At 46.0% G+C, this 144179-nt stretch overlaps 4 protein-coding genes across 7 annotated transcripts in view; 2 read left to right on the forward strand and 2 right to left on the reverse strand.

Moving 5' to 3' along the window:
- Positions 1-4166: 4166 nt before the first annotated feature.
- LOC116989174 (apoptosis-inducing factor 3-like) lies at positions 4167-48585 on the reverse strand. Its single transcript, XM_033046399.1, has 19 exons — positions 48570-48585; positions 46185-46299; positions 41907-42016; positions 38055-38164; positions 34442-34486; positions 34244-34325; positions 32445-32557; positions 29531-29617; positions 26036-26127; positions 23249-23394; positions 18080-18199; positions 15817-15926; positions 15653-15716; positions 14284-14360; positions 12875-12992; positions 12641-12739; positions 7060-7135; positions 6515-6619; positions 4167-4253 (listed from the first exon to the last, which is right to left on the reverse strand). Exons 1-19 carry the CDS (start codon positions 48583-48585, stop codon positions 4220-4222), a joined length of 1719 nt encoding a protein of 572 aa, XP_032902290.1. The 3' UTR covers positions 4167-4219.
- Positions 48586-58391: 9806 nt separating this feature from the next.
- tlcd2 (TLC domain containing 2) lies at positions 58392-84399 on the forward strand. The gene is given in 9 exon segments (XM_033046400.1): positions 58392-58944; positions 60350-60432; positions 63623-63705; positions 83436-83502; positions 83505-83581; positions 83583-83656; positions 83658-83676; positions 83678-83982; positions 84384-84399. Coding segments are annotated over 9 exon segments (963 nt in total). The 5' UTR covers positions 58392-58705.
- Positions 84400-86187: 1788 nt separating this feature from the next.
- Positions 86188-119993, reverse strand: LOC116989063 (calpain-A-like). 3 transcript variants are annotated; one of them, XR_004416121.1, is made up of 13 exons: positions 119708-119993; positions 117435-117566; positions 116353-116497; positions 110719-110902; positions 107404-107584; positions 104674-104745; positions 100811-100905; positions 98181-98258; positions 97988-98073; positions 94213-94335; positions 90215-90348; positions 87813-88275; positions 86188-86316 (listed from the first exon to the last, which is right to left on the reverse strand). XR_004416121.1 is itself a non-coding variant. In XM_033046211.1 (12 exons), exons 1-12 carry the CDS (start codon positions 119978-119980, stop codon positions 88030-88032), a joined length of 1749 nt encoding a protein of 582 aa, XP_032902102.1. In that variant the 5' UTR covers positions 119981-119993; the 3' UTR covers positions 87722-88029. The 3 variants fall into 3 exon arrangements, 2 of the variants coding, with proteins under 2 accessions (XP_032902102.1, XP_032902103.1); XM_033046211.1 differs by lacking the exon at positions 86188-86316 and having other exon boundaries at positions 87722-88275; XM_033046212.1 differs by lacking the exon at positions 86188-86316 and having other exon boundaries at positions 87722-88275; positions 119712-119843.
- Positions 119994-124334: 4341 nt separating this feature from the next.
- Positions 124335-144179, forward strand: part of prpf8 (pre-mRNA processing factor 8) — a 46582-nt gene continuing 26737 nt past the window's right edge. Inside the window, exons 1-17 of one of the 2 annotated variants that reach the window (XM_033046214.1) lie at positions 124335-124445; positions 129045-129149; positions 129364-129532; positions 130542-130706; positions 131795-132013; positions 133506-133718; positions 134107-134232; positions 135740-135845; positions 135943-136253; positions 137588-137777; positions 138810-138929; positions 139519-139653; positions 140341-140470; positions 140673-140869; positions 141918-142124; positions 143125-143288; positions 143444-143570. In XM_033046214.1, the coding sequence (XP_032902105.1) occupies positions 129056-129149; positions 129364-129532; positions 130542-130706; positions 131795-132013; positions 133506-133718; positions 134107-134232; positions 135740-135845; positions 135943-136253; positions 137588-137777; positions 138810-138929; positions 139519-139653; positions 140341-140470; positions 140673-140869; positions 141918-142124; positions 143125-143288; positions 143444-143570 (2673 nt within the window). In that variant the 5' untranslated portion in view covers positions 124335-124445; positions 129045-129055. The remainder of the gene's footprint in view (positions 124446-129044; positions 129150-129363; positions 129533-130541; positions 130707-131794; positions 132014-133505; positions 133719-134106; positions 134233-135739; positions 135846-135942; positions 136254-137587; positions 137778-138809; positions 138930-139518; positions 139654-140340; positions 140471-140672; positions 140870-141917; positions 142125-143124; positions 143289-143443; positions 143571-144179) is intronic. The other variant, XM_033046213.1, reaches the window with a different exon arrangement.

A 144179-nucleotide genomic window follows, 5' to 3' on the forward strand; every position in this document is an offset into this window, starting at 1 on the left:
ATGGGAATAGACATCGTTGCAGCTTTTGTCGAGTTTCAATATTAATTTTACATAAATCACCTTGTGAAAATGAGTAAAAATCGCACAATGTGCAGGATTATTTATTCTGTCTGATGAAGGATCCCAACCTGAAACATCTCCAGATATGCTGTCTGACCCGCTGAGTTACTCTTTGGATTCAAGAGAAAAGCACTATAAACGTCAAAAGCTTGCATCAAGAAAAGACACAAAGTGCTGGAGTAACTCAGCGGGTCAGGCAGCATCTATGGAGAACACGGATAGGTGACGTTTCGGGTCGCGACCCTTCCTCACACCCTTCGCCATGTTCACCAGAGATGCTGCCTGACCCGCTGAGTTATTCCAGCACTTTGCATCTTTTTATTTAGTAAACCGGCACCTGCAGTTCCTTGTTTCTGCGTTTTCACGTCAAGGAAGATAGTTGAGTAGTTTGGAGGTCAAACACCCAAGTTGTAGGCTCTCATTACTGGAGATTCTTGGGGCAATCGATCTGGAATAGCCACCTTCAGCAGCTTCATCAATGACCGGTTACTAAATTGTTAAATTGAAGAAGGGTCTCGACCCGAAACGTCACCATTCCTTCTCTCCAAGGATGCTGCCTGACCCGCTGAGTTACTCCAGCACTTTGATTCTATCTTCGGTGTAAACCAGCAGCTGGAGTTCATTCCTACACGTACTAAATGCCTTTGGCATCTCCTATCCACCTGTCTGCATGAAGCAAAAGCACCAACTTCATGTGCTTGGAAACACTGCCTCCTGCAGGCTACCCGAGGAGTCACACTCTCTCCCAACTTGGATACATGTTGATGATATGAGTCATGGAGTTATGACATGGAGTCATGCAGCGTGCATACAGGCCCTTCGGCCCAACTTGCCCACGCCGACCAACATGTCCCAGCTATACTAGTCCCACCTAGGGTTGCCAACTGTCCCGTATTAGATTCAAGAGATTCAAGAGAGTCTATTGTCATGTTTTTCACACAGAGAGTTGTGAATTTATGGAATTCCCTGCCACAGAGGCCAAATCACTGGATGGATTTAAAAGAGAGTTAGATAGAGTTCTAGGGGCTAATGGAGTCAAGGGATATTGGGAGAAGGCAGGCACGGGTTATTGATAGGGGACGATCAGCCGTGATCACAATGAGTGGCGGCGGTGCTGGCTCGAAGGGCCGAATGGCCTCCTCCTGCACCTATTTTCTATGTTTCTATGTCCCAGATAGGACAATGAAATTCTTGCTTTGCTTTCAGCACAACAGAATATAGTAGGCATAAATAAATACAGAACAGAACAGATCAGTGTGACCATATACTGAATATATACATAAATAAACAGATAATGGGATATTAATGATCAGAGTTTTGTTTGAGTTGAGTTTAATAGTCTGATGGCTGTGGGGAAGTAGCTGTTCCTGAACCTGGATGTTGCAGATTTCAGGCTCCTGTACCTTCTACCTGAAGGCAGCGGGGAGATGAGTGGCCAGGATGGTGTGGATCCTTGATGATGCTGGCAGTCTTTTTGAGGCAGCGACTGCGATAGATCCCCTCGATGATAGGGAGGTCAGAGCCGATAATGGACAGGGCAGTGTTTACAACTTTTTGCAGTCTTTTCCAATCCTGGGCGCTCATGTTGCCGAACCAAGCCAGGACATCCCGTATTTTGGGCTAAATTGGTTTGTCCCGTACGGGACCGCCCTTGTCCCGTATTTGACTGCTACTACTCGGGTCGATGGGGACTGTCGGGTCGGAGCGCTGCGTCTGGCCCCGCCTCACCCGTCCCGACGTCTTGAAACAAGCAAGTTGGGGGAATTATTTTGAGCAGAATATATAATTGAAAATGTGCAGGATTTTGTTAACTCACCTTGATGTTTACGAAATGATTGAAGAGCTATCTGTACTTATGACAAAAACAGAATAAGGGGAAATAATAAGTGATAGGAGCAGAATTAGGCCATTCGGCCCATCAAGTAGACTCCGCCATTCAATCATGGCTGATCGACAGTATCTCTCCCTCTTAACCCCACTCTCCTGCCTTCCCCCCATAACACCCGTACTAGTCAAGAATCTATCTATCTATCTCTGCCTTAAAAATATCCATTGACTTGACCTCCAATAACATTCTTCAGCAACTGTAGATAATTATTAGTTTCTAATTTTAATTTTAAAATATTTGAAAATAGTATGTGCAGCAAGATGGAATGACAGTACACAAGATCACTTTTCATTTTTTAAATGTACATGGGGTACAGTTGCAGCCTCCCAGCGCCAGAGACCCGGGTTCGATCCTGACCTCGGGTGTTGTCTGTGTGGAGTCTGCACGTTCTCCCTGTGACCACGTGGGTTTCCTCCGGGTACTCCGGTTTCCTCGCACATCCCAACGACCTGCTGGTTTGTAGGTTAATGGGCCCTCTGTAAATTTCCCCGGGCGCGTCGAGAGTGGATGTGGAAGTGGGACAACACGGTAAACATGTGAACGGGTGATCGATGGTCGGCATGGACACGATGGGCAGAAATGCCTGTTTCCATGCTCTACCTTGAAATCAATCATTCAGTCCAGATCTGATTGCTTAGCACTGCAACAGATATCGTTTGCATGTGAGAGTGCAAACCTTCCAACATTCTCCACCATCAACTCACAATGTATTGGACCATTATGCCATAAAGTGCTCAATATCCAGCAGGTGTAGCCAACCAGAGGATAAATGATGCCTTCAAATTCCCAGCAACTGTTTATTTATCAATTATAGAGAGTACAGCTTAGTTTCAAACACTATACCTGATGCAGTAACGACAGTTGTCAGGGGTTATGGAGCGAAGGCAGGAGAATGGAGTTGAGAGGGAGAGACAGATCAGCCATGATTGAATGGCGGAGTAGACTTGATGGGCCGAATGGCCTAATTCTGCTCCAACAACTTGTGAACTTAGAGGGGATCATCATCATCATCGGCGGTCAATGTCCTGTAGGACGCCCGTGCGTGACTTTGTTTAACGTGGGGAGACTGGTGCACAGAGAGTCCTTGACAGATCTGGGTCAGGATCCAGTGGCATGGAGTCCAAGACGACCGGAGACCCTTTTCTGCTGCAGCCTTCATCCGCCTTTCCAGCCGTCATGACGCTCCACTAAGGTCAGCCATCGTCCTCCGCCTGCTCCACCGTTGAGGTCTTGGTTGGATTTCTCTTTGTCAGAGACCTTCCCCTCGACCTTACTGCCATGGGTGGCCCTACCAGGAGCACAGCTCCAGACGGCATCACTCTCAGGATCTCAGGACCACAAGGCTTCTCCACCACGACAAGGTGACAATCCACGAGGGCAGAGCTTTATGGGCCTGTCCCACTTACGTGTCTTTTTTGGCGACTGCCGGCACCCGTCATAGGTCGCTGAAAATGTTCAACATGTTGAAAATTCAGCGGCGACCAGAAAGACGCAACGACTCTTTGGGCGACTGAGGAGACGACTCACGACCATACAGGCCACACCCTGGCGACATGTTTGGTCGTGAGTAGTCGCCCAAAGAGTCGTACCATGTTCTGGTCGCCGCTGGATTTTCAACATGTTGAAAATTTTTGGAGACCTGCTGCGACTATGACCGGTGCCGGCAAGTCGCCGAAAAAAATCGCACAAGTGGGACAGGCCCTTTAAGTTGAGAGGGGCAAAGTCTAAAGGAGATGTGCGGGGCAAGTTTTTTTTGTACACGGGGGGTGGTGAGTGCCTGGAACGCGCTGCTGGGGGTGGTGGTTGAATCAGATACATTAGTGGCATTCAAAAGACTTTTGGATCGGCATGTGTGTGTGGAGCGATGTTGGATTATGTGCAGGTAAGTCAAGGTGTTGGCATCATGATCAGCATAGACATTGTGGCCAAATGGCAAGTTCTCGGGCTGTACTGGTGCGTTCTCTGCTCTAATTACAGGAGTAAGATTAGATATCCACCGAGTGACTACAAATACACATTTATTATGGTCATCTCTATACATTTCAGTTTATTAAGCAGGACAGAAAAAAAAATAGAGAAATAGATGATGAAACTAGATTAATGGATTCATAGAATTTTAAAATCATGGATATTAAGGATTGTACTCTCAGTTCATATAAAATGTTTTGTAATAAAAGGTTGGCAAAGCAAATAGAATGATCAGTTAAGTTTTGAGAAACCTCCTTTAGATCATTTTTCTAAAAAGATTTGCTTGAAGCGTGGAGAAATGCATCAGATCTTCTTAGTCCACGGCATGTCGGCACGGCTGTTGACAAGTAAAATGAACACTTCAGTCACACTAACCTCGAACTTCATTACAAGACATCAAACACAAATCAGGATGGCGTATCGGTAATCTGCAGATGCTGGTTGAAACCGAAGATAGACGTGAAATGCTGGAGTAACTCAGCGTGACAGGCAGCATCTCTGGAGGAAAGGAAAAGACCCATTCCGCCTCTCCAGAGATGCTGCCTGTCCCGCTGAGTTACTCCATCCTTTTGTGTCTATCTCCAAAAATCTGGAATACAGATTTGACATAACAAGAGGAGCTGAGTTTCGGAGCAAAGAAGTCCCTTCTGCAGTTGTACAGGGCCCTAGTGAGACCACACCTGGAGTTTTGGTCCCCTATTTTGAGGAAGGACATTCTTGCTATTGAGGGAGTGCAGCGTAGGTTTATAAGGTTAAATCCTGGGATGGCGGGACTGTCATATGCTGAGAATGGAGCGGCTGGGCTTGTATACTCTGGAATTTCGAAGGATGAGAGGTTCTCTTATTGAAACATATAAGATTATTAAGGGTTTGGGCACGCTAGAGGCAGGAACCATGTTCCTGATGTTGGGGGAGTCCAGAACCAGGGGCCATAGTTTAAGAATAAGGGCTAAGGCATTTAAAACGGAGATCAGGAAATACTTTTTCACACAGAGAGTTGTGAGTCTGGGGAATTCTCTGCCTCAGAGGGCAGTGGAGGCTGGTTCTCTGGATACTTTCAAGAGAGAGCTTGATGGGGCTCTTAAAGATGGTGGAGTCAGGGGATATGGGGAGAAGGCAGGAACGGGGTACTGATTGTGGATGATCAGCCATGATCACATTGAATGGTGGTGCTGGCTTGAGGGGCCGAATGGCCTACTCCTGCACCTATTGTCTATTGAAATTGCAAGTTCACACTACAAACTATATTGTCGAAACTATACACGATATTGACTTGCCAATTGTTAATTGAAAGATACAGCATGGAAACCAGCCGTTTGGCCCACCAAGTCTGACCTACGGGTCAGGTAGCATCTCTTCGGGTCCGACCTGAAACTCCGTTTCTCCAGAGATGCTGCCTGTCCCGCTGTGTTACTCCAGCATTTTATGCCTATATTCGGTATAAACCAGCATCTGCACTTCCTTCCTGCACATTCAGATATACACCATGCACTAATCCCACCCTACACACTAGGGGCAATCTACAGAAGCCAATGAACTAACCTACAAACCTGCACGTCTTTGAAATGTGGGATGAAACCGGAGCACCCGGAGAAAACCCATGTGGTCACAGGGAGAACGTACAAACTCCGTACAGACAGCACCCGTGGTCAGCATTGAACCCGGGTCTCTGGCGCTGTGAGGCAGCAACTCTACCGCTGCGCCCCAGTGCCGCCCTACACTAATAAGCTAATGATATATTTTTTGTCACACCTGGGCAACTACAGGCAACGTAATCTTTGGTGACCCTCGGACTATCCTTGATCGGACTTTGCTGGCTTTACCTTGCGTTAAACATTATTCCCTTATCATGTATCTATACCAGGGGTCGGCAACCTATGGCCCCCGGGCCGAATGTGGCCCGTAACCTGAAATCATCCCTGCCTGCAGGCGTTTTTTTTTTTTCCCTGTAATCATCCGGCCCGCAGACTTCCTTCATCTCCGGTACCTCCCGAGCCCGAGGCCGCCGCGCCCAGGCGCAGTGATGCAAGGACGTAAGGAGGCCTGCGCTGGCGAGCGCCGAACTCCGGCTGTACTGCATCCTGCGCAAAGCCGCCGGCATGGCCGCGCATCTTCTGTGTCTGGGCTTCACTGTCGGGATCGGGGTTGTCAATGGGCCGGGGACGAGTGAGTGTGAGTATTTGAGTCTCCACCTTCAGGACAGAGCCAAGGCCGTGGTCCGTAGGTGCGCCATGTTGGTGAGCGCCCATAACTTGGGGCCAGTGCTCCGGGAGGCGTCCTCGCAGGGGCGGGACCTATGTGAACACGTGATAGATGTGGCTCGCCATCCGCTCACAGACATGCGTCCCGGCCCCTATGCAGAACAAGGTTGCCCACCCCTGATCTATATATTGTAAGTGGTTCGATTATGACCATGTACTGTCTTTCTGCTGACGGCGAAAGCTTTTCACTGTACCTCGGTACACGTGACAATAGACTAAACTCAACTGAATGTCAAACCTTTAGAAAATGGAGACAAGTTATGACTTCTATGTTTCTCATTCAACTTCAGGAAGATAACACTGAATGTGCCCGGGTCTCACAGTAAGTATGACATACCTTGCTTCCTCCTTTGATATGGTCTTTCCTAAAGATAGCACCTCTGCCACTTGGGAAACAACAGGGTCAGAGTTCATACTGCAAGCTGCAATAACATTGTTGCCTCTGGAAATGGAAACAAAATATTATGAGTTATACACGTTATAATTTCAGTTTCTTATAGCCCTGTCCCACAGTACGAGTTCATTCCAAGAGCTCTCCCGACCGAGTTTGCCCTGATTCGAACTCGGAGATTTATGGTAATTCCCACTTGCCGGTACTCGGGGCTCTCGATGACATTTTTCAACGTGTTGAAAAATCTTCACGAGTCTTCCCGTGCTTACCTGCCGTTAGCGAGTCTTCCCGAGTACCTGCCGTTAGCGTTACGAGCCGCTAAGAGACGTCCCCGAGCTCCGACGTACCCGCTACGTTCATTCTCCGTGCTTACCACGAGTTAGATTTTTTTTTAAACTCGGGAGAGCTCTTGGAATGAACTCGTACCGTGGGACAAGGCTTTTAGAATGTAGAGAAAGTACATTCTGACGTGGTTCTCAGTCGACACTTACTTGATGTAGAAAGCAACAAATGTCAGTTCGTCCAGATTGCCATGAATTATGACTTCTTCAGAACCAGCTCCATATCCTGAGAGAAAACAAAACTGTAATTTGAAGGGGAACTAAATACACAATTGGAGTTTCTGGCCTTCGATCGATGCTGTATTTATGGTTGGTCCAATGTCACAAACTAGATTTTCAATATTTAGTTAGGTTTAGAGATACAGCGTGGAAACAGATACAAAATGATGGAGTAACTCTGTCATTTTCATGTTCGTAAGTGATAGGAGCAGAATTAGGGCATTCGACCCATCAAGTCTACTCCGCCATTCAACCATGGCTGATCTATCTCCCCCTCTCAACCCCATTCTCCTGCCTTCTTCCCATAACTCCCGACACCCGGACTAATCAAGGATCTGTCAATCTGTGCCTTAAATATATCCATTGACTTGGCCTCCACAGCCGTCTGTGGCAATGGATTCCACAGATTCACCACCTTCTGACTAAAAAAATTCCTCCCCATCTCCTTTCCAAAGGTACGTCTTTTTATTCTGAGGCCGTGGCCTCTGGTCCTGGGCTCTCCCACAAGTGGAAACATCCTCTCCACATTCACTCCATCTTGGCCTTTCATTATTCGGTAAGTTTCAATGAAGAGGCCCCTCATCCTTCTAAACTCCAGCCATTACAGGCCCAGTGCCGTCAAATGGTCGTCACTAATGGGTTTTCTCTGGGCGCTCCGGTTTCCTCCCACACTCCAACCAGCTGCAGGTTTGCAGGTTAATTGGCCCTAGTGTGCAGGACACAACTAGTGCATGGATGATCGTTGGTTGGCATGAACCAAAGGGCCTGTTTCCACACATGTTTCTCTAAACTGTACACAGATCCCAAACTATCATCGAACATTTCTTGGCAGCAACATCTGCTGCCAACTCCACTAACGTCTGTGTTTCTCTATAATTTCCTGCATTTCCCTAACACAAAGGAATATTATGAGGCACAGTTTAGTGCAGGTGCTCGATTAAAGATGATATTGTCGCACCTTCAAAGCCATGCATCTCCAGAGGCCAGAACTCATTCAGATGCAAGAGCACTTGGAAGAAATTCTCTGCAGTAGTTGGGCAATTAAATGGTTGAGTTTTGAAAGGCGCATAATGACGTCAACTACACAGGGATTCCAAGTTTGCATTGTCCATGGGGTGAGAAGCAGTTAATGGGAATGTTTGTGCAGAATAAAATGTAAATGGGCTGACATGGGCGTAGTGGGCTGAAAGGCCTCTTTCCATGCTGCATGTGTCCATTTGGTCTGACCTAACTTCATGTCAAGGAAGAGGGAGATTCCCAGACAGCATCAGCTGACACTAATACATAGGCTGTAGAAGGGTCCCAACCCGAAACGTCACCCATCCTTGTTCTCCAGAGATGCTGCCTGACCCTATCTTCGTGTCTATCTTCGATTTAAACCAGCATCTGGAGTTCTTTGCTACACACGCTGCCTGACCCGCTGAGTTACCCCAGCACTTTGTGTCCATCTTCGGTGTAAAGCAGCGTCTGCAGTTACTTGCTTCGTGCCGTGCTTCGGAGATTTCCTGAGGGAGCCGTGAATGCGTGCTGCAGCTGTCCCCGCAGGCGCAGGCCAACCAGGAGACGGGGAAAACGGGGAAAACGGGCAAGTGTCTCGGTGAGGACGAGAAGGCTCGCCCGCTCTCACTCCTGCTCGATCTCGGCATGCACATCTCCTGCACCACGGCTGTTAACGCTTCCTGGTCCCGCTGCGAGGCCGTCGTGCCTCCGGTTGGTTTACCCAGACCCTTCGCCTCCACTCTGGCTGCCGGCTACTCCCGGTGCGGGGCTGTCATTCCTCCGGCTGGCTCCCCGGGGCACCTCACATCCACTCTTCCCAGACCTGTCGCGTCAGCTGGCCGTCCCTGACCGAGTTCCAGCTGCACTGTACCCGAGAGAGGTGGAGTCTGTGTGGACAATCTGCGGTCGGTGGACTACACACCTCTACCAACTCTACCAACTGTTGCAAATCATGCTTTTAATACAAGTATGGCGTTATTGAACATTAGATCACTAGTAGGCAAGTCATTTTTAATCAATGATTTTATTATTAAGCACAATCTTGACTTTATCTTTTTAACAGAAACATGGTTAAGTGTAAATAATAGTGACACAGTTTTGATTGAATCAGCACCTCCCGGTTTTATTTTTATAAATGAAGCCAGAATACACAGAAAAGGAGGTGGAGTCGCCATTTTACAATGCAAGAAAATGTCCTGTGGAAATTTCAACTCCTTCGAATATGTCGCTGCTCAGCTGAGTTCTCCCCAGCGAACAATACTTTTAACTATTTACAGGCCACCAAAATATGATGCACAGTTTTTTGATGAGATTGCCAAATTACTGTCCATTGTATGCATTGATTTCGATTGTGTTGTCTTAGTGGGTGATTTTAATATTCACATAGATAATGCAGAGGATGGAGGTACAAAAGAGCTCCTGAACATTTTGGACAACTTTGGACTTAATCAGCACGTAACAGAGCCAACTCACAATAGGGGGCATATATTGGATCTGATTATCTCCAAGGGTCTCGACATTTCTGATGTTATGGTGACTGATGTTGCTCTTTCCGATCACCACTGTGTATTTTTTTAAACGACCATCTCTGCTAGCAGTATCAGAAAAGAACCAGAGGTGATCGAAAGGCGCTGTATCAATGAAAACACCAGCGCATTGTTTACTCAGGCCTATACACCACCACCAACTCTGCCCTCGGCCTCTGTCGATGACCTTGTGGATGGTTTTAGCTCCAATGTTATGACTCTTATGGATGCTATTGCACCACTAAAGACCAAGGTTTTATCTGGAAGGAAAAAGTCACCATGGAGAAATGCCACAGCAGTGAGATCCCAAAGAACAAAGTGTAGACAGGCCGAACGTAGGTGGCGAAAAACCAAACTACAGGTCCACTACGACATCTACAAAGACAACCTCCGTATCTATAATCAGGAATTGAAAGGGGCAAGGCAGTCCTTTTTCTCAGAGGTTATCAACAAAAATAATAATCCCCGCACCCTGTTTGCCGTTGTCGATAGACTGACAAACCCCTCATCATCAGTCCCTCCTGAGCTCCTGTCCAGCAAGTCGTGCAATGACTTTGCAGATTTCTTCACCGATAAAATTCTGAAGATAAGACAAACAATGTCTAGCTCCACCTCAGGGAACATGGCTTTGTCACCTATGCCTCCAGATTCACTAATGAATCTACAACATTTTAAACTTTTAGATTGTGTATCTCTGACTGAAACTGTTCAACAGCTAAAGTCCACGACCTGCTGTCTTGATCTGCTGCCCACAAGCTTCTTTAAAAATATTTTTAACAGTGTTGCACCAGAAGTACTGAACATAGTAAACACTTCCCTTCAATCGGGGCATTTTCCCAAAGCCTTAAAAACAGCAGTGATCAAGCCCCTATTGAAGAAGCCTAATTTGGATGCCTCAGCTATGAGCAACTACAGGCCCATATCTAATTTAGCATTTTTGGCAAAGATTATTGAAAGGGTAGTTTACCAACAAATTTACTGCTTTATGAATCCAAAACAATATTTTTAATGTTTGCCAGTCGGGATTTCGGCCACATCACAGCACCGAGACTGCACTCACTAAGGTCCTAAACGACATACATCTAAACAGTGATGCATCAAAAGCTTCAGTTTTGGTACTTCTAGATCTCAGTGCTGCTTTTGATACGGTGGACCACAACATACTGCTTGACAGACTGGAGAAGTGGGTGGGTGGGACTCTCTGGTTCTGTGCTGGACTGGTTCAAATCTTACTTGAAAGATCGGGATTATTTTGTTTCCCTTGGTAATTTTGAATCAGAACGTACAAAACTCACATGCGGGGTTCCTCAGGGCTCCATTCTTGGACCCATTTTGTTCAACATTTATATGCTCCCCCTAGCTCAGATCATAGAGCATTTTAACATATCCTACCACACTTATGCCGATGACACAACTATATATTGCAGTGTCACCACATGACCATAGTCCCCTACACTCACTGAGCCAGTGTGTCAAACATATCAATGAGTGGATGAACCATAACTTCCTCCAGCTCAATGCAAATAAGACAGAAATTATTGTCTTTGGTCCCAAAAAAACAAGGCTAGAGGTGAGTGCTCAACTCGACTCAATTGCACTGAAAACCACAGACAAAGCCAGAAACCTTGGTGTAGTTATGGACTCGGATTTGAATTTTAACAGCCATATAAAGACCATTACCAGATCTGCCTATTACCATCTAAACAATATTGCAAGAATCAAGGGATTTCTGTCCAAAGAAGACACTGAAAAACTTGTTCATGCATATATTTTTAGTAGGTTAGATTATTGTAATGGCATCTTTACAGGTCTCAATAAAAAATCAATTAAACAACTGCAGCTTATCCAAAATGCCGCTGCCAGAGTCTTGACTAACACCAAGAAAATGGACCACATTACACCTGTCCTTAAATCTTTGCACCGGCTCCCTGTGTGTAAGAGGATAGATTTTAAAATTCTGTTACTGACCTACAAGGCACTGAATGGTCTAGGTCCAAAATACATCTCTGACCTACTTGTTGTATATGAGGCGCCTAGACTCCTCAGGTCTTCAGGGACAGGTTTACTCTGTGTTCCCAGGGTCAGAACTAAAAAGGCTGAAGCAGCATTGGGTTTTTATGCTCCACACCTGTGGAACAAGCTCCCTGAACACCTGAGGTGTGCACAGACTGTAAGCTCATTTAAATCAGGCCTAAAAACACTGTTGTTTACTATAGCTTGTCCATAACCCGACATGAGAATAATCTTAACCGCCTAATTTTAACCCTTTTATGTGCTCTTTAAAATCGCTTTATTGTTTCATTGACGTTGTTTTATTATTCATACATTTGTCGTATTGATTATTTTGCAATTTTTAATTATTAACTATTTTATTTTTTCTTTCCTGTAAAGCGCCTTGAATTGTTGTTTGCACAAATGTTACTATACAAATAAACTTGCCTTTGCCTCGCCTCACCTTCTTCACACTGATACCAGATCAGTTAAATCTCGGGCGGATGGGAAAGGTGAGAGTGGGACCCAATGCATGGTGTTAAGTTACTTTTCAATATTGAACGGGCTTGTGGAAGCCAAGTGCGTTCTGGTGCGTATCCCCACACTGATTTCTCACTAACCCCTGCAATCTCTCTCTCTCTCTCTCTCTCCATCCCCCCCCCCCCCCCCCCCACCCAAGTTACACCAGCTTGCTATTCTCACTGAGCTACAGCTAACAATGGCCCTATTGCCTTTATCATCGTAACTTTTTTGCAAATCTTTCATTCATTTGATCCGTATCATTCTGCAACATCGTCTATATCTCTCGTTTCCCTTTCCCGTGACTTTCAGTCCGAAGAAGGGTCTCGAGCCGGAACGTAACCCATTCCTTCTCTCCAGAGATGCTGCCTGCCCCTGCAGAGTTACTCCAGCATTTTGTGTCTTTCTTTGGTGTAAACCAGCACCTGCAGTTCCTTCCCCACACTGACGCATCCCACTACGTACAACACCGTTACCTGCATATCGAAGGCTGTTTTTTGACATGGTTGACCAGAAGTAAGGCACGGAATGGAAGCTAGCCTTCTTCTTCAGCATGTTCAAAGCGGCCACGTGACCTGAAGTGCGAGGAGAAGGCAACTGTATTTACGCATTTGTTAACGTCACAACAAATAAGAAATAAAGCAGGGAAGATTTTCGCTTCTCGTTACTATTTGCACAGCCATGTTTCTCAAATGGCCACCTGGGCTTACCATGTGAGTGGGCTATCTGCCAGTGTCGGATGCTCACTGCTTCGTCGTTTCTCAACGGTAGTGGAAAGGTGGTCACATCTCCGGCCGCAAACACTTTGGTAACATTGGTCTCCATGCTCTGAAACAAAGTACCAACGGAAGGCAAATCAGAATAATCGCCAGTCAAGTACGGTTCCCGTTCTCGGAGATATTTTAAACCTGGCCACGGTGCACAAGGTCGAACGCAAAGTGCTGGGGCAACTCGGCGGGTCAGGCAGTTTTCTCTGGACTGCATGGGCAGGCAATTCTTTGGGTCGGGACCCTTCTTCGGACTGAGTCTAACTCGTCACCTATCCATGTCGTCCAGAGATAATGTGTAGGAAGGAACTGCAGGTGTTGGTTTAAACCGAAGATAGACACAAAAAGTAACTCCGCGGGACATGGAAGGGTCTCGATCCGAAACGTCACCCGTTCCTTCTCTCCAGAGATGCTGCCTGGCCCGCAGAGTTACTCCAGCTTTTATAAGAACCTGAGATAAAAACTTTATTTTTTAAACACAAAGGGTGGTGGGTGTATGGAACAAACAGCTGAGGTAGCTGAGGCAGGTACTATTGCATAATTTACTAAATATTTGGGACAAGTACAGGAATAGGACAGGTTTAGAGGGATATGGACCAAAGGCAGGCTAGTGGGACTAGTGTAGATGAGGCATGTTGGTCCGCAGGGCCTGTTTCCACGCTGTATAACTCTATGAGGCAATGGCCCTATGATTGAAAGATACAGATATAGGTGTGCATCTTCTGAATAGAAACAGAAACATAGAAAATAGGTGCAGGAGTAGGCCATTCGGCCCTTCGAGCCAGCACCGTCATTCAATATGATCATGGCTGATCATCCAAAATCAGCACCCGGTTCCTGCTTTTTCCCCCATATCCCTTGATTCCGTTAGCCCCAAGTGCTAAATCTAACTCTCTCTTGAAAACATCCAGTGAATTGGCCTCTTCTGCCTTCTGTGGCAGAGAATTTCACAGATTCACAACTCTAAGGGTGAAAACGTTTTTCCTCATCTCAGTCCCAAATAGTTACTATTTGCTACATAAAATATGAAAGAGCGCAGGTGAAGGATATCCTTTAAAAAAGGGCCTGTCCCACTTACGCGACTTTTTCGGCGACTGCCGGCACCCGTCATAGGTCACCATGTTGAAAATCCAGCGGCGACCAGAAAGACGCTACGACTCTTTGGGCGACTGAGGAGACGACTCACGGCCGTACAGGCGACACCCTGGCGACATGTCGCGGGGTGAAGCATGTATGGTCGTGAGTAGTCGCCCAAAGAGTCGTACCTTGTTCTGGTCGCTGCTGGATTTTCGGGTAAGTGGGACAGGCCCTTAAAGCCGTGAAGATGTGGTAACACAGAGAACAATTTCTACCTTATTTACGATGACTTGGCCCATCACATCCGTTCTGATGCCACTGTTTTGAAGGAAGGTTGTTGCAGGTTTCACTCCTGTCCACACAGGAGCAGGTAGTTTATGCAAGAGGAAAAAAAGACTATGTAAGGAAGACTGTGTAAGGAAAATAAACAGTTATATTAGTTTAGTTTACAGATACAGCGTGGAAACAGGCCCTTCGGCCCACCGAGTCCGCCCCGACCAGCGATCCCTGCACATTAACTATCTGACACACACTGGGGATAATTGACATTTACACCAAGCCAATTTACCTACAAACCTGTACGTCTTTGGAGCGTGGGAGGAAACCGAAGATCTCGGAGAAAACCCACGCAGGTCACGGGGAGAAAATGCAAACTCCGTAGAGACAGCACCCGTAGTCGGGATCGAACCCGGATCCCTGGCGCTAGAAGGCATAACTCTACCGTTATACCACTGCGCTATCCTTTACTGGGAAACGACTTTATGCTTTAGAGCGCAGAAAGATGATGGGGTGATCTTATAGAGGTGTACAGAGGAATAGATCGGGTAAATACAGTCTCTTGCCCAGAGTAGGGGAAATTAAGAAACTTCGGCAAAAGAATGTAAATTGTCCCTAGTGTGCAGGATAGTGCTAATGTACAGTGTGATCGCTGGGTGGCGTGGACTCGGTGGGCCAAAGGGCCTGTTTACTCAGTAGGGGAATCGAGAACCAGATAACATAGGTTTAAGGTGAGGGGGGAAATATTGAATAGGAACCTGAGGGGTAACATTTTTTACACATAGGGTGGCGGATGTATGGGACGAGCTGCGGCAGGCATTCAGGAGACATTTGGCAGGTATATGGTTAGTGTTTAGATGGTTATGGGCCAAGCGTGGGCAGGTGGGAATAGTGTCAATGGGACAAGTTGGTCGGGGTGAGCAAATTGGTCGGAAGGTGCCCGCATGGAAACATGCCCTACGTCCCAACTTGCCCACACTGGCCAACATGTCCCATCTACACTTGTCTCACCTGCCTGCGTTTGGCCCATATCCACCTAAACCTGTCCTATCCATGTACCAGTCTAGATGATTCTTAAACGTTGCGATAGTCCCTGCCTCAAACACCACCTCCGGCAGTTCGTTCCATACACCTACCACCCTTATGCGTGAAAAAGTTGCCCCTCAGAATCTTATCAAATCTTCCCCCCCCCCCCCCCACCTCACCTTAAACCTATGTCCTCTGGTTCTCGATTCACCTTCTCTGGGCAAGAGACTGTGCGTCTACCCGATCTATTCCCCTGTGCGCATGCAGGTGGGATAGGCGGTACAGACATTGTGGGCTAAAGGGGCTGATCAACCATCCAATTAAAAATATATAAGCTTATACCTATTCCCACCACACACACTTGTGCTGCTAGAATCACTCCATCTTCAAGCACAACGGCTCCCAACTGCAAATACATGAAGAGTTATTGATGTAAGTTACAAAAATTGGCTCCAAGATTGAACAATAAATATGCATTGGAATGATCAATTATTCATTGTGTTTACCAGTCTATTCTGTCCCCTGAATTCAATCACAGTATTTTCCATGTAAAACTTCACATTTTCAGCTTCAAGACTCTGTAACGTTAAGGATTTCAAATTAGAAACAAGCGACTCTAATAAGCTCAGAAGTAGTAGTGCAGGCTTACATCAACAGTTATAGGCTGAGGAAGACAAAAGCAAGATTCAGCTCTTATCTTAAACAGCACCAGAATACGTATTAAAATGTTCTGTCACATTTAAAGAATAAATACGGGGCAAACGTTAGAAACTGGGAACCGCAGGTGCTGGTTTGCCAAGGAAAGACACAAAGTGCTGGAGTGACTCAGTGGGTCAGGTGGCATACCTGGAGAACGTGGACAGGTGACGTTTCGGTTCTGGACCCTTCATCAGAGCAAGAGGTCGGCAAAAACACATATATACGATCCAAGGGAAGTGGTTTCCTTCAGAAATAGAAACTGAAAGTGTTGGAAATCGGGCAGCATTTGTGGACAGAGAGACAGAGTTAAAGAGCTCAAGGATCCTTCAATCTGTCGGGCATTTCATGAATTTTAGTTTAGTTTAGTTTAGTTTTATGCAGAGACACAGCGCAGAAACAGACCCTTCGGCCCATCGAGTCTGCGCCGACCAGCCATCCCCGCACACTAGCACTGGGGACAATTTCCAATTTTACCAATGCCAATTAACCAATGACAAACCTGTGCGTCTTTGGAGTGCGGGAGGAAAGCTGAGCGCCCGGAGAAAAACCCACGCAGATCACGGGGAGAACGTACGAACTCCGCACGGACAGCGCCCGTGGTCAGGATCGAACCCGGGTCTCTGCCGCTGTAAAGCAGCAACTCTACCGCTGCGCCACCATTCCCCCCCCCCCTTGAATATTCTCTTCTTGTTTCTGATTTCCCATATTTGCAGACTTTCTCTTATTTTTTAGCAGAAGACTGCTGGAGGAACTCAACGGGTCAGGCAGCATGTGTGGGAGGAATGGACAGATAATGTTTCGACTCAAGACTCTGCAAATGTCAATAGACAATAGACAATAGGTGCAGGAGCAGGCCATTCGGCCCTTCGAGCCAGCATCGCCATTCACAGTGATCTTGGCTGATCATCCACAATCAGCACCCCATTCCTGCCTTCTCCCAATATCCCTTGACTCAGCCATCTTTAAGAGCTCTATCCAACTTTCCCTTGAAAGCATCCAGAGAATTGGCCTCCATAGCCTTCTGAGGCAGGGAATTCCACAGATTCACAACTCTCTGGGTGAAAAAGTGTTTCCTCATCTCCGTTCTAAATGGCCTACCCCTTATTCTTAAACTCTGGCCCCTGATTCTGGACTCCCCCAACATCGGGAACATGTTTCCTGCCTCTAGCGTGTCCAATCCCTTATATGTTTCAATAAGATACCCTCTCATCCTTCTAAAGTGGAGCCCAGTCGCTCCATTCTATCAACATATGACAGTCCCACCATCCCGGGAATTAACCTCGTGAACCTATTCTGCACTCCCTCAATAGCAAGAATGTCCTTCCTCAAATTTGGAGACCAAAACTGCACACAATACTCCAGGTGTGGTCACACCAGGGCACTGTACAACTGCAGAAGGACTTCTTTGCTCCTATACTCAACTCCTCTTATTATGAAGGCCAACATGCTATTAGCTTTCTTCACTGCCTGTTGTACCTGCATGCTTACTTCTCAGTCGACTGTTCAATTCCACCGCACGCTGCCCAACCCAAGTAGTGAAAGGCCTGGATAGAGTGGATGTGGTGAGGTTGTTTCCACTTTTGGGAGAGTCTAGGACCAGAGGGCACAGCCTCAGAATAAAAGGACGTTCCTTTTGAAAGGAGATGAGGAGGAATTCCTTTAGTCAGAGGGTGGTGAATCTGTGGAATTCATTGCTGCTGAAAGCTGTGGAGGCCAAGTCAGTGGATATGTTTAAGGCAGAGTTAGATAGATTCTCGATTGGTGGGGGCGTCAGAGGTTATGGGAGACGGCAGGAGAATGGGGTTGCAAGGGAAAGATAGTCTTGATTGAATGGCGGAGTGGACTTGATGGGCCGAACATTGATGGTCCTACAACTTATGAACGTTGACCCGCTGAGTTTTACCAGCAGTTTGTATTTTTGCTCAGGATTCCAGCAACTGCAGTATCTCGTGCCTTTTTTTTTTTTTTGGGGGGGCTTTATTTGGAGCCGTCTTGTGTTCACGGCAGATTATGTTGCGATGTTTCGAAACTGTTTTCGTTTCAGGCAGCTTAAATTTTAAACTTGTCAACTTAACTTCATTATGGCCGTGCCTATATCTATCCCCAGCACGTCCTGAAATGGGACCTTCCTCTTTCCGATCACTGTCACAGACTTGGCTTTGTGCATCAGATACCACGCGACCTCCATTCCTAGAAGATCAAGGAGAAAAAAACTCAAGTGAAATATTGACGTTACTTGAGGTACACAACTGAAGGTTTGTCTGATTGTTAGCAAATTCACCCAGTGGTCATACCCAAGAATGCCAATTGTAGTGAAATCTTAGGGATTGTAACACCCAGTCCTACAAGTCAATCTGGTACAAAACACATGCATGTGCTAGCAATGTCTCATGAGAAGCACATTTGTGTCCCGGGTCTGAAAGCTGAAGCTTTACATACATGATTGATTAAATTGATTGCAAAATACTGCAAGGAAACAGGCCCCTTCAGCCCACTGAATCCATAGGAACATAGAAAATAGGTGCAGGAGGAGGCCATTCGGCCCTTCAAGCCAGCACCGCCATTCAATATGATCATGGCCGATCATCCACAATCAGTACCCCGTTCCGGCTTTTTCCCCATATCCCTTGATTCCCTTAGCCCTAAGAGCTCTATATTTAACTCTCTCTTGAAAACTTCCCTTGAAGTTTGGTACTTTACTAGTGGACAAATCCTTTTGCGGTCCGAAGCATAGAATGACCATTCATGGCAAACATCAATATAAGGTTTGCTTGTGGCCGAAACATCTTCCCAAGTACACACTTATAAAAAGCATAAAGGTTGAGTGCTTTAGCACTGTTGAACTAACATTGTTTGATTAATTGAAAGATGCAGCATGGAAACAGGCCCTTCGGCCCATCGAGTCCATGCCAACCAATGATCACCTGTTCACACTAGTTCAATGTTACCCCACCACTGATCAATTTCGCTTCTGGGATAAATAAAGTTCTATCGCATCGCATCGTATCGTACACACCAGGGGAAATTTACACAGGGCCCAATTAACCTAAAAAACCCGCACGTCTTTGGGATGTGGGAGGAAACCGGAGCACCCGGAGGAAACCCACGTGGTCACAGGGAGAACATGCAAACTCCGCACGGACAGCAGCCGGGGTCAGGATCGAACCCAGGTCTTTGGCGCCGTGAGGCAGCGGCTCTACCAGCTGGGTCACTGTGCCACCCACGTCTTCAGGGATATGGCTAAAAGCTAGACTGGCGTTCCAACGCGGCATTTTGAGAATGCTCCGTGTTCACAGGTCCTCACAGCTGACAAGCTGAGGATGAGCTGGTCCTAATCAGACATGCAAGGCGCTATACAAAGGCAAGATATATGGAGCTAAAAAACAAGTAGTGGATGGAAAGGAAGACTGACGTTTGTAAATAGTTGCCTGCGGCCGGCACAACAAGTCATCCTTTCTGCTCCCCTTATTTAGTCATCTGTAGGCTCAGCTACACCATTACAAGACCCACTTACCCCCACACAGCATTTAAGAAGCGTTTAGAGCAGAGATGTACAGGAGTGTAGGAGGCACCAGAACTCCAAACTGAAGCTCCTGGAGAAAACTCACGCAGGTCACGGTGAGAAGGTACAAACTCTGTACAGACAGCACCCATGGTCAGGATCGAACCCAGATCTCTGGCCTTGTGAGGCAGCAACTCTACCGCTGTGCCACCATGCCACCCCGGTCGGCAGAGATAGATAGATTCTTGACTAGTGGAGGTGTCAGAGATTATGAGGAGAAGGCAGGAGAATGGGGTTAGGAGGGAGAGATAGATCATCCATGAGTGAATGGCGGCGTAGACTTGATGGGCCGAATGGCCTAATTCTACTCCTATCACTTATGACCTTATGAACAGGTCCTTCGACCCACCGAGCAGGCACACTAACATTATCCTACACACTAGGGACAATTTACAATTTTTACCAAAGCCAATTAACCTACAAACCTGTCAGTCTTCAGAGTGTGGGAGGAAACCGGAGCACCCGGAGAAATCCCAAACCATCGCGGGGAGAACGTACAAACTCCGTACAGACAGCACCCGTAGTCAGGATCGAACCCGGGTCTCTGACGCTGTGAGGCAGCAACTCTACCGCTGCGCCACCGCTGCGATCACATAACCACAATTGGCCAGCCGTGTTAACATCCGCAGGAATCTCCGAGTATTGTGTGCAGTTTTGGTCCCCTAATTTGAGGAAGGACATTCTTGCTATTGAGGGAGTGCAGCGTAGGTTCACAAGGTTAATTCCCGGGATGGTGGGACTGTCATATGCTGAGAGAATGGAGCGGCTGGGCTTGTACACTCTGGAGTTTAGAAGGATGAGAGGATATCTCATTGAAACATATAAGATTGTTAAGGGCTTGGACACGCTAGAGGCAGGAAACATGTTCCCGAATAAGGGGTAAGCCATTTAGAAGGGAGACGAGGAAACACTTTTTCTCACAGAGAGTTGCGAGTCTGTGGAAATCTCTGCCTCAGAGGGCGGTGGAGGCAGGTTCTCTGGATGCTTTCAAGAGAGAGCTAGATAGGGCTCTTATAAATAGTGTAGTCAGGGGATATGGGGAGAAGGCAGGAACGGGGTACTGATTGGGGATGATCAGCCATGATCACATTGAATGGCGGTGCTAGCTCGAAGGGCGGAATGGCCTACTCCTGTACCTATTGTCTATTGTCTATTGCACCCACTCTGGTGTTGGCACATCCTTCCTGAGGTATGATGGTAGAGCTGCACACAGCATTCAAGATGTAACCTGAATCATCCAACTTAGAACAACGGCAGATAATGTACAACATGGCAGGCCGGTGGTGCAACTGGTAGAGCTGCTGCCCTCACAGCTCGAGAACCCCGGCTTAATCCTGACCTCAGGTGATATCTGTGTAGAGTTTCCACATTCTCCGTGTAGCTGCATGGATTACCTCCGGATGATCCTGAGCCCTCCCACGTCACAAACACATGCGGATTTGTTGGTTCACTGGCCTCTGTCAATTGCCCCTGGCATCGAGGTGGTACATGAGAAAGAGAGATAACAGAATAACGTGAACTGATGGGCCGAATGGCCTAATTCTGCTCCTATGTCTCGTGGTCGAACACCTATTCCTTCTCTCCGGAGATGCTGCCTGTCCCGCTGAGTTACTCCAGCATTTTGTGTCTATCTTCGGTGTAACCCAGCACCTGCAGTTCCTTCCTACACATTCAGATCAGCTATGATCGTACTTGATTGATCTGATTGATTGGTCTAGATTGATCTGATGGCCTCCTCCTTTTCCACTTTGCTTGTTATTCTTTGTGTTTATTCGCTCAGCTGAAGCACAGTTGGTAAAAATTACCATGGGCTCCTCATTAACCTACAAACCTGCACGTCTTTGGAGTGTGGGAGGAAACCGAAGATCTCGGAGAAAATCCACGCGGGTCCCGGGGAGAACGGACAAACTCCGTACAGACAGCACCTGTAGTCGGGATCAGACCCGGGTCTCTGGAGCACCTCATCAAACTTCAGAATCCCTGTGTTCATTTAGAAATTCCAAAGTTGCTGAGAGTTTTTGCAAGGTGTTACCCGATACCTCTCTCCAAAGTTTGGGCTTTGGACCTTTCTAGTGGAACCATAGGTGGATGCAGAGGAGGAGGGGGAAGGACAAGGTAGCAACTGTCATGGGGACTCAATATCTGCTGACGAAGCCAAGTGCTTCCACAGCTGCAGTTGTGATGCAATGATAGGTGTAGGAAGTAACTGCAGACGTTGGTTTAAACCAAAAATAGACACAAAATGCTGGAGTAACTCAGTAACAAGCAGCATCTCTGGAGTTATGGGTTGGGTCGAAGCACCATAGAAACATAGAAACATAGAAAATAGGTGCAGGAGTAGAGGCCATTCGGCCGTTCGAGCCTGCACCGCCATTCAATATGATCATGGCTGATCATCCAACTCAGTTTCCTGTACCTGCCTTCTCTCCATACCCCCTGATCCCTTTAGCCACAAGGGCCACATCTAACTCCTTCTTAAATATAGCCAATGAACTGGCCTCAACTACCTTCTGTGGCAGAGAGTTCCAGAGATTCACCACTCTCTGTGTGAAAAATGTTTTTCTCATCTCGGTCCTAAAGGATTTCCCCTTTATCCTTAAACTGTGACCCCTTGTCCTGGACATCCCCAACATCGGGAACAATCTTCCTGCATCTAGCCTGTCCAACCCCTTAAGAATTTTGGAAGTTTCTATAAGATCCCCCCTCAATCTCCTAAATTCTAGCGAGTACAAGCCGAGTCTATCTATCCATTACTTCTCTCCAGGGATCCTCCCACACTCCAAAGACGTACAGGTTTGTAGGTTAATTGGCTTGGTATACGTGTAAATTGTTCCTAGTGTGTGTCGGATAGTGTTAATGTGCCTCCCTGCCTCCGTGTGGGAGCAAGTTCAGTGGTTTGAAAGCACACACCAGCAGACTCAGGAACAGCTTCGTCTCCCCCTCTGTTCTCAAGCTTCTGAACAACCCTTCCATCAGCCGATTCACTCCTACCCCATTGTGGACTTTGTCTTTGGAACTGATGCGCTACAATGCTGAGAACGATATTCTGCACTCTGTATCTTCCCCTTTGCTCCACCTATTGTACTTCAGTTGAACTGATTGTATCAGCTGATCTGTTTGGATAGCATGCAAAACAAGGCTTTTCACTGTGCCTCGGCACACATGGCAATCATAAACTTAAACCTAAACATATTACACACAATTGAACGTCGAGAGCTAGTTCAGTTTATTGTCACGTGTACCGAGGTACAGTGAAAAGCTTTTGTTGCGTGCTAACCAGCCAGCGGAAATACAACACATGATCACAATCGAGCCACTCACAATGTACAGATACATGGTAAGGGAATAACGTTTAGTGCAAGGTAAAGTCCAGTCAAGGATAGTCCGAGGGTCACCATTAAGGTAGACAGTAGCTCAGCACTGCTCTCTGGTTATGGTAGGATGATTCAGTCGCCGGATAACAGCTGGGAAGAAACTGTCCCTGAATCTGGAGGTGTGTGTTTTCACACCCCTGTTGCTTTTTGCCCGATGGGAAAGGTGAGAAGGTGTGCCATTACTTACGATGGATCGTGACATTAACTTACAAGACTAGTTTCTATCTTACTGACGCAACATTTCTTGGCGTCCATCAAACAATGCAAACGTGCACTTCTCCAAAAGAACTTTAAAGGAATTACCAATGAATGAGGCGCCCACGATGACAATGGCTTTCCCCTTTGAAAATCTATCAATTTTTCTTGCTTCCTCAGGGGTACTCAAGGAAAATATATTTTTTAGATCTGCTCCCGGACAATAAAGTTTACGAGGTCTGTATTTAAAAACAGAACATTATAGACACAGAATAACACTGGGCTCAAATGTCTGATGTGCTTTTTTGACATCAAAAACTAGACATTTTGAAATATTATAAGACTACAAGTAACATCGAATCCCAAAGAAATCTCAGGAGTTAACTTCATAAAACACGACATTGTCAAGAAGACAGTAGCATGCATAAAAAAACATTTGGACTTGTTAGAACCACAGTCATAACAGCCCAGAAACAGGCCATTCAGCCCAACATGTTCATGCCAACCAAGATGCCCCATCTTAGCTAGTCCCACCTGCCTGCATTTGGCCCATGTCCCTCATTATCTTTTCTATCCTTGTACCTTTCCAAGTGTCTTTGGTTGGGGGAGTCCAGAACCAGGGGCCACAGTTTAAGAATAAGGGGTAATCCATTTAGAACAGAGATGAGGAAACACTTTTTCACACAGAGAGCTGTGAATCTGTGGAATTCTCTGCCTCAGAGGGTGGCGGAGGCCGGTTCTCTGGATACTTTCAAGAGAGAACTAGATAGGGCTCTTGAAGATAGCCCTATCTTCAAGATATCCCTATAGTCAGGGAATATGGGGAGAAGGCAGGAATGATTGGGGATGATCAGCCATGATCACATTGAATGGCAGTGCTGGTTCGTAACTTTGTCTTCAAATCCTCTGTGCGAGTTTCTAGACTCTTCCGCTCCCCTCAATCCCCAGAGGAAAGTGACGAGGAGGCTCCAAATAATAAGCAGGCGGAACCAATTATATCAAAACCTTAATAGTCATAAACTCTAGCTTTGGAAATTCCAATTAGCACACACACCTCTACACCACAAGCCAACACCTCCTTCTGACTGTGTCAAAAGCAAGGGAAATATTCCAGTGACTGGATTTCAAAGACACCTGGACGGGTACATGGATAGGAAACGTTTAGAGGGGTATGTTCCCGATGTTGGGGGAGTCCAGAACCAGGGGCCTCCGTTTAAGAATAAGGGGTAAGCCATTTAGAACAGAGATGAGGAAACACTTTTTCACACAGAGAGTTGTGAGTCTGTGGAATTCTCTGCCTCAGAGGGCGGTGGAGGCCGGTTCTCTGAATACTTTCAAGAGAGAGCTCTTAAAGATAGCGGAGTCAGGGGATATGGGGAGAAGGCAGGAACGGGGTACTGATTGGGGATGATCAGCCATGATCACATTGAATGGCGATGCTGGCTCGAAGGGCCGAATGGCCTACTCCTGCACCTATTGTCTATTGATACGGGCCAAACGCAGGTAAATGGGAGCAGCTTGGTTGTCATGGACAAGTTCTGTCTGAAGGGCCTGTTCCCGTGCTGTATTACCATGCAATCACGTTAATCTATCGCGAGATTAAAAGAATTGTTGAAAGAATGGCATTATTTCAGATTTTAAAATTATGAAATGTACCTTGTTCCTACTGAAAGAGGGATCTCATTGAAACCCAGCAGGATAACGAAAGGCCTGGACAGAATGGTCGTGGAAAAGAGTAATATTCCAGTAATGGGAGAGTCTAGAACCAGAGGGCACAGCCTCAGAATAAGAGGACGTACCTTCAGAATGGTGTTGGGGAGGAATTTCTTTAGCCAGAGGGTGGTGAATCTGTGGGATTCATTGACACGTCAATGTATTTTGAAAGCAGAGGTTGATGGGTAAGGGTTGCCAGTGGTTACAGTGAGAAGGCAGGAGAATGAGGTTGAGAAGGAAAGATAGATCAGCTGAGCGGACTCGATGGTCAAAACAGAACAATACCAGTCTAATTTGATTTGCAAGCGAACAGGCATGGATAGAGAGACATATATTTGAAGTTGCGAGCAAAGTGGAACAAAATGACGCTACGATCAAGTAGCAGGTCCTATCTACATGTCAGCAGAGACCAATGTGAGGACGTCAGAGGTAGACAGAATTGCTGGAGAAACTCAGCGGGTGCGGTTCCCGCACCCGCTGAGTTTCTCCAGCAATTTTGTCTACCTACGATTTTCCATCATAGAAACATAGAAAATAGGTGCAGGAGTAGGCCATTCGGCCCTTCGAGCCTGCACCGCCATTCAATATGATCATGGCTGATCATCCAACTCGGTATCCTGTACCTGCCTTCTCTCCATACCCCCTGATCCCTTTAGCCACAAGGGCCACATCTAACTCCCTCTTAAATATAGCTAATGAACTGTGGCCTCAACTACCTTCTGTGGCAGAGAATTCCACAGATTCACCACTCTCTGTGTGAAAGATGTTTTCCTCATCTCGGTCCTAAAGGATTTCCCCCTTATCCTTAAACTGTGACCCCTTGTTCTGGACTTCCCCAACATCGGGAACAATCTTCCTGCATCTAGCCTGTCCAACCCCTTAAGAATTTTGTAAGTTTCTATAAGATCCCCCCTCAATCTTCTAAATTCTAGCGAGTACAAGCCGAGTCTTTCCAGTCTTTCTTCATATGAAAGTCCTGACATCCCAGGAATCAGTCTGGTGAACCTTCTCTGTACTCCCTCTGTGGCAAGAATGTCCTTCCTCAGATTAGGAGACCAAAACTGTACACAATACTCCAGGTGTGGTCTCACCAAGACCCTGTACAACTGCAGTAGAACCTCCCTGCTCCTAACTGCATCTGCAGTTCCTTCTTGAACGAATGTTAGGACGTCAGTTACTTACACGCAGCCCGGAGCCAGAAGTAAATCGTTATATTGCTGGGAAGTTCCATCTATGAAGCCAACCCTCTTTTTACTTGGGTTCACTGATACCACCTAAACATAAGAGACACAAAGCGTTTAAATCTAAACCTTACAGTAAATACATTTCTTTAATATCGTCAAGTATTCGGCCGTGGGAAACAGTAAACTGCCGGTTTACATTTTCATATGTGCAAAGACGTGCTAAAGACTAAAACATTGGGAATATTTTCTTTCACGGTCATTTTTTTTCTGGTCACTACTTGCAGGAATAGCAACTATAGCTTTTAGTTTAGAGATACAGCGCGGAAACAGGCCCTTCGGCCCACCGAGTCCGCGCCGACCAGCGACCCCCGCACACTAACACTACCCTACACACACTCGGGAGAATTTACACTTATACCCAAGCCAATGAACCTAGAGACCTGTACGTCTTTGGAGCGTGGGAGGAAACCGCAAAGCGGCGCGGTGGCGCAACGGTAGAGTCGCTGCCTTACAGCGCTTGCAGCGCCGGAGACCCAGGTTCGATCCCGACTACGGGCGCTGTCTGTATGCAGTTCGTACGTCCTCCCCGTGACCTGCGCGGTTTTCCCCTGGGAGCTCCGGTTTCCTCCCACACTCCAAAGACGTACAGGTTTGTAGGTTAATTGGCTTGGTAAGATTGTAAATTGTCCCCAGTGTGTGTAGGATAGTGTTAGTGTGCGGGGACTGCTGGCCGGCGCGGACTCGGTGGGCCGAAGGGCCTGTTTCTGCGCTGTATCTCTGAAACTAAAACTAAAACCATCTCTCCATGTTCTCCAGTGACTCTGCTTGACCCGCTGAGTAACTCCAGCACTTTGTGTCTACCTGCATCCACCACTCTATTTGCAGTTTCATATCTTATCGCTGGTCACGTTTACTAAAGCATCCTTTTCAGTGGCGGGATATGCCTTTTGGACTATGCCCATTGACCATTTGGAAATAATTATATCAAATATGATGATATCATGCGCGGCACAGTGGCACAGCAGTAGAGGTGCTGCCTCACAGCGCCAGAGACCCGGGTTCGATCCTGACTACATGTGCTGTTCGTGCGGTGTTTGCACGTTCTGGGCGTTCCGGTTTCCTCCCACACTCCAAAGACGTACAGGTTTGCAGATGAATCAGCTCCTGTAAATTGTCCGCAGTGTGTCGGATAGTGCTCGTGTACAGGGTGATCGCTGGTCGGCACGCTCTCAGTGGGCCGAAGGGCCTGTTTCCACGCTGTTTTAAAAAAAAAATCTACAGTCCAAATAAATTGGGGAATGGGCCAAATAATAGAATAAATAATGGTGATTAATGTCTGAGTGAAATTCTTGGACGGAAGTATTTCTGAATTCAGAAAATTATTGGTGAAAGATTACATTGCATGAGTATTTATGTGAACAGTTTCAGGCACCATATCTGATGAAGGATGTGCTGGCACTGGAGAGGGTCCAGAGGAGGTTTACGAGAACGATCCCAGGGATGAGTGGGTTAACATATGATGAGCGTTTGATGGCACTGGGCCTGTAATAGTAGGAGTTTAGAAGGATGAGGGGGCACTTCATTGAAACTCACCGAATACTGAAAGGCCTGGATAGAGTGGATGTGGAGAGGATGTTTTCACTAGTTAGAGAGTCGAGGACTGGAGATCAGAGCCTCGAGACATTCCTTTAGGAAGGAGATGAGGAGGAATTTCTTTAGTCGGAGGGTGGTGAATCTGTGGAATTCATTGCCACAGAAGGCTGTGGAGGCTAAGTCTATGGATATTTTAAAGGCCGAGATAGATACTGTAGATTCTTGATTAGTAAGGATGGCGGGGTTATGGGGAGAAGTCGGGAGAATGGGGCTGAAAGGGGAAGTAGAGCAGCCATGATTGAATTGCGGAGTAGGATCGATGGTCCGAATGGCCTAATTCTGCTCCTATGACTTACGTGCTTATAAGTATGCATTCCCTATATCATCAACCACTCCAAGATGGAGTGCGGTTATCCGGTGCTCTCCTTGTAGCAGTGCTTTTGTGGGAATGTCCACCAAGGAGGTACCCTGATTGATGTCAGGACTGACTGAGGGAGTTGGCGATCATGACAGAAGCCTCCTGGTGGCGATCCCTGGAAGCGACGAAACATGATGCACTCTGTGACGCGTCGGGCGACAATTCTGTCGACATGTCGGACGACGACAGAAGCCAACGGCGAGCTACGCGTCGTCTGACACACGAACGAGCGAACTTGGTCAACATCGGGCAGCACCGTGGGGGCAACTAGACAAAACAGCCAATGCACATTGCTGATGTTCATGAAGGAACTGCAGATGCTGGAATATCGAAGGTAGACAAAAACGCTGGAGAAACTCAGCGGGTGAGGCAGCATCTATGGAGCGAAGGAAATAGGCAACGTTTCGGGCCCAAACCCTTGCTGATGCCTATTTGATGCTTTTTGGATAATGCTGCACAATACCGCACTTCATCCCACTTAGTTCAGTCGATTGAAAGATACAGCATAGAAACAGGCCCTTCAGTCCACCAAGTCCATGCTGGCCGTCCACCACCCATTCACACTAGTACTATATCCCACTCTCGCATCCACTCCCTACACACTAGGGGAAATTTTACAACGACAATTAACCTACAATCCCGCATACAGAAATATAGAAACATAGACAATAGGTGCAGGAGTAGGCCATTCGGCCCTTCGTGCCAGCACCGCCATTCAATATAATCATCCAAAATCAGTACCCCGTTCCTGCTTTCTCCCCATTTCCCTTGATTCCGTTAGCCCGAAGAGCTATACCTAACTCTCTCTTGAATATATCCAGTGAATTGGCCTCCACTGCCTTCTGTGGCAGAGAATTCCACATGTTCGCAACTCTCTGGGTGAAAAAGATTTTCCTCGTCTCAGTCCTAAATGGCCGACCCCCTCATTCTTAAACTGTGACCCCTGGTTCTGGACTCCCCCAAAATCGAGAACATTTGTCCTGCATCTAGCCTGTCCAATCCCTTAAGAATTTTATATATTTCTATAAGAATCCCTCTCATCCTTCCAAATTCCAGTGAATATATTTGGGTTAAGAGGGAAAAATAGATCAGCCATGATTGAATGGCGGAGTGGACTCGAATGGCCTAATTCTACTCCTTTGACTTCTGGTCTAATGGTCCTATAGTTGTGGCAATGGGCAAATTGAAGGGGGTTCCAGCCCATTGCTGAGGTCAGGGGTTATCTCATATTATCCAAACCAACAATAGTGGAAACGCTGTAATCTCTCAAAAGGCCAAGCGGCAGCTTCAGATCAAAGACCGCAAACCCGCACGTCTTTGGAACATGGGGAAACTGGAGGAAAGCCACAGGGGAGAACATGCAAACTCCACACAGACAGCACCCGAGGTCAGGAGCGAACCTGGATCGCTGAGGCTGTGAGACAGCAGCTCTACTATCAGGCGACTAAAGGGGTCATAAAATACCGTCACGCAAGGTCTCACCTCCATGTTTGTCATCATCTCAATGCCATAAGTGGAAAAAAACTCTGGTTGCCGAAGCAAAAGACTTTTAATGCCAAGGTTCGGGCTCTAGAGAAGCATACAATATCATAGTCAGAAATGTTATGCTGGCAGGGGGCGTACGTTTGTCACAGCGTGAAGGTACATTCAGTTGGGTCGGTGAATCACTTTATGGGTGTACAGACCTGCAACTTATATGATCAGTTCCCAGCTTTATTTCTCAGCTAAATTGTCTCAGACTGAAGAAGGGTCTCGACCTGAAACGTCGCCTCCACAGATGCTGCCTCACCCGCTGAGTGTCTCCAGCATTTTTGTCTACCTCAGACAATCAGAGATCAGTGCAGAACTACTATCTACCTCATTGGTGACCCTCGGACTATCCTTGATCGGACTCTGCTGGCTCTACCTTGCACTAAACGCTATTCACTTAACCATGTTTCTCTGCACTGAAAATGGCCCGATTGTAATCATGTATTGTCTTTCTGCTGACTGGTTAACACGCAACAAAAGCTTTTCTCTGTACCTTGGTACACGTGACAATAAACTAAACTTATTAAATCACCCCGATGCTCCAGGAATTGAAAGGAAATCTCAACGCGAATACTACCAGGTGATGATGATAATACTGATACAGAAACAAGGAACAGTGGATGCTGGTTTAATGCGGAATTAGCCACAAATTGCTGGAGTAAAGCCCCTGTCCCTCTTTCCCGAGTTACTCACGAACTCTCCCGAGTTTCCCCCTTGATTCAAACTCGGAGAATTACGGTAATAGCCGTTCGCAGGTACTCGGGGCTATTTTTTTAAACTCGTGGGCATTTTTCAACATGTTGAAAAAACGTCCCGACTTACCTGATGCCCCGAGTTCCTGCGGCTGGCATTACGAGCCACTACGAAACATCTACGGACTCCTACGGACTCGCTACCGACATTCCCCGAGTTCGAATCAAGGGGAAAACTCGGGAGAGTTCGTGAGTAACTCGGGAAAGTGGGACAGGGCCCACTCAGACTCAGGGGGTCAGGCAGCATTGGACGTTTCGGGTCGGGACGTGCGGCTTCCATAAGAAGTCGCACATTAATCAAAAATAATATGGCAAAAATATGAATAAAATAAATGTGTTCTTAATTTTAAAAAGTCCAAACGAATTTGTCCTCAAAGTTAAAACTTAAAACTTTGCTGAAAATGAGGGTTGGATTATCGTGTTTAGTTTCATTTATTATGAATGAATGAATACGTTTATTGGCCAACTATTCACATACAATGAATTTGCCTTGGTGCTCCACCCACAAGAGACAACATGACATAAAATAGATGGCTCATAAATTAGATGAACCCTTATGGTCACGTGTACAATGAAAAGCTCTTTTATGGTGTGCTAACCAGTCAGAGTAAAGAGTATACATGTTTAAAATCAACCTGTCCACAGTGTACAGATACGGGATAAAGAGTATAATGTGCAGTGCTAGATAAAGTCCAGTAGAGTCTAATTAAAGATAGTTTGAATGTCTCCAATGGGAGGTCAGGACCGCTCTCTAGTTGGTGGAAGACATTTCGAGTCGGAACCCTTCTTCAGGCTGCTCGCATCTGTACCCTTTTACAAAAGGTAAGAATAAATCGCTGAATCAACACTCCCAATTTCCACCAGAAGCCGTAATGCTTGAAAAACAATATAATTAACATGTGCCCTGACTTTCTGCGATTTCCACAAAGAGCAAACATGTCACAGGTGAACAATGTGCAGGAAAGAACTGCAGATGCCGGTTTAAATCGAAGGTAGACAGAAAACGCTGGAGTAACTCAGCGGGTCAGGCAGCATCTCTGGAGAGAGGGAATGGGTCGAGATCCTTCTTCAGACATGACCCGCCGAGTTACTCCAGCATTTTGTGTCTACCTTCACAGGTAAATAACATATACTTATGGAAACGTTGGCGATTGTGATTTAATAATTTATCGGTAACGTGTCTGTTTCCAGGGTCTCTGACATAAGCTCCAATATTAAATCTCAAGGGTTTATTTCAGAATGCGTCTGAGTTAACCACATTACTAGTGATTTGGCTCTGTGTATACACTCGTGGTTATCTGATTTGAGACTGATTTCACCCAGTATTTTCTCTTCCTTGTGGACGCAGCTGTAGAGTTGCTACCTCACAGCGCCGGTGACCCGGGTTCGATCCTGACTACGGGCGCTGTCTGTACGGAGTTTGCACGTTCTCCCCCTGACCTGCGTGGGTTTTCTCTGGGATCTTCGGTTTCCTCCCACACTCCCTTGACATACATATAATAGACAATAGACAATAGGTGCAGGAGTAGGCCATTCGGCTGTTCGAGCCAGCACCACCATTCAATGTGATCATGGCTGATCTTCCCCAATCAGTACCCCGTTCCTGCCTTCTCCCTAAATCCCTTGACTCCGCTATGTTTAAGAGCCCTATCTAGTTCTCTCTTGAAAGTATCCAGAGAACGGGCCAGGTTGGTAGGTTAAATGGCTTTGGTATAATTGTAAAATTGTCCCCAGTGTGTTAGTGTGCGGGGATCGCTGGACACGGTGGGCCGAAGGTTCTGTTTCTGCACTGGATCTGTAAACTAAACTAAAGAAGATTTTCAATGGACCAGTACGGACAGGGGAGGAAGTGAGAGGTAACACCACCAATCATCTCTAAAGTTCTTTTCTAACAGTCAAAAAATATTGCCCTTGAGAGAGAAAATTCAACCGCTATTTTGGTTCCAATTGACCTACAAAATATTAAATGCTTTTGTCCTTCCTCAATCAATTTCAAATTCACGCAGTGTGCAGATAATTTAAGTTTTGCCATTCCAACAGATGTTTCATTTGCACGAAACTAGATGAGACAATAGTACAAAAACAGCAAAGATCGAATATCACGGACAACTAACCTTGCTAAGTTTTGACCGGTCGTAAGGCAAATGGATTTCTTTGATCGCCATTATTATGCGTCCTTTGAAAAATTGCTGGCGAAGGGTTTCTGCGCACACCAATGCGGCCGGACCTGCAATGCAGAAATGAAGATGTAGCAGAATGTTGATGCACAAGTCTGCAGTATATATCTGCGGGAGAACCGTCGCTTGGCAAGGAGTTCTGAGCTCACGGACGCAGATTGACCCGAGCTCTTCTTACCTTGAGGAGTTACACAGAGAGGGAGCAGCGAGAGAGGATGTGCAACATCCTTGTAAATCCTCTCTGCGCCCTTTCTGACTTAACAGCATCATTCCTATAACATGGAGCCCGGAACTGAACACAATACTCCAAATGCGGTCTCACCGACGTCTTATAGAAACTGCAACATGACCTCCCAACTTCAATACTCAATAATCTGATAGATGATGGCCAATGTGCCAAAATGGACATTGAAATTGGTGTCAAAACATGGTGCCTCTTACATGAGGGCTCACTGGACTATTTCTGAATGCTTTGCTAATCGGGGATTTGATTAGGTATGGCTGTGTTCTACTGCACTGTATGTAAGAATATAATTTCACTGTCCATTTGCACATTTGACTATATAAAAGCACCATTGAACCACAGAAGGCTGTGGAGGCCAAGTCGATGGATATTTTTAAGGCAGATAGATAGATTCTTGATTAGTACGGGTGTCAGGGGTTATGGGGAGAAGGCAGGAGAATGGGGTTGAGAGGGAGAGATAGATCAGCCATGATTGAATGGCAGAGTAGACTTGATGGGCACAATGGCCTAATTCTGCTCCTATCACTTATGAACTGATGAACATTAGAAACTATACACAAGACGGTACTGAAATGTTCACACATGCACAATAAACTAAACTAAACTAAATTAACAGAGATGCATTGTAGAAAGTATCCTGACTGGTTGTATTATGGCCCGATACGGCAATATCAATGAGCAGGAACGCTAATGGCTGCAGAGAGTGGTGGCCTCATGGCCACAGCCCTGGTCCCCATTGAAAGAATCTACATGAGACGTTGCCTCAGGAAAGCAGCATCTATCGTCAAGGAGTCCCACTATCCGGGCCCTCTTCATGCTGCTACCATCGGGCAGGTGACACAGAAACCTGAAGTCCCACACCACCAGGTGCTACAACGGTCAGGTTCTGGAACCGACCTGCACATCCCTAAAGGGCCTGGTCCCACTGTACGAGGTAATTCAAGAGCTCTCCCGAGTTTTCCCCTGATTCGAACTCGGAGAATGTCCGTAGCGGGTCCGTAGGAGTTCGTGGATGTCCCGTAGCGGCTCGTACGAGTAACGGTAGGTACTCGGGAAATCCAGTAAACTCGTGACGTTTTTTCAACACTGTGAAAAATGTCCACGAGTGAACAAATACTTGTGATGAAAAAAATTGTTACTTTGGGGAAAACACTGGAGAACTCTTGAATTACCTCGTACAGTGGGACAGGCCCTTAATGCTACCTCAGCAACAGATGGCTGCAGACCACCCTCTGCACTACCAGAGACTTGTTTGCCAATTGCATTTTTGCACAACTATTTTTTTTTAGTTTTGCTCTTTTAGATAATTTATTTCCCAATGTGTTTTTGGGGTGTGTTGAGTCCATGTGGCTGCAATACTGCTAGTTTTTCATTCCAACTGCACCCGCAGTTCCGTCGCTGCAGTAAACCGTGGCTGAGAGCTTGTGGGAGGCAAATAGTTTCACTTCACGGAGAATAGCACCATTAAGTATGCTAGATACGCGATACTTACCCCCACCAATAATAAGGATGATTCTCTTACTCAGTGATACTGGGGCTAACATCAATTGGGTTCTCCTGTTTGTTTCTAGGGCCTATTCAAAACAAACACACCCACACAATACTAAATCCAACTGACTGGTAGACAAGTTAGTAAAAATTTTTATTTATTTTTTAAAAGTTTGGCTTAGCTGTGCAAAAGAACATTTACTTCAGCACATGCAGATATTATAACATTGTTGTCCTGAATTTTAACCTGTGGAAACACAAGCAAAGACATTGTTAAAATCTTTTTAATTTGGACATATTTCTAAGAGGAATCCATCTTGCTAACATTATGTGGATGAGGATTTATTGCTCAAGATCTTTAATCATCTTTTTAATACACTGCCTGGATTTGTTCAATGGATCCCATTATCTCGAGATGCAATAGTGAATCGTAGTGAAAAGAAATGCTCCTGCTTTTAAAATCAAAGATGCTTTACAGCCATATGTATGGCGTGAGATATTCCAGATACTCGCTGGAGTTTAGAAGGATGAGGGGGGGGACCTCATATGAAGCTTACCAAATAGTGAGAGGCCTGGATAGAGTGGATGTGGAGAGGATGTTTACACTAGTGGGAGAGTCTGGGACCAGAGGCCATAGAATTAAAGGATGTTCCTTTCTGAAGATGAGGAGGAATTTCTGAATTCCTGAAACGTCACCCATTCCTTCTCTCCAGAGATGCTGCCTGTCCCGCTGAGTTACTCCAGCATTTTGTGTCTATCTTCGGTTTAAACCAGCACCTGCTGTGTTCCTTCCTGCACAGGGTATTTGGAGCGGATGGCCTTGGTCATAGATTAAGTGAAACATCACAGCCGACATTCATGCACTCAGCTGCCTTGCCGTGGTTCAGCAAATAAAACAGAAATGCCAGTGTGTGGATGCTGTGCCTGGGTAGATTCAAGCCTGATGAGGTGTCAAAAGAAAGAAAGAAGCCCGCCACCATTAACGGAGCTGTTTTCTGCGTAAACAAATGGCTTCTTGCATTAAAATAACTGAGGAAGCCATCATCCGGAAGTGGCGGCGCTGGGAACGGCTGCGGCTCGCCTGCAGTCCGTTTGTCTTTTACTTTTTTGTGTTGTTTTTTTCGTTTTGTCTAGTTACGTTTTTGGTTTTTAGGTCGTGTTTATGTGGGGGGGGGGGGGGGGGGGTGAAACGGGACTTGCTGTCTCTCCCTTCGGGGGAATACGACCTTTTTGTCGTATCCCCCTTCTCTGCCTCCGTCTACGCTGAGGCCTAATGGCGGAGCTGGCGACCTCGGGACTCTGGAGGCAGCTGACAGGACTCGTCCTGAGCTCCCGTGAGGGTGGCCCAGCCCGGGGCTGGAACTGCGCTCTCGTGAGAGCGGCCTGGCGAGGGGCTGAGAAACTTTCCCGTGAGGGGCTGTGGCCCGTCGGAGTGGCCCAGCCCGAGGATGGAACGGCACTCCCATCGGAGTGGCCCAGCCCGAGGGTGGAACGGCACTCCCGTCGGAGTGGCCCAGCCCGAGGGAGAACGGCACTCCCGTCGGAGTGGCCCAGCCCGAGGGTGGAACGGCACTCCCGTCGGAGTGGCCCAGCCCGAGGGAGAACGGCACTCCCGTCGGAGTGGCCCAGCCCGAGGGAGGAACGGCACTCACGTGAGGGCGATCCGGCTCGGGGCTGGAACGGTGCTCCGGTGGCTGGGACGGCGTTCTGGCGGCTATGACCTGAGTCCTGGGTTGAGCCGCGGGCCAGCGGCTGCGTCCGCTGGACTGGAGGGCGGCAGCTTCGACCACCCCCGGGCCGCGGTGTTTGAGCCGGCCCGTTTGCGGGGTTCGGTGAGCCGCGGGACTGTTTGTACCATCGCCCGGTGGGGAATCGCCTCAGCGCAGAGGGAGAAGAGGAGGGAAGAGACAGTAACCCTAAGATCTTTGCCTCCACCACAGTGAGGAGGTGCTTGGAGGATACACTGTGGTGGTGTTAATTTGTGTTTATTGTTGTTTATTATTGTATGATTGTATGTATGACTGCAGGCACGAAATTTTGTTCAGACCGTAAGGTCTGAATGACAATAAAGGTATTCAATTCATTTCAATTCAATCACATGTGGAGCTGTATCCAATAAAGGTTAAAGAGAGGAGGCGACTGAGGAAACTCTATGCGCAGGGACGGAACTGCAGATGCTGGTTTAAACCCAAAATACTCTAGACTCAAAAAGCTGGAGTGACTCGAGGAAAGGAATGGGTGGAGTGCTTAAAATGTTTAAGAGAGAATGGAGCGGCTGGGCTTGTACACTCTGGAGTTTAGAAGGATGAGAGGACATCTCATTGAAACATATAAGATTGTTAAGGGCTTGGGCACGCTAGAGGCAGGAAACATGTTCCCGATGTTGGGGGAGTCCAGAACCAGGGGCCACAGTTTAAGAATAAGGGGTAAGCCATTTAGAACGGAGACGAGGAAACACTTTTTCACACAGAGAGTGGTGAACCTGTGGAATTCTCTGCCTCAGAGGGCGGTGAAGGCAGGTTCTATGGGTGCTTTCAAGAGAGAGCTAGATAGGGCTTTTAAAGATAGCAGAGTCAGGGGATATGGGGAGAAGGCAGGAACGGGGTACTGATTGGGGATGATCAGCCATGATCACATTGAATGGCGGTGCTGGCTCGAAGGGTCAAATAGCCTACTCCAGCACCTATTGTCTATTGTCTATTGTTTAAAGTCCTCTTCATGTGTTATAATAATTCTGTGCTTTCGAGAAGGTTGAAACTCAGCATGTGTACCTGATACTCACAACAGGCTACTTTAGTCAGATTCTGTTCTCTGTTGTCAAGGGACAAATGGCAATCGTAAAACGATAACATAATGTTGAAAGGGTAAAGGGGCTGTCCCACTGTACGAGTTTACCCAAGAGCTCTCCCGGGTTTAAAAAAAAAACAATCTCGTGGTACGTACGTAGAATGTACGTAGCGGGTACGTCGGAGCTCTGGACGTCTCTTAGCGGCTCGTAACGCTAACGGCAGGTACTCTGGAAACGCGGTAAGCTCGTGAAGTTTTTTCAACATGTTGAAAAATGTCCACGAGAGCCCCGAGTACGTACGAGCGGCTATTACCGTAATTCTCCGAGTTCGAATCAGGGGAAAACTCGGGAGAACTCTTGAATTATCTCGTACAGTGGGACAGCCCCTTAACAGGACATTTGCTTCTCTGTAATGGTGTGGAATTGGGCTGTGTTTACTCTGCTGTGTCTTTCAGAGGCACACGATGTATATTTGTTATAAGACCATTTGGAAGAAGGAAAAGTGTGAAAGTGCCTTCTGCAATAAACAAAACATCAAATGAAAATTCTGTATGTAAGTAGATTAGTTTATTGAGCGATCTCCTAGAATGCCCCCTGTAATCACTGTATTTTTGGCGCTCTTAAGGGCCTGTCCCACTGTACGAGGTAATTCAAGTTCTCCTGAGTTTCCCCTGATTCGAACTCGGAGAATTACGGTAATAGCCGCTCGTAGATACTCAGGGCTCTCGTGGACATTTTTCAACATGTTGAAAAAACATCACGAGCTTACCGCGTTTCCCGAGTACCTGCCGTTAGCGTTACGAGCCGCTAAGAGACGTCCCGAGCTCTGACGTACCCGCTACGTACATTCTACGTGCTTACCACGAGTTTGATTTTTTTTTAAACTCGGGAGAGCTCTTGGGTAAACTCGTATAGTGGGACAGGTCCTTTAAATAGTCTTGTTGCCTTACCCGATCTTTGAGTTGCGTTTTAAAGTTTTCTTTAACAAGGCAGAAACAATGAATCATCAGAATGATCTAAATGTTACCTGATAGGACTGCACGCCATCAAGAGTAGGGTACTCTTCGATATCTCCTGTTTTTATATTAAAACAAGCTCCGTGTCTAGGACATCGAACTTTGCCATTTGAGAGAACTCCTGGGGAGAGGGGAAGATTGAAGACCCGTTTTACTGTGTATACAGTATACAGCTGATACAGAGAAAGGCAGGTGGGAAATTAAATACTTAGTTTGCCATTAATCATCCGCTTATCGTCACGTGAAGTGAAAAGCTTTTATTTCAAAACTTAAAATATGCATAAGCAATAATTTGTAGGGAAGATGCTGGTTTAAACCAAAGATAGACACAAAATGCTGGAGTAACTCAGCGGGACAGGCAGCATCTCCGGGGAGAAGGAATGGGTGCCTTCTTCAGACCCTTCTTCAGACCCTTCGTCAAACAATCATTTACCCGTTTGGTTCAACAGAAACGTGTGACTCGGGGCAGAAGGTTATGCGATATGGATTCTGCAGTTCCTCAAATGAAGCGGTGACATTTGACATGAGAGTTTAACAGAATGTATTGAAGGGAAGCGACGGTATTCCTTTCTCAGCCAGTATCATTTCAAAGACACAGTTCCCTTTCTGTTGAAACTAGCTGTTGTGCCAGCTCTTGTTGTAGTTGCTTGGGGTTCCACTTGGGGTGACACAGCGTAGAGTTGCTGTCTTACAGCGCCAGAGATCCAGGTTCGATCCCGACTACGGGTGCTGTCTGTACGGAGTTTGTACGTTGTCCCCGTGACCTGCGAGGCTTTTCCCTGGGTTCCTCCCACTCTCCAGAGATGTGCAGGTTTGTCGGTTAATTCCCTTTGGTAAAAATTGTAAATTGTCCCTGGTGTGTAAGATAGTGTTAGTGAGCGGGGATCGCTGGTCGGAGCGGACTCGGTGGACTGAATGTCCTGTTCCCCGTGCTGTATCTCTAAATGAAACTAAACCGACCGCGTACTTTGATACGTGGAACAGAAAAGCAAACAAAGTTTTCCTGAGAGTGAAAATGCAGCAGTCTTTGTCACAAGGAAGTTAACGCCTGTAGCAAACCGTTGTGAAAAGTGCTCCCTGTGGATCTGTCCACGTTCACCAATAGTGCCAACGTTGGGTGGACCGTATTCTTTAGAAGAATGGTCCCAACTCGCAACGTCACCCATCCATGTTATCCAGAGATTCTGCCTGACCCGCTGAATTACTCCAGAGCTCTGTGTCATTTTTTTGTAAACCAGCATCTGCAGTTCCTTGTTCCAACATCTAACAATATTAGTTGCTTGGGTGGCCAGTACTTTGATGAAGTGCAACAGGCAAGAAACAAACTGTGGACACAAGGAACTGCAAGCGCTGGTTTATTTTTTTAAAAGATACAAAGTGCTGGACTAACTCAACAGATCAGGCAGTACCGCTGGAGAACGTGGATAGGCGACGTTTCGGGGTGGGATTTTTCTTCAGACTGATTGTGGGGGTGGGGGTGGGGGGGGGGGGAAGACAGCTATATGAGGAGTGGGATCAGGACAAATTTTGACAAGTCAGAGGTGGATACTGGTGAGGGGGGGGGTGATTTGGACAAAGACCAGAAATGAAAAGACATCGAGCACGAGATAAGGATAGAAGAGGCACGACGTGTAAAGCTGGAGGAAAGGAATACAGGTGAGAGGGGACAGGGGAGAATGGGAGGAAAGGGAAAGGGAGAAATGGATGTGTCTCCCAGTGGGGCACGGGAAGAAAAAAAAAGAGGAGGTTGTATCTTGTGTTTCCAATTGCAAATGTGCAGTTCAATTGAACTATTTGGCCAAGACTCAAAATATCAAATTAAACGAGATCTCTGCAACTATTGGTATTGTACTGAACAAAAAAAACAAAATGCGAGAGAAACTCAGCAGGTCAGGCAGCATCTGTGGAGGGAATGGACAGGGGACACGTGTCATCGGTTCAAGAACCATATGTGCCCGGTTGCATTTGTAGAAATTCACCTCGAATATTTTCATGACCTCCGGAAATAGCAAATTTTAGCATGCACTGAAAACGATTGCTGCATACAAATATTTAAAGCAGTATTTATGAATCACACTGTGTCAGATGATGAGTTGTAGGTGGGTCATGGGATGCCTAACAAACAGCCCATTGCATAGCGTGTGAAGACAGTTCACTCCGTAAACACAATCTGTTTACGGAGCAAAGGAATATGCAGCAACTTCTCCTGATAAGGTTTTCTGCGGTATGTTTTTTCATACAAATTATGTGTTGAAAATCGAACCCAGTTACATAACCCTTTTTCACACAAAGGGTGGTGGTGGGTGCATGTAACGAGCTGCCAGACGAGGTAGTCGAGGCAGAGTCTATCCCAACGTTTAAGAAACATAGAAACAGTTGGACAGATGCATGGATAGGACGGGTTTGGAGGGATATGGGCCAAACGCAGGCAGGTGGGACTAATGTAGCTGGGACATGTTTGCTGGTACAGTGTAGGCAATAGACAATAGACAATTGGTGCAGGAGTAGGCCATTCAGCCCTTCGAGCCAGCACTGCCATTCAATGTGATCATGGCTAATCATCCACAATCAGTACCCAGTTCCTGCCTTCCCCTCCATATCCCTTGACTCCGCTATCTTTAAGAGCCCGATCTAGCTCTCTTTTGAAAGTATCCAGAGAACCGGCCTCCACCGCCCTCTGAGGCAGAGAATTCCACAGACTTACAACTTTCCGTGTGAAAAAGTGTTTCTTCATCTCCGTTCTAAATGGCTTACCCCTTATTCTTAAACTGTGGCCCCTGGATCTGGACTCCCCCAACATCGGGAACATGTCCCTATAAACATTTCCTATCCATGTACCCGTCCATGTGTCTTTGAAATCCAGTCACTGGAATATTTCCCTTGCTTTTGACACAGTCAGAAGGAGGTGTTGGCTTGTGGTGTAGAGGTGTGTGTGCTAATTGGAATTTCCAAAGCTAGAGTTTATTACTATTAAGGTTTTGATATAATTGGTTCCGTCTGCTTATTATTTGGAGCTTCCTCGTCACTTTCCTCTGGGGGTTGAGGGGAGCGGAAGAGTTTAGAAACTCGCACAGAGGATTTTGAAGACAAAGTTACCCTTTTTAAAATCAAGGTATATCTTTCCAGAGAAAGACACAAAGAGTTGGAGTAAAGGTGGAGGGGTAGCACGGCCCTCATATGCTGAGAGAATGGGGCGGCTGGGCTTGTATACTCAGAAGGATGAGAGGGATTCTTATTGAAACATATAAGATTATTAAGGGTTTGGACACGCTAGAGGCAGGAAACATGTTCCCGATGTTGGGGGAGTCCAGAACCACTGGCCACCGTTTAAGAATAAGGGGTAAGCCATTTAGAACAGAGACGAGGAAACACTTTTTCTCACAAAGAGTTGTGAGTCTGTGGAATTCTCTGCCTCAGAGGGCGGTGGAGGCCAGCTCTCTGGATACTTTCAAGAGAGAGCTAGATAGGGCTCTTAAAGATAGAGGAGTCAGGGGATATGGGGAGAAGGCAGGAACGGGGTACTGATTGGGGATGATCAGCCATGATCACATTGAATGGCGGTGCTGGCTCGAAGGGCCAAATGGCCTAATCCTGCTGCTATTGTCTATTGTCTAAACTCAAGTACAATAGATGGAGCAAAGGGGAAGACACAGAGTACAGAATATAGTTCCGCGCACCAGTTCGTTAGACCTTTAGAGGGATATTGGCAAATGGGACGAGCTTAGATGGAGCACCTTGGTCGGCATGGATGAGTTGGGCCGAAGGTCTTGTTTGACTTTGCGACCATACGTCTGTCACCAAGTGACTTAGTTCATAAGTCACAGCAATGAGCAATTTAACATGTATGAAACACAGCGTTTTACCTTTGACCAATGGAGCTCCCAGATGGGCACATAAGTGACCTATGGCACTGAATTCCCCATTGCTTTTGATAACCAGCATTTTGTGATTTTCTACTTCAAATTCTCGCATCCTGCACGGAACAAAAGATTAATGACAAGAAATAGTATTTAATTTCATACAAAAAAATGAATACTAAGATTTTGGAAAAATCCAACAACCCCCACAATTAAAATGTGGATTACAGAAATGTCTGAGACCTTACACTTGGAAAAAATGAGATATGTCTTAATTGACAAACCAGAATTATTTGTTAGAATATGGTCTCCATTTATTGATTTTTTTAAAGAGGTAAATTGGTTCAACATAGAAGCTGGACTGAAACCCGAGCTCAGGATTGGATGAATAACTACACCATATAATCTACGGACCTAACTCCAAAACTGTTATTGGTAATTTTCTTTGTTTGTTTTTTTGTTTTTTTTCTTTCTCTCCCTTTTCTTTTTCTCTTTTTTTTTCTCTTTATCCCTTCCTTTCTATTAGTTTATAGATCTTTCTTTACAGTTCTATCCCTTAAAAAAATCTATAAAAGGAACAGAAGCTTTGTATGAATGTAGTTGATAAACAAACCATGTTGCTATTAAGTGCTTGCGCTTCTAATAAAAATATATATTAAAAAAAAAAATTTCATTCAAAAGAAGCAATATTAGTTACCAGGCATCACATCACTTCTGGCTTAAATCTCCGTTCTGTCATCTCAAATTAATTAGATTGTTGGCTGGAATAATTCTAAGTAGTTTTAGTTGGTGCTACTTTTGAAAACAAAACACAACTCATACAGGCTATTACAAATAAATTAACATCTAGGTGTATGTGTTGAAGGATGTTGCCAGGGCTAAAGGGCCTGAGCTATAGGGAGAGGTTCAAGTTCAAGTAAGTTTATTGTCATGTGTCCCTGTATAGGACAATGAAATTCTTGCTTTGCTTAAGCACACAGAAAATAGTAGGCATTTACTACAAAACAGATAAATGTGTCCATATACCATGATATAAATATATACACACATGAATAAATAAACTGGTAGTGCAAATAACAGAAAGTGGTTGCTAATAATCAGAGTTTTGTCCGAGCCAGGTTTAATAGCCTGATGGCTGAGGGGAAGTAGCTATTCCTGAACCTGGTTGTTGCAGTCTTCAGGCTCCTGTACCTTCTACCTGAAGGTAGCAGGGAGATCAGTGTGTGGCCGGGATGGTGTGGGTCTTTGATGATACTGCCAGCCTTTTTGAGGCAGCGACTGCGATATATCCCCTCGATGGAAGGAAGGTCAGAGCCGATGATGGACTGGGCAGTGTTTACTACTTTTTGTAGTCTTTTCCTCTCCAGGGCGCTCAAATTTCCGAACCAAGCCATGATGCAACCGGTCAGCGTGCTCTCGACTGTGCACCTGTAGAAGTTAGAGAGAGGCTTCCTTGACAATCCGACTCTCCGTAATCTTCTCAGGAAGTAGAGGCGCTGATGAGCTTTTTTGATAATTGCGTTCGTGTTCTCGGACCAGGAAAGATCTTCAGAGATGTGCACCCCCAGGAATTTGAAGTTCTTGACCCTTTCAACCATCGACCCGTTGATATAAATGGGGCTGTGGGTCCCCCTCCTGCTCCTTCCAAAGTCCACAATCAGTTCCTTGGTTTTGCTGGTGTTCAGGGCCAGGTTATTGCGCTGGCACCATATGGACAGTTGCTCGATCTCTCTTCTGTACTCTGACTCATCCCCATCAGTGATACGCCCCACAATAGTGGTGTCGTCAGCGAACTTGATGATGGAGTTCGCACTGTGGTTCGCTACGCAGTCATGGGTATAGAGTGAGTACAGCAGGGGGCTGAGCACGCAGCCTTGAGGTGCTCCCGTGCTGATTGTTATTGAGGCTGACATATTTCCACCAATACGAACAGACTGTGGTCTGTGGACGAGGAAGTCGAGGATCCAGTTGCAGAGGGATGCGCAGAGACCCAGTTCTGCGAGTTTGGTAACCAGTTTGGAGGGGATGATTGTGTTAAATGCCGAGCTGTAATCAATGAATAACAGCCTGACATATGAGTTTTTGTTGTCCAAGTGGTCCAGTGCGGAGTGGAGGGCCAGCGAGATCGCATCCACCGTTGATCTGTTGTGGCGGTACGCGAACTGCAGTGGGTCCAGGTTTTTGTCGATGTAGGAGTTGATTTGCTCCATGATCAACCTCTCAAAGCACTTCATCACCACCGGCGGTAGTGCCACTGGTCGATAGTCATTGAGGCACGTCACCTTACTCTTCTTGGGCACCGGTATAATTGATGCCCTTTTAAAGCAGGTGGGGACCTCAGACCTCAGAAGTGAGAGGTTGAAAATGTCCGTAAAAACTCCCGCCAGTTGGTCCGCACAGGTTTTTAGAACACGGCCGGGTATACCATCAGGTCCAGGTGCTTTTCGGGGGTTCACCCCTCTGAAGGATTTCCTGACATCGGCCTCTGTGACTGAGACTGAAATGCCATCACAGCGAATGGGGGATCGGGAAGGCACATCAGTATTCTCCCTGTCAAAGCGTGCGTAAAACGCATTGAGCTCGTCAGGGAGTGATGTTACACCGGCATTCGAGCTGCCTCCTGGTTTTGCCTTGTAGGAGGTGATTGCATTCAGACCCTGCCACAGCTGCCGAACATCTGTCTCGTCCTCCAGTTTGGAGCAGAAGTCCCTTTTGGCCTTTTTGATGGCCTTACCAAGGTCGTATCTGGTCTTCATGTAGGCCATTGTATCGTTGGATGTGAATGCCCTGTGTCTGGACTTCAGGAGAGTGCGGATCTCAAAGTTCATCCGAGGTTGAGTAGGCTAGGTCTCTTGCCCAGAGTAAGGGGAATCGAGGACCAGAGGACATTGGTTCAAGGTGAAAGGGAAAAGATTGAATAGGAATCTGAGGGGTAACTTTTTCACACAAAGGGTGGTGGGTGTATGGAACAAGCTACCAGAGGAGGTAGTTGAGGCTGGAACTATCCCAACGTTTAAGAAGCAGTTAGTCAGGTACATGGATAGGACAAGTTTGGAGAGATATGGACCAAATGCAGGCAGGTGGGACACGTGTAGCTGGGACATGTTGGCCGTTGTGGGCAAATTGGGCCTGAAGGGCCTGTTTCCACACTGTATCACTCTGTGACTGATGATTTGTAAGAGAGCGTCGTGATTTGGTGGTTCAGTGAATATAAAGAAAAATATGTGGCATTTGTATTTCTTGGAGATACTTTTTTATGAATAATGTATAATTTTCAATTAACATCAATAAGAAACACACAGAAAAGTAGCCAATAACTCTGGCCGCTGCAGGTTCGATCATCTCAGCTCATAGTATTATCTCCACAATAGCTCGGGTTGTGTTGCTGCCTCACAGCGCCAGAGACCCGGGTTCGATCCTGACCACGGGTGCTTGTCTGTACGTTCTCCCCGTGACCTGCGTGGGTTTTCTCCGAGATCTTTGATTTCCTCCCACACTCCAAAGACCTACAGTTTTGTAGGTTAATTGGCTTGCGTCAAATTGTCCCTCGCGTGTGTGGGATAGAGTCAGTGTGCGGGGATCGCTGGTCGGCGCGGACTCGGTAGGCCGAAGGGCCTGTTTCCGTGCTGTATCTCTAAAGTAAACTAAACTAAATAATAATTAAATCCTGTCAACTATTTTGATAGATCTTTGAGTAGAAAAGCATTAATGTTTTGACAAGATAGACACAAAATGCTGGAGTAATAATAATAATAATAATATATTTTATTGTCATTGCACATAAGCGCAACGAGATTTGGTTTGCAGCTTCCAACCGATGTCATAACTTAAATAACTAATAAAATTTAGATTTAGATTTCACGACCATTTTTACCCGTGGCCATTTTTCATCAGGCTAGAAAAAACGCCCCGACCTACATGATGCCACGAGTTCCTACGACTAGCATCACGACCTACCTACGACCTACCTACGATCTCGTGACGACCATGCTGCGAGTATGAGTCACGGGCAAACTCGGCAGAGGTCGTGAATTAGGTCGTGAACGTGGGACAGGCCCTTAACTCAGCGGGACAGGCAGCAACTCTGGAGAGAAGGAGTGGGTGACGTTTCGGGTTGAGACCCGTCTTATCGAAACGTCACCCACTCCTTGTTTCCAGAGATGCTGCCTGTCCTGCTGAGTTACTCCAGCAGTTTGTGTCTAACTTCGATTTAAACCAGCATCTGCAGTTCCTTCCTACACAATGTTTTGACAACCACAGTTAAAATATTAGACTCGCACTTACTCTCCTTCGTTCATATCATTTACAGCACAAATCTGTTTTTCAATTAGCGGCTCGTCCTCATTCCTCTTTTGTTCGTGTTTGTGACAACTTTGATCAGGAGGAAGGAGAAGATTAACTGTATTGGGGAAAATAAAAATTTTACGAGTTCGCCTCAGAAATATTTTGAACACAAAACAAATAAGACTATTTACTTAAATTATAAAATGTATATGTTTCTATAAGATTCCCTCTCATCCTCCTAAATTCTAGTGAACCTACGCTGCACTCCCTCAATAGCAAGAATGTCCTTCCTCAAATTAGGAGACCAAAACTGCACACAATACTCCAGGCGCAGTCTCACCAGGGCCCCGTACAACTGCAGTAGGACCACCTTGCCCTCATCCTTCTAAGCTCCAGTGAATACAAGCCTAGTCTTTTCAATCTTTCCTCATATGACAGTCCCGCCATCCCAGGGATCAATCTCGTGAACCTACGCTGCACTGCCTCAATCACATGGATGCCTTCCTCAAATTAGGGGACCAAAACTGCACTCAATACCAAAATAGGATCTTTGCTCAATACTCCAGATGCGGTCTCACCAGAGCCCTATGCAACTGCAGAAGAACCTCTCTACTCCTATACTGAAATCCTCTTGTTATGAACTCTCTCTTGAATACATCCTGTAAATTGGTACGTTTAGGAGTTTAGATCGTGCTGCCTTTGAGAGGGTGGTCAAGATTGAGGAGATTGTTTTAAGAACTTGTCAGAGAGCGCGGAGAATTCCTGCTGTGAAATTTGTTTGTAAAAGAATGTCATTGTTCTATCTGGGACATATGACAATAAAACACTCTTGACTCTTGGTGTAAATTACTACTAACAACCTCTGAACCACTTCCCAGGATTTGCTCACAGAGAGACCATTAAAGGGCCTGTCCCACTTGGCGATTTTTTCGGCGACTGCCAGCATCATTGACGGACGTATCAGGTCACCGAAAAATTTGCGGCGTGACGCGGCGGTGACGGCGTATCGACGGGCGATGTTTCCTCAAGTGTCGCAACATTTTTTTTGTCACCGCTGGATTTTGAAATGTTCAAAATCATTTGGCGACACCAATATGACGCCGGCAGTCGCCGAAAAAATCGCCAAGTGGGACAGGCCCTTAAAAGCGTTGGGGATTTAACCTCAGAGTATTTATTAAGAATGAAAACTATCTCTTGCCTAAATAAAAATTAAGACGACAGATGGCACAATGGGCTAAGTGTTCGGCTGGCAACCGGAAGGTAGCTGGTTCGAATCCCGCTTGGAGTGCATACTGTCGTTGTGTCCTTGGGCAAGACACTTCACCCACCTTTGCCTGTGTGTGTGGATGTAATTATGTGAAGCACTTTGGGGTCAATGCAAGTTGACTAAAAATGTGCTATATAAATAAAGAAATTATTAATTATTCTTGTATTGTCCAGGACCAACCTCCCATGAATCCAGCTCCAACTCCGCCCCCAGGACGAAGCCAGCCTTGTATATGTATTTCACACAGTCTGAGAGTTTTAGACCTGTCTTTGTTCAGTTTTTGCACTTCTTCCAAGAACGGCAAACCGATTATATAACGTTGAGAAGCAAGAGATTGCAACCTACGCCTTATTCGTGGCTTTGTGTTTGATCATTAATCAGTTCCCTCCTAATGCAAACAATTCATTGAATAAAATAATGAACCATTGATAACTGTAAATTTCATTTCCTTTCACTTAAAGCACAAGGGACTGCAGAAGCGGGAATCTTAAGCAAGAAATAAACTGTTGGGGAACTCAACAGGTCAGGCAGCATCTATGGAGGGAGATGTAGAGATAGCATTTCGGGACGGGACCCTTCTTCTGATTGATGGAATAATTTAATTCAGTTTAGTTTAGTTTAGAGATGCAGCGTGGAAAACAAACCCTTCGGCCCTTCGAGACTGCGCCAACCAGCGATCACCCCGCACACTAGCGCGCAAGGGGAAACTTACAATTCTTACAGGCCAATTAACCTACAAACCTGTACATCTTTGGAGTGTGGGAGGAAACTGGAGCATCCGGAGATAGCCCATGAAGTCACGGGGAGAACGTACAAACTCCGTATGGGCAGCACCCGTAATTAGAGTCTCTGGTGCTGCTGCGCCACTGTGACCATCCAGGGGTAGGAACGAGGTGGAGTTGGGGGCAACGTTAGGCAGATAAGCAAATGCAGGCAGATGGGGGGGGGGGGGGGATGCTGGTGACTGGCAGATGGGTGGAGTAAATGACAAAGGCTAGAGGTAGGAAGAGGACAAAAGGGAGCCAGATAAGAGCAGGTGAGTCCAGGCAACCATTTCCCTGCTTGGTCAAACCAGACCTGCTAACCATTGTAACTCCCCTTCCCTCTCCCATACTGACCTTTCAGTCCTTCCATTGCCAATAGCAAATTGGAAGAACAGCGCCTCATATTAAGTAACTTGCAACCCAACTGTGTGAACCCAATGGTATTAGTTCTCCAGATCTGAAGGTCTGAAGAAGGGCCTCGACCCAAAACGTCGCCCATTCATTTTCTCCAGAGATGCTGCCTCACCCGCTGAGTTACTCCAGCATTTTGTGTCTACCTTCAGTTCACCAATTTCAAGTAATTCCCCTCCCCTTTTCCCACCCCAGAAGCACAGATTTCTCCCACCATCTCCCAATCACCCTGTTCCTTTCCCACCCTCTTACGCTCCACCCACCCATCCCTCTCATCTCCAAGTATCTTGTGTCCCTAACTAATTATTAAAACACACACACACACACATGAGGCTTCTCCTGGTAAATGTACACATTGAACCTTATTTTACTGCATTCCAGTGTGCACCTTAGTCTGAGCCGCTCATCGTGAATCTATGATGTTTCATGTTGATTACATGCGCTCGCAGTTTGACGAGGAGCAGGTTTTCTGAGCCCCTTTTCCCCCCCCGCGGGTGTGTGTAGGGCAAGTCAGTTAGGTACCTGGTCTGGATTTCCCCAGCCCCATGCTGTGAAGGCGAGGGAGGCAGTGCTCGGAGTCCCCAAGTCAGGCTCCGAGCCCCGCAGTGCAGCGACCCAAGCAGCCGGGCTCCGAGCAGCGAGAACGCGGTGGCGGCTCCACCCTCAGTGTCAACAATCGGCCGACGGTCCCCGTCACCAAGGGACCGCTGATGTCACTGTGGTCGCCACCAAAGTCGCCCCCCACACCGTGCACCCCCCCCCCCCCCCCCCCATCCACCTTGCAACTTCTCATCACCTCAAAACCCCAAAGTTGCCTTTTAGACCCAAGTCTAAAAATGTTAAAGGAGGAACAGCACCCAATGCGTAGGAAGGAACTGCAGATTGCTGGTTTGCACTGAAGATGGACACAAAATGCTGGGGTAACTCGGTGGGACAGGCAGCAGCATCTCTGGAGGCAAAACAATATCGACCTGAAACGTCACCGTTCCATAGATGCTGCCTCACCCGCTGAGTTTCTCCAGCATTTTTTGTCCACTTAAGATAACAATGAATATATTTCAACTATATTTTCCTTGAACCTCGTCTCTTTTGATGTCTCGTTTTCACACCTTACCCTTCCTTATCTCTGTGTCTCCCTCTCCCCTGACTCTCAGTCTGAAGAAGGGTCTGGACCCAGAACATCACCCACTCCTTCTATCCAGAGGTGCTGCCTGTCCCGTAAGTCCCAATGATAGACACAAAGTGCTGGAGTAACTCAGCAGGTCAGGCAGCGTCTCTGGAGGAAAAGAAATAGGAGTCGCTTCAGGTCGAGACCTATCTTCGGTTTAGTTTAGAGGTAAAGCGTGGAAACAGGCCCTTCGGCCCACCGAGTCCCCGCTGACCAGCGATCCCCACACACTAAAGGGCCTGTCCCACTTGGGCGTCATTTGCGCGTCACGCAGATGGCACGGAAAGATTTTGTGCATCCCAAAATCACTGCCTACATCACCACGCATCACGTGCGCGACACGACGCTCATGTCGTGCGTCGTAACGCGTAAATTATGTCACGTAAATTACGAGCAAATGATGCCCATGTGGGACAGGCCCTTAACACTATCCTGCACACACCAGGGACTATTTACAATTTTACCAAGCCAATGACCCTACAAACCTGTACGTCTTTGGAGTCGCATCTCCAGAGATGCTGCCTGACCCGCTGAGTAAGTCCAGCATTTTGGGTCTGCCTTCGGTGCAAACCAGCATCTGCAGTTGCTTCCTGCACACCTCAAATTCCACTTGGGTGCCTGGAGTTGCTCCAGCATTTTATGTTCCGCTGGAGATTCCAGCATCGGCAGTTCCATGAGACAGCAAGACATAGGAGAAGAATTAGGCCATTCAGCCCATGGAGTCTGCTACCATCAGCGAGAGATCTATTTTTAACACCATTCTCCTGCCATTTCTCACGTAACCTGTGGTGCCCTTCCCAATCAAGGACCTATCTATCTCCGATTTAAAAATACCCGCTTTAAAACGTTCCTGGTGACTTCTGTAAATTATTCGTCTTCCCAAAGTTAGATACCTTCGGTAGAGTTGCTGCCTCAGAGCACCAAAGACCCGGGTTCGTGCCTGATTACGGGTGCTGCCTGTACTGATCATCCAAAATCAGTACCCCATTCCTGCTTTTTCCCCATGTCCCTTGATTCCTTTAGCCTTTAGAGCTAAATCTGACTCTCTCCTGAAAACATCCAGTGAATTGGCCTCCATTGCCTTCCATGGCAGAGAATTCCACAGATTCACAACTCTCTGGGTGAAAATGGGTATATAGGTCAAGCTGCCAGAGGAGGTAGTCGAGGGAGTTACAATGACAGTATGTAAAAGACACTTGGACAGGTACATTGATAGGGAAGGTTTAGAGGGAAATGGGTCTCATGCAGGCGCTGTGACAATCGACAATAGACAATAGACAATAGGTGGAGGAGTAGGCCATTTGGCCCTTTGAGCCAGCACCGCCATTCACTGTGATCATGGCTGGTCATCCACAATCAGTACCCCGTTCCTGCCCTCTTCCCCATATCCCCTGATTTTTAAGAGCCCTATCTAGCTTTCTCTTGAAAGTATCCAGAGAACCGGCCTCCACCGCCCTCTGAGGCCCAGAATTCCACAGACTCACAACTCTCTGTGGGGAAAAAGTGTTTCCTCGTCTCCATTCTAAATGGCTTGCTCCTTATTCTTAAACTGTGGCCCCTGGTTCTCGACTCCCCCAACATCAGGAACATGTTTCCTGCCTCTAGCGTGTCCAAGCCCTTAGCAATCTTATATGTTTCCAATGTGAGAAGGTGGCTCTACCAACTGCGCATTGTGCCGTCTTATTCTTGTGAGTCTCCACCAGCCAAAATGTGGTCATAGATATCGGTCTGTTTGGTGGGGAACTCACCCCCGCACCTGCAGGCGAGAGGGAGAATATTCTTCCACCACGAGAGGAATTCAATCAGAAAGGTAGACACAAAATGCTGAAGTTACTCAGCGGGTCAGGCAGCATCTCTGCAGGGAAAGAATGGGTGACATTTGGGGTCGAGGCCCTTCTTCAGACTAGTATGGGTAAAGGGAAACGAGGGATAAAGACGATGATGTAGAGAGTCTGAAGAAGGGTCTCGACCCGAAATGTCACCCATTCCGTCTCTCCAGAGATGCTTCCTGTCCCGCTGAGTTACTCCAGCTTTTTATGTCTATCTTCGATTTCAACCAGCATCTGCAGTTCCTTCTTACACATGATGTAGAGAGATCCTTCCTGCACATTTTAGTTCTGAACTAGGGAAATTACATGTCAGATTGTTTTAGAAAGAACTGCAGATGTTGGAAAAATTGAAGGTAGATAAAAATGCTGGAGGAACTCAGTGGGTTTGGCAGCATCTATGGAGCGAAGGAATAGGTGACGTTTCGGGTTGAGATCCTTCTTCAGACTGATGCGACCCTCACATCAGTCTGAAGAAGGGTCTCGACCCGAAACGTCATCTATTCCTTCGTTCCATAGATGCTGCCTCACCCACTGAGTTTCTCCAGCATTTTTGACATGTCAGATTAGTCAGACTAATTGAAAATTGCAAAAAATGACCTGTTATGTGTTTCCAGCAATTTTATTCAGGTTATCTATTCCTGTTCCTTTTTCTTTAGTTTAGTTTAGTTTATTATTGTCACGTGTACCGAGGTACAGTGAAAAGCTTTTTTTTTGCATGCTATCCAGTCAGTTAAAATACTCTGCATGATAACAATCAATCCGTCCAAGTATACAGGTACAGTATAAGGGAAATAACATTTAGTGCAAGATAAAATCCAATAAAGTCCGATTAAAGATAGTCCGAGAGTCTTCAATGAGGTAGATGGGAGGTCAGGTCTGCTCTCTCGCTGGTGGTAGGATGGTTCAGTTGCCTGATAACAGCTGGGAAGAAACCAAAGATCCTATAGCGGAGCAAGATAGACCACTCCTGCTAAATGCAATGAGCCGACGTGTAGTACGCAACGGAGCTGAACGTGGGCCTTTTTTTCATTCATTTCAGTAAACCGACCCGACCCGACCCGACCCGACTCGCCGTGTAGTCAACGTTACGGGGGAACAGTTTGTGTTAATAAATTAAAATTCTGAAAAGGAGAAGATTTTTACCAAATAACTTCTATTTTTACAAGGATGTTTCCGTAACCGGCTTCCGTCTCCGCACTAGTATCTTTGCTCCGCTGTGGCGGGATCTTTGGTGCGGAGACGGAAGCCGGTTACGGAAATGGGGCCGAAAATTACCCATGAATCTGCCCATGACCGTACTACGTCTTTTTCGTCGAGTGATCGATCTTGCTCGCTGTAGGATCTTTGGAAGAAACTGTCCCTGACTCTGGAGGTGTGCATTTTCACAGTTTTGTACCTCTTGCCGGAGAGGGGGGGGGGGGGGGGGGGGGGGGGGGGGGGGGGAGAGGGAATGACTGGGGTGAGACTAGTCCTTGATTTTGCTGGTGCTCATATGTCTGTCAGCACAAGCATACATGGAGCAACAGAGACAAAGATACAGAACAGAACACCGGGCTGCATGGTGGTGCAGCGGTAGAGTTGCTGCCTGGCAGTGCCAGAGACCTGGGTTAGATCCTGGCTACGGGTGCTGTCTGTACGGAGTTTGCACGTTCTTTCCGTGACCGTGTGGGTATTCTCCGAGTTCTCCGGTGTCCTCCCACACTCCAAAGGCCTACAGGTTTGTAAGTTAATTGGCTTGGTATAAATGTAAAATTGTCCCTCGTGTGTGTAGGATAGTGTTAGTGTGCGGGGATCGCTGGTCGGTGCGGACTCGGTGGGCCGAAGGGCCTGTTTCTCCAAACTAAACTACGGCTAATGGACAGCGAATGTGGACGGAGCGGGAGATATTGACGCAGGTGAAGTAACAACAACAGCTGAGACCATTTGCTGGGGTCTCCAAGTTACACGATGATCATACAGAGAAGGGCAGATGTAACTGGTCATGCATGTTCCTACTTTGCATTGGTTATCAGATGATAACTGAACCTCTCTACATTGTGGGCGTTATTGTACATCTTTTCCAAACTGTGTACAAAATGTTCATGCTTCAATCAGGTCGTCGCCCTTGAGGTGAATGACCCTGCAGCAGGTAAAGTAAATTTGCTCAGTGAAGCTGTGTGTGCACTCCTGTGCGTTGGCCTCTTATTGATCTTGATTCACTTCATATCAGTACAAGCAGCATACATAGTGGCGCAGCTGGTAGAGCTGCTTCCTCACAACACCAGAGACCAGAGTTCAAGCCTAACCTGAGGTGCTGTCTGGGTGCAGTTTGCATGTTCTTCCTGCGACTGCTTGGGTTTACTCTGGGCGTTCTGGTTTCTTCCCACACCGTAAAGGGTATTCATTAGATCATAAGTGATAGGAGCAGGCCATTCGGCCCATCAAGTCTACTCCGCCAGCCAATCATGGCTGAACTGTATGTCCCTCCCAACCCCATTCTCCTGCCTTCTCCCCATAACCCCTGACACCCGTACTAATCAAGAATCTATCGATCTCTGCCTTAAAAATATCCATTGACTTGGCCTCGCAAAGAATTCCACAGATTCACCACCTTCTGACTCAATAAATTCCTCCTCATTTCTTTCCTAACAGAATGTCCTTTAATTCTGAGGCTATGACCTCTAGTCCTAGATTCTCCTACTAGTGGAAACATCCTCTCCACATCCACTCTATCCAGGCCTTTCACTATTCTGTACTTTTCAATGAGGTCCCCCCTCATTGTTCTAAACTCCAGTGAGTACAGGCCCAGTGCCGTCAAACGCTCATCATATGTTGACCTTTTAATTTCTTGGATTATTGGAATATTCGAGTATTGGAATATTGTGAGGAAGGATGTGCTGGCTCTGGAGAGGGTCCAGAGGAGGTTTACAAGAACGATCCCAGGAATGAGTGGGTTAACATTTGATTAGCGTTTGACGGCACTGGGCCTGTACTCGCTGGGGTTTAGAAGGATGAGGGACAAGGAACCTCATAGAAGCTTACTGAATAGTGAAAGGCCTGGATAGAGTGGATGTGGAGAGGATGTTTTTCCACTAGTGTGAGAGTCTAGGACCAGAGGCCGTAGCCTCAGAATTAAAGGACATTCTTTTAGGAAGGAGATTAAGAGAAATGTCATTAAATCTCTGGAATTTTTTTGCCACAGAAGGCTGTGGAGGCTTTCAATTGATATTTTTAAGGCAAAGAGAGATTGATTCTTGATTAGTACGGGTGTCAGGGGTTATGGGGAGAAGGCAGGAGAATGGGGTTGAGAGGGAGTGGTAGATCAGCCATGATTGAATGGAGGAGTGGATTTGATGGGCCGAATGGCCAAATTCTGCTCCTATTACATATGAGCCCATGAAGATGTAGGTTTGTAGGCCAGCTGGCCTCAGTAAATTGGCACTAGTGTGCAGGGAGGTGGGATAACGTAGAACTGGTGTGAACGGGTGATTGATGGTCGGAGTGGCCTCGGTGGGCGGAAGGCTCCATTTTCATGCTGTATCTTTCAAATCCATTTTTAAAAAGATCTATTGACTATACTCAAGGATTGAGGCGTGAACCTCAAATACTGCAATTAAGAAGTTTCTGCTGGATTTGTAGTTTCCCTGGTTCCATGCACAGATATGGAGTGAAACGACACCTAGAGTATATGTGCGCATCTCTTTGAAAAAGACCAGACTTTTTCATTTATAATACTTCTTTTAAAATAGTGCAGCAGCATAATTTGAGCTGCACAGAGTTTGTGCAGCAATTGAGGCACGGTGGCACAGCAGTAGAATTGCCGCCTCACAGCGCCAGAGATCCAGGTTTAATCCTACCTATGGGCGCTGTCTGTACGGAGTTTGTGCGTTCTCCCCGTGACCATGTGGGTTTTCTCCGGGTGCTCCGGTTTCCTCCCACACTCCAAAGGCGTACAGTTTTGTAGGTTCATTGGCTTCAGTAAATTGTCTCTTGTGTGTGTGGGATAGTGTTAGTGTGCGGGGATCGCTGGTCGGCGCGGACTCGGTGGGTCGAAGGGCCTGTTTCCGCGCCGTATCTCTAAGCTAAAACTACATTTGAGAAGATCTCAAGTTGTTTTGGGTTCATTTTCCAACATGTGTGTGATAAACAGTGACTAGGATATTAGTAGAAGCAAAAAGGATGCAGAAAGCGTGTTGGTATTGGCAGTCACAGATAAACATGCAAAATCCATACTGACAAGACCCAAGGTCACGATCAAACCCGAGTCCCTGGCGCTGTAAGTGCTGGAAGGCAAAAACTCTACCGCTGTGCCACTGTGCTACCCCTATTGTGGTATATACGTGTGTCGGAAGGAACTGCAGATGACACAAAATTCTGGAGTAAACTCAGCAGTACAGGCAGCATCTCTGGAGTTTCGACCCAAAACGTCACCCATTCCTTCTCTCCAGAGATGGTATATATTTGTGTTCTGTTGTATATGTGACAGTTCTTGACTCGTGACAATCCTACAGCTCTGAAGATTATGGAGTTTGTTTGATTGCACTGTGTACTTTGGTCTTTCACTGTTATGATCTGGTTACTAGGTGTTACTGATGATTAATTAATTGTATTATTGATTTTTACTGTGTTAATGGACCCGCAGAGCAGGAGCAAGTCAGAATTGCGCCGTTGCGTTGCCAGGGCATGTGGCAATTAAACGTTCTTGAAGGGATTGAAATGGCAAAGTATGCAATGTAGAAACAAGGGAACTGCAGAAGGACACAAAAAGCTGGAGTAACTCAGCGGGACAGACAGCATCACTGGAGAAAAGGAATAGACGACGTTTCGGGTTTAAACGCTTCTTCAGATTGGTGACGTTTCGGGTCGAGACCCTTCTCCAGACTAAGGCCTCAGATGCTGGTTTCCACAAAAGGACACAAAGTGCTGGAGTAACTCAGCAGGTCAGGCAACATCTCTGGAGAACATTTTTTTTTTTTTTTTTTTTTTTAATTTCAAAATAGACTTTATTCAGGTGATAAATATATACAAAACATGAACCGTGCGAAAAATTCATCCGACTTTTTCGGAGGCTAGACAAATTGTTCAACACAGTCTATATACAAATTTCACAATTCTGTTCCCCACCCTTGCCACACATCCCTGGAGAAGATGGATACGTGACGTTTCAGGTCGGGATCCTTCTTCAGACTGACTATAGGGGGCGGTGGGGACGAAAGTTGGAGGAGGGGAGAGGGCGGACAAAGTGTAGCAGGTAACAGCTGGACATAGGTGAGGGGGAGGGGGGGTTGATAGGCAGATGGCTGGAACAACGGCCTGTGATAAAATCAGGAGGTGTGAGACAGACGGTTTGAAGAGTTGCAAATTGTGAAGCCAGAGGAAAGAATGCAGGATGAGGAGGGGGATCATGGAAATAGGTGCAAATCCAACTGGAGCACGAGAGGGGAGAAAGGGTGGGCGAGGAGGGGGGGGGGGGGGGGGGTTGGAGGTTACCTAAAATTTGAGAATTCAGTGTTCATGCTGTGGTGTTGTAAGCTCCCCAAGGGGACTATGAGGTGGCAGAGTTATTGGTTCAATACTGTCAACAGGTGTCAGTGTAGCCTGCAGTGAGACCGGCTGCTCTCTGTTTCTCACTGGTAAATCTCAACACAAAAGGAACGTAATCTGGAGCTTTGAAACAGCGGGAAAGATGCTGCCTCGGCAGCGGGAGCGGTGGCGTGGGGAGGGGGGAGGGGAGAGGAGAGGAGGGTAGAAGGGAGGGGGAGGTGGAGAGGAGAGGAGAGGGGAGGAGGGAAGAGGGGGGGTGGGGGAGCTGGAGAGGGGAGGAGGAGGGGAAAGAGCGGAGGGGGAAGGGGGAAGGGGAGGGGGAAGATGACAGTGGCATCACCACAGGGTGCTTGGAGATGCGAAGCCACCCCACACACAACATGGACATGTCAACCTGTGTAGGAAGGAACTGCAGATGCTCCCAAGATAGACCCAACAAGCTGGAGTAACTCAGTGGGACAGGCAGCGTCTCTGGAGAGAAGGAATGGGTTACCTTTAGGGTCGAGACCCTTCTACAGACGACATGGCAACCTGCCTGGTGGTAAATATGTTTCCCTTTCAGGACCAAGTGGGGAGGGAGACTTCCCTCGATCGATCTTATTTTCTCTTTCACTCTTCAGAAACTTGTGATCTCTGGACTGGGGGAGGGAGGGAGGGAGGGAGGGAGGTGGTTTCCATCGGGAATGGGTGTGTGCTCGGCGGGCGGGGAGATAGAGAGTTCGCTGTGTCTCTCCCGGGGACGTCCTCTCGTCCAGTGAGTGAGTGAGTGAGTGAGTGAGGGGGTGGGGGAGGGAGAGAGGTAGGGGAGAGAGAGAAAGGAGAGAGTGGGGGGAGAGAGAGAGGGAGAGGAGAGGGGGGGGGAGAGGGAGGGAGGGGGAGTGAGGGGGAGAGAGGGAGGGAGAGAGAGTGGGGGGGGGAGAGGGAGGGAGGGGGGAAGTGCGGGGGAGAGAGAGGGAGGGGAGAGAGAGAAAGGAGAGAGTGGGGGGGGAGAGAGAGGGGAGAGAGGGAGGGGAGAGGGGGGGGGAGAGGGGGAGGAGAGGGGGGGGGGAGAGAGAGAGGGAGGGAGGGGGGGGGGGGGGGGGGGAGAGAGGGAGGGGAGAGGGGGGGGAGAGGGGAGGGGGGGGGGGAGGGGGGGGGGGGGGAGAGGGGGAGGAGAGGGGGAAGAGGGAGGGGAGAGAGAGAGGGGGGGAGACAGAGAGGGAGAGGAGAGGAGGGGAGGGAGGGGGAGAGAGGAAGAGAGAGAGAGAGAGTTCCCAGCAAAGCTCCTCTAGGATCTTTGTGTCCCAGCGCTGGGTGCCAGTGTGGGTATACACGGGCGGACGAAGGGAGTTGAGGGTTGGGTTGGTTCTGACTTGTGTAACACACTAGCGTTGTATAACACACTAGCGTTGTATAACACTCGACTCCAACCCCACCCTCTCTCCCGAAACAATCAACAACCCCGTCGTTTTGATTTTTTTTGGTCCTGCCCAGAACTGGGGCTGCCTGAAGACAGACACAGACACAGAGTGAGTGCTGGAGTAACTCAGCGGGAGGGGGCCAGGAGGCAGGCAGGCAGCATGTGTGGAGCCACTACCCCGGGACATTCAGACAGGCAGACAGAGCCGGGGAGCCCCGCGATGGACTCCAACCCCGCGCTGCTCATCGTCGGCGGCTCAGTAGCGGCTTTCGCGCTGATCAACGGGGCGGCGAGGCTGCTCCCCATGCCCGAGTCTGCCCAGAGAAACAGCTGGAAATGGAGAAACATCTGCACCTCCCTGGTGCACAGCGTGGTGACAGGGGCCTGGGCCCTCCTCTGGTGAGTGTCGCAAGCTCAGAGTCGAGTCAAGAGTTTTTATTGATGTGAAGTTTTATGTGCGATGCTCTGGTCTTCCCTGGGAAACGTCTTCTCATTTTGAACTGTACAACTGTTGCTTTGCAAGATGACCATACAGGTTTTTTCTCCAGCATTTTTGTGTACCCTGGCAATAAAGGTTGATTGTACACAAAATTGCTGGGGAAACTCAGCGGGTGCAGCAGCATCTATGGAGCGAAGGACATTTCCTTCGCTCCATAGATGCTGCTGCACCCGCTGAGTTTCCCCAGCAATTTTGTGTACCTTCGATATTCCAGCATCTGCAGTTCCCTTTTGAACAATAAAGGTTGATTGATTGATTGGTTGATTGATTAAATTTTATTGAAGGTAGACAAAAATGCTGGAGAAACTCAGCGGGTGAGGCAACATCTGTGGAGGGAAGGAATAGACGATGTTTAACGTCTCTCCACAGATGCTGCCTCACCCGCTCAGTTTCTCCAGCATTTTTTTTTGTCTACCGTCGCAAACTATCTGGTGATTTAACCGAATGATTAGATATTACCGATTTCATGCGTAGGCTAGTTTAAACCTAAGATAGACACCGAATGCTGGAGTATCTCAGCTGGAGTAAATCTGAACCCTTCTTCAGATTCGAAACGTCACCCATTCCTTCTCTCCAGAGACGCTGCCTGTCCTGCTGAGCCTGATTGTCACCTTCCCCGTAGCAAATAACGAACCATCCAACATTTCCTTATTCCCATCTGCTTTGATCCGTCGTTTCCACACCTTACCCGTCTGACCTGCTGAGTTACTCCAAAGATGCTGCCTGTCCTGTTGACAATAGACAATAGGTGCAGGAGTAGGCCATTCGGCCCTTCGAGCCAGCACTTCCGTTCAATGTGATCATGGCTGATCATCCCCAATCAATATCCCGTTCCTGCCTTCTCCCCATATACCCCTCCTCCGCTATCTTTAAGAGCCCTATCTAGCTCTCTCTTGAAAGTATCCAGAAAACCTGCCCCCTCCGCCCTCTGAGGCAGAGAATTCCACAGACTCACAACTCTCTGTGTGAAAAGGTGTTTCCTCATCTCAGTTCGAAATGGCTTACTCCTTATTCTTAAACTGTGGCCCCTGGTTCCGGACTCCCCCAACATCGGGAAAATGTTTCCTGCCTCTAGCGTATCCAAACCCTTAACAACGGTTTCAATAAGATACCCTCTCATCCTTCTAAATTCCAGAGTTACTCCAGCATTTTATGTCTAGCTTTAAACTATGAATTTTCCCATTCAAAATCACGGAGGCAAGTCTCACTTGAGATAATGCGCTGGGTAGGTCTTTGGACAGTGGAGTTTAAAAATAAATATTTTGCTGATTTCCAACTTTTATTTTTTCACTCCCCACTTTCCAGTTTTTACCTGCATCCTCGGATGGCGCAGGATCTAATCGGCACCTACTCCCCCTCCTCCCACTGCCTGGTGTCGGTCTCCATAGGTAAGTGCAGATCCACGTGTAGGGAAGTGAGAAGCCAGTAGCGTGGTGCCCTTCCTCTGACTGATGTAATCCTAGTGTTATACTACGCTGAGTTACACAACAACAAAAACAGTCGGCGCATCATTGTCATTACATATGCCCTGTTGATTTGACTGTGTAATTGGACTCTGGCACTGCTTTTACACGTACTATTAGCCGATTTGCAACCACAACAAAAATTCTTCCTATATGTTATTAAAAAAAATTTTAAATTTACATTGGAGCAGCAAAAATTGGTTTACTTTAACCCATTACACAAAAATGACCCCTGAAGTAGACATTGTTGTCTTGTCGATACTAGTTTCTACCTAGGCCACGTAGAAACACAGAAAATAGGTGCAGGAGGAGGCCATTCAGCCCTTCGAGCCAGCACCGCCATTCAATATGATCATGGCTGATCATCCAGAATCAGTACCCCGTCCCTGCTTTCCCTTTGGTTCCGTTAGCCCTAGGAGCTATATAACGGATATATATATATATATATATATATATATATATATATAACGGGCATGTTCATTTCACTGCACTTTATGTGCACGTGACGAGTAAGAGTTCAAGTTCAAGTTCAAGAGAGTTTATTGTCATGTGTCCCTGATAGGGCAATGAAATTCTTGCTTTGCTTCAGCACAACAGAACATAGTAGGCATGAATACAGAACAGATCAGTGTGTCCATATACCATCTCATAAATATACACACACATGAATAAATAAACTGATAAAGTGCAAATAATGGTCTATTAATGTTCAGAGTTTTGTCCGAGCCGAGTTTAATAGCCTGATGGCTGTGGGGAAGTAGCTATTCCTGAACCTGGTCGTTGCAGTCTTCAGGCTCCTGTACCTTCTACCTGAAGGTAGCGGGGAGATGAGTGTGTGGCAAGGATGGTGTGGATCCTTGATGACTTGACTTGACTTGACTATATCTAACACGTTGACCAAGATGTACAGGGCGCGCAGATATCAGCAGTTAGTCCGTCAACCTCATGGTTAGACATTTGTGCCTGAGCCTACATTTGGGTAGATTGTTGACAGGTTTAGGGTTTCGAAGGCTGTGGGCCAAATGCAGGTAAATGGGACCAACCCAGTCAGACAACTTGGCCGGCATTGACAAGATGGGCCAAAGGGCTGTTCCCATACTGTATAGCTCTGTGACTTCAACAGCCCCATTGGATGCCAAATTCCAACCCAATTTTCACGCATAGCAGGCATATGTGTGGCACAGTGGCGCAGCGGTAGAGTTACGGCCTTGCAGCACCAGAGACCCGGGTTCGATCCCTACTATGGGTGCTGTCTGTACAGAGCTTGTACGTTCTCCCCGTGACCTCCTGGGTTTTCTCCGGTTGCTGCCATTTCCTCCCACATTCCAAGTTTGTAGGTTGATTGGCTTCTGTAAATTGAACTAGTATACGGTGTGATTGTTGGTCGGCACGGACCTGGTGAGCTGAAGGTCCTGTTTCCATGCTGTATCTCTAAACTAAACTAATACTAAGCGAAACAAGTCATTTGGGGGGATGTTACACAGCTTTTTGCTCATCGTTATTGTGTCAACTTTTTTAACGTTAGACAATAGGTACAGGAGGAGGCCATTCGGCCCTTCGAGCCAGCAGCGCCATTCAATGTGATCGTGGCTGATCATCCACAATCAGTATCCCGTTCCTGCCTTCTCCCCATATCCCCTGACTCCGCTATCTTTAAGGGCCCCATCTAGCTCTCTCTTGAAAGTATCCAGAGAACTGGCCTCCACCGCCTTCTGAGGCAGAGAATTCCACAGACTCACAACTCTCTGTGAGAAAAAGTGTCCGTTCTAAATGGCTTACGCCTTATTCTTAAACTGTGGCCCCTGGTTCTGGATTCCCCCAACATCGGGAACATGTTTCCTGCCTCTAGCGTGTCCAAACCCTTAACAATCTTACATGTTTCAATAAGATACCCTCTCATCCTTCTAAACTCCGGAGTATACAAGCCCAGCCGCTCCATTCTCTCAGCATAACTCAGTCCCGCCATCCTGGGAATCAACCTTGTAAACCTACGCTGCACTCCCTAAAGTAAGTAAGTAAGTAAGTTTATTGGCCAAGTATTCACATACAAGGAATTTGCCTTGGTGCTCCGCCCACAAGTAACAACATGACATACAGTGACAGTTACGAATGACTCAGAAAACACTAAACATTAATAATAACAAAACAAAAAGGTCAGCATTACTATAAATACCAAAAGGTTCTGTTTGCTTCAAATTCTTTCATTCTCTTGCACTTACAGAAGAACAGTCACATACAGTTAAAAATGTACTTTATGAGTTTTGGTGCCTTTGAATAGGGCGATAACAAATATGACAACCATTCAATATGCTACAATAATTGTTGCTGTTTGAAAGCAAAGAGTGGGTTGGAAACTTGGATGCCAAGGAATCTTGTAATGTTTGACATTTTTCAAATGTATATCCCACTGAATTGTTCCCAGATGTCTTCGATGAAATGGGCTCATTTATTTACACTGAACAGGGCTGCTGTATTTTTAGAACTTTTAGTTTAGTTTGGTTTAGAGATACAGCACAGAAACAAGACCTTAGGCCCACCGAGTCCGCGCAGACCAGCGACCCCCGCACACTAACACCACCCCACACACACTGGGGACCGTGTACAATTAACCCAAAGCCAATTAGCCAACAAACCTGCACGTCTTTGAGGCGTGGGAAGAAACCGTAGATCCCGGAGAAAACCCACGCAGGTGCACCTATTTTCTATGTTTCTATTAGCACTATCCTACACACACCAAGGACGTCTTATAGTTCGATCCTGACTACGGGTGCTGTCTGTACGGAGTTTGTACGTTCTCCCCGTGATCTGCGTGGGTTTTCTCCAAGATCTTTTGTTTCCTCCCACACTCCAAAGACGTCCAGATTTGTAGGTTAATTGGCTTGGTAAATGTAAAAAAATTGTCCCTAGTGGGTGTAGGATAGTGTTAATGTGTGGAGATCGCTGGTCGGCGCGGACCCGGTGGGCTGAAGGGCCTGTTTCAGTGCTGTGTCTCTAAACTAAATTAAACAAAACTAACCCCTTCATTCATTGAGAATGAAGAACGTGTTGTAGCAGGGGGAAGAACTGTGGATGAAGAATCGCAAATTTTAAACTCGTTCTTATTTGCCACTTGCAGGTTATTTTGTCCATGACTTTACAGACATGCTGCGGAACCAGAGGTGGCAACATTCCTGGGAGCTACTTTTCCATCATTCTGTGGTAAGATGTCTCTAAATATGCACACAATGACTTGCAGCCATCCAGCGCAACTCATCAGAAGGTGTCTGCACATGTAAATTGATCTGTTTTAAAAAAAATTCTGAGAGGGAAAGATGAATGAACCGTGATTGTAATCATTTTGTTTCCTTGCGCTTATTATATATTTACAGTTCGAAACAAGGAACTGCAGATAGACACAAAATGCTGGAGTAACTCAGCGGGACAGGCAGCATCTCTGGAGAGAACTTTTTAAATCACTTTTAAAACATTGGGGGTGGGGGGGGGGGGGGGGACACACACACAATGAGGTCTAACCTCTAGGACAGGGGTTGGCAACCTACGGGCCTGATCCGGCCCGTAACCCGAAATCATGCGGCCCGCAGGCAATTTTTTTCCAATTAGTTTTAGCGACCTGGGAACTGCAGCCAGACCCGGACTGCTAGATTCCAGGAGCTGGCTGCCTCCAACTGTAGTCGACCTTGAGGGCTCCGGTGGCAGAACCTGTGGATGTACCATCGCGGAGGTAATAAATAATAATAATAAATTTTATTTAATGGGCGCCTTTCAGACATCTCAATGACACCTTACATAGTAATCGGAACATATAATCGGAATATAACAAGTAATAAAGACATCACAGAGACACAAATTAAAAACAGAATTCAATCCAAAAACAGAAAATCAAAAACACAGTGTGAAGAGAGAGCAGCGGCAGCCAAAGCGCGCCAGCGTCCACTCTCTCTTCACGGCAGCCATCTTGGACACAGACCTACAGGACTACAAATTAGACAAAAAAATCATCCCCCCACAGTGGATAGCACTGTGGAGGAAGGCACAATGTCCAGTCCCCACCCCATGTTCACCCCAAAGTCAGGCCTATTGAGGCCACCGCAATTGCCTCTACGGAGGCCCGATGTCCCTGGCCGTTCTCACCGGGTGGTCTTGCCCCGACGTCGGGAGAGTCCTTTCGGCGGCTGGGCCACTTGGAACGGCCGCTTCCTGGTTGGAGCCCGCGGCTGCCGAAGCCGACAAGGCCGCGCCGGTTTGGAGCTCCCAGGCTCCCGATGAAAAAGTCGGCGCCGTCTCTCCGCACTGCCGCCTCTCCGCTCCGCCGCCTCTCCGCTCCGCAGACCCGCAGCCCGGAGATGTTGCTCTCGGCGGTCCAGCTCGCCAGAGCTCCAGCGCGGCGACCCAGGCAAGGCAACGCCCGCTCCGCTCCAGCGCTCCAACACTGTGCCGCCGCCGAGGCCGAGGTGCTGGGCGGTCCCCGCCAGGAAACGGTGCTCCAAGCCCGCTGGTAGGCCACGAGGACGGGTCGACGGGCAGCCCGGAGAAAAGGCTGCCACACCGACCAGGTAGGGACCGAAAAATATAGTTACACCTACCCCCCACATTAAAAAGACCATATCCCCTACAAACAAAAAAACAGGACTCACTAAAAACTATAAATAAAACGAATTTAAAACAGACGGCTGCTGGCTAGCAGCCGTTCAACAAGATGGCTCCTCCCACTCGGAGGTGGCTGAAATCGGAGGCTGTGATGGCGTTGTGGCTGCAACTCGGCCTCGGTTTTGTTGCAACATGTCCCCCACCTCTCAAAGCATGGGGGGAACATCCCCGTTCCCCACCCCCCTGGATTTCCGCCCATGGTAATGAATGGGTGAAGATTCGGGTCGAGAACCTTCTTCAAGGAACTGCAGATGCTGCTTTTCAAAAAAAGACACAAAGTGCTGGAGTAACCCAGCATGTCCTTCTCGGTAACCCTGTGCAATATGGTGAAGGCAATTCCAACTTGGCAGTAAATAGCTGGAGGCTTCAAACTGCAGTTCAGGTGGTTGTTTACGTGAATGGCGGTGCTGGCTCGAAGGGCCGAATGGCCTACTCCTGCACCTATTGTCTATGTTGGGGAAGTCCAGAACAAGGGGTCACAGTTTAAGGATAAGGGGGAAATCTTTTAGGACTGAGATGAGAAAAATATTTTTCACACAGAGAGTGGTGAATCTCTGGAATTCTCTGCCACAGAAGGTAGTTGAGGCCAGTTCATTGGTTATATTTAAGAGGGAGTTATATGTGGCCCTTGTGGCTAAAAGGATCAGGGGGTATGGAGAGAAGGCAGGTACAGGATACTGAGTTGGGTGATCAGCCATGATCATATTGAATGGCGGTGCAGGCTCGAAGGGCCGAATGGCCTACTCCTGCACCTATTTTCTATGTTTCTATGTTTCTATGACATAGGTTTAAGGTGAGGGGGGAAAGATTTAATAGAAATATCAGGGGCAACTTTTTCACACAAAGGGTGGTGGGTGTATGGATCAAACTGCCGGAGGAGGTAGTTGTGACAGGTACTATTACTATGTTTCAGAAACATTTAGACAGGGTGAGATAGGTTTAGACTTAGAGAGATATGGGCCAAACGCAGGTAAGCTGGACTAGTGGCTGGCATGGGCAAGTTGGGCCGAAGGGCCTGTTTCCAGGCTGTATAACTCCATGACTTTGTTAAATAGAAAAAAACTTTCCTTTCTTTCATTAATTTTAACAATTGTGTTGTGGAAATTATTGACATTTTATACTTAGGAATGGACAGGCTGGGAACTTAGAAATTTGAGTTGACTAACAAGAGCGTGTATGGATTTATAAAATGTAGGTCGTCAAAAGCACAAATGAATAGAATGCGGATGTAACTAAAGTTGTTTCATATTTCTTTAGCGCATTGGGTGAGAGCCATTGGCCTGTCAAGTCATTGTGAACTGTCAGAGTAACATAACGTTCCTCCACTTATTTCCTTGTAGCTAATCTCTCTCTCGCCTGCTTATCAATTCCATACCTACCTACGCCAGAGGTTGATTTGCAATGGAGCCATTTAAGACACAAAAAGCTGGAGTAACTCAGCGGGACAGGCTGCATCTCTGGAGAGAAGGAATGGGGGAACGGTCTCGACCCGAAACATCACCCATTCCTTTTCTCCAGAGATGCTGCCCGTCCCGCTGAGTTACTCCAGCATTTTTGTGTCTATCTTCGTTTTATATTCATGTATATTCATCACAACGACTGTTATAATGTAATGGAATTATTCATCCAAGTTTATTCACAGCACGTTAGTGATTAATAATCAGTGTAAATGCAAGTATAATACAGAACCTGGACAGAGTGGATGTGGAGAGAATGTTTCCACTAATAGACAATAGACTATAGGTGCAGGCGTAGGCCATTCGGCCCTTCAAGCCAGGACCGCCATTCAATGTGATCATGGCTGATCATCCACAATCAGTACCCCGTTCCTTCTTTCTCCCCATATCCCCTGACTCTGCTATCTTTAAGAGCCCTATCTAGCTCTCTCTTGAAAGTATCCAGAGAAACGGCCTCCACCGCCCTCTGAGGCAGAGAATTCCACAGACTCACAACTCTCTGTGAGAAAAAGTGTTTCCTCGTCTCCGTTCTAAATGGCTTACCCCTTATTCTAATTGTGGAAGTATAGGATGAAGAATGGAGACCGTGGAGTTTATGCTTGTAGATAACTTGAAAAAACTCCTTGTTCCTGTTGCTTCTCTTTTTACTCCGGGCTCATTTCCTTCCATTTTTTCCATCCTAATTGACCAAAATGCAGTTAAACCAGAATTTCAGGAAATGACCAAGGAAAGTAACATAGGTACACACAATTGCTGGGGAAACTCAGCGGGTGCAGCAGCATCTATTGAGCGAAGGAAATAGGCGACGTTTCGGGCCGAAACCCTTCTTCAGACTCGGTGATGACAAGCGGTGTTACCCCAAGTGTCGCAACAAGGAAAGTAACATGTTTGAAAGATGTAATGTCACATGGGAGGGGAAGGGAGGGAGGGGGGGGGGGTAACTTTTTTGTTACATTGGGCTCTTTCTTTAAAAGAAATTTGAAGAACAATTTTAACAATTCAAGATTTTAACAATTTAACAATTCATTTTAGGGGTGGCACGGTGGCGCAGCAGTAGAGTTGCTGCCTTACATCGCCAGAGACCCGGGTTTGATCCTGACCATGGGTGTTGTCTGTACGGAGTTTGTATGTTCTCCCCGTGACCACCTAGGTTTTCTCCGGATGCTCCGGTTTCCTCTCATATTCCAAAGACGTACAGGTTTGTATGAAAGAGTTTTAGAACTGAAAGGGTTGAGGGAGGGCCTGTCCCACCTGGCGATTTTTATCGGCCATTGCCGGCATCATTGACTGACGTATCAAGTCACCGAAAAAGTCGCGGCGTGACGACACGCGGTGCTTCCCCAAGTGTCGCAACGTTTTTGTTGCCGCCGCTGGATTTTGAGATGTTCAAAATCTTTCGCCGACCCTGATATACGTCAGTCAACGACGACGGCAGTCGGCGAAAAAATCGGCAAGAGGGACTGGCCCTTTAAGGGTGTAGGTGCAGAGGAACAGCTCATGCAAGAAATATGTGGGAGCAAGGTACAATGCTGTGATTAGCTGGAACTGCGATGTCGTGCATGACAAAAGAAACAGTCGCAAGGTGTTGTGACTAAAAATACCAGACTACACAGAAAGACAAGTCTGATCCAGACAATAGACAATAGGTGCAGGAGTAGGCCATTCAGCCCTTCTAGCCAGCACCGCCATTCAATGTGATCATGGCTGATCATCCACAATCAGTACCCCGTTCCTGCCACAGCCAGTACCCCACTTCCCTATTCCGGAAGTGGCGGTGCTGTTAACAGCTGCGGCTCGCCTGCAGTCCGTCTGTCTTTACTTTTTTCTGTTGTTTTTTTTGTCTTGTTTTGGTTAAGTTTTAGTTTGTTGGGTTGTGTTAGAGGGGGGGGGGGGGGGTGAAACATGTTCTCTGTCTCTTCCTTCGGGGGAATGCGACTTTTTCGTGTCGTATCCCCCTTCTCTGCCTCCGTCTGCGCTGAGGCCTAATGGCGGAGCTGGCGGCCTCCAACCTGCGACTGACCCCGAGGCTCCGGAGGCAGAGCCAGCCAGGACTCACCAACGAGAGGCTGGCCGTCTTCGGGGCTGGGGCAGCGGTGGCCCGACTTGCTGGTGCGGCGTTCTGGCTTTCGGCGGCGGCCTGGAGCGGAGACTGCGGGACCCGGAGCTGGGGCAGCGGCCTGGAGCGGAGACTGCGGGACCCGGAGCTGGGGCAGCGGCCCGGAGCGGAGACTGCGGGACCCGGAGCTGGGGCGGCTGCCTGGAGCTGATGCTGTGGCGGGCCGTCTCGGAGCGGAGACGGCGTTCCGGCTTTCGGCGGCGGCGACATCACCACGGAGGTCCGCTGGACTGGAGAGCGGCATCTCCGGCCTGGATCGATCGCCGAAGGGAGAACAAGGAGGGAAGAGACGGAGACTAAGACTTTGCCTCCATCACAGTGTGGATGTGCTTGGTGAACTCACTGTGGTGGATGTTTAATTTGTGTTTATTGTATGTTTTGTTTTTATTGGTTCTGTGTATGACTGCAGGCAACATAATTTCGTTTAGACCGAAAGGTCTAAATGACAATAAAGGAATCTAATCTAATCTTCTCTCCATATCCCTTAGCTCCACTATCCCTAAAGGGCCTGTCCCACTTAGGCGATTTTTTGGGCGACTACAAGCGACTGCTGCAAAATTCTCAACATGTTGGAAAATTTTCAGCAACAGTGGCGATAATTTTTGCTGTCGTAGGTTGTTGCCAGGTGTTGTAGTGAATTCCATGTGAAACTAGTCCCTGGCAGTCACCTAAAGAGTCGCCTAGGTGGGACAGGCCCTTAAGAGCTCTATCTAACTCTCTTGAAAGCAAGATAAGAACTGGTGGAGGAATGTACTGGCTGTGTGATTAACTACCAGTGAATAATCAGGTACTGTCTGTGCACAATACAATTGATTGGGACCACGAGGGCCAATGTTGATGTAACCATACTCGTGGATGTTCTTTCACTCCCGCTTGCGTAATAAAGAGGAATTGGTACATTCTTGTAGTGACTAATGTGGTTTGTTGTCTAACAGCGCAGAGAGAACTGTAACATGTACGGTATGTGAATTGGCTTCTGTAAAAATTGTAAATTGTCCTTGGTGTATAGGCTAGTGCTAGTGTAAGGGGGTTGCTGGTCGGCACGGATTTTGTGGGCCGAAGGGCCTGTTTCCACGCTGTATCTCAATAGCTAAACTAAAGTAAACTCGGGTTCCATGGAGAATGTCGTGTGGTGAGTCTGAGATTTAAATGGAGCTTTGGGTTTTTTGGGATTTTTTTTCCAGTCTTTGATCTGCATGTAAGGCTGCTGACCAGGCAGCAAGGTGTCGCAGCAGTAGAGTTGCTGCCTCACTGCGCCAGAGACCCGGGTTCGATCCTGGCTGTAAATACGCAGTTTTTGTACGTTCTCCCTGCGACCTGCGTGAGTTTTTGTCCAGGTGCTCCAGTTTCTTCCCACACTCCAAAGGCGTGCGGTTTTGTAGGCTAATTGACTTCTGTAAATTGTCCCCAGTGTGTAGGATAGAACTGGTGTACGGGTGATCGCTGGTCGGCGCGAAACTCAGCGGGTGCAGCAGCATCTATGGAGCGAAGGAAATATGCAACATTTCGGGCCAAAACACTTCTTTAGACTAATGTGGGGTGGGGAGAAGAAAGGAAAAAGGAAGAGGAGGAGCCCGAGGACTGAGGGAAAGCTGAGAGGGGAAGGTGACAGCAAGGGCTACCGGGAATTGGAGAATTCAATGTTCATGCCGCTAGGGTGCAGACTGCCCAAGCGGAATATGAGGTGCTGCTCCTCCAATTTCCAGTGGTGCTCACTCTGGCCATGGAGGAGGCCCAGGACAGAGCGGTCAGATTCGGAATGGGAGGGGGAGTTGAAGTGCTGAGCCATCGGGAGATCAGGTTGGTTAATGCAGACCGAGCAGAGGTGTTCGGGATGTACTAAAATTAGTTTGATGTTGCCCCATTTGCTCATCCGATCCCTAAACAAGAGGGGCAATTAACAGAGTCTGCTTAACTGGCAAACCCGCAAGTCTTTGGGATGTGGGAGGAAACCGGAGCGGAGGTCACAAGGAGAGTGTGCAAACTCCACACAGGCAGCTCCCAAGATTAGAATTGAACCCGGGTCTCTAGTGCTGTAAGGCAGCAATTCTACCAGCTGCACCACTCTGCTGCCCAGGAGTTAGAAAACTGTTCTCCTGGCCATAATCAAGTTGCAATTTTGGGACCTTTTTGTGTATGGTTTATATTATGGGATCTTGCCCTGTAGACTTCATTGTAACACGGAAACAAGGCAAGAACTTCCTCATTTATTACAAAGCCACATAACAAGTGTGATTGACAGCAGTAAGTCATTTTGGGATGTACTAAGGTTATGAAATATGCCATATCGATACAGATTTGTGTTTATTTTGACATACTACACTTTTTTTAAACCAGTTGGTCCCAGTTCATGACATTGTTTTAATCTCTACAATTCTGCTTGACAATTAAAGATAATTTTTCTCCACGATTATGAAACCAACCAACTTGGCCTTTCCAGATGGTCTAACTACCACACCATAGTTACCCAACCAGACACAATTAAATTTAAGGTCGCTCGTTTTCTCCAAGAACCTTTTTTTGCCTAATTCCACCCTCCGACACCTCCAGTTTAAATTCCACGGAATATTTTTGAAGGACCAGGAAACCAAGAAACAAGAAGAAACTGGTGGTGTTCAAAATACCCAGCAACGATTGGGTTAACGTATGATGGGCGTGTGACGGCAATGGGCCTATACTCGCTGGAGTTTAGAAGGATGAGGGGGGGGACCTCATTGAAACTTACTGAATAGTGAAAGGCCTGGATAGAGTGGATGTGGAGAGGATGTTTCCACTAGTGGGAGAGTCTAGGACCAGAGGTCATATCTTCAGAGTATTCAAAAGGGAACTGCAGATGCTGGAATATCGAAGGTACACAAAATTGCTGGGGAAACTCAGCGGGTGCAGCAGCATCTATGGAGCGAAGGAAATAGGCGACGTTTCGGGCCGAAACCCTTCTTCAGACTGATAGGGGGTGGGGAAAGAAAGAAGGACAAAGGGAGGAGGAGGAGGAGCCCGAGGGCGGGCGGATGGGAGGGTGGGAGGAGACAGCTAGAGGGTTAAGGAAGGGGAGGAGACAGCACGGGCTAGCCAAATTGGGAGAATTCAATGTTGATGCCATAGGGACGCAAGGACCCCAGACGGAATATGAGGTGCTGTTCCTCCAATTTCCGCTGTTGCTCACTCTGGCAATGGAGGAGACCCAGGACAGAGAGGTCGGATTGGGAATGGGAGGGGTAGTTGAAGTGCTGAGCCACCGGGAGGTCAGGTAGGTTATTGCGGACTGAGCAGAGGTGTTCGGCGAAACGGTCGCCCAACCTACGCTTGGTCTCACCGATGTAAATCAGAGTAAATGGACGTTTCTTTAGAAATGAGATGTGGAGGAATTTCTTTGGTCAGCGGGTGGTGAATCTATGGAATTCATTGCCACAGGCGGCTGTGGAGGCCACGTCAATGGGAATTTTAAAACTGGAGATTGACGGATTCTTGGATTGACGGTGAAGCCTCGCGACGATGGGCCCTCGGCCGTGGTGACGGTCGACCCCGTTAATGAGAGCATGGAGAACCACCGTGGGGGGGGGGGGGGAAGAACAATGGAGGACCCAGCATGGGGGGGGACAGGGGAAGAACAATGAACAATGGGGGGGAAGGACAATGGGGACCCGGCTTGGGGGAACTCATGCGGTGGGGGGAGCGGGGCAAAAGGGGGGGGCGGCCAGCGTGCTTTGTAACAATGTCAGCGCTGTAGGTGGCTACTATTCGTATACATTGTGTATGCAAGCAAAGAATCTCACTGTGCTTAGTCACAAGTATTCCTATTCCTATTCCATTGATCCTGAAGTTCGTACTCTCCCACCATCACGTCTGAGAATGAAAACCAATAAGACAAAAAAAATGTAAACTTGCGTAAAATTCTGTGACGAGCGAGCCAGAAATTAACAAAAATCTGCTGGCCAGATGTTGTGGAATATGTTGCTGGTCGGAAAACGGTGAACACCCTCCCCTGTCAAATGTTGGGAGTGTCTGTGTGTAGATTTCCAAAACTCAATATTTATACTGCAACTCCACTACTTTAGTTTAGTTTAGAGATACAGCGCAGAAACAGGCCCTTCGGCCCACCGAGCCCGCCCCATCCAGCGATTCCCGCACACTAACACTACCCTACACACACTAGGGACAATTTACAATTTTACCGAAGCCAATTAACCTACAAACCTGCACGTCTTTGGAGTGTGGGAGGAAACCGGAGCACCCGGAGAAAACCCACGTAGGTTACAGGGAGAACGCACAAACTCCGTACAGACAGTACCCGTGGTCAAGATCGTACCCAGGTCTCTGGCGCTGTGAGGCAGCAACTCTACCACTGAGCCACCAGTTTACGATTCATTCGTCAAACCAGGGTTTTTGATTTGATAACGTTGGAAACTTGGGTAAATTTGGGGAATGCAAGCTGGGGGCTGACTGAGGGAATGCGTTGAATAATTCCAAGCTGGCAGAAATGCTCGAGTCGTTAATCATTTTGCACATCCTGTTGAACTCGCGGTTACATTTTGTTATTTGTAGATTTTGCAATGCAGAGGCTCCTCATTGATTTGGCATCTGGTTCGAACGCGGAGCTGTGGAAATTGGCAGTGCATTCTCCCTGCCTTGACTTCCCCGCCACAGTGGGAGTGTTTTTATATCCACGGACATGCAGAGATTAAGAGTGTACACAGAAAAGTGCCTGCCAGGACTGGTGGGCTGGAAATGATCATATTTCAAAGTGCAAAGGGACTCGGGAGTGCTGCTGCAGGATTCCCCCAAAAGGTTCATTTGCAAGTTGAATTGGTAGTAAGGAATGCAATGCAATGTTAGCATTCATTTCACGTTTTGATTTGGGTGGTAAGGAATGAATGAAGGAATGAATGAGTTGCAGCGGTCCTTCGACCCACCGAGCCCGCGCTGACCAGCGATCCCCGCACATTAACTCGATCCTACACACGCAAGGGACAATTTTACATTTTATACCAGGCCAATTAACCTACACACCGGGAGGAAACCAAAGATCTCGGAGAAAACCCACGCAGGACACGGGGAGAACGTACAAACTTCGTACAGACAGCACCCGTAGTCAGGATCGAGCCCGGGTCTCTGGCGCTGTGAGGCAGCAACTCTACCGCTGAACCACCGTGACCGCCTCAGTCTATAGACTGTCACCTGTGATGGGGACAGAGAGCTCATGGAGGAGGAGAGAGAAGGGAGGGAGGTGTCAGAGGTATTGTACAGATGGTATGTTCAGCCTTTAGTTAGCATCATAGGTCATAGGTCATGAGGTCATACAACGTGGAAACAGGCTCTTCGGCCCAACTTACACACGCCGACCAACATGCCCCATCTACACTACCTGCATTTGGCCCATATCCCTCTAAATCTGTCTTATCTTGCTGGGCCGTGGCTGCGGACTGGGAACGCGGCCAGATTATTTTATCGAGGCGCCGTAGTCTCGATGCCTCCCGGATGACCGCGGAGAAACCCGGGTTGGAGCCTGCCCGGGGTCCCGCAGGTCGGTCGGAGGAGCCTCCCCCCACGGGGTCAGAGCCAGGGTCGTCGGAGTGCCCGCGGCTGGGGCCCAGGTTCGCACCACGGGGGCCTCAGGAGAGGACCAGCAAGCGCTAGTGGAGAGGTCGGTGCCGCGGCCGACTGACAAGGCGAGGACGGACCACGTGGAAGCGAGGAGCGCCGCTGCCATAGGAAGGAACAAAGGTGGACCCGGCATGGGGCGACCACTGTGAAGGAGGGGGGATCTGGCACGGGGGGAACTAGTAACTTTGTCAGTGGCCTTTATGTGGCGACTATTTGCATACCTTGGTCATGCAAGCAAAGAATTTCACTGTGACCTGTCACATGGGCCAATAAAGTATTCATTCGTTCATTCATTCATTCCTTCCTTGTCCATGTAAGGAACGTATCTATTCTGTTCATGTCTTGTATAGGAGGCAATAACATTGATGGATATTTCTCCTCTGCAGTTATTGAAGCAGGGCAGCTGATGATATGTTGTTCCTTGACTCATAATGATCGCTTCATTCTTGTTACAGGAAACTGTGGGGCCCCGGGAAATTCCCTTAGGCAGCCTAGTGAACGTATAATACATTTGCCGGAAATAAAATGTTTTCAGTCCAATTCAATGCAATTCCAAGAATTACTTATTTATCTGGAATATCTGGAAATATTTATTTGTCTTTGTCTGTATCTCTGCAACTGTTTCCAATCAGTATATATGTATTTTTAGATATCGAAATAGAGATATACAGCATGGAAACAGGCCCTTTGGCCCAACTTGCCTATGCCAACCAAAATGCCCCATCTACACTAGTCCCACCTGCCTGCATTTGCCCCATATCCCTCTAAACCCCTATCCATGTACCCGTCTAAATGTTCCTTAAACGTTGCGATAGTCCCTTCAACCCTCACCCTGAACACCGGCGTTCCACAGGGCTGTGTGCTGAGCCCCCTCCTCTACTCCCTCTTCACCTATGACTGCACACCTGTACATGGTACTAACACCATCATCAAGTATGCAGATGATACAACGGTGATTGGCCTCATCAGCAACAACGATGAGTCGGCCTACAGGGAGGAGGTCCAGCACTTAGCAGCATGGTGCGCTGACAACAACCTGGCCCTTAACTCCAAGAAGACCAAGGAGCTCATTGTAGACTTCAGGAAGTCCAGGGGCGGCACGCACACCCCCATCCACATTAACGGGACGGAGGTGGAACGTGTTTCTAGCTTCAGGTTCTTGGGAGTCAACATCTCCGATGACCTCTCTTGGACCCACAATACCTCAGCTCTGATCAAGAAGGCTCACCAGCGTCTCTTCTTCCTGAGGAGACTGAAGAAGGTCCATCTGTCTCCTCAGATCCTGGTGAACTTCTACCGCTGCACCATCGAGAGCATCCTTACCAACTGCATCACAGTATGGTATGGCAACTGCTCTGTCTCCGACCGGAAGGCATTGCAGAGGGTGGTGAAAATTTCCCAACGCATCACCGGTTCCTCACTCCCCTCCATTGAGTCTGTCCAAAGTAAGCGTTGTCTGCGGAGGACGCTCAGCATCGCCAAGGACTGCTCTCACCCCAACCATGGACTGTTTACCCTCCTACCATCCGGGAGGCGCTACAGGTCTCTCCGTTGCCGAACCAGCAGGTCCAGGAACAGCTTCTTCCCGGCGGCTGTCACTCTACTCAACAATGTACCTCGGTGACTGCCAATCACCCCCCCCCCCCCCCCGGACACTTATTATTATTTATTCAAATCATTTGCTATGTCGCTCTTCCAGGGAGATGCTAAATGCATTTCGTGGTCTGTACTGTACACTGACAATGACAATTAAAATTGAATCTGAATCTGATAGAGTGATACAGTGTGAAAACAGGCCCTTCGGTCCAACTTGCCCACACCGGCCAACAATGTCCCAGCTACCCTAGTCCCACTTGTCTGCACTTGTTCCATAACCCTCCAAACCTGTCCTATCCATGTACCTGTCCAACTGTTTCTTAAACGATGGGATAGTCCCAGCCTCAACTACCTCCGCTGGCAGCTTGTTCCGTACACCCACCACCCTCTGTGTGAAAACGTTACCCCTCAGATTCCTATTCAATCTTTTCCCCTTCATCTTGAACCTACTGTATGTCCTTTGGTCCTCGATTCCCCTACTCTGGGCAAGAGACTCTGTGCATCTACCCGATCTATTCCTCTCGTGATTTTGTACACCTCTATAAGATCTCCACATACTCCTACGCCCGATGGAATAAAGACCCAGCCTACTCAACCTCTCTCTGTAGCTCACACCCTCTAGTCCTGGCAACATCCTCGTAAATCTTTACTGAGCCCTTTCAACCTTTCAAGGACTATTCTAGTCCTCTTGAAATAAAAGCTAGCATTGTGTTTGCTAATACGCATGTCAGTATACTAACCTTGTGTGAGTTACCTGTCTGGGTATCTGTTTTGTGTAGCCGGAAGAATCGTGAAGGCATCACTATATCTGAAGGGTTAACGTGTAACCTCATGCATTCTTTACAGAAGGCCGCCATGGTTGTTTGAATATCATGACTGTGTTTACATGAACTCCTCTGGTTTGAGCACCTCATATTCCACTCGGGCAGCTTACACCCACAACGGTATGAACATTGACTTCTCTAACATCAAGTAACCCTTGCTTTCCCTCTCTCTCCATCCCTCCCCTGTCCCAGTTCTCCGACCAGTCTTACTGTCTCCGACTCCATTTTATCTCCGTTTGCTACGTTGTCACCTTCTCCCAACTAACAATGATCTATTCTACATTTTCCTTGATCTCCATTCCCTTTGCCCCTTTTTCACACCTTCACACTTCCTTGTCTATCTGTCTCCTTTCCCTCCCCCCCCCCCCCCACTGACGTCAGTCTGAAGAAGGGTCTCGACCCGAAACGTCACCCAATCCTTCTCCCCAGAGATGCTGCCTGTCCCGCTGAGTTACTCCAGTTTTTTGTGTCTATCCGCTGGTTTGACATGTTTTATCCATTGTCAGCCTATCATGGAAACGTGAAGACTCCCTACCGCGCTCAAGTTAGTTCTGTGACTCTAGACAGAGTCACGGTGAGAGTTGGGGGGGGGGAGACAAATTAATTTGCAAACTGATTTTCTTATCATGAAAGCCTCATTGTTGTGTAAGAGATTTGACCCCGGTTTCACGAAGAAGTTGAATGAATGATTATAAACTACGTGTACAATTTATAATCCGTAACAGACATTTATTTGTTTCTGCTCTGCCCGCAGCGACCCAGTACCCTGTAGAGCAGCGTGAAGAACCAGGTCTTGTGCCTGGCACGGGGAAGCTCTCACATGCTTAGTTACACAGCACTGAACATCCCCAATGGAGAGATGTGCCTTAGATTAATGTTTAAGAAAGAACTGCAGATGCTGGGTAAAATCGAAGGTAGACACAAAATGCAGGAGAAACTCAGCGGGTGAGGCAGCATCTATGGAGAGAAGGAATTGGCTGCCACGCTGAGTTTACTCCAGCTTTTTGTGTCAACCTGCAACCTGTACGTCTTTGGAGTGTGGTCTCCGCGTCAGAGCTCCCACCTGCACTCCTCGTGAATATACTACTTTCCGGTTTTCCCCCTGCGGACATCTGACTTCCACAAGGGTCCGGGGTCGTGACCCTGACGTAAGTCGGGGAACATCTATATCATTTCTCACAGAAGGTTTGTGGGAATGAAAGCTTCACAACATGGGCAGAAACATTTTTTTCTTATCAAAATCTATATACTATTAAAAGACTCTGCTTGTTTGTTGTCTATCTGTGATCTCGAGAAGCTGTGCTAAAACGGTACACATTAGCACAAAATATTTTGCATGAATCTTACTCAAGCTTTTTCCCGTCGTCGGTTCTAATCAAGTTTCCTTCAGATTTTATGTATATTTCACAAGTTGTTGATATTTAAAGGTTTAAAAAAAACAACTTTAACAAGATTTTTACTGTTAAATCCGTGCTGCACCAGCTCCAACAGACTTCGATACAAAGTTGCAATACAGGAACCTCTGTGCTTCCACCACGTTTTCATCTGAATGGGATATCACAGTCCTCCACCCGACGTTTGCACCAATGTTGCCATCATACAACATTGACCTCCAGCTCCTGGCAGCAGGTGCTTCAACAGGAGAGGGAGGGTTGAATTGCTATTGCAATTGGCAGGCAGGGGAAGTGCTGGGGGAGGCAGGCGAGTGCTGGAAGGTTACGTTTTGGCAACGGGTTGAGTTTGGAAACCACGGCCTCCGGTGGGGGCTACGGGTTAGTGGTGCAATATTGCGTTGGGGAACGGGTTGCGTTGGAGAGACGAGGCGTCCCGTCTGACAGGGACCCTACGGATCCCAGTTGGTCAAATTCTTTACAAAGTTGCATACACCCGATAATATACTAAACAAAGACAAAAGATTACATCAGGCTCAACAGGAACTTGTATATCAGAGGCGGAGGAGGAGGAGGGATGTGGATTATCTATGCTCGGTTCTTCCTCACCAGTCCCCTCAACCATCTTCTTCAACCACTGTTCCAAAGCAGTTTCCTTCAAGCACGGTCTGAAGAAGGGTCCTGACCCGAAACGTCACCTTTTCCTTTTCTCCAGAGATGCCGCCTGATCCCACTGAGTTACTCCAGCTTTTGTACAGCCTTTATGTATGTTCTTTATAATTAATTTTATTTGAATCAAATCGATAGACATTGTTAGACACAAAATGCTGGAATAACTCAGCAGGACAGGCAGCATCTCTGGAGAGGAGGAATGGTTGACGTTTCGGGTCGAGAAGGGTCTCGACCCGAAACGTCACCTATTCCTTTTCTCCAGAGATGTTGCCTGTCCCGCTGAGTTACTCCAGCATTTTGTGTGGTCTATCTTCAGTTTAAACCAGCAACTGCAGTTCCTTCCTACACAGATAGACATTGTATCTTGTTTTGTAATAAAGGCCCTTTGTTTCAGTCTTTTCGTCAGCTGGATACATGCTTCAATAGAATTTCTTCTTCAGCATGTCCGTTGTCATCTTGTTGCTTCTCGAACCATCTCCACAATCTCTCTTTCAGAGGGCTGATCACCAACGCACACACTTCATTATCGACATTCAACCAATCCTCTGCCATTTTTCTTCTGTCCTATCTATGTTTACCTCCAGCCACTCCGACTATATCGCACCATAAGTGTCATCCACCAGTTCTCGATTGCTATTCTATTCACTAGAAGCTCTAAACCCAGCAAAGTTAGGATCTGAAAGTTAGGATCTCGACCTGAAACGTCGACCATTCCTTCAGTTTCAGTTTGAGTTTAGTTGATTGTCACGTGTACCGAGGTACAGTGAAAAGCTTTAGTCGCGAGCTGACTAGTCTGTGGATGGACAATACATGATTACAATCATGGCATTGACACATGGTAAGGGAATAACGTTTAGTGCAAAGTAAAGCCAGTGAAGTCCGATTAAAGATAGTCACCAATGAGGTAGATAATAGTTCAGGACTGCTCACCAGTTGTGGTGGGACGGCTCAGTTGCCTGGTAACACCTGGAATATTTTCTCTCCAAAGATGCTGCCTGTCCCGCTGAGTTACTCCAGCATTTTGTGTCTCTCTTCGGTATGAACTAGCATCTGCAGTTCCTTCTTACAAAGTCAGGATCTTTATCGATCTCTCATTCCCCGAACGTTAAGGATGGCCACATTTAGTGCCGGCCACCTTGCAGTATATCTTCAATTCATCTCCAGGCGGCAGTAAGGAACCACATGCCATCCAGTTTGGCTGAATTCCTTTATGGACACCGTAACGGTTTAGTTTCGAGCTACAGCGCGGAAACAGGCCCTTCGGCCCACCGGGTTTGTGCCGAACAGCGATCCCCGCGCACTAACACTATCCTACACACACAAGAGACACTGTACAGTTTTACCGAAGCCAATTAACCTACAAACCTGGAGTGTGGGAGGAAACCGGGGCACCCGGAGAAAACCCACGCAGGTCACGGGGAGAACGTACAAACTCCACACAGACAGCCCCATAGTCAGGATCGAACCCGGGTCTCTGGCGCTGTGATGCAGCAACTTTACCACTGCGCCACCGTGCCGCCCAGTCTTCTCAGTATTCACTGCAATGAGCTATCTCCGATCTGCATTTACATTCAGCGACAGGGCTGCATCAAGGAGGCACAGTAAAGAGGTGAATACAGCCCAATAATATCATCTATCGCCAAACGTTCTGCTTCAGCGAGGGTCAAACAATTGTCTGAAAGCGGGCAGGCAGCATCTCTGGAGAGAAGGAATGGGTGACGTTTCGGGTCGAGACCCATCTTCACACCATTATTGCCAGAGGCAGGAGGAGGCGGTCACGGTGGCACAGCGGTAGAGTTGCTGCCTTACAGTGAATGCAGCCGCCGGAGACCCGGGTTCGATCCTGACTACGGGCGCTGTCTGTTCTCCCCGTGACCTGCGTGGGCTTTCTCCAAGATCTTTGGTTTCCTCCCACACTCCAAAGACGTACAGGTTTGTACGTTAATTGGCTTGGTGTAAATGTAAAAATTGTCCCTAGTGGGTGTAGGATAGTGTTAATGTGCGGGGATCGCTGGACCAGCTGGAAAAATATAGAGATTAATACAATTGGAGTCAATTATTGACATAAACAATAGAGTGCAGGAGTCGGCCATTCGGCCCTTCGAGCCAGCACCGCCATTCAATGTGATCATGGCTGATCATCCCCAATCAGCACACCCGTTCCTGCCTTCTCCCCATATCCCTTGACTCCCAGAAAATTGGCCTCCACGCCCTCTGAGGCAGAAAATTTCACATATTCGCAACTCTCTTGTGAAAAGTTTTACCCTCATCTCCTAAATGGCTTACCCTTATTCTTAAACTGTTGCCCCTGGTTCTGGACCCCCCCCCAACATCAGGAACATGTTGTTCAAAAGGGAACTGCAGATGCTGGAATATCGAAGGTACACAAAATTGCTGGGGAACCAGCGGTGTGCACAAGCAGCGATCTATGAGAGCGAAGGAAATAGGCGACGTTTCCGGCCGAAAACCTTCTTACAGGACCTCAGACTTAAATATTGTACTGAAGAAGGGTTTTGGCCCGAAACGTCGCCTATTTCCTTCGCTCCATAGATGCTGCTGCACCCGCTGAGTTTCCTCCGCAATTTTGTGTACCATCAGGAACATGTTTCCTGTCTCTAGCGTGTCCAAACCCCTAATAATCTTATATGTTTCAATAAGATTGTGAGTCAATTGTAATTCAATTGGGAGTCAACATTAAATGGATCCTAATTCATAGCAGCTAACCCTTCCTTGTTATAATCCTGTTTCACTGCAACTGTCCATGGACCTTCTTGCTGGCATTTGTGTGTCACTTGGTGGTATCAAGTCCTTTTGAACTCACTGCCCTCTCCAAAGTATTTATTCCAATGTTTATCTACTGAACGGTTTGGTATTTTATCTCCTGGTTCGTTATTAATTAACAGTTTTACAAACCCTAACTACTGCATTGATTTCATTACAGAATATTGGCCTTTCAATCTGTTCTTCCAGAACAACCCATCTACATTCTGGACATCTAATGCTTCTTAAATGCTTCATTATTTGTTCCAGGAATTAAAGAGAATTTAAGTTACAATTTGGTCTCCAAATTTGAGGAAGGACATTCTTGCTATTGAGGGAATGCAGCGTAGGTTTACAAGGTTAATTCCAGGGATGGAGGGACTGTCATATGCTGAGAGAATGGAGCAGCTGGGCTTGTGTACTCTGGAATTTTAATGGATGAGAGGGGATCTTATTGAAACATGTAAGATTGTTAAGGGTTTGGACACGCTAAAGGCAGGAAACATGTTCCCGATGTTGGGGGGGAGTCCAGATCCAGGGGCCACAATTTAAGAATAAGGGGTAAGCCATTTAGAACGGAGATGAGGAAACACTTTTTCACACAGGGAGTTGTGAGTCTGTGGAATTCTCTGCCTCAGAGGGCGGTGGAGGCCGGTTCTCTGGATATTTTCAAGAGAGAGCTAGATAGGGCTCTTAAAGGGTTCCCCATTGTTAAATATTGGTCCTTGTCCACCAGGGTACGATGGCGGATTTGTGACTTAACTATTGAAGAGTTAACAGTGCATAATTGACATTGGTTCCATTTTCAAAAAAACTAGTATCAGTAAGACAAAACAACCAGATAAATACTCGGTGTTAAGTGATGGGACAATATTCATTGACAATATTCAGACTGAAGAAGGGACCTGAGCCGAAACGTCACCTATCCATGTTCTCCTGCGATGCTGCTCGGCCCGCTGAGTTACTCCAGCACTTTGTGTATTTTTTTTTGTAAACCTGCACCTGCAGTTCCTTGTTTCTATCATTTTGCAGGTTAATTGGCCACTGTAAATTGCCTGTAGCGTGCAGGAAATTGATGTGAAAGCAGGATAACGTGCTACTAGGGTGAACGGGTGATCGATGGTCGGCGTGGACTCGGTGGGCCGAAGGGCCTGTTTCCACACGCTATCTTTCAATTCAATTCCAACATTTTAATTTTTTTTTTCAGATTTCCAATATTTCTAACATTAGTACGGGTGTCACTGGGTAAGGGGGCGAAGGCAGAAGAATAGGATTGAGAGGGAAAGATTGATCAGCAATGATTGAATGGCGGAGTAGATTATAGAGTTATCGAGTCATACAGCGTGGAAACAGGCTCATTAGGCCCAACTAGCCCACACCGGCCAACATGTCCCAGCTACACCAGTCCCTCCTGCCCGCATTTGGCCCATATCCAAGTCTGTGGAATTCTTTGCCTCGGTGGAGGCCGGTTCTCTGGATACTTTCAAGCGAGAGATAGATTGGGCTTTTAAAGACAGCGGAGTCAGGGGATATGGGGAGAAGGAAGGAACGGGGTGCTGATTGTGGATGATCACATTGAATGGCGGTGCTGGCTCGAAGAATTCCACAGAATCACAACTCTCTGTGAGAAAAAGTGTTTCCTCGTCTCCATTCTAAACGGCTTACCCCTTATTCTTAAACTGTTGCCCCTGGTTCTGGACTCCCCGAACATTGAGAACATATTTCCTGCCTCTCAATCTTCTAAACTACAAACTATGAGTATTTTTTAGGGTTTTTTTTTTATTTAAATTTCTCATTTTCCCAATTTCCCCCATTTTGTTTCCCACTTGCCCTGATGTGAAATATTGTTTGTTTTGCTGCCCAGGTGATCGGCTGTTTCGGCATCTCCGTGTGCCTCTGTCGCTACGTGGTGTTTGCCGTGGTCGCCCTGCTGGTGAGATCAACTCCATCTTCCTGCACCTGAGGCAGATCACTCTGATGGGCAACATGCACCGAGCCGTCGCCTTCAACCCTCAACAGCATCGTCAACCTGGGCACGTACGTGGTGTTCCGCATCAGCACGCTGGCCTGGATGACCCGCTGCTGGCCTCAACCGGGACAACATCCCCGCTCCTCATGTACGGCATCGGCAGCGCGGGGATGGCCGTCATGACCGTGATGACCATCGTGCTGTTCTACCGACTTCTCAGGAGCGACTTCCTCAGCCCAGCAGGGAAGGAAGAGGGAGAAAGAAAAGAAAATCTAAAAAAAAAAAAGGCCGTTAATCTCTCCATCACGGAACCGGGGCTTGGATTCACTGACGGGAAAAAAAAACGGATAACGGCAGGTGCATGGACAACGCAACATCGCCCATTCCTTCTCTCCAGAGATGCTGCCCGTCCCGCTGAGTTACTCCAGCTTTCGGTACGTGGACAGGACAGGTTGGAGGGATATGAGCCAAACGCAGGCAGGTGGGACATGTTGGCCGTGGTGGGCAAGTTGGGCCAAATGGCCTGTTCCACAACTCCATGACAAAGAGGCACGATTGGCCAGGATAGTGCTTACATTCAATTAATATGGAATTCAATGCGGTTCAATTGTCATACATAATATATCTTTTGGATTTTTATCTACTTAATTTTTTTATCTCACATTGTGAATTATATTTTGAACTTGATACAGTACGGTTGCAAACAAAAAAGCACGGTGGCTTTTCTTTAAAACCAAACGCCTCTGTGTGATAGAGAGTGATGTGTATTATAATCTTTCACCAACCTCACATTGAACTAATTGTAACAAGTATTAATGCTATACAAACGTTGCTGCACTGCAGTTATGTGCTGGGCTAATCCATCCGCACCTTGTAAACCCACAGCCTCGACCATTGAGGAAAGGCAGCGGGCAACAGGTACTTGAAAACACCACGCCTGAGGTTCCGGTCCAAGTTGCATATCTTCCCGACTTGAAAACCTTTCATCATACTAACACACAGATAGGAAAGGTTTGGAGGGATATAGACCCAGGTGGGACTAGTGTAGCTGGGACATGTTGGCAAGTTGGGCCAAAGGGCCTGTTTCCACACTGTATCACTCTATGACTGTATACGATCAGCGTTTGACGGCACTGGGCCTGTACTCGCTGGAGTTTCGAAGAATGAGGGGGGACTTCATCGAAACGTACAGAATAGTGAGGGGCTTGGGTAGAGTGGATGTGGAGAGGATGATTCCACTGAGCGGGAGAGTCTAGGACTAGAGGTCACAGCCTCAGAATTAAAGGACGTTCTTTTAGGAAGGTGATGAGGAAAGATTTCTTTAGTCAGAGGGTGGTGAATCTGTGGAATTCTTTGCCAGCTGAAGGCTGTGGAGGGCCAAGTCAAGTGGATATTTTTAAGGCAGAGATAGATAGATACTTGATTAGTATGGGTGTCCGAGGTTATGGGGAGAAGGCAGGACAATGGGGTTAGGAGGAGAGATAGATCAGCCATGATTGAATGGCGGAGTAGGCTTGATGGGCCAAATGGCCTAATTCTTGCTCCTATCCCATGATCTTATGATGTTCCTTCATCGGCATTGGGTCTGAGTTCTGGAACTCCCTGCCCAGCACTAGCATGGGAGTGCCTTTACCAAACATACTCCAGTGGTTCGAGAAGGCAACATAGCACCACCTTCTTGGAGACACTCATGAGAGGAATTAGATCGGGTAGACGCACAGAGTCTCCATTGCCCAGAGTAGGTGAATCGAGGACCAGAGCGCATATGTTTACAATGAAGGGGGAAAGATTTGATTGGAATCTGAGGGGTAACTTTTTCACTCAAAGGGTGGTGGGTGTGGGTGGAACGAGCTGGCAGACGAGGTGGTTGAAGCTGGGACTATCCCAGCATTTATGATAGGCCAGGTTTGGAGGGATCTGGGCCGAACTCTGGCAGGTGGGACTAGTGTAGCTGGGACATGTTGGCCGGTGTGGGCAAGTTGGGCTGAAGGGCCTGTTTCCATCCAGTATCACTCTATGCTTCTATGATCAACGTTGACCTCCAAATGTGGTTGTGTGAGTAACACAGTCATCCTATCATAAATGGGTTAAAAAACTCTTGGAGTGTTTGTAACTATGGTCATTCATATTGGCTTTGAAGTTGAAATAAACAATATGATGAATTTATAAATTAAAATTACTGCAATTCTCATTTAAGCCTTCAGAATACCTTTATTCAGACGGAGTATTGAGTTTAGAAGTTGGATGCAGCCATTCCTTGTGAGAGTGAGGGGGGAAGTTTGCTGTCGGGCTGCATCTCAGCTTAGTTTGGGAACAGCTCCGTCCAAGATCACAAAACAATTGCAGGCAGTTGTAGACGTCCTGTAGTCCAGTCCATCGCCCAGACCAAACTTCCCACCATTGACTCCATCTACAATTCACGCTGCCTCGGGAAAGCAGCCAATATCATCAAAGACTTGTCCCACACTGACCATTCCTTCTTCCCCCCGCCACGGGTACCCTGTAATCCCGTGCTACCTGCCCCATGGTCGGATAGTCGGCGACTAAACCGTCTCCCCCACCTGGTTTGCCAGGTGAGGAGGGGGCTGTGGACCCCCAGCAGGACCAAAAACAAGACCTGTCAAAGGGCGGGTGAGCTCCTAGCGAGCCGATGGCCATCCACACTTCAGTAGAAGTTGCGATCACTGTCGTACACGGCATTGTAAGGCACTGTGCCCGTTGATGTTTCAACAATGATGGTGATGATTCGATGAAAACCAGCATCCTCAGTCCTTTCCTACACAAGGAAGGTACAGGTTAGATTCCAATCCATGATCCCAAACGCAACACTGGAGTGTGTACCAGAGATGACCAGGTGACTGGGGATTCTGGGAGTGGACAGACTAAAACAAGGTAGCATTGATCTTGTAATAATACGATATATAGATTATAGATCAAAATGACAACTAACGTTTAAGTCAGATTCTCACGAATCAGTCCAGTTGACAAAATGTTCTCATTGCATTAATGGATGGATGGACAAACCTAGCTCAGCTTTTAAAATTAAATAACAATTAAATTACTTCATGGCATCATTAGTTTGAATATAAAAACATAACATTTCCAATCAAGTGTATTATGGCCATACATGATTTCATGCTTCGATGCAAGATGACAAAAAAGAGGAAGTTATAAGGAAATTCTCGCTCCAAAATTAATATGAAGGTAATGCTTCACAGGTTAATAGACAATAGGTAATGGACAATAGGTGCAGGAGTAGGCCATTCGCCCTTTGAGCCAGCACCCGCCATTCACTGTGATCATGGCTGATCATACACAATCAGTACCCCCCGTTCCTGCCTTCATCCCCATATCCCCTGACTCCGCTATCTTTAAGAGCCCTATCTAGCTCTCTATTGAAAGTATCCAGAGAACCGGCCTCCACTGAGGCAGAGAATTCCACAGAATCACAACTCTCTGTGTGAAAAGGTGTTTCTTCATCTCCGTCAACTAACATGCATTCAAATCAAGATCATAACTTAAAAATGACAAACAAATGAAATGGTATTAAGCTAGTATTTATAAAGAACAGTTTTGTCCGTAAGTAACTTAAATGCAGCAGTCACATTAGGGCGAGGTACAAAAAACATGATGACAAAGTTGGTGTTTGTTGGGTGGTTGGGTGGGACTTCACTGTAGATGGGACACCTTGGCCGGTTTGGGCAAGTTGGGCCAAAGGGCCTGTTTCCACGCTGTATCGCTCTATAGACCCATTATGACTCTATAACCGCAGATGTTATTACACAAAAGGACACAAAGTGCTGGAGTAACTCAGCGAGTCAGGCAGCATCTCTGGAGAACATGGATAGATGATGTTTTGGGTTGAGACCCTTTTTTCAGACTGATTACAAGGAGGGAGAAGAAAGCTGGAAAAGGGGGAGAGAGAGGCAGGATAAAGCATGGCAGGTCAGAGGTCGATATAGGCAAGGGGAGTTTTTGATAGGCAGGTGGTTGGAACTAAGGCCAGAGATAAGAAAACAAGGTCTATTTCCTTCGCCCCATAGATGCTGCTGCACCCGCTGAGTTTCTCCAGCATTTTTGTGTACCTTCGATTTTCCAGCATCTGCAGTTCCTTCTTAAACACAAGCTGTGAGACAGGTTTGATGAGTTGTAAAGCCAGATGGGGGGGACTGGCAGGAGGGAGGGGGGAGAGTGGGGGGAGTGGCAGGAAGAAATAGGTGGAGGGAGGGGAGGTGTAGGGGGAACTGAAAATATAGTTGATCCTGTTTGCACCTTTGTGGATGAAGAAAACAGGCAGGTGTCGGAGACTCTTTAAAAACACAATATATAATATTATCCACACACTGAAGCCTGTTTGCAACCACTGTGATGGCTATTGCACTGATATTTTAAAACCCTTGTGTTGGCTCTGTCATGCTGGCTCTGTGTATGTTGTTCCTCTTCCTCCTGTTGGTGTAGGACTCGCCGCTTCTCAGCAGGCCTTGAATGGTTAGTCCACTGCTTCTTCTGCGAGGTTGAATCCCTGGTGAGACTGAATCGGAGCGTCAGTGAAGATGCGCAGCATGAAAGCCTCGTCGGTTTCTGGCGCGAAGGTGCTGGGAATTATCACGTAATGTCCCGGCGTGAGTTTGCAGCGGAGGGTGATGCTTCTCTGCGCCACGTACGCTTCCGAATCTGAAACCTCCCCGTCGTGTGTGAAGTGTTTCGCAGTTAAAACCTTCAGAGGATCGCAAGACTGTCAAAAACAAAAAAAGCACACAGCTTCACTCCAGCTCGTCATTGGACTATCGCAACATTTCGCAGGTATTATCGCAATGTTTAAGAAACATTTGCACAGGTACATGGATAGGACAGGTATGAATGAATGAATGAATAAGTTTATTGGCCAAGTATTCACATACAAGGAATTTGCCTTGGTGCCTCGCCCGCAAGTGACAACATGACATACAGTGACAATTATGCCCCTGTCCCACTTAGAAAACCTGAACAGAAACCTCTGGAGACTTTGTGCCCCACCCAAGGTTTCCGTGCGGTTCCCGGAGGTTTTTGTCAGTCTCCCTACCTGCTTCCACTACCTGCAACCTCCGGCAACCACCTGTAACCTCCGGGAACCGCACGGAAACCTCGGGTGGGGCGCAAAGTCTCCAGAGGTTTCCGTTCAGGTTTCCTAAGTGGGACAGGGGCATTAGGAATGACACATAAAACATTAAACATTAATAATAAAACATTATCGATTAAACATGTACATTAAATAAAATACCAGAGCAAAAGGAGGCTACGGAGTTTTGGCTATTGAGTAAAGATAGATACTTGTGGATAAAAGCTGTCTTTACGTCTGGCTGTGGCAGCTTTGACAGTTTGGAGGGATCTGGGCCAAATGCAGGCAGGTGGGACTAGTGTAGATGGGACATGTTGGCCGGCGTGGGCAAGTTGGGCCGAAGGGTCTGTTTCCACATTGTATTCTACGGACACTGTTTCGGGAACAAAAAAGCTCACTTTTAATCCTGAAAGATGTCTTCAGGGGATTTCAAAAATATATTTTAAAGTGGGATGAGAAGATATGAATATTCAGAATATCTGGAGGAAAGACTAGAAGACACAGATGCTGGAGTAACACAGCGGGTCAAACAGCATCTCTGGAAGACGTGAATAGATGACATTTTAGGTTAGGACCCTTCATCAGACTGATTAGGGTCCAGACCCAAAATATCACCTATCCCATGTCCTCCAGAGATGCTGTCTGATCCATTGAGTTACTCCAGCACTTTGTTATGTTTTAAATCACCAGGTTTGATTTGGGATGACTGACATTCAACCAACATTTCTACAACTGAATAATCAGATGGTACTCAACGCAAGCCCATTCATGCTTGAATACATAAAGGGCTGAGTTGACATTAGTTTACTTTAAAGATACAGGCTCTTCGGCTCACTAGGTCCACGCCGACCATCCATCACCCGTTCACACTAGTTCAGTGTTATCTCTTTTTCCTATCCATTCCCTGCACACTAGGGGCAATTTACAAAGGGCCAATTAACCTACAAACACACACGTCTTTGGGATGTGGGTAGAAATCGGGGCACCCGGAGGAAACCCACGCGGGGAGAACATGCAAACTCCACACTGACACACACCCAAAGTCAGGATTGCAATTACCTTCATCGCAACAGAAATTATGTTCGAATGATAGAAATGGAGCAACATATTTTAAAACATCCAGTTAATTAGATAGATAGATAGATAGATAGATAGATAGATAGATAGATAGACAGACAGACAGACAGACAGACAGACAGACAGACAGACAGACAGACAGACAGACAGATAGATAGATAGAGAGATAGAGAGATAGAGAGAAAGACCGATAGACCGATAGACCGATAGAGAGATAGAGAGATAGAGAGATAGATAGATAGATAGATAGATAGATAGACAGACAGACAGACAGACAGACAGACAGACAGACAGACAGACAGACAGACAGACAGACAGACAGACAGACAGACAGACAGACAGATAGATAGATATTTTATTGTCACGTGTAGCATGAAGGTACAGTTAAATTCTTTGTTTTTCCACACACAGTAAACAAAAGAGTCACCACAAGTTGCGGACAAAGATAGGTATGTAAAGATAGGTCATTGTCTTTGCAAAATATCAATTGTCAACTTACTCTGTAAATCTGGACCCCAATGGGACTCATCAAGAGTCCAAGCTTCCTGCTTGTCCGTCTGTAATTCTGGATTAAACAGATTAAAATAGAACATTCCCGATCCTCTTGGTCATCATCAAAGTCGGTGTGAACATCTGACGGGTGGCAGAAAGAATATCGTGTTAGTGGAATCCCACATTGAGCCGAACACCAGAGGGAACTCGAGTAACCAGTGGGCAATTGGAATTAAACATTAAATTGACATTTTTCAGCCGAATGTTTTTGATACGTGTTGGGAGAACCAGTGCTGAAGACGCTACAGTTCATGTTAAGACATACTCTTCTTACATTGAAAATTGGAAGGCGTAATAAGGTAATACGGTCAAGGTACAATAACAACATTTAAAAGACATAGAAACATAGACAATAGGTGCAGTTGGCCATTCGGCCCTTCGAGCCAGCACCGTCATTCAATACGATCATGGCTGATCATCCAGAATCAGTACCCCGTTCCTGCTTTCTCCCCATATCCCTTGACTCCGTTAGCCCTAAGAGCTGAGTGTTGAGTGGTACACCACAGGGCACAGTACTTGGCCCACACCTATTTTTGCTTTACATAAATGACATCCATGAAAAAGTCGCAAGTACGACCAGACTTTTCGCCGATGATTGTTTGCTGTACCGTCCAATTAAGTCAGCTGATGATGAAGATGCTCTCCAAAAGGATCTCGATACTATGGTTGAGTGGTCACAACAATGGGGCATGCAGTTCAACCCTTCCAAATGTGAAACTATGCATGTCACCAGAAAGAGGAATCCAGGCTAAACATCTTACAATATACTTGGTGCCACCCTTGAAGAATCCAAACAAACCAAGTGTCTTGGCACCAAATTGCAGAATGATCTGCATTGGAATGGTCAGACTCATCATGCAACGGTGAAAGCAACAGGTGTCCTAAACTTTATGAGGCACAACTTTCATCATTGTTCAACTTCTGTCAAGGAGAAGCTATACTTCACCCTCGTTAGACCTCATTTGGACTACGCAGTTGCAGCTTGGGACCCATACACAAATAAAAACATTTCTTCCATCGAACGTGTCCAAAGACAGGCCGCTCGATTTGTTACTAACACCTATGAGAGAGAAGCGAGTGTCACCAAACTTCTGAATTCTCTGGGGTGGAACCCTCTCCAAGACAGACAGACGTGAAGCTCACCGTTTGACCTGTTTTTACAAAATGTTAAATGGTCAGCTCGACATAGACTACAAGACCTACACCAAACCCAAACCAATTAGGAGCAGACGAGGGCATTCGATCCAATTTGTGATCCCAGCTACAAAGACAGATGTGTACAGCAATTCGTTCTTCCCCCGCACAATTAAAGCATGGAATAATCTCCACCCAACTATAGTTACCCAACCAGATGCAACTAAATTTAAAGTAGCTCTTTCTTCCCAATAACCCTTTCTGGCTTAAGCCCTCCCTTCACCACCTCCAGTTTAAATTCCATTTGGAATATTTTGGAGGACCAAGAAACCAAGAACCAAGCTACATCGAAATTTTTGGACAGGTACAAAGGTGGAAAGGTTTTAGCGGGGAATGGGCCAAATATGGGCAAATGGGAGTACTTTAGATTGGGCAATTTTGGCCAGCATGGACATGTTAGGCTGAAGGGCCTCTTCCCATGCTGTGTGACTCTAGTACTCTTTGAGAAGGGGAGCTCCCAGGAACCACGACACTTCAAGAGAGAAGTCATTTTATTTGAATGATACGGGCAACCAGGAACAGGCCCAGAACCGCTCCATTAAACTTTCCGACCTTGCTGTGTGAATTCTGAAGCCTGGAGTTTATGGAAACGGTGAGTGACCTAGATATGTAAACATTGTGATGAGAGGAAGCAGTCTGATTAATAGCCAATTGTCTCTAGTCATTGGGAGAACCCAATTGCCAAGAATAATTCTGCCACATCCTGCTGCTGGTCAGATTTAAACATGTTTTAACTGTTGCTGCTGAAGTTTAACTACCATTCGGCCCATCAAGTCTATTCCGGCATTCGATCATGGCCGATCTATTTTCCCCTCTCAACCCCATTCTCCTGCCTTCTCCCCGTACCCTTTGACCCCTGTAATAATCAAGAATCTATCTAAGGTACACAAAAATGCTGGAGAAACTCAGCGGGTGCAGCAGCATCTATGCAGCGAAGGAAATAGGCAACGTTTCGGGCCGAAACCCGTCTCCCGAAACGTTGCCTATTTCCTTCGCTCCATAGATGCTGCTGCACCCACTGAATTTCTCCAGCATTTTTGTGTACCTTCGATTTTCCAGCATCTGCAGTTCCTTCTTAAACAAGAATCTATCTATCTCTGCTTTAAAAAATAGCCGATTGCTTGACCTCCACAGCCTTCTGTGGCAATGAATTCCACAGATTCACCACCCTCTGACTAAAGAAATTCCTCTTCATCTGCATTCTAAAGGTATGTCCTTTTATTCAGAGCTTCTGGTTCTGGACTCTCCCACTACTGGGAACATCCTTTCCATGTCTGTTCTATCGAGGCCTTTCATTATCCAGTAGGTTTTAATGAGATCCCCCTCATTCTTTTAAACTCCACACTAAGTCAGGCCCAGAGGCATCATTTCCATGTTCACTCTATCGAGGCCTTTCATTATTCTCCTAGATGGTAGGGTCCATAGGTATACAAGGTGGTCTTCACAACCTCTTGACCTTTTGACCTTTAGTTTAGTTTAGTTTACTTTAGTTTAGAGATACAGTGCGGAAACAGGCCCTTCGGCCCACCGAGTCTGCGCCGACCAGTGATCCCCGCACACGAACACTATCCTACACACACTAGGGACAATTTATAATTTTATCAAAGCCAACAGACCTGTCCGTCTTTGGAGTGTGGGAGGAGACCGGAGGTCCCAGAGAAAACCCACGCAGGTCACGGGGAGAACGTACAAACTCAGTAGAGCAGCACCCGTAGTCAGGATCGAACCCGGGTCTCTGGCGTTGTGAGGCAGCAACTCTACCGCTGCGCCACCGTGCCGCCCAGTTACTGGAGATTATCTTGTAGATACCACCTCAGTGCGGTGGTGGTGGTGGGAAGTAATGTCCAAGGTGCTGAATAAATTCAAAATAAGGTGACATCTTTGCCCTGGACTACCTTTGGGTAATTGAGCGTGGCACGGTAACACACGGTGGAGTTGCTGCCCTACAGCGCCAGAGATGTACAGGGTTTGTAAGTTAATTGGCTTTGGTAAAAATTGTAAATTGTCTCTGGTGTGTAGGATAGTGTTAGTGTACGGGGATTGCTGGTCGGTGTGGACTCGGTGGGCCGAATGGCCTGTTTTTTGAGTATAAGAGCAGGGAGGTTCTACTGCAGTTGTACAGGGTCTTGGTGAGACCACACCTGGAGTATTGCATACAGTTTTGGTCTCCTAATCTGAGGAAAGACATTCTTGCCATAGAGGGAGTGCAGAGAAGGTTCACCAGACTGATTCCTGGGATGGCAGGACTTCCATATGAAGAAAGACTGGATAGACTTGGCTTGTACACGCTGGAATTCAGAAGATTGAGGGGGGATCTTAAAGAAACTTACAAAATTCTTAAGGGGTTGGACAGGCTAGATGCAGGAAGATTATTCCCGATGTTGGGGAAGTCCAGAACTAGGGGTCACAGTTTAAGGATAAGAGGACCGAGATGAGAAAATCATTTTTTACATAGAGAGTGGTGAATCTGTGGAATTCTCTGCCACAGAAGGTAGTTGAGGCCAGTTCATTGACTATATTTAAGAGGGAGTTAGATGTGGCCCTTGTGGCTAAAGGGATCAGGTGGTATGGAGAGAAGGCAGGGATGGGATACTGAGTTGGATGATCAGCCATGATCATATCGAATGGCGGTGCAGGCTCGAAGGGCCGAATGGCCTACTCCTGCACCTATTTTCTATGTTTCTATGTTTTCCACACCGTATATCTCTAAACTAAACTCATAGAGAAGTTTATATGCACGTTCTTTATTACCTCTCTCTGCAATGGTGATGGGATATTGAGGATTACAGCTGTACTTGGTCATGTTATTCCTGCTTCCTCCTGCGTTGATTCCAGCCACCCACTGGCCCGTTACCTCCTGCAGGCTGCCAGCATCTGTAACAGCAGAAGGACGTTAAACATGTCCTGAACAATAGACTCCGTTCTTTAGACGGACACAAAATGCCGGAGTAGCTCAGCGGGACAGGCAGAATCTCCAGAGAGAAGGAATGGCCGATGTTTCGGGTCGCGACCCTTCTTCAGACTCTCCAGTGATGCTGCCTGTCCCACTGAGTCACTCCAGCACTTTGTGTCTATCTTCGGTTTAAACCAACATCTGCACTTCCTTCCGACACGCCTCCATTCTTTGAATCATTTAACATTTCTCAATAGACAGATAAATCTGTCAAGTCAAGAACATACACATACGAGATGTGCAGTGAAATGAAAAGTGGCAATGCTCGCGGACTTTGTGCAAAAAGACAAACAAACAAACAACCAAACAAACTACAAACAGCAGACAGATAGAGATTTATCAATAGGGTGATTTCACGAAAGGTTACTGGAGCGTAGATCCGCACCCACGTGACCGCAAATTTTAACTGGGGGACAAGCGTCACTTCCGGTACATGTTAGTGAATGGGAAAACACGCACTTTCACACCCGTTAAAAACATCGAAAACGGCCAGTTTTTGAGCTGCAATTTACTGTACCAGTCGGGGTGACCGTGAGACACAGCTACCTAAATTTACAGTTAAAAAAGATTCATCAAAAGTAAGGCATTATTGACTTTTTATCTTTATTCATTTGTTAGATGAAAAGTATTAAAAGTTAGAAATCCTTCAGTAAAATTGCAAAATCGCCCATTGTTCTCAGGTGGGTTTTAACATGCAAAATGAAAACGCTTCTGAAGCTCCATTTACCATTTAAATAATCGTAAACTCTCAATGCGTTTGGAAATAAATTTTACTCAGATGCAAGCTAAGGAATGGGATAATTGTCAGCTGTTAGTTGGACAAAATCAGGAGATTTTATTATTTGCCAAAATATATTTCTCAATGCAGTGCCCACTGTGATTGCAAGGCAGGGCTTGGGGAAGTTTGTACTCACATTGCGACATAAATAAATAAGTAGTTTGGGTGATTGTGCAGGCTTTAAACAAGAAACATTGAGAAATATATTTTGGCAAATAATAAAATCTGATTTTGTCCAACTAACAGCTGACAATTATCCCATTCCTTAGCTTGCATCTGAGTAAAATTTATTTCCAAACGCATTGAGTTTACGATTATTTAAATGGTAAATGGAGCTTCAGAAGCGTTTTCATTTTGCATGTTAAAACCCACCTGAGAACAATGGGCGATTTTGCAATTTTACTGAAGGATTTCTAACTTTTAATACTTTTCATCTAACAAATGAATAAAGATAAAAAGTCAATAATGCCTTACTTTTGATGAAATGCAGCGAGCAAACGCGATAATTCCCGATATTTTGGATCTTTAAATCTCCACGGCAAATGTCCGCTATCAACTTCCGCCGTTTTTGCACCTTCAGCTCCCTCTTGAATTTACCTTAGTTTCTATCTTTTTTTTTAAACTGTAAATTTAGGTAGCTGTGTCTCACGGTCACCCCGACTGGTACAGTAAATTGCAGCTCAAAACCTGGCCGTTTTCAATGTTTTTAACGGGTGTGAAAGTGCGTGTTTTCCCATTCACTAACATGTACCGGAAGTGACGCTTGTCCCCCAGTTAAAATTTGCGGTCACGTGGGTGCGGATCTACGCTCCAGTGACCTTTCATGAAATCACCCTTGTTCTCAAGGGAGGCTGTCTGACCCGCTGAGTTACTCCAGCACTTTGTGTCTTTCCTTGGTAAACCAGCATCTGCAGTTCCTTGTTTCTACTTATGACCGATTTACTTTAGTCAAAATTATGGTTCCGTCAATGTTAATCTGGCTTCAGGACTGATTGAGTCTGAAGAGGGGTCTCGACCCGAAACACCACCTATTCCTTCTCTCCAGAGATGCCGCCTGACCCGCTGAGTTACTCCGGCATTTTGCGTCTATCTTCAAGATTGATCACATCGAGTGTTTTTTCAGTGATGGTGCAGGCCGTTACCATTTACACCTCTAACAGGCAAAATAATAGATTGATTTGCAACAGTCAACAACATCACATGAACTGTGAGATGAGTTAGTTTAGTTTAGAGATAGCGCACGGAAACAGGCCCTTCGGCCCACTGAGTCCGTACCGACCGGCGATCCCCGCACACTAACACCAAGACTAACCTACACACACTTAGGACAATTTAAACCTATACTAAGTCAATTTATCTCCAAATCTGGATGTCTTTGGAGTGTGGGAGGAAACGGAAGATCAAGGAGAAAACCCACAATGTCACAGGGAGAACGCACAAGCTCCATAGAGACAGCACCCGGAGTCGGGATCGAACCCATGTCTCCGGTGCTGCAAGTGCTGTAAGTACTGCACCACCATGCAACCCCTGGTAAACTGCCGAGCTATGGAACTTTTTTGTCTACTCATCGTCCCAAACCTGACCCCCTCCCCCCCCCCCCACACTCCTCAAAATTGGTCAGATGCAAAAAGCCACTCTCTCTCTCTCTCTCTCTATATATATATATCTCCCTCACCCTCACCCTCCCCCTCCCCCTCTCCCCCCCCCCCCCCCTCCCGATCCCCCTCCCCCTCTCCCTCCTGCTTATTTATTGTGTGTATATATTTATATAATGGTCTATGGACTCACTGATATGTTCTGTATTCATGCCTACTATATTCTGTTGTGCTGAAGCAAAGCAAGAATTTCATTGTCCTATCTGGGACACATGACAATAAACTTTCTTGACTTGACTCCCCCTCCTCCCTCTCCCCCTCTCTCCCTCTCTCCCTCTCTCCCTCTCTCCCTCTCTCCCTCTCTCCCTCTCCCCCTCTCCTGATCTGCTGAGAGATGCCTGCTGGATTCTCCGGTGTCTTTACAATTGTAAGCTGTAAAGGCTGAAGAGAAGTTTTACGAGGATGTTGCCAGAACTCAAGGGCCGCAGCTGTAGGGAGAGGTTGAGCAGGCGAGGACTTTACTCCCTGCAGTGCAGGAGGATGAGGAGTGATGTTACAGAGGTGTGTCAGACCATGAGAGGATTAGATCGGGTAGACGCACAGAGTCTCTTGCCAAGAGTAGGGGAATCGAGAACCAGAGGACATAGGTTTAAGGTGAGGGGGGGGAAAGATTTAATAGGAACATAAGTTGTAACATTTTCACACAGAAGGGTGGTGGGTGTATGGAACGAGCTGCCGGAGGAGGTAGTTGAGGCTGGTAGTATCGCAACGTTCAAGAAACATTTAGACAGGTGCATGGATAGTAACAGGTTTAGAAGGATATTGGCCAAACGCAGGCAGGTGAGACTTGTGTAAATGGGACATGTTGGTCGGTCTGGACAAGTCTCTAAAGACATACAGGTTTGTATTGTAGGTTAATTGGTTGGTATGAATGTAAATTGTCCTGCGTGTGTGTAGGATAGTGCTAGTGTGTGGGGTGATCACTGGCTGGTGCGGACTAGGTGGGGTTGAAGGCCCTGTTTCCATGCTGTATAACTGTGACTCTATATCCAGCATCTACTGGTCGTTTTGATTTTCTTCATTTCTTCATTTTTATTTCTTCCTTGTCCGCTGAACAATTTCTCCCCCTCCCCCCCCCCCCCCCCCCCCCCCCCCCCCCCAACCACCTTCATCAAGAATACATATATATTCCTCCATTACCTGCACCTCCATCACCATCAAAGTCAGGGCCCAGGGTCAGAACTGTGATATTTGCAAACTTTCGGCAGAAGTCATCGAACTTCATCCTGTGATATAAGTGAAACGACAGTGTTTGCTGGAAGATGCAACAGCTTTCAATGCAATAAGGTGTCATTATTCAATAAGATATACTTGATCATCAGAAATGTCCTACCAGAATTCGCCATCGTCCTTCTTGGTAAATCCAAATGATTCTTTGGTCCACGTTGGGATTTGATCCCACAGGGGGGAACTTTTTGAAAAAGATCCACATTATAACAATGTTTAAGAAGGAACTGCAGATGCTGGAAAAATCCAAGGTGGACGAAAATGCTGGAGAAACTCAACGGGTGAGGCAGCATCTATGGAGCGACGGAATAGGTCTCGACCCGAAACGTCACCTATTCCTTCGCTCCATAGATGCTGCCTCACCCGCTGAGTTTCTCCAGCATTTTTGTTCACTTTCACATTATAAAAATGAGCACTTTTAGTTTAGTTTAAATTAAAATTAAATTTCTTTATTTATATAGCACATTTTTAGTCAACTTGCATTGACCCCAAAGTGCTTCACATAATTACATTCACACACACAGGCAAAGATGGGTGAAGTGTCTTGCCCAAGGACACACACAGGCAAAGGTGGGTGAAGTGTCTTGCCCAAGGACACAACGACAGTATGCACTCCAAGCGGGATTCGAACCAGCTACCTTCCGGTTGCCAGCAGAACACTTAGCCCATTGTGCCATCTGTCGTCCCAGTTTAGAGAAACACGGTGCGGAAACAGGCCCTTCGGCCCACCGAGTCCGCGCCGACCAGCGATCCCCGCACAACTAACACTATCCTACACACACACACACACATGAGGGAGAATTTACAATTATACAAAGCCAATTAACCTACAATCCTGTATGTCGTTGGAGTGTGGGAGGAAACAGGAGCGCCCGGGGAAAACCACACGCAGGTCATGGGGAGAACGTACAAACTCCGTACAGACAGCACCCGTAGCCAGGATCGAACCCGGGCCTCTGGCGCTGTGAGGCGGCAACTCTACCGATGCTGTCTTTTTCTAAACATCTCGAGGTAGTCATGTTACTTCCTTCAAATAAGTATTCAAAGATCTGAGGAAGGGTCCTGACCCGAAACGTCACCTATCCATGTTTTCCAGAGTTGCTCCCTGACCCTCTGAGTAACTCCAGCACTTTAGAGTGGTTGAACAAGTTAGGTCTTTACTCTTTGGAGCGCAGAAGGTTAAGGGGGGACTTGATAGAGGTCTTTAAAATGATGAGAGGGATAGACAGAGTTGACGTGGATAAGCTTTTCCCACTGAGAGTAGGGAAGATTCAAACAAGAGGACATGACTTGAGAATTAAGGGACAGAAGTTTAGGGGTAACATGAGGGGGAACTTCTTTACTCAGAGAGTGGTGGCTGTGTGGAATGAGCTTCCAGTGAAGGTGGTGGAGGCAGGTTCGATTTTATCATTTAAAAATAAATTGGATAGTTATATGGACGGGAAATGAATGGAGGGTTATGGTCTGAGCACAGGTATATGGGACTAGGGGAGAATACGTGTTCGGCACGGACTAGAAGGGCCGGGATGGCCTGTTTCCGTGCTGTAATTGTTATATGGTTATATTATATGGTTATAATAATCATACAGCTGGGGTGTAAGCTGCCCAATCGAAATATGAGGTGCTGTTCCTCCAATATGCGCTGGGCCTCACTCTGACAGTGGAGGAGGCCCAGGACAGAAAGGTCAGTGTGGGAATGGGAGGGGGAGTTGAAGTGTGGAGCAACCGGAAGATCAGATAGGTTTAGGCGGGCTGATTATACACTGTTTAAAATGTCATTGAAATGATAACATGTAATTTAACCTGTCAAACCTCTCTCTCTCTCTAATTGCTGCTTGACTCACTGAGTATCTCCAGCATGTCCTACCTTTAATTGCAGAATTTAAACAAATGATGGCTATAATGGGGCAAAGCTCCACCTGGTGTTCAGATGCAGGATTGCATGTGATTACATTACAAAGACAGGCAGGTTTTTAGGTTTAGGCTTGGTATAAAGGTAACATTGTCCTCAGTGTGTGTAGGGTCGTTTCTTTCAGTTTAGTTTAGAGATACAGTGGAAACAGGCCCTTCGGCCCACCAGAGGGTGATGAGTGCCTAGTGGTGGTGGAGACTGATACCATCGTGGCATTCGTGAGATGTTTTGGATAGGCACGTGGACATGCAATGAATGGAGGGATGTGGATTAGACAATAGACAATAGGTGCAGGAGTAGGCCATTCGACCCTTCGAGCCAGCACCGCCATTCAATGTGATCATGGCTGATCATCCCCAATCAGTACCCCGTTCCTGCCTTTTCCCCATATCCCTTGACTCCGCTATCTTTAAGAGCTCTATCTAACTCTCTCTTGAAAGCATCCAGAGAAATGGCCTCCACTAAATTCTGAGGAAGAGAATTCCACAGACTCACAACTCTGGGTGAAAAAGTTTTCCTCATCTCCGTTCTAAATGCCTTACCCCTTATTCTTATGTGCAGGTTGACAAGAGTTGGTTCTTGGCAGCATGTTCAGAACAGGCACTGTAGACCAAAGGGCCTGATTTTGTTCTATGTTGGTCTATATTGTTACTGGCTAGTTTAAATGGAGTTGACTGAGTGCTGATGCTAATGACATTAATATAAATGTATATCGAGGAAGAAACATCTCCAACTCCCTACAGAAACCAATTTCCAGAAGGTGAGTTGATGACTTTTGCTCTGATATTGTACAACGTGAGAATTCCAGCAAGGACAATACTTACTCATCACTCCAATCCCCAGTCCATTCCATCTTTTTCCCTGATCCCCATGGATTTAGGATCCGAACAAGGGGCACTCTCCCTCTTGGAGTGGTCAGCTAATGGGAATATTTTTAAATGTAAAAATAGGATCAGAATATTTACCGTTGAGTTCATCATATGAACATCTAAAGTAGCTGGCAGGCATCAATGGAGCACCATCAGTTTAGTTTATTGTCACGTGGACCGAGGTACAGTGAAAAGCTTTTGTTGCGTGCTAACCAGTCAGCGGAAAGACCATACACAGTGGCGGACTGGCCAGGGTGTCAGCATGCCCGATGGCAAGTGGACCCCTGATGAAGTGGGCCCCCTTTGTCTCCTGGCAACCAATATTTTTAGACCCAGTCCACCACTGACCATACCTGATTACAATCAAGCTGTTTACAGTGTATAGATACATGATAAGGGAAGAATGGACAGCAATATGGAGTATCAATGGAAGTGTACCAGCTCACAAAACTGGAGGGACTTTAGTTGGAAAGGCCTGATAGGGTATTTTATTACGCCTTCTCAGAAATGCCATTATGGTGGGAACTCTCCAGTTGGAGAAAATGTGGAAATTTAAAGGCAGATCATCACCATGTTCTCTGGGATTGCCCTGTTATTAATGATTTTTGGAGAGAGTTTCATGATGCCTTACAAGACATTTTTAGATGTCGTGTGATGTGCCCCTGGAGAGCGAGGCCATGTTTCTTGGACTCGTACCTGAAGACTGGCGGAAAAAATACAAATACTTACTGAATATATTGATGGTAGCTGGTAAAATAAAAGCTCTCACAAAGGAATGGTTATCACAGGAGAGCCCAACTCTGAATGCATGGATGGGCATCACAATGGACATTTATAAAATGGAGAAAATAACAGCAGATGTTAACTTTAAACTGGATTTATTTGTGTCATGCTGGGAAAACTGGGTTAACTATGTAACCCCTCATAGGCCAGACTTCATTTTGAAAATGTTTAGATTATATGGTAAAGAAAGGGTTTGTAGTTTTTACTGTGTTTCTGTTTCTATATTTGTTTTGTACAAATCTCAAAGAGGCAATTCAAGACAAACATAAGTGGATGATATATACATGCAGCATTATACCTGAAACATGTTTTATGGAAATGTGTTTGCTATGGAATGCCAATAAAAGAGTATATTAAAAAAAAAAGATAAGGGAATAACGTTTAGTGCAAGGTAAAGCCAGTAAAGTCCGATCAAGGATAGTCTGAGGGTCACCAATGAGGTAGATAGTAGTTCAGCACTGCTCTCTGGTTGTGGTAGGATGGTTCAGTTGCCTGATAACAGCTGGGAAGAAACTGTCCCTGAATCTGGAGGTGTGCGTTTTCACACTTCTGTACCTTTTGCCCGATGGGAGAGGGGAGAAGAGGGAGTGGCCGGGGTGCGACTGGTCCTTGATGATGCTGCTGGCCTTGCCGAGGCAGCGTGAGGTGTAGATGGAGTCAATGGAAGGGAGGGAGGTTGGTTTGTGTGACGGTCTGGGCTGCGTCCACCAAAGGGAAAATAAGTTCGAATTTATTTGTCGATATACAAAGTAATTCAACAATTAACATTCCAAAATATATGTGTGGGCCAAATGAGAGACCCACAGGAATTAACATCAGCATGTGTGGAAATGGGAGTGCTGGGTAATGCCATGATAGTTAGTGATTCTTCTTCTTCTCGAGTCCACACACAAGATTAGAAGTTGTTCAGCCAGAGCTGGACACACTTCTCGGCATCTGCGTACAATGGTGTCTGTCTTAGAAACCTAGAAAATAGGTGCAGGAGTAGGCCATACAGCCCTTCGAGCCTGCACCGCCATTCAATATGATCATGGCTGATCATCCAACTCAATATCCTGTACCTGCCTTCTCTCCATACCCCCTGATCCCTTTAGCCACAAGGGCCACATCTAACTCCCTCTTAAATATAGCCAATGAACTGTGGCCTCAACTACCTTCTGTGGCAGAGAATTCCACAGATTCACCACTCTCTGTGTGAAAAATGTTTTTCTCATCTCGGTCCTAAAAGATTTTCCCCTTATCCTTAAGCTGTGACCCCCTAGTTCTGGACTTCCCCAACATCGGGGACAATCTTCCTGCATCTAGCCTGTCCAACCCCTTAAGAATTTTGTAAGTTTCTATAAGATCCCCCCTCAATCTTCTAAATTCCAGCGAGTATTCTGTCTTGTCGCTTCTTGTGCTTCTTGTGTGTGGTGGTGGAAAGATTGGTGGAAATAGGGCCGCGACGTGAACGCTCTTTGCTTGACCCCATAGCTAGTGCTATGATTCATGCTTACATTATTATTGTTATTATTCTGACTTTACACCAACACCTCCTGTGCTGTCTCTCTAAGCTTTCTTCCCTAAAAGCACCAGGTTTTTCTGCAACAACAGCAAAAAGTGAGAGGCAAAGATGCTGCCTGATCCACTGAGTTTCTCCATTGTCCCAACCTCATTGTTTTTGAGTTGGGATTCTCCACTGCTTCAAGTCCCCATCACCATCAATTAAACTAACCCGCAAATGTAGACTCTATGCCTCCAGATTCAGGGGCAGTTTCTTCCCAGCTGTTATCAGGCAACTCTCACCAGCTAGTGTGGCCCTACCTCATTTGGCTCGAAGGGCCGAACGGCCTCCTCCTGCACCTATTGTCTATTGTCTATTTGAGTCTTTTGAACTGTCTTGAATCGGTTTTAGTTTAAGTTTAGTTTATTGTCACATGTACCGAGGTACAGGGAGAAGCTTTTTGTTGCGTGCTAGCCACCAACATCATCGTTGAAAACATCAACGGGCACGGTGCCTTACAATGCCATGTACGACAGTGATCGCAACTTCTACTGAAGTGTGGATGGCCGTTGGCTCGCTAGGAGCTCATCCGCCCTTTGACAGGTCTTGTTTTTGGTTCTGCTGGGGGTCCACAGCCCCCTCCTCACCTGGCAAACCAGCTGGGGGAGACGGTTTAGTCGCCGACTATCCGACCATGGAGCAGGTAGCACGGGATTACATGGTACCCGTGACGGAGGGGAACTCCCCCCCCCGACCTGCTAACCAGTCAGGGAAAAGACAACACTTGATTACAATCGAACCATTTACGTGATATGTGATAAGGGAAAAAAGTTTAGTGACAGTAAGAAATGATATTCTGTCGGAATAGAGGTTTACGACTGTGGAGCGATTGTAGTGTGTGCTTGTAGATCTGCCTCTGTCGATAGCTCGCAAATAGTCGCCTGAGTTGGCCGCCATCTTCATCGGACCTCATCGAACTAATGCGTGGTTGTCCAATGCTACTTGGATACGGTCAACATATAATAACATTCATTTCATTAAAATATGCCGAGAAAGAATTAATTCTCAGAGAAAGCTGTCTGCATCTGAAATGTGTATAAAACTATGAGGGGAATAGATCGGGCAGATGCACAGAGTCTCTCGCCCAGAGTCGGGGAATCGAGGACCAGAGGACACAGGTTCAAGGTGAAGGGGAAAAGATTTAATAGGAGTTTGAGGGGTAACTTTTTCACACAGAGGGTGGTGGGTGTATGGGACAAGCTGTCAGGGGAGGTAGCTGAGGCTGGGACTACCCCAGCGTTTAAGAAACAGTTAGACAGGTACATGGATAGGACAGGTTTGGAGGGATGTGGACCAAGCGCAGGCAGGTGGGACTAGTGTAGCTGGGACATGTTGGCCGGTGTAGGCAAGTTGGGCCGTAGGGCCTGTTTCCACACTGTATCACTCTATGACTCATATCTACTCTGAGAGAGGGTGAGGAAAATAAAAGGGAGGGGACCTGAAATCTGGTTTTAAAAAACATGCAAAGAGTTCTTTATTGTTAACAGCTTACCTTTCTTACTGCAGTCACCCCATAGGCATGGCCGGCGATTAAACCATCTTGAGTTCCAGACTTTCCATCTCCCTAAAATACAGCAGGTAAAGAAAGTTGAATGTCAGAAGTGACTTGAAGACTTTGTATATACAGCGCGGAAACAGGTCCGCTGGTCCACCAAGTCCACACCGACCAGCAATCACCCTGCACACTAACACTATCCGACACGCTAAGGACAATTTTTTACAACCTTATCGAACCCATTCCAAATCTGTACGTCTTTAGAATGTGGGAGGAAACCAGAGCACCCGGTGAAAACCCACGTGATCTTGGGGAGAACGGTACAAACTCCCTACAGACAACACCCGTAGTCAGGATCGAACCCGGGTCTCTGGCGCTGTGCGGCAGCAACTCTACCGCTACGCCACCGTGCTGGACGTGAGCCCACCGGGTCCACGGTGTACGTGACAATAAACTGAACTAAACTGGAACTAAACTAAATCTTTCTGCGAGCAAGGTTCCAGTAATGTAGCAGCAACAGCAAGATATAAAAGTATTCTTGCGAGCATTCTTCAGAAATTCAGTATCACTACTCAGTGCTTTAAGCTTGGAATTAGATACTTACGTCAATATAACAACTTTGTGTTTAAGTTACAGCTGATTTCCAGACAAGCTTACAAAACTTACAAGATTCTTAAGGGGTTGGACAGGCTAGATGCAGGAAGATTGTTCCCGATGTTGGGGAAGTCCAGGACAAGGGGTCACAGTTTAAGGATAAGGGGAAAATCTTTTAGGACCGAGTTGAGGAAAACATTTTTCACACGGAGAGTGGTGAATCTCTGGTATTCTCTGCCACAGAAGGTAGTTGAGGCCACAGTTCATTGGCTATATTTAAGAGGGAGTTAGATGTGGCCCTTGTGGCTAAAGGGATCAGGGGGGTATGGAGAGAAGGCAGGTACAGGATACTGAGTTGGATGATCAGCCATGATCATATTGAATGGCGGTGCAGGCTCGAAGGGCCGAATGGCCTACTCCTGCACCTATTTTCTATGTTTCTAAACTGGATTACAGCTACGTAGAGCTACATTCCTTTCACAGTTCTCTCCTTCTGCGTTATTGTGTTCCTGCTTTATGAACTGTAGGTGTAGCTTGTATCAACAGGGGAACAGTTTCAAACTCTCTCCACACAAGGACGATTCAAAATACATTCCCAGCTGTTCTCAGCCACTGCGGTAAAAGATTGAGGATGGAAAAATCAACTAGCGCTTCTAATCATTAATCTCTATCTGCTGTGCAAAGGTGATATTCCTCCCACAATGGAACATCAGTCTGAAGAAGGGTCTCGACCCGAAACGTCAACCCACCCCTTCTTCCAGAGATGCTGCCTGACCCGCTGAGCTACTCCAGCATTTTGTGTCTACTAATGGAATATGCAATCTCACTCTCTATCTAAAACACACTTCGAGACACGGGTGGCACACCAATAAAAAATCAAACACAACATTAAAGAATTTGACATAAAACACAAAAACATCCCCCTCGCATTTCTTTGTATTAAATTCCATCAACCATTCCTCAGCCCACCCGGCCCACCGATCAAGATCCTGCTCCAATCTTTGACATCCATCTTCACTATCTGTAACACCACCCACTTTTGTATCACCTGCGAACTTGCTAATGTGCAGGAAGGAACTGCAGAAGCCGGTATAACCATATAACCATATAACAATTACAGCACGGAAACAGGCCATCTCGGCCCTACAAGTCCGTGCCGAACAACTTTTTTCCCTTAGTCCCACCTGCCTGCACTCATACCATAACCCTCCATTCCCTTCTCATCCATATGCCTATCCAATTTATTTTTAAATGATACCAACGAACCTGCCTCCACCACTTCCACTGGAAGCTCATTCCACACCGCTACCACTCTCTGAGTAAAGAAGTTCCCCCTCATGTTACCCCTAAACTTCTGTCCCTTAATTCTGAAGTCATGTCCTCTTGTTTGAATCTTCCCTATTCTCAAAGGGAAAAGCTTGTCCACATCAACTCTGTCTATCCCTCTCATCATTTTAAAGACCTCTGTCAAGTCCCCCCTTAACCTTCTGCGCTTCAGAGAATAAAGACCTAACATTCAACCTTTCTCTGTAACTTAGTTGTTGAAACCCAGGCAACATTCTAGTAAATGACACCGGAGATAGACACAAAATGCTGGAGTAACTCAGCGGGTCAGGCAGCCTCTCTGGAGAGAGGGAAAGGGTGACGTTGCAGGTTGCGGTCTGAAGATACTGAAGAAGGGTCCCGACCCGAAAAGTCACTCATTCCTTGTATCCGGAGATGCTGCCTGTCCTGCTGAGGTTCTCCAGTCTATCTTCGGTGCAAGCTTGCTAATCTTGCCATGTACGTTCCCATCCAAATCAATGCGTTCTCTCAGAAGTAACCGTGTCCCGACCACGGGCGAACAAGAGGAAGAGGACTGGACTTTGCTGCCTTTGTGGGGGGATGTTTTCATGTTTAATGTCAAATTCTTTAATGTTGTATTTGATTTTTTTTTTGATGTGCTGCAATGGCAACTCAAATTTCACTACACCAATTGGTGTCCTTTGTCCTTTGTCAATCCACTGCAGATGTGTGAGTGCGTGTGTGCGTGTGTGCGTGTGTGTGTGTGTGTGTGTGTGTGTGTGCGTGCGTGCGTGCGTGCGCGTGTGTGTGTGTGTGTGTTCGAGGTGGCTTGGGTTCGGCCTGCCCTACCTTCCCAGTTCCACAGGCCATCAGCGCATTCTTCCTGGAGGCCGCAGCGAGATGGTCGTACAGCTCCTCGTACCGGTCAGCGTACTCCGAGAACCTGTAGATTTCCCCCACGCCGCCGGTCAGGTCGGTCAGCGCGTCCAGCGTCCACCCTCCCTCAATCGCTTTATAGGAACCGTGCAACCTGCAGTCGCAGAGGGAGGCAAGCGGCAGAACATCCATTGAATGGTTGGCATCGCGGGTCGGCACGGGCTCGGTGGGCCGAAGGGCAAGTTTCCGCACTGTATCTCTAAACTAAACTAAACTAAACTAAACTGGGACCTGAAAATGGTGCCAAACTGGCGACTCTGTTTACTGTTTCAGTGTAATACTGCTAAACACTTATGTCATAAATTCTAGGAGCAGAATTAGGCCATTCGGACCATCAAGTCTACTCCGCCATCCAATCATGGCTGATCTATCTTTCCCTCTCAACCCATTCTCCTGCCTTCTCCCCATAACCCCTGACACCCATACTAATCAAGAATGTATCTATCTATCTGTACCTTAAAAGTATCCATTGACCTTTTTCACACAGAGAGTTGTGGGTCTGTGGAATTCTCTGCCTCAGAGGGCGGCTGAGGCCGGTTCTCTGGATACTTTCAAGAGAGAGCTAGATAGTGCTCTTACAGATAGAGAGGGGATATGGGGAGAAGGCAGGAACGGGGTACTGATTGGGGATGATCAGCCATGATCACATTGAATGGTGGTGTTGGCTTGAAGGGCCGAATGGCCTGCTCCTGCACTTATTGTCTATTGTCTATTGTCTGAGATACATTTATCTGAGATATCCGATTATACTGTAATTGAGATGCTTACCTAAGGTATCTAAGTGCTTATGAAAAGTGAGATTTGTTCTAAACTATATACTAGAATGAATATCACTGTACCTCGGTACATGTGACAATAAAATTACATTGAACCATTGATAGACCTGAGTCGCTGAGTTACTCCAGCATTTTGTGTCTATACATTCACACTAGTTCTATGTTATTCCATCACCGCATCCATTCCAAACAGACTAGAGGTAATTTGTAAAACCAGAGCACCCGGAGGAAACCCACGCGGTCACAGGGAGAACATGCAAACTCCACACAGACAGCACCCGAGGTCAGGATCGAACCCGGGTCACTTGCACCTCTGTGTCACCTTAATATGCCGCTTTCTTATGGCACCACATTGTCGTAAAACATAGAAAGAAGCCATTCAGCCTATTTGTTCCAGCTCTTAAAACATTCCCATTGGTCCTATTTCTCCACTCAGTTCCCTTTAAAACCTGGAAAAAGATTCAGAAGAAGCTTTGTGTGTCACGGTGGCGCAGCTGGTTGAGTTGCTGCCTCGCAGCACCAAAGACCCGGGTTCAACCCTGACTACGGGTGCTGTCTGTGCGGAGTTTGCATGTTTTCCCTGTGACCTCGTGGGTTTTCTCCGGGTGCTCCGGTTTCCTCCCACATCACAAAGACATGCGGGTTTGTAGGTTAATTGGCCCTCTGTGAATTGCCCCGAGAATGTAGGGAGGGAGTGGATGAGAAAGTGGGATACCATAGAATTAGTGTGAACGGGTGATCGATGGTCGGCATGGACTCGGTGGGCCGAAAGGCCTGCTCTCATGCTGTATCTCTAAACTAAATTAAACTAAACTAAGTAGGAATACTTGAAGGAATCTGGCATTTTAAAATTAGCTGTTAGGGTCATAATTTGTGTATGTATCACATCACTATTTGTCATAAATAAACCTTCCAGGTAAACGTGTTCCAATTCCGTTCAAATTCTGAAGTCATACTTGTCTTTACATTTCTATTAAGAATCTATTTATTCAAAACTACAATTGCAATGTGAATTACACTGTGACCACTTCTCCTGTTATTTCTAGTAGGAAACCACCTGCAGTACAAGACGGTTAGATACAAATTGTGCGGCACGGTGGTGCAGTGGTAGAGTTGCTGCCTCACAGCGTCAGAGACCCGGGTTCGATCTTGACTACGGGTGCTGTCTGTACGGAGTCTGTACGTTCTCCCCGTGACCTGCGTGGGATTTCTCCGAGTGCTCCGGTTTCCTCCCACACTCTAAAGACATACAGGTTTGCAGGTTGATTGGCTTGGTATAATTGCAAATTGTCCCTAGTGTGTGCAGGGTAGTGTAAGTGTGCGGGGATCACTGGTCGGCGCTGACTCGGTGGGCCGAAGGGCCTGTTTCTGCGTTGTATCTCTAAAGCAAAATATCGCAGCTTAATATTAAACAGTCGTGACATTTAGTTTAGCATAGTTTAGTTTAGAGATGCAGTGCGAAAACAGGCCCTTCGGCCAACTGGGTCCGCGCCGACCAACGATCCCCGCACATTAACACTATCCTACACGCACTAGGGACATTTCATGTTTACACCAAGCCAATTAACCTACAAACCTGCACATCTTTGTAGTGTGGGAGGAAACCGAAGATCTTGGTGAAAATCCACGCAGGTCACGGGGAGAACGTACAAATTCCGTACAGACAGTACCCGTAATCGGGGTCAAACCCGGGTCTCTGTTGCTGTAAGGCAGTAAAGGGGCTGTCCCACTTGGGCGACCTAATTGGCGAGTTTAGAAGAGTTTGAAAAAATGACATGTTGAAGAATCATGTCATTCGACTATGTGGAAGACCTCCTTCCACCTCCTTCAACTATGTTGAAGAACAGCTTCGATTTGCTACGACTAGCTACGACTAACTTCGGGAAAATTGGACACCGAATAGTGGAGAGTGAAGCCGACCTCCTTCGACCTCCCTTCGACTATGATGAAGACTATCTACGACTACCTTCGACTACCCTCGATTACCTACGACTAACATGACGACCCACTACGACCTACTACGAGTAAAAAAAGTATCGATTTTCCCCATGGTGATCTTTTTTTTACTCGCGGGGATTTTTTTACATATTGAAAAAAATTGGCGCGACCTAGCTGAGGCCTCGAGTACGCGGAGACCACTCTCGAGCATGAAGGAGAGTTACGAAGACCTCCTACGACCTCATGTCGACCATGCTGCGAGTATGAGTCGAGGGTAAACTCGCCAGAACTCGCGGATTAGGTCGCCCAAGTGTGACAGGCCCTTTACTCTGCCGCTGCGCCACTGTGCCGCCCATTTGTTGAGCATTTTTTTCCAGATTCTGGTATAAGTATGGATTTGACTTGCAGACTGTCAGCTGTTCCGCAGTAGCACGTCAACAATGCTTCTGCAACAGTTAAATTTTTTTACCGGTGTAGCACGAATCCTGAGTATGAGATGAAAAGATGCACTTACTTTGCAAAAGCCTTTTCAAAAAGCGACGGCCAAAATTCATTACTGGCCTCGGATTTGGCGTAAATAAGTTGTCCAATCCTTGTTGGCAAATAATCGTCCACCAAAATTTCTACCCACTTCCCAAATTGCCAGAATCGGAAGCGAAAGACTCCATAATATGGAGAGCTGCCGGTGATAAATTGACCTGGAAGTAAGATAGACACAAAATGCTGGAGTAACTCGGTGGGACAGGCAGCATCTCTGGAGAGAAGGAAAGGGTGACGTTTCGTGAACCCTGGACCTGTAAGTATTCGTGTGTATAATGCCCCTGTCCCACTTAGGAAACCTGAACGGAAACCTCTGGAGACTTTGCGCCCCACCCAAGGTTTCCGTGCGGTTCCCGGAGGTTGCAGGTGGTTGCCGGAGGTTGCAGGTAGTGGAAGCAGGTAGGGAGACTGACAAAAACATCCGGTAACCTCCGGGAACTGCACGGAAACCTTGGGTGGGGCGCAAAGTCTCCAGAGGTTTCCGTTCAGGTTTCCTAAGTGGGACAGGGGCATTAGTTAGACTCATTGCCCCTCTCCATTTGAATACAGATGGTCAAAGAACATTCGTAATGTCTTACAGTCATAAGCGATAGGAGTAGAATTAGGCCATTCGGCCCATCAAGTCTACTCCGCCTTTCAATCATGGCTGATCTATCTCTCCCTCCAAACATCATTCTCCTGCCTTCTCCCCGTAACCTCTGACACCCGTACTAATCAAAAATCTATCTATCTCTGCCTTAAGAATATATCCACTGACTTGGCCTCTACAACCTTCTGTGGCAAAGAATTCCACAGATTCACCACCCTCTGACTAAAGAAATGTCTTCTCATCTCTTTCCTAAAAGAACGTCCTCTAATTCTAATTCTAATGTGTAAAAAGGAACTGCAGATGCTGGTTTACACCGAAGATAGACACAAAACGCTGGGGGTTTGGTAACTCAGCAGGTCAGGCACCATCTCTGGAGAGAGGGAATAGGTGCAGTCCTCCAGTTACATTCTCCTCTGACTCTCAGTCTGAAGAAGGGTCTCAACCTGAAACCTCACCTGTTCCTGTTCTCCGGAGATGCTGCCTGACCCACTGAGTTACAGCAGCATTTTGTGTCTATCTGCAGTGTTAGCAACCGTGTCAAATTGAAAATAGCATTTCACAATAACAGAAATTGCTCTAGAAAGGAGAACATTATGCTCCTCCGGCTGTCTTCTCCTCCACCCCCCTACAAATAGCCTGAACAAAAAACGTTGCCCATCCATGTTCTCCATAGATGCTGCCCGACCTGCTGAGTTACTCCAGCACTTTGTGTCTATTTTTATAAACCAGTGTCTGTAGTTCCTTGCTTCTTGCATATGAATGATGTGACCAGGTGGAGGTTCTTTAGAATAAAGCAAGGTCTGAAGAAGGGTCTCGACCCGAAACATCACCCATTCCTTCTCTCCAAAGATGTTGTCTGACCCCGCTGAGTTACTCCAGCATTTTGTGTCTATCCAAAGAAAATGCCTCGTAGAACACACACTGTGTGCAGTTTTGGTCCCCTAATTGGAGGAAGGACATTCTTGCTATTGAGGGAGTGCAGCGTAGGTTTACAAGGTTAATTCCCAGGATTGCGGGACTGTCATATGCTGAGAGAATGGAGCGGCTGGGCTTGTATACTCTGGAGTTTAGAAGGATGAGAGGGTTTCTTATTGAAACATATAATATTATAAAGGGTTTGAACACCCTAGAGGCAGGAAACATGTTCCCGATGTTGGGGGAGTGCAGAACCAGGGACCACAGTTTAAGAATAAGGGGTAAGCCATTTCGAACGGAGATGAGGAAACACTTTTTCACATAGAGAGTTGTGAGCCTGGGGAATTCTCTGCCTTAGAGGGCGGTGGAGGCAGGTTCTCTGGACACTTTCAAGAGAGAGCTAGATAGGGCTCTTAAAGATAGCGGAGTCAGGGGATATGGGGAGAAGGCAGGAGCGGGGTACTGGTTGTGGATGACCAGCCATGATCACAGTAAATGGCAGTGCTGGCTCGAAGGGCCGAATGGCCTACTCCTGCACCTATTTTCTATGTTTTCTATATAGATATATTTTATTGGTTTTCATATTCAGACATTCATCCTTTCGCTGCATGTTTATCATTTATTCAGACTTGCCTGAAGTAAGCCAAAGGGATTTAGTGATGCGTTAAGATATTAATTAACACACCTGGTTGAATCACACCTGCGTCTGAGCTGAACGTTATAATAACTAGCAGGTGACTGATAAATGATAAACAGGGGGCAAGTATTTCACATGGTCAAGTATATCAGCGTCGCGGTAATGAAGGAATTCCCCTGCAGTTTCTTTGATTAGGTTCCTGATTGAATAACACCAGCATTTTTCTGCTCACTTGATCAAGTATAGAAGGGACTGATTGCTACAGGAAATGCTGCAGAGTGGCGCAGCGGTAGAGTTGCTGCCTAACAGCGCTCACAGCGCCAGAGACCCGGGTTCAATCCCGACTACGGGTGCTGTCTGTACAGAGTTTGTACATGTTCCCCTTGACCTGCGTGGGTTTTCTCCGAGATCTTCGGTTTCCTCCCACACTCGAAAGACGTGCAGGTTTGTAGGTTAATTGGCTTGGTGTAAATGTAAATTGTCCGTAGTGGGTGTAGGATGGTGTTAGTGTGCGGGGATCGCTGGTCGGTGCCGACAGGGTGGGCCGAAGGGCCTGTTTCCGCGCTGTATCTCTAAACTAAACTAAACTAAACGTTCATCAACTCCACATCGGCATAACTTTAAAAAAAAATTATCTGCAATTCTGTGGCATCACAGAGTCAGGGGCATGACTAGGAAAATGAATTTCATTGACTGAAAATACAATCTGCTAGAGGAACTCAGCAAGTCCAGCAGCAGCTGTGGGCTACATTGATTCATAGTTTGAGAAGTAAGTGTATAAATTGTCCCTAGTGTGTGTAGGTTAGGGTTATTGTGCGGGGATCGCTGGTCGGCACCGACTCGATGGGCCGAAGGGCCCGTTTCCACACTGTATCTCTAAACTAAAAAAAACTAAAAAATGCAATTTGTAGAAACATTGGGAAATAGGCACGTTCCAGGAAATAGGCACGTGTCAATTATATTCTCCTGGCAGAAAGATGAACATAGAATATATAAAAGAAAAGAGATGAGGAGGAATTTCTTTAGCCAGAGGGTGGTGAATCTGTGGAATTGATTGCCTGAGACGGCTGTGGAGGCCAAGTCAATTGGGTATTTTTAAGGCGGAGATTGACAGATTCTTGATTAGTACGGGTGTCAGGGGTTATGGGGAGAAGGCAGGAGAATGGGATTGAGAGGGAAGGATCGATCAGCCACGATTTATTGGCGGAGTAACCTTGATGGGATGAATGGCATAGTTCCGCTCCTAATACCTATGAACTTATGAAGAGTACAGCACAGGAACAGGCCTTTTGGCCCACAGATTGATTAATTAATTCATTGAGAGATACAGCATGGAAACAGGTCCTTTGGCGCACTGAGTCCACGCCGACACGCGATCACCAGCTTACACCAGTCCTTTGTTATCCAACGTTCTCATCCGCGTCCTGGGGCAATTTACAGAGACCAATTAATCCGCAAATGTGCACGCCTTTGGGACCGGACCACCCGGAGGAAACCCACGCGGTCACAGTGAGAACATGCTAACTCCACACAGACTGCACCGGAGGTTAGGATCGAACCTGGGTCTCCGGCGCTGTGAGGCAGCGGCTCTACCAGCTGCGCCACCGTGCCGCTCAGTTACCACCTTCGTCACCACGTCTCCTTCTTGAAGGATTTCCCACACGAAAATGTTGCAACATCTCTTAATACTTAATAAATTTGTCTTCAATTGTAATGATTAATAATTTGCATTTTAATTGTCTGGCGATAAAATTGAAAATATTACCAATGTACAAAATGCATCTGCCAGTGAAAAAAAATGCATGTACATTGTGATTTAAAACAATTTTGGACAGATTTAAAAATTTGTCATTCCATTCCACTTATTTATTTTACCTTATTTAAACAGCAAGATAATGTAACCATGTTGCGGAGAATTAAACACTATTAATATTTCATCAAGAGTAATCTGCCAGTGAAATGGGATAACAATCCTTCTGTTACAATGCTGGCTCAAGTCCAAGAATTCTGGAGTCCATTCATGCCATCGTGGGCCAAGAAAATGCATTAACTGTGCAGGAAGGAACTGCAGATGCTAGTTTAAACCGATGATAGACACAAAAGATCTCGAGTAACTCAGTGGGACAGGCAGCATCTCTGGAGAGAAGGAATGGGTGACGTTTCGGGTCGAGACCCTTCTTCAGACATCGATAAGACATCTAATCTGAAGAAGGGTCTCGACCCGAAACGTCACCCATTCCTTCTCTCCAGAGATGCTGCCTGTCCCACTGAGTTACTCCAGATTTTCGTGTCTATGTTCAAAATGCATTAACTGCTCCTTTCAACATCAGGCCTGGATAGATTGGATGTGGAGAGGATGTTTCCACCAGTAGGAGAGTCTAGGGCCAGTGGCCGTAGCCACAGAATAAAAGGAGATTACTTTAGAAAGGAGATGAGGAGGAATTTCAATAGTCAGGTGAATCTGTGGAATTCATTGCCTGTGGAGGCCAAGTCAATGGATATTTTTAAAGTGGAGATTGACAGATTCTTGATTAGTACGGGTGTCAGGGGTTATGGGGAGAAAGCAGGAGAATGGGGTTGAGAGGGGAAGATAGATCAGCCATGATTGAATGGCGAAGTAGACTTGATGGGCCGAATGGCCTAATTCTGCTCCTAGAACTTATGAACCTTTGAAGTACTTGTCTACATTCGTGTTTGGAAATTGGTTTTCATCCTTCGTTAGTGCGCTAAAGTGTCGTTCATTTTGTGGAGTTCCCTCCACAAAACATCTTAAAGTAACCCAAAATGTATTTGAAACAGCTTACAGCCGGAGTGCTAGAACAAGAACTCTGAACCTCACTGAATTAGTATGTTGACCCTTATCCCACTATTCCACCTAGTCTGGGCTGCACAGTGGCACAGTGATAGAGTTGCTGCCTTACAGCACCAGTGACCCGAGTTCAATCCTGACTACGGGTGCCGTCTGTACAGAGTTTGGACGCTCCCCCTGTGACAGCGTGGGTTTTCTCCGGATGCTCCGGTTTCCACCCACACTCCAAAGAAGCGTAGGTTTGTAGGTTAGTTGCCTTCTGTAAATTGTCCCTCGTGTGTAGAATAGAACTAGTGTATGGGTGATCGCTGGTCGGCGTGGGCTCGGTGGGCCGAAAGGCCTGTTTCCACACTGTATTTCTAAACCTAACTAACCTAAACTAAACCGAAACGTTGCCTATTCCTTTTTTCCAGAAATACTGTCTAACCCGCTGTGTTTCTCCAGTTTTTTGTGCCTTTCTAAACTAAATGAAATGATACTAAACTAAACTAAACTTAACTGACACTGTTTCACAGCAGACTATACAGGCTAGTAATGTTAGGAACTGTAGTTAGAATGAAGTCAACACACAAAATGCTGGAGTTCCCGTGCTGTGTGACTCAATGATTATGACCAATTATATAGTAAAGGTCTCTGTTTTAAAAATACCAATTCGTACCTGATGGAATGACTCGCTCCGTTAATCTTCTGTAGTTGGCGATTGTAGCCACTGACGCCCAAAACCAGCAGTCTCCCAGCTCACCCTGCACGATGTCACTTTTGCTGACTCCGTCTGTCATGAAGAAAGGATTTTCATGTAGGTCCTGGAGCAAAGAAATAAGCAACTCCTGTAACTAAAGCACTGCTCCGCTCCTCTGCACTCCCTGCGATACGGATGAATCAACAACAACCTTTCGTCAATAAGAAAGCAGCTGGTAGAACTGCTGCCTCACTATCAGTGCTATAACAACATTTAAAAGACGTTTGGACAGGTACATGAATAAGGCGCGGCACAGTGGGTGCAGCGGTAGAGTTGCTGCCTCACAGCACCAGAGACCCAGGTTTGATCCTGACTACGGGTGCTGTCTGTATGGAGTTTGTACGTTCTCCCCGTGACCAGCGTGGGTTTTCTCCGAGATCTTCGGTTTCCTCCCGCACTCCAAGGACGTGCAGGTTTGTAGATTCATTGGCTTCGGTAAAAATTGTGAATTGTTCTAAGTGTGTAGGATAGTGATCGTTGGTCAGCACGGATTGGGTGGGCCAAAGGGCCTGTTTCCGAGCTGTACCTCTCCATATCATAAAGTACAGATCGAGTCAATGGTGGGGAATCTGGTCTGTGAGATGGACTAGGCTACATGCCATGAAGAAAACACCCCAGCGGTACGAACATTTCAGGTAGTCCTTGCTTTCTCCCCCCTTCCCCCCTTCCCCTCCCCTTCCCAGCTCTCCCACAAGCCTACTGTCTCCGCCTCTTCCTTTCTTTTTCCCCACCCCCCTGACATCAGTCTGAAGGGTCTCAACTATTCCTTCTCTCCATAGATGCTGCCTCACCCGCTGAGTTTCTCCAGCACTTTTGTCTACCTATTGAAGAAAACGCATATGTTCTCAGCCATTTCATGGAGTCATACAGCGTAGAAACAGGCCCTTCATCTCGATTAGTAATTTAAAACTCCAGAATATTTTAGAACAGGGGTTGTTCTTCGTGGCAGTAACAAACCTTATCCTGGACTAATCAATATGAGGACTAATCAATATAATCACCAACGTGCGGATCCATTCGATTCCTTCTGGGGCCATGTGCTCGTAGGTTAGTGACGAAGGCTCAGGAAGAAATTCAGGATCTCGCCAAAGCTCTCCGGTTTTCTCGAGTTCTTTTACAATATTCTCATAGTTCTGAATAGAATAAGAAAAAGTAGTCTGTCTAATGGTTACAAAAGGAATGTAGCATTCGTAGTCATTAACAAAATGATATATAAAACATTTAATAAATGTCAACACAAAATGACCATGTTGATGAACAAACTCATTGAATGAAGAGGGACCTGGCGTGGGGTGGGGGGGGGGGGGGGGGGGGGGGGGGGCTTCCAAGAACGAAGAGGGTCCATTGGGGACCAACTTGAACACTATCTTTGTCGGCGCCCTCTATGTAGCGACTCTTTGCATACCTTGTGTCTGGTATGCGAAGTGAAGAATCGGCACGCATGATTTTAAGGGTGCCTTCCTCCCTTAACAATAAAGTCAACATTTCACTGAATGGTTTCTAAATTCAGAATCAATTCATCCCCTGACACCTCGAATACATTCTGGTCTAGCCCAATATAACATTAAAATCTCTTCTCCCTTGTAATCTGAAAGCAGCATAAAATTGTTTTGTAGACACCAAAGACCGCAGGTGCTGGAATCTTGGGCAAAAAATCAGTCTGGAGGAACTCAGCAGGTCAGTCAGCACCCGTGGAGGGGATAGACTGGTGACTTTTCGGATAAGGACCGTTCTTTAGCTTGAAGGGTTTCGAACCGAAATGTTGCCTGTTCTTTCCCTTCCCAGATGCTGCCTCACCCGCTGAGTTCCTCCAGCACGTTGTGGCTTGCATCAGGCTGTTTTACGTTGGGATAATGGGTGCAATCATATCCCTTCGTTATCGCAGTCGCTGCCTCAAAAAGGCTGGCAGTATCATCAAAGACCCACACCATCCTGGCCACACACTCATCTCCCTGCTACCTTCAGGTAGAAGGTACAGGAGCCTGAAGACTGCAACAACCAGGTTCAGGAACAGCTACTTCCCCACGGCCATCAGGCTATTAAACCTGGCTCGGACAAAATTCTGATTATTAATAACCCATTATCTGTTATTTGCACTTTACCAGTATATTTATTCGTGTGTGTATATATTGATATTATGGTATATGGACACACTGATCTGTTTTGTAGTAAATGCCTACTGTGTTCTGTGTGCTGAAGCAAAGCAAGAATTTCATTGTCCTATCAGGGACACATGACAATAAACTCACTTGAACTTGAACCTCTTCCACAACCAACAGTGGACCATTGTGGGCTCTACCTTTCCTTGGCCATCAGTGACGGCTCTGATTTGTTCTGTGCCTTTTCATACCTCTAGTTTCCCTCTCCCCTGACTCTCCCCTCTCAGGATCTCCACCCAAAACGTCACCTATTCCTTTTCTCCAGATATGCTGCCTGACCCGCTGAGTTACTCCAGCATTTTGTGTCATTCTTTATTATGCGTGACTTCAGACTTAAATAGCACCCACATAATTGCATTGCAGTTCCTACAGAAATTAAATACATTGTTGTCTATGTGAAATATCAAGGGGTCTGCATGGTGCTTTTTTTTAAGAAGATGTAGGAGTAACTCTGTGGGTCAGGCAACATTTCAGGGGTTCGTGGATCGGTAATGTTTCAGGTTGGGACCCTTCTGCAAACTCTACAAAAGAAGAAACGAGGAACTGCAGATGCTGGTTTACAAAACCAAAAGACACAAACTGCTGGAGTAACTCAGCGGGTCATGCAGCATCCCTGGAGAACATGGGTAGGCGATGTTTTGGATCGGGACCCTTCTTCAGACTGAAGGGTCCGAAACCCAAAATGTCACCCATCCAGATTCTTCCGGGATTCTATTGACTCATTGAGTTACTCCGGCAGTTTGTGTTTTTTAATCTACAAAAGGAAGACAAATGTGCAGGTCTGAAGAAGGGTCCCGACCCGAAATATCGCCTGTCCCTGTTCTCCTGAGATGCTACCTGACCTGCTGAGTTACTCCAGCACTTTGTGTCTTCTTTTGTAAAAAAATAGCATCTGCAGTTCCTTGTTTCTACTATATATTGAATATTGCTGTAGGGAACAACAGTGAGAGGGTTTGCACATTGAAACCTTTACATTGCAATCTTTACACAATGTAACTAAATCAATGAGCTTCAAAACAAATTCAACTTTCCAAGTGCAAATTACAAGAAATTTGGGGAAAAAAAACAGCTTACGTAAACCGGGCAAAATTTTGATAGTAAGTTAAAATGATTACCGACTCAATGTTTAGGTTGTCGTCTGTTTTCAGCATTTCGTTGACTTGGTTCATTAGCGCATCCACGTCGTTGTTTCTTGGGCGAATGTCCAACAGTGCTTTCACCTCCCCAGTGAGCAAGTTCCATTTCCCACTGCAAGTTCCTCCCTCCGTCTCGTCCCCTTTCATCTCCTGCCCGCTTTTGTCCTCACTGCTGCTCCCGCTGGGTGCGTTAGCCTGCAAGAAATGGATCTGCGTTACCGTGGTGTGGATACACGAACAACTGCTCCCCATTCAGCACGGAGTCTAACCTTGCATCGCGCAATGGACGCTGGAGTAACCTGTTATATAGACTGTAATAAGATATTCAAGAAGGTCGTTGGTAAACTGTGATCAATTTCCCCTGTTGCTATGAGAGGAAGCGTTGGCAATGCCTGCATTCTGGGAGCGATGTTGTCCCCGACAAAAAAGATGTTTTAAATATCTCGTCCCCAAAGTATCATGTCAGAAAGGGTCAATAGACAATAGGTGCAGGAGCCAGCACCACCATTCAATGTGATCATCGCTGATCTTCCCCAATCAGTACCCCGTTCCTGCCTTCTCCCCATATCCCCTGACTCCGCTATTTTTAAGGTCTTATAGAAACATATAAAATCATAAAAGGACTGGACAAGCTAGATGCAGGAAAAATGTTCCCAATGTTGGGTGAGTCCAGAACCAGGGGCCGCAGTCTTAGAATAAAGGGGAGGTCATTTAAGACTGAGGTGAGAAAAAACCTTTTCACCCAGAGAGTTGTGAATTTATGGAATTCCCTGCCACAGAGGGCAGTGGAGGCCAAATCATTGGATGGATTTAAGAGAGAGTTAGATAGAGCTCTAGGGGCTAGTGGAGTCAAGGGATATGGGGAGAAGGCAGGCACGGGTTATTGATAGGGAACTATCAGCCATGATCACAATGAATGGTGGTGCTGGCTCGAAGGGCCGAATGGCCTCCTGCACCTATTTTCTATGTTTCTATGTCTTTTGACCTTGTTAAAGAAAACTTTAAAACGCACCACAAAGATCGGGCAAGGCAGTCAAGACTTTATCTAAGATCGTCAATTTATGTAAAATTCGAAAATATATATATACAAGACAGGAATTGGCGGCATAATGATGGAGAGTTGCTACCTTACAGCGCCAAGACCCGGGTTTGATCCTGACTACGGGTGCTGTCTGTACGTGACCGCATGGGTTTTCTCCGAGATCTTCAAAGACATAATGGTATGTAGGCAAATTGGCTTGATATAGTAAATTATCCCTAGTGTGTGTAGGATAATGTTAATGTGCAGGGATCGCTAGTGCGGACTCGGTGGGCCGAAGGGCCAGTTTCCGCGCTGTATCTCTAAACAAAAGGAGACTAAACCATGCAAAAAATTATTCCGACATTCTCGGAAGCTTTACATGCATTCAATTCGTCATTACATAGTGTTTTCACAATGTTACCCACCCCACCTTTGCCACTCATGTGGTCCACTGGGGTGATATCCCTTACCTTGATTTGAGGGGTGTCTCCACCATACCCTGCCCTTCAATGTCCAGCAGAGGAAGGATCAGGACCACCTCAGCTTTTTGCGTCCTCGTGCCAAACTTGAAACCTTCTAAAGGGCCTGTCCGACTGTACGAGCTAATTCACGAGTTCTCCCGAGTTTCCCCTGATTCGAACCCGGAGAATTACGGTAATAGCCACTCGTAGGTACTCGGGGCTCTCGTGGACACTTTTCAACACGTTGAAAAATCTTCACAAGTATTCACGAGCTTACCGCGTTTTCCGAGTACCAGCCGTCAGCATTACGAGCCGCTAAGAGACGTCCCGAGCTCCGACGTACCCGCTACGTACATTCTCCGTGCTTACCACGAGTTTGATTTTTTTTTAACTCGGGAGAGCTCTTGAATTACCTCGTACAGTGGGACAGGCCCTTAACTCTTTCAAATGCACAGGTGTGAAATAGTCTTCCAACTCTTTTGCACAACATAAATGAATATAAACATAGAACCAAAGAAAGTAGGTGCAGGAGTCGGCCGTTCCATCCTTCGAGCCAGCACCACCAGTCAATACGATCATGGCTGATCATCCAGAATCAGTACCCTGTTCATACTTTTACCCCATATCCCTTGATTCTGTTAGTCATAAGTGCTGTATGTAACTCTCTCTTGAATACATGCAGTGAATTGGCCTTCACTGCCTTCTGTGGCAGATAATTCCACAGATTCACAACTCCATGTGAAACCGTTTTTCCGCATCTCAGTCCTAAATGATCTAACCCTTATTCTTACACTGTGACCCATGGCTCTGGACTCCCCCAACATCGGGGAACATTTTTCCTGCATCTAGTCTGTCCAATCCCTTAAGAATTTTATATGTTTTTATAAGATCCCCTCTTATCCTTCTAAATTCCAGTGAATGTATGCCCAGTCGACCCATTCGTTCATCATATGTCAGTCCCGCCATCCCGGGGATTAACCTGGTGAAGCTACGCTGCACTCCCTCAATAACAAGAATAACCTTCCTTAAATTAGGAGATCAAAACTGCACACAATATTCCAGGTGGTCTTACCAGGGTCCTGTACAACTGCAGTAGGACCTCCTTGATCCCATACTCAATGAAACGTCTTTGGTTTAGTTTGGGGTTACCTGATTAGAAAATGGGCAAGTATTAGATCCCAGAGCTGCACTCGGTCATGGTATGATACTCTCACGCTCCCTTGTGGCAATATTCTGTACAACACTTTTTCCAGATGATCCAACTACTTACAAGAGTCAAGATTGTTTTATTGCCATATGTCCCGAAACGGAACAATGACATTCTCACTTACAGCAGCAGCACATCAGGTTTGTACTCAAACCCCCTACAGTACTCAAAATATGATATAATACACAGCAGGTAGACACAAAATGTTGGAGTAACTCAGCGGGTGAGGCAGCATCTCCGGATAGAAGGAATGGGCGACGTTTTGGGTCTCGACCCGAAACGTCACCCATTCCTTCTCTCCAGAGATGCTGCCTCACCTGCTGATTTACTCCAGCATTTTGTGTCTACCTTCGATTTAAACCAGCATCTGCAGTTCTTTCTTACACATAATACACAGCAGGACAGGCAGCATCTCTGGAGAGAAGGAATGGGTGACTTTCGGGTCGAGACTCTTCTTCAGACTGGGTAGAGATAAGGGAAAAGAGAGATATAGACGGGTTGGAAGATTGCAACCTTCACGTGGTCCACCCTGTTTCGATGAATGCAATCAACCCGGCGTGCACAATCAAATAAGATCAAATAGAACAAGTCATCCTGCAACTTTAGACTGTGCACGCCATACGCAAGAAGAAGAGATATAGACGGTGATGTGGAGAGATAAAGAACAATGAATGAAAGACATGCAAAAAAGTAATGATGATAAAGGAAACAGGCCATTGTTAGCTGTTAACTGTGTACATAAATGAATGTCACTGTATCTTGGTGCATGTGACAGATAAAGTACCATATTACACGGTCTATATGTTGTTGCATTAAGGACATGTTACTGTGTCGTTGCATTAAGCTCCTGTGAAATGCTTGATGAGATATATTTCCATTGTGAAGCAGCTGACATAAATGTGCATTTCACAAAAGACCTGGCTGCCACCAAAGATACTAGATCTATGATCTTTGGCTGTCTGCTAATGTCCTATCTGGGACAATGACACATGACAATAAACTCTCTTGAGGATAAGGGGGAAATCTTTTAGGACCGAGATGAGAAAAACATTTTTCACACAGAGAGTGGTGAATCTCTGGAATTCTCTGCCACAGAAGGTAGTTGAGGCCAGTTCATTGGCTATATTTAAGAGGAAGTTAGATGAGTTGGATGATCAGCCATGATCATATTGACTGGCGGTGCAGGCTCGAAGGGCCGAATGGCCTACTCCTGCACCTATTTTCTATGTTTCTATGCAACGTTGATTACACTGCGAGAGGGATGTACAAAGTCGGGTCGGGTTACTGAAATGGACGAAGATATCAATGATCTTTGAAAGAAAAGGCCCACGTTCCGCACCGTGAATCTCTGGAATTCTCTGCCGCAGAAGGTAGTTGAGGCCAGTTCATTGGCTATATTTAAGAGGGAGTTAGATGTGGCCCTTGTGGCTAAAGGGATCAGGGGTTATGGAGAGAAGGCAGGTACAGGATACTGAGTTGGATGATCAGCCATGATCATATTTGTAGATGGTTTATGCATGCAACCTATAATGTAGCTACCTCAATACCACTAACCACGCCCAGTCATCTCAGTATAACTGTGATATCTTCCCCTTGCTCCTCCCTTGGTTCCAGTACGCCTGAAGACTAGATGCAGTCAGTACTGGGACGTGTTTGACATGTGCCTTTATTAAAGACTCAGTAAAGTTACAGTGTGTCAGACTTAACTCCTTTACAATATTGAATGGCGGTGCAGGCTCGAAGGGCCGAATGGGCTACTCCTGCACCTAATTTCTATGTCTATGTTTCTATGTTTGACGACTTGACATGTCAGTAGCATGTTGCCAGAGTTGGCAGTCAGGGGTGGGCCATTGGCTGGGTGCGATGTCAATCAGCGGCGCGCTCCCAATAGGAGGGACGGGAAAGGTTACCGGAAGTCCCGCCCTCCGGTCTGCAGCATCCGGTGCCTCCAGCCTGGAGGTAATGGCGGCGGTCTGGTGAAGCCAATGTGCGTGTGTGGGTGAGGCGGCTACGACGAGCGGCGCCCAGGTGGGTGTGTGGCGTGGCCCAGCGGGGCTCGGAGCCGGGTCTGTGAAGTGGTTGCGGTCGGGGCTTGGGCCGGGGTTGCGGGAGGGAGGGAGGAGGCAGTTTGTCACCGCGGCCTAGTCCGCGCTGCACCAGGTGCTGGAGGAACCCGGCGGCAGCGTCTCGTTTAGTTCAGTTTTACAGATACAGGCCCTTCGGCCCACCTAGTCCGTGCCGACCAGCCATCTCCCTCCCCCGCACACTAACACTATCCTACACATACCCGGAACAATTTACAATTTTCACCGAACACCTTGTCCGTCTTTGGAGTGTGGGGGGAAACCGGAGCACCCGGAGAAAAAACCCGCGCGGGTCATGGGGAGAACGTGCAAACTCCGTACAGACAGCGCCCGCAGTCAGGGATCGAACCCGGGTCTCTGGCGCTGTGGCCGCATCTCTGGAGAGAAGGATGCCGCTTCTGTGGAGGGGACAGAGAGAGAGAGAGAGAGAGGGTCGCAGCCCTCCTTCAAACTGATGACCGTCCCCCTTCACAGATGCTGCCCGACCCGCTGAGTTCCTCCAGCACTGGTGGTGTGTTCTGCTCAAGCCGCCGGCACTTCTGCAGCGCTTCTGTGGCAATGTTCCTTACACCTTTCACACACTTTCAGCAGCACGACTAGTTTGTAAACAATGCACCCACCCGTGTGTGGTGGGCTGTGTCACCCAGCCAGAAATCTCCCCCCCCCCTGCACTCAAACAAACTATCCTGGCTACTAAACCCACTACAACCACTGGCCCTCTCATTGCCAAGAACCTGAGGGTCCCCACTAAAACACAATTATTAAACATAACAGAAATATGCTCGAGGTACAGTGGTTCAATGGTACTTTTAATACCACATACACCCATATATATAAAGGTTGATAGAAGGTTGCCATTGTAATATGTTTAAGAAGGAACTGCAGATGCTGGAAAATCGAAGGTAGACAAAAGTGCTGGAGAAACTCAGTGGGTGCAGCAGCATCTATGGAGCGAAGGAAATAGGCATCGTTTCGGCCCGAAACGTTGCCTATTTCCAACGCTCCATAGATGCTGCTGCACCCGCTGAGTTTCTCCAGCACTTTTGTATACCTGCCATTGTAATATCCAATGCAATGTCGACTTAAAGATCAACAGAATTTATGTAGAAAACGTTTGCGCAGGACTGAATGGTCTTTATGGAGAGATGTTGCAGGTACAGAAGGCTGACGGGCCTGTTTTTCGAAGTTGTTTAAATTTACATTGATTCTAGAATGGAGGCCAGATTTGTAATCTGTACTCATAATGCAAACAATTGAACTGGACTACAGGAACCGCAGATGCGGGGAAATTAAGCAAAACCTAAAGTGGTGGAGGAACTCAGCAGGTCAGGCTGTATCTGTCGAGGGAATGGACATAAGACTGAAGAAGCATTTTGACCCAAAACATCATCTGTCCATTCCCTCCTCTGAAGCTGTCTGACCTGCTGAGATCCTTCAGCACTTGGTGTAAATATAAAAACACTGGAAGCATTGTAATGTATAAGATTTGCCATCTACATTCAAAAATACTGAAAGATGTGTTTAAAATATGTGGGTTTAAAGGGCAGAAGAAAATGACAATGATTGGGGAAATGTTGTAGGAAAATCATTGGAGCTGGCAAGTGTCTGAGTTGTGATAGACTTTGTCCTAGGGTCTTAAAAGAAATGGATAGTGGAATAGTTGATGCATTGGTTTTAAATTCCCAATAGATTTATGAAAGGCACGACTAGATTGCATAATAGTGAATGTAACTCCTTTATTCAAAAAGGGACAGAGGTAAAATGCCAGTTGAGTTCACATCTGTCAAAGATAAATTATTGTGAGCAATTACCAAAGACATTATTGCAGAGCACATACAAATTCAAGGTAATCGAGCAAAGCCATCATTGTGTCATGTTTGTTGAGTTTATTGGAGTTCTTTGAAAAAATCTGTACTGTGTATAAAGGAGAATCAATAGAGTGGCATCTTTGGGTTTCCAGAAGGCAAGTGATAAGATGTGGCATCAAATGATACTGCAGAAACTAATAGCTGGTGATGTAGTGAGCAATGTTTTGGCATCAATAAAAGAATGGCTAACACGAAACAAGAAGGTGGTAATGAATGACAACATGTGATGAGTGATAGAAACATAGAAACATAGAAATTAGGAGCAGGAGTAGGCCATTCGGCCCTTCGAGTCTGCACCGCCATTCAATATGATCATGGCTGATCATCCAACTCAGTATCCTGTACCTGCCTTCTCTCCATACCCTCTGATCCCCTTAGCCACAAGGGCCACATCTAACTCCCTCTTAAATATAGCCAATGAACTGGCCTCGACTACCCTCTGTGGCAGAGAGTTCCAGAGATTCACCACTCTCTGTGTGAAAAAAGTTCTTCTCATCTCGGTTTTAAAGGATTTCCCCCTTATCCTTAAGCTGTGACCCCTTGTCCTGGACTTCCCCAACATTGGGAACAATCTTCCTGCATCTAGCCTGTCCAACCCCTTAAGAATTTTATAAGTTTCTATAAGATCCCCTCTCAATCTCCTAAATTCTAGAGAGTATAAACCAAGTCTATCCAGTCTTTCTTCATAAGACAGTCCTGACATCCCAGGAATCAGTCTGGTGAACATTCTCTGCACTCCCTCTAGGGCAATAATGTCCTTCCTCAGATTTGGAGACCAAAACTGTACGCAATACTCCAGGTGTGGTCTCACCAAGACCCTGTACAACTGCAGTAGAACCTCCCTGCTCCTATACTCAAATCCTTTTGCTATGAAAGCTAACATAACATTCGCTTTCTTCACTGCCTGCTGCACCTGCATGCCTACTTTCAATGACTGGTGTACCATGACACCCAGGTCTCGCTGCATCTCCCCTTTTCCTAGTCGGCCACCATTTAGATAATAGTCTGCTTTCCTGTTTTTGCCACCAAAATGGATAACCTCACATTTATCCACATTATACTGCATCAGCCAAACATTTGCCCACTCACCCAGCCTATCCAAGTCACCTTGCAGTCTCCTAGCATCCTCCTCACAGCTAACCCTGCCCCCCAGCTTAGTGTCATCCGCAAACTTGGAGATATTACCTTCAATTCCCTCATCCAGATCATTAATATATATTGTAAATAGCTGGGGTCCCAGCACTGAGCCTTGCGGTACCCCACTAGTCACTGCCTGCCATTGTGAAAAGGACCCGTTTACTCCTACTCTTTGCTTCCTGTTTGCCAGCCAGTTCTCTATCCACATCAATACTGAACCCCCAATGCCGTGTGTTTTAAGTTTGTATACTAATCTCTTATGTGGGACCTTGTCGAAAGCCTTCTGTAAGTCCAGATACACCACATCCACTGGTTCTCCCCTATCCACGCTACTAGTTACATCCTCGAAAGAATTCTATAAGATTCGTCAGACATGATTTACCTTTTGTAAATCCATGCTGACTTTGTCCAATGATTTCACCACTTTCCAAATGTGCTGCTATCCCATCTTTAATAACTGACTCTAGTAGTTTCCCCACTACCGATGTTAGACTAACTGGTCTGTAATTCCCCGTTTTCTCTCTCCCTCCCTTCTTAAAAAGTGGGGTTACGTTTGCTACCCGCCAATCCTCAGGAACTACTCCAGAATCTAAAGAGTTTTGAAAGATTATTACTAATGCATCCACTATTTCTGGAGCTACTTCCTTAAGTACTCTGGGATGCAGCCTATCTGGCCCTGGGGATTTATCGGCCTTTAATCCATTCAATTTACCCAACACCACTTCCCGGCTAACCTGGATTTCACTCAATTCCTCCAACTCCTTTGACCCACGGTCCCCTGCTATTTCCGGCAGATTATTTATGTCTTCCTTAGTGAAGACGGAACCAAAGTAGTTATTCAATTGGTCCGCCATATCCTTGTTCCCCATGATCAACTCACCTGTTTCTGACTGCAAGGGACCTACATTTGTTTTAACTAATCTCTTTCTTTTCACATATCTATAAAAGCTTTTGCAGTCAGTTTTTATGTTCCCTGCCAGTTTTCTTTCATAATCTATTTTTCCTTTCCTAATTAAGCCCTTTGTCCTCCTCTGCTGGTCTCTGAATTTCTCCCAGTCCTCCGGTATGCTGCTTTTTCTGGCTAATTTGTACGCATCATCCTTCGCTTTGATACTTTCCCTGATTTCCCTTGTTATCCACGGATGCACTACCTTCCCTGATTTATTCTTTTGCCAAACTGGGATGAACAATTTTTGTAGTTCATCCATGCAGTCTTTAAATGTCTTCCATTGGTCATGTCACCATGATCACGAATGATTTTCCGGACATGTTTACAGCATACCATATGTCTTTACACTTAGCCTCAGTCCACTGAAGAAAGATTTACTTTCTTTTTAGCTTATTTTGTTTCGGTTGGGAGGGAACTGCAGGAGAAGAAATGCAATTTTATGCAATGTTTAAATCTGCATTTTCTGATGTTGGCATTCTTGACCAGTTTGATATTGTTGATATTTATCACAATTAATTAATGGCGTTGATGTGTATTCTTACGGTGGAATGGATATTTAAAGAAATGTAATTTGTCCTTTTTGCCTCAGAACCAAGAACAATGGCAGCATTTCAGTATCGAGGTGCACCTGGGCCTAACCCAGTTCCAGTTCCTGTACCTGATTACATGTCTGAAGAAAAATTGCAAGAAAAGGGTAAGATATTTCTGGATGAAACTATTTCATTTTTCTGCAGAAAGAAACTCCTTTAACAAGAGAGAAATCTTGTACACTTCCTTCGAATCCAAGTACCAAAACAACTTTTGGAAGCGTTTTGATATTTTTGTTGCTTTGTTTTTGTGAAAGTTTACTTTTAACCATGCCGTTGCCTCTTCAATGTTGTCCAGTAATAAATGATCTTCTTTTCCAGCCAGGAAATGGCAGCAACTTCAGGCCAAACGGTATGCCGAGAAAAGAAAGTTTGGATTTGTGGATGCTCAGAAGGAAGATATGCCCCCTGAACATGTCCGGAAAATCATTCGTGATCATGGTGACATGACCAATAGGAAATTCAGGCATGACAAACGAGTCTACCTCGGGTAAGGAAATTTATTCCCATGAAGAGCAACTTCATCCTGAATTGTACTGTCAGATTCTCTGCTTCCTCGTGAGTTTAAGAGACTGGCTCATATTATTAAATAATAAACACTGTACCAGAGCATAATTTTAGTGCCTTTATTCCTGTAAATTTCATTTTGTTGATTTTAAATGTTTCACCAAACACTATTTAGAGAGATATAATGGGGAAATAAATGGTCGGCCGTCTGCAAAGAAATAAATAAGGGACGCACGAGGAACTGCAGGTGCTGGAATTTTGCATACAACACAAAGTGCTAGAGTAATTCAGTGGGTCAGGCAGCATCTCTGGAAGACATGGATCGGCAATGTTTCGGGTCGGGACCCTTCTTCAGACTGGATACAATGAGCTACAGATGAGCCTGAAAAAGGGTCCTGACCCGATATGCTGCCCGGCCTAATGTGTTACTCCAACACTTTGTGTTCAATGAAATAAATGAAGGATTGTTTAAGGAGTACACATCTAAATCTACTTACGAATAAAACAGTAAAATAAACCGTTCAACCATTGTCATTTCTTGCTTTTCATGTTTTATTTTTGTGACTCCATTCGTGACAGCTGCTCTGCCTTGAATCCTTGGATATTTTAGTCAGTATTTTCAGATGGAAAGAGGAATCAAATTGAAGGCTGTTGTCTGATAGAAATCAGTTTGTGTTATTCAAAGAAAAACATAAACTAAGTTTTTTTTATTAGTGATTTGTTTGAAAAAATATATTCTGACATTTTATGTCAAGGCTTCAAATATACCTATTTACAAAGCTGCAAAATGCTATTTTATTTAAAATTTGAATTATTATTTTTCAGCAGCCATTTTAATTAAAAATACACAAATCCTAACATACACTCAGTCATGATGAATAAATTGTGTAAATATGTTGTATTTAATGTTCATATGAAGCATTAATTCTATATCAGCGTTGATGCTGTCCTCAAAGACTAATTTATTCAAGCTATCTTTTCCCTCTCCCCAGAGCTTTGAAATACATGCCACATGCTGTTCTTAAACTACTGGAGAACATGCCAATGCCATGGGAACAGATCAGGGATGTATCAGTTCTGTACCATATCACAGGGGCAATTTCATTTGTCAATGAAATTCCATGGGTCATTGAGCCAGTTTACATCTCGCAGTGGGGGTAAGTATGGTGCTGGATGTTTCTGAACTATTCTTGTACTTTGGTTGTATCATCGGGGCATAGTAACGGGCAATGAATGGCGGATTGGTGTATTGAATAGCAGTTTTAGTTTTAGAGATACTGCACAGAAACAGGCCCTTCGGCCCACCAAGTCTGCGCCGATCAGCGATCTCCATACACTAACACTATCCTACACACTAGGGTCTATTTACAATCTTTACAAAATCCAATTACCTACAAACTTGTAAGGAGCACCCAGAGAAAACCCACGCAGTTACATGGAGAAGGTACAAACTCGGCACCATTGCTTCACAATTGCTAATGGTTCCTGTTCCTTACCGAGACAAATTATCATTGGATTATCAAATAAATGTTCATTTAATATTTTATTTAGAGTTGCTGATTTCACCCAATATTCTACCCAATTCCTTCAGCAGTAACTTGTCGAAAAATGTCTATTCTTAACATCAGTGTTGAATATGGATATGACTTCCCTGACAAGTTAACCAGAATTACGATTTAATTGTGATATTCCCACTGAAACAATATACTTTATTGCAATAAAAAGGCTGAGATTATGGTTTTGAGTTCAGCTGAGACAGTAGCTGCAGTCCGAGGGAACTGTAGAAATATTAGTCCGATTGATTGTGCAATCCTGGGTGTTGGAACTGAGGAGAAAATGCTTTCCCCTAGTAAAGGGCTTTTGTAGTTTCTCCATGCGTATATACATTGATGAACATTTGCCCTATTAAAGCTTTCCAGTAGCTTGAACTCCTGGTTAATATTACTTCTATTTTGATGCGCTTTATTTTTAATCATGAAGTAATTTCATTTTAAAATTGAAATAGCAGCAGCTTTTGAGGAATGTTTTGAGGTGACTGATTTAAATATGTTGCCAATTGCAGGCTCAATTATCAGCATTCGCACTCTACACTTTGTGAAATGTTGGTTTAGTGATGAACTAAATATTTAAAAGTTCACCATGGAACATTTTCTGAATGAATGTAGTTTTTTTATTGGTAAATTTATTTCTTTGTTAGCTTCATTTTGTAATTTTACTGATGTAACGTTTAACTTTTTATTGCTAGAACCATGTGGATTATGATGAGACGTGAAAAACGTGACAGGCGACATTTCAAAAGGATGCGTTTTCCTCCTTTTGACGATGAAGAGCCTCCCTTGGATTATGCCGATAACATACTGGATGTTGAGCCACTTGAAGCCATACAAATGGAGCTTGATACTGAAGAGGATGGACCAGTGGCCGAGTGGCTATATGACCACCAACCATTGAAAGACAACCCTAAGTAAACTTTTGATACTATTGGTGCATTAATATTGGAAAAGACTTAGTCTAACAAATGATGGAGTGGATGTGGATAGGATGTTTCCACTTGTGGGAGAGTCTAGGACTAGAGGTCATAGCCTCAGAATTAACGGATGTTCCTTTCGGAAGGAGATGAGGTGGAATTTATTTTGTCGGAGGATGGTGAATCTGTGGAATTCATTACCATAGAAAGCAGTGGAGGATAAGTCAATGGATATTTTTATGGCAGAGATAGATGGATTCTTGATTAGTACGGGTGTCAAGGGTTATGGGGAGAAGACAGGAGAATGGGAATAGGAGGGAGAGATAGATCAGCCATGATTGAATGGCGGAGTAGACTTGATAGGCCGAATTACATACTTATGACATAACAAAGCAGTGATATAAAATGGAACCAACGGTATTGATTACATTTTAAATACGACACGAAAAAAGTTGCATCGCTGTTGAGGAAAGAGATTAAAAGAAGTTTCCCCCCTCCCCCCAAATAATACAAAACTAAAGGTACACTAAAACATACATTTAACAACAAACTAAAAACAACAAAGGAAGAAGACAAGACAGACCGTTGGCGAGGCAGCCATCGTTCGGCACCACCTGGTGGACATTGAACAGGTTAAGGTTTCACATGGAAAATTGAATATTGAAAATAGGAATAGTTTATACAATGTAACTATATCTAAATAATGCTTCCTGCAAATTGTGCTCAATAAGGAAAAAAATGCAGTCTATAAGTCACTTTGCTCGTTATCCTTGAATATACACTAAACCAAGACTATTCATTACTTGATCTGTTAATAAATGTTTAAATGTAGCTTTAATGGCATTAAATGTACTAATCTTTAAAAAATTCCCGTTCTATTGGAAACAGCATAGTAAAAGACGATTGGTTATAGTCATACATCAGGGAAGCAGGCCCTTCGGCCCATGCTGACCACGATGCCCCATCTACAGTAGTCCTACCTGCCCTCCTTGCAATTGTGTGAAGTAGAAATGAATAATAAAAGGCAATTTGTTACAGTTGTTAACTATTGGTGAGTACTTTGGATGAAGACAAGGTTAGGTTTAGCAATGATCTAAAATATAAGCATTCATACAAATAAACTTGCCCTTTAAGATTAATTCGTAATGAGTGTCAGAACGTTACCAGAACCTTTGGTATCTCACCTCAACTAAAATGACCCGTTTGAAGAGTCGAGCACGTTGGGGTGATGAAAATACATCTATATTGGTTTTATTAATAGTGAGGCTGTAACCTTTGATAACATTTATTTGTGTGGTTCTAAGCCTCAGTAATATTTCCTACATGACTGTCTATAACTATTTTTCACTCTTGCTGTAATTTGAATGAGTTTCGATTAAATCGACATCATTTTATACCCATTAACAATGCCCATTTTGCAAGTCTAGAAGCATTGTGGTCCATTCATGAAATTGCAGGTGTTTCAATTAGAAATTTTGTCCCGTTTTAGGTTTGTGAATGGATCTACTTATCGCCGTTGGCAGTTTACTTTACCTATGATGTCCACACTTTACCGCTTGGCTAATCAGTTGCTAACTGATTTAGTGGATGACAACTACTTTTATTTATTTGACCTCAAAGCGTTTTTTACTTCCAAAGCTCTGAACATGGCAATTCCTGGCGGACCAAAGTTTGAACCTCTCGTTCGGGATGTGAATCTTCAGTAAGCATTTTTCTTTGGAAATATTGAAATCTTGAGTAACATGATTAAGTGAGTAGCTAATTCTGATGCCCGTTGTCAGCATTTCAATCAATCAAGCTGGGTGGGCTATTCATCGCCATTGATATTTTGCAAAGATGGAACTAATGTAAAAAGATGGAGAGGGCGGTCCTGTTTATCCTTCCCTAGAATAGAAATAATTTAAAGTGAGGATTTTGAATTGCATGTTTGTTTGAGACTATCAGAGTTTTTACTTTGCTATTTTTAAATAATGTTAAAAAGATGTTACATATTTTTGGAATTAGGTGCCTTGCTCTGCAACCTGTCTCTATTTGATAAAGAGATAAAATATTGCAGTTTTGATCATTTGAGTTTGGTTTGCCTCCATTAGGGATGAAGACTGGAATGAATTCAATGATATCAATAAGATTATCATTAGACAACCAATCCGAACAGAATACAAAATAGCATTCCCATACCTGTACAACAATCTTCCTCATCATGTTCACCTCACCTGGTGAGTACACCCACTTCTGCCATTTTATGTCTTAGAATGCATTTATATTTCCTTATACATTAAATACATGCAATGCTTTTAGTAGAGGAGGAAGTTAGATTTTTTTGTTTCAGCATATTTAATATTTTATCACGATATTGCAGGGCTTGGTGCTGCAAATGTCCATGTATAGCAACATATAGAAAGCAGCATTGTCAGCAATCTCAGAAGTTCCCAAAGGCAGACAATTAAAAAAACAAACTTGTGCAATTGTCACATCTGCTGAAACTTTTTTTCAGCTTCTCGAGTAATGTTGTTCTTTGTGGCAAAACTGTGAATAATACATTGCATGGTAGTGGTGTTTAAATGGCAGTCATATGTTTTGTATCAGTAGTTGGATGTTTCCCCTGGTTCAAGGCAACAATTAATCTATTTTGTGATAAACAAGCAATATAGAAACAAACAGACATTTAAGTTGTAGAAAAGATAACTGACTTGTAAAGTGTAGGAAAAAAAAAATGAAAGTGCTTTATTCTACAATGCCAAAGCGTTCCGTTTAGTAAAATAAGTCTATAACTCTTATAGTCTATAACTTGCAAAGGAGAAAGATCTATATTTTTCTCAGCTGCTCATGCTGATCTCGGGATTGGAACTGTATTGTACAGTTTGCTTTGGCAATCCTAAGAGCTAGGAAGTGGAAAATGAATATGTTTTTCTTCTGATTTTAGATCCTTTGTGTGGATAGGGTTGTTGGGTGACATTGTGAGTTACCAGACAGTCCATGGTAATATAGGGGGTGAATGGTTAAAAATGTTAGAGCTTTATTACTAATACGAGTTTAGAAGAGTGAGGGAGTGATCTTACTGAAACACAAGATCTGGAAAAAACTCGGCAGGGTAAATACCAATAGACAAGAAACTACAGATTCTGGGATCTTGAGCGAAACAGAAAATGCTGGAGGAACTCAGCAGATCAGGCAGTATCAGGGGAGGAAGTGGACATTTCTGGATGGCCCCGGACAGGCGACATTTCAGGTTGAGATCCTTCTACGGGGTAAATGGAGAGATGTTTTCACTTGTCGTAGCATCTCAAACAAGAGTAGCAAGTTACAAGAAAAGGAGGAGCGTACTTTGAAATGAGGTGTGTAGCAATTTCCTCTTGGGTAAGAAATCTGGAATTTTCATCTTTGGAGAGTTCTGTCGGCTAGATCTGTTTTTAATGAGGAGTTTAAAAAAAATTAATGATTAGTGAAGTGAGGGCCGTGTGGAACTGGCACAGAAGAGGTGTTGAGGGAGATCACGCAGGTTTGAGGGGCCAGGTGGCCTACTCCTGCTCCTTTTTTCTTATATTGTGTTATATTGCCATGTTTTCCCCGTGATAAACTAGCTGATCAATGTTCACTGCCTTGATAAAGATGAGTTAGTGAGTGGGACACAATGTCGCCGGGGCAATTGAATTAGAGAGGATAATTGGAAAATAAACTAACTTAATTTTTCGCCATTAATTTGACTTTGAATTTGGATTTTAGGTATCACACACCTAATGTTGTATTCATTAAAACTGAAGATCCCGATCTGCCAGCTTTCTACTTTGATCCATTGATCAACCCTATTTCTCACAGGCACTCCGTTAAGGTAATTAACTCTATACAGTAGCAACTTTGCTGTCGCAATGCCAGTTGATGAAATGTAGTAAGCAGCGATTGTCGTGTGCATTTGTGTTTCATTGCAGAGTCAAGAGCCGTTACCCGATGACGATGAGGAGTTTGAACTTCCTGATTGCGTGGACCCATTCCTGAAAGATACACCATTGTACTCTGATCACACTGCCAATGGCATTGCCTTGCTCTGGGCACCAAGGCCGTTTAACCTGAGATCTGGTAAAACTAGGAGAGCACTTGACATCCCATTAGTCAAGAACTGGTATCGTGAGCACTGTCCAGCTGGGCAGCCCGTCAAAGTTCGAGTTTCATACCAGAAACTCCTGAAGTACTACGTACTGAATGCACTTAAACACAGGCCACCAAAAGCACAAAAGAAAAGGTAGGTGGATTTTGCATGAAATGACTAAAATCTGTTAATAGTCAAAACTCTTTTGGTAGAAAACTTTTATTAATTCGTTGAGGAATCACACTTGGATTGTGAAGGGAGGCTGGGCGATGGTGGCAAAGAATGGAACAGTGTATAAACCTTACTCTAAATAGACGCAAGCATCATGCAAGTCAGTTTGCCCATCATGGCTTAGTTGACTGAAGGAAGCGGAAGCATTTAATTTAGAGATACAGCAAGGAAACAGTCCCCTTGGCCCACCGAGTCCACGCCAACCATCAATCACCTTGGCACACTGGCTCTGCGTTATCCTGCTTTCCCATCCACTCTTTGCGCAACAGGTGCAATATTACAGCAGTCAATTAACCTTCGAATCTGCACGTCTTTGGGATGTGGGAGGAAACCCACGCGGTCACAGGGAGAACAAACAAATTCCACACAGACAGGGCCAGAGGTCAGGATTGAACCCAAGTCTCTGGCGCTGTGAGCCAGTGGCTCTACCAACTATGCCACTGTGCTGCCCCCAATCTCCATATTGGTAAAGCACGTCTCGTGACATTGAGCTTAACGTACATTTGTTACGATGCACTGTAATTTGGGTTATGTAAAGGATACACAAAGTGTTGGGGCAACTCAGCAGGTCAGGCAGCATCTTAGGAGAACATAGATTGTTGACCGTACACAAAATTGCTGGGGAAACTCAGCGGGTGCAGCAGCATCGGTGAGACCAAGCGTAGGTTGGGCGATCGTTTCGCCAAACACCTCCGCTCAGTCCGCAATAACCTACCTGACCTCCCGGTGGCTCAGCACTTCAACTCCCCCTCCCATTCCCAATCCGACCTCTCTGTCCTGGGTCTCCTCCATTGCCAGAGTGAGCAACAGCGGAAATTGGAGGAACAGCACCTCATATTCCGTCTGGGGACCTTGCGTCCTTATGGCATTAACATAGAATTCTCCCAATTTGGCTAGCCCTTGCTGTCTCCTCCCCTTCCTTAACCCTCTAGCTGTCTCCTCCCACCCTCCCATCCGCCCGCCCTCGGGCTCCTCCTCCTCCTCCCCTTTTCCTTCTTTCTTTCCCCCATCAGTCTGAAGAAGAGTTTCGGCCCGAAACGTCGCCTATTTCCTTCGCTATAGATGCTGCTGCACCCGCTGAGTTTCCCCAGCAATTTTGTGTACCTTCGATATTCCAGCATCTGCAGTTCCCTTTTGAATAGATTGTTGACCGTTCGGGTCGGGACCCATCTTATGATAGGATGTCAGACATTACGATGAGGAAGAGCGTTTTTTTTCTGAAATACAATTTATTTGACTTTTTTTTTCCATATCAGGTACTTATTCCGTTCATTCAAGTCAACAAAATTTTTCCAGTCCACCAAACTAGACTGGGTGGAAGTAGGGCTACAAGTGTGCCGACAAGGATACAACATGCTGAATTTGTTGATCCACCGTAAGAATCTGAATTATTTGCATCTGGACTACAACTTCAACCTGAAGCCTGTGAAAACCCTCACCACTAAGGTATACATCAGCACATACTATTTCTGGTTCAGCCACAAGCCTGAGGTGCAGTCACGTGTTGGGCAAGAAACTAGAATGTAATAGTCAATGAAAATTGAATGTAATATTCAGCAGCATTCTATTTTTATGATTTAAATATTAAAAGCCGTCAGAATTTCTGCTTGGTATTTTCTGATTTGATATCCTTTCATTTTAGGGGTAAACACTAAATAGACAATAGGTGCAGGAGGAGGCCATTTGGCCCTTCGCGCCAGCACCACAATTCGATGTGATCATGGCTGATCATCCCCAATCAGTACCCCATTCCTGCCTTCATTTTTAAGAGCCCTATCAAGCTCTCTCTTGAAAGCATCCAGAGAACCTGCCTCCACTGCCCTCTGAGGCAGAGAATTCCACAGACTCACCACTCTCTGTGAGAAAAGTGTTTCCTCGTCTCCGTTCTAAATGGCTTACTCCTTATTCTTAAACTGTGGCCCCTGATTCTGGACTCCCCCAACATCAGGGACATGTTCTCTGCCTCTAGCGTGTCCAAGCCCTTAACAATCTTAGCACAGTTAGCAACAAGTTTGCACAGAAGCTCCATTTATTGGTAAATAATGAGGCGAAATAGGCTTTAAATTGCCATGTCTGAATTCATTTGCAGAGGATGTAATCTATTAGTTACAACAGTGGTATGTAACCGCAACAGAAACCAAAGATAAGATGCAAAGTGTTAGTTAATCTTGTTTTTAATTATTTAGTTTACCAAGTTAAATCCTCCATCTAAATTGATTTGAACAAATTAAATAACCAGTTGTATTTGGTCGTAGCATTTGGCATGTGTTTCGCATAGAAGAACATTTTTCAAGAGGCTGTTTTTTCTCATGAAACAAGTTAAAATTAACTCAGCACTATTTAAAGAATGAGAAGGGGCTTAAAATACATCTGTTCAACATTAAGATGTTGGATAGAGATATCAATGAAGAATGGTAATTAAACTTGAGATGTAAAAGACGATTCTGAAGTGTCTCACCCGTAATTTCATTTTCACAGGAGCGTAAAAAGTCAAGATTTGGAAACGCGTTCCATTTGTGTCGAGAGGTGCTGCGCTTGACGAAGCTTGTTGTTGACAGTCACGTTCAGTACAGGTTGGGGAACGTAGATGCTTTCCAGGTACAACAAGCTTCAAAATAAAATGACTGGGATCTTATCATTTAAAGGTTTAATTTCAAACTGCCATTGATGTTCACCATATTATTTTATTACATTGTAATTATATTGTGTGCACCAATCTGTTACAAAAACTGGTCAAATCAGTGATACTGGTTACCATTTTGTCAAGTTCAGTCAGTTTGTAATCAAAACTGACGAGAGTTCAGGTATGGCACTATTATGTGCATGCATTAAATCTGTAGTTATATTTTAAGTGCAATATTTGTAACTTAGCACAATGGATGGAATTCGATAGCTATTATCCACTTATCCATTTGTTGATACACTTGGACTCCATGGAAGCATTAATTACATATTAATTTTGCCATGTAAGAGCTGAAGTGAAACTCTGAAACGGGGTAATTTAACATTTTGCTCTGCATTCTGTGCAGAACCGTCAGTTGTATGTAGTGGTGCAGCAACACCAAACATGGAGAATGTAAATGCTGTGTTACTTGTATTGAGGAATAAACTTGCATTTATTTTGATTAGTACATTAATGAGACTCGCAATCAGTGGAAGTGATTTTGGTTTATTGTCTCTGCTTCAGTTGTCAGATGGGTTGCAGTACATCTTTGCTCATGTGGGGCAATTGACGGGAATGTACAGGTACAAGTACAAGCTGATGAGGCAAATCCGAATGTGTAAAGATCTGAAGCATCTTATCTATTACAGATTTAACACGGTAAGCATGCAGTTTTAAGCAATTTATTGCATCTACAGTTGTGTATATGTCACATTCATACAGTTATGTCTGTCTCGTTCCTTTAGTCTGAAGAAGGGTTCCAACCCAAAATGTCACCTATTCCCTTTCTCCAGACTTTCTGTCTGACCCGCTGAGTTACGCCAGCATTTCGTGTCCTTTTTCAGTATTCGCCTGCATCTGCAGTTCCTTCCTACTCGTTCCTTTGGTAGATAGGGGAGCATTAATATTTTTATCTATCATACCATAATAGTTTTAATGCTGTTCTGGCAGCACTTTTTATGGAAATATTGTATTCCTTCCACCTATATCTGCACGTTGGAAAATGTATTATATATTGGTTGTGAACAGCTGTTTATGGTTTTGGTTCACTTCTGCAAGTCTGCTGAAGAAAGATTAAGATGCCCCTTGTCCTTCTGAAAAGCCACATTTTCTATTGTCTGATTGATTGCTCAACACATAACGAAGTGCAATATTGTAGAGAACTCTTTCAGCACATGTCATTATGATGCAGTGGAAGACTCTTTGTACTCTTGAACGTGCATGCACATGCTGCCCACCACCTGTAGGGGGAGAAAGAGTATTCAAATGAAAGTGTACACTTCATGTGCTATAAAATGTGTAAATAGTTTGCTGCTAATAAAAGCTTTTCTCACTTTAATTTTTCAGGGACCAGTTGGCAAGGGACCTGGCTGTGGCTTCTGGGCTGCTGGCTGGAGAGTGTGGCTTTTCTTCATGAGGGGAATAACTCCTCTGCTGGAGAGATGGTTGGGAAACTTGCTTGCCAGACAGTTTGAAGGTTAATAACATTATTGTCTTAAAAGATACTAGCTTTCCTGTAAACATTTCTAAACTGTTTTTAAGTTTAATTTACTATCACCCTTCTTAATGACTCAAAATAACATTTGTGAATTTTCTGCACTGTCAAATCTCGAAAGTAATGTATTTTGTTTTTCTTTTCTCTAAACCCTCCACTCCACCTCCAATCTTGTTCTGGTCAGGCCGTCATTCCAAGGGTGTAGCCAAGACTGTGACCAAACAGCGTGTGGAGTCTCACTTTGACCTGGAGTTAAGAGCCGCTGTTATGCACGATATTCTGGATATGATGCCTGAAGGAATCAAGCAAAACAAGGCCAGAACAATCTTGCAGCATCTGAGCGAGGCTTGGAGATGCTGGAAAGCAAACATCCCTTGGAAGGTATAAACTTAATATTCATGAACAAAAATGTACTGTCGGAGGGCTGAGTGCCTGAGCTATAGGGAGAGTTCTATAAGCAGGCTAGGGCTTTATTCCTTGGAGCGCGTGAGGATGATGTGTGATTTTATAGAGGTGTAGAAAGTCATGAGGAGAATAGGCAGAGTAGATGCACAGTCTCTTTTACTCGGAGTAGCAGAATTAACAACCAGAGGACATGGGTTTAAGGTGAGAGGCTAAAGATTTAATAGGAACCGAAGGGCAACTTTTTCACACAGCGCGTGGTGGGCATATGGAACGAGCTGGCGCGGAGGCAGGTATTGTAACAACATATAAAAGACATATGAACACGTACATGGATAGGAGATCCATTAAAGGGATATGGGCCAAACATGGGTAGGTGGGCCTCGTGTGGATGGGGCATGCTGGTCTGCATGGGCAAGTTGGGCCAAAGGGCCTGATTCCGTGTTGTATGACTGATAGTTCCCCAACAACACTTTTTGTTGATGATAAACTAAATATCTTGCCTGTTCATGGTGTTGTGTGATTGACAGCAGCTATCCTAGTTGTCGTGTAAAGGTCAGAACTTTACCTGTAGGTCCGAGTCCGCACTGACCAGCGATCACCTTGTGCACTTGTACAATCCTACACACTAGGGACAACTTTTACAGAAGCCAATTAACCTCCAAACCTGTATGTCTTTATGGAGTGTGGGAGGAAACCAGAGCACCCAGGGAAAAACCACGCGGTCACAGGGAGAACGTGCAAACTCCGTACAGACAGCGCCTGTAATCGGGATTGAACACGGGACCTGGTTGTAGCACAACTCTACCGGTGTGCCGAGTCTAATAAACTCAATTATAACCTTGTGTTTAAATGTGACATTTTTGACATTTATTTGAGCTTTTGTTCTTCCAAGGCTTGGAAACGCTTTGAGTATCTGCAATGATTAATTATGATATTGACTTTATTGTAAGTGGAATGTACATTCGGAGTTGGTTTAAAGTTTAAAATAATTAGCCGTGTCGACTAAGATTTGATACTGTTCTAGGTTCCTGGACTGCCAACTCCAATTGAGAACATGATCCTGCGGTACGTGAAAGCCAAGGCTGACTGGTGGACAAATACTGCTCATTACAACAGGGAGCGTATTCGCCGCGGTGCTACTGTTGACAAAACTGTTTGCAAAAAGAACTTGGGTCGTCTTACCAGGCTATACTTGAAGGCAGAACAAGAACGACAGCACAATTACCTGAAAGTGAGTTCTGCAGCTGGTATACTGTTAACTTGGTTTTGAGGTTTTCATGAACATCTCCAGTTTAGTTAATCCCTTTTGTCTCAGTTTTGTATGAAATACTTTATGTTCGCTGCTGTTGTTTTAAATAATTGAAGATGTTCCCCGAGTTCTTGCCTTGAATTAGCTTTGTTAATTCAGTTTAGTGGAAGAGGTAAAACTAATCAGCAGTCATGAACTGTACCTAGTTAATATGGAAATACTGAGCAAAACATAAAGTGGTGGAGGAACTCAGCAAGTCAGGCAACCTCTCTGGAGGAATTGGACGGGTGACGTTTTGTGTTGCGACTCTTCTTCAGACTGATAGTATTGGGGGGGTGGGGATGGACAAAGCCTGGCATGTGATAGGTGGAAGATAGACAAATACTGGAGAAACTCAGCAGGTGAGGCAGCATCTATGGAGAGAAGGAATTGGCGACGTTTCAGGTTGAGACCCTTCTTCAGACCACACGAGGGACAACCGTCTGAAGAACGGCAGTTTCGAGTGGCAGGTGTGTGGAATAAGTGACAAAGGGTAGAGGTGAAAAGGATGTTAGATACGGAGAGAAGAGTGGAATGTAAACGGGGGGGGGGGGGGTATTGAGAGGAAGGACAGGAGATGAAAAGCAAATATGGGTCGGAGGTGGAAATGTGTGTACAAAGACAGGGAAAGTAACTGGGTTAGTGGAGGGGGGAGGATGGAAGATCGGGGGAGTAATGGGTGCGCACCAGGGGGTGGCAAGGAAGAGGGGAAGGGTTAGGGGTTAGAATTCAATGTTTATGCCTACAGCAATTTGTGTTTGTACGTGATTCCAGTATCTTGTCTCCATAGTATTTAAATACATGTAATTTTAGGTATGAGCTGGGCCTGATTTTGGTGGGCTGTTATCATATTATATACTCTAAAGACTCAACCGTTAATGCTTAAAAACTTTTATGCTTAATTAATTGATTAAAAAGATCCAAATCCGTTTGTGCCGAACAGGATGGGCCGTACATCACTGCTGAAGAAGCTGTCGCCATCTACACCACCACGGTGCATTGGCTGGAGAGCAGACGCTTCTCACCGATTCCTTTCCCACCTCTGTCCTACAAACATGACACAAAGCTTCTGATCCTGGCTCTGGAGAGACTCAAGGAAGCCTACAGGTAAAGGTGTATGTATGCAACCGAAAGGCCGTGTTCAAAGGACCTTTCGCCATTGATACGGATTTGTCTTGTCTGTGCTTGATCCGCGTGTGTTAAAAGGGGAACGTTTTAAAATAAATGAAGGTTTACCGATGATGCTTTACTCTTCATTTCAGTGTGAAATCAAGATTGAATCAGTCGCAGAGGGAGGAGCTGGGTTTAATTGAACAGGCTTATGATAACCCTCATGAAGCTCTGTCCAGAATTAAGCGTCACTTGCTAACGCAGAGAGCCTTTAAAGAGGTTTGTGCAAAGTCATGTTCAAAATCGTACTTGTGTAGTAAATATATGCAGTATCATTGTAATTGCTGATTGATTTGTGATACAGCAGCAGCAATTCTCATTGTTGCACTCTTTATCAGAATGTCTTTTAAAAAAACTTTCCACACTGATAGCTGGTGGAGGAGGCGGTTCAGGCAGAGGGGCAATTGCAACGTTTAAAAAGCAATGAGACAGGTACATGGATAGGACAGGTTTAAAGGGATATGAACCAAACACAGGCAGGTGGGACTGGTGTAAGTGGGACATGTTCATAAGGTCATAAGTAATAGGAGCAGAATTAGGCCATTCGGCCCATCAAGTCTACTCCGCCATTCAATCATGGCTAATCTATCTCTTCCTCCTAACCCATTCTCCTGCCTTCTCCCCATAATCTCGTGACACCCGTACAAAGCAAGAATTTATCTATCTCTGCTTTAAAAATATCCACTGACTTGGCTTCCACAGCCTTCTGTGGCAAAGAATTCCACAGATTCACCACCCTCTGACTAAAGAAATTCCTCCTCATCTTCCTAAATGGACGTTCTTTACTTCTGAGGCTACGACCTCTAGTCGTAGACTCTCCCCCCTAGT

Source organism: Amblyraja radiata, chromosome 28 (assembly GCF_010909765.2).
Source record: "Amblyraja radiata isolate CabotCenter1 chromosome 28, sAmbRad1.1.pri, whole genome shotgun sequence".
NCBI lineage: Eukaryota > Metazoa > Chordata > Chondrichthyes > Rajiformes > Rajidae > Amblyraja > Amblyraja radiata.

Excerpts from the sequence above, each read along its gene's own strand:
- LOC116989174 (XM_033046399.1), bottom strand. Across the intron at positions 15,927-18,079 it reads CACGGCCATAATGAAGTTAA|AGTCGCTTGTTTCTAATTTG; the intron begins GTTGACAAGTTT and ends TGAGCTTATTAG. Across the intron at positions 7,136-12,640 it reads AAACAGCCTTCGATATGCAG|GATATGGAGCTGGTTCTGAA; the intron begins GTAACGGTGTTG and ends GTTTTCTCTCAG.
- LOC116989063 (XM_033046211.1), bottom strand. The coding sequence starts at position 119,980 with ATGGGGAGCAGTTGTTCGTGTATCCACACCACGGTAACGCAGATCCAT. Across the intron at positions 110,903-116,352 it reads GGAGCGAGTCATTCCATCAG|GTCAATTTATCACCGGCAGC; the intron begins GTACGAATTGGT and ends TCTTACTTCCAG. Across the intron at positions 98,259-100,810 it reads ACTGGGGATTGGAGTGATGA|TTCCCCCCTGTGGGATCAAA; the intron begins GTAAGTATTGTC and ends TTTTTCAAAAAG.